Source organism: Coloeus monedula (genome assembly GCF_965178545.1).
Source record: "Coloeus monedula genome assembly, chromosome: 1".
In the NCBI taxonomy this organism is placed as follows: domain Eukaryota; kingdom Metazoa; phylum Chordata; class Aves; order Passeriformes; family Corvidae; genus Coloeus; species Coloeus monedula.
The window spans coordinates 110,788,050-110,926,597 of NC_138781.1; the positions used below are offsets into that span (position 1 = coordinate 110,788,050).

General features: G+C 41.6%; 1 protein-coding gene across 1 annotated transcript; it reads left to right on the plus strand.

Annotated features, from left to right (window-relative positions):
* The first annotated feature begins 26,182 nt into the window (after positions 1 to 26,182).
* COLEC12 (collectin subfamily member 12) lies at positions 26,183 to 120,726 on the plus strand. Its single transcript, XM_082293971.1, has 10 exons — positions 26,183 to 26,352; positions 37,994 to 38,044; positions 103,402 to 103,524; positions 109,685 to 109,783; positions 112,256 to 113,302; positions 114,723 to 115,211; positions 115,332 to 115,468; positions 116,210 to 116,319; positions 118,014 to 118,159; positions 119,340 to 120,726. Exons 1-10 carry the CDS (start codon positions 26,346 to 26,348, stop codon positions 119,357 to 119,359), a joined length of 2,229 nt encoding a protein of 742 aa, XP_082150097.1. The 5' UTR covers positions 26,183 to 26,345; the 3' UTR covers positions 119,360 to 120,726.
* The last annotated feature ends 17,822 nt before the right edge of the window (positions 120,727 to 138,548 follow it).

The window sequence follows — 138,548 nt, forward strand, 5'->3', positions numbered from 1 at the left end:
TTGCCACTTGTCTCACACTTGAGCTAGATGTGTGCCAGGTCGTGCTGAGCCCAGGAGCCATGGAATGGATGAGGTGCTCTGTAAGGGCTGGAAGTGCTTCACCTCAGATTTGCACCCCATAGCCTCTATGCCTCTTGGTGAATCACCCCAGTTCCTCTTTGTGTCTTCATGAACAGACCATTCTGCCCCATGCCTTCCGTTCCCCTCACATCTCACATGCTTCCCACCACTGCAGTATGGATATCCCCTCCAGCATGTTTCAGTGTCCCTAAATCTTCTGGGCAGCACAGGCTGTGGCTGGCTGGGACATGCCTGCATGCCAGCTGGCCAGCTAATGTGCATGAGGGGATGGCTTGGATGGCCACTTCAGACTGAACAAAGGCTGAGCTCTGTCCGCATTCTCATCAGGAACAGATGCTCCTCAGGCTCTTGTTTTCCTATGTGGATAAATGTTTCAATCAAATGTTTGGGAACTCAACAACTTTGAGCCCCTCTGTCTTTATGCTAAATCTGGTTGAAATGGGTGAATTGCATGGCAAAGTTCTTAAGAAAAGATGACACACTGGTCTTGAGAGTTGACACACAGGCTGCAAAAGTCACGTAGGAATCATTTTCCTAAGAAATAAGGCTAACAATGTAATAGCCTGGGTGGAGAATGTCATCAGGGAATGACATCTGGATTTGGCTTCCTGATTCTGAGACTCAGCCTGTGCATTGCCATAAATAATGTTGCTGACAGGCAGTTTTAAATTGCACAACAAATGAACCAGGGCAGGGCTACTGGATGGAGCAGAGCAAAAAACATCCCAGGTCTTTCCTGCTTTTCTGCTCCTTGCTGCCATCTGCCTCCTTCTCCCCCTTCCCTTAACCAACCAATGTAAAGAAGAGATCTGCACTAGCAGATCCTAATTTTCCTGAAGGGAAAATTTGTCCTGATGGTTACTGTACCCCCAGATCTCCTCATGTGAAGTGCAGTCAGCTTGCATGAGTGGATCTCAGGCAGCAATGTTGAGCCCCTCTCATCTATAGCCAGCTCTGGTGCTGGTCTGGGTCTGCTTCTTGTGTGTGGTTTGGTTCTGGTGCACCTGACATTTCACATGCTCAAGGTGGTAGACAATGTCTACCTGCAAATTCTGAAGAATGGATTAATAAAGTAGTGGAGGCACAAACTGAGAAAATGGGGAAGACTAGAAAGGAAGGGAGTATGCTGGTGAAGCAGTTCATAGCGCATGGACTGCTTGTAAAAAGCTTAACAGAAACTAGGAGAAATTCTCTTAGGCCTTTGTTATATTCCATCTTCCTGAAACCTCCTCCTGATGTGAAATGAAGCTGTTTTGGCACTGGAATTTTGTCACTCTTCAGATATTCTAATTTGCTGCCCTAACAGGAGCCTGGTTTCCTAGTTTACTGTTTCTTTTTTCTCCCTTGAGACCATTTCTGGCATGTGTTTCCAAATCATTATGCGAACACCGAGTGCAAAAAACCTCTTTAATGTTTCAGCAACACTGTACCTAGCTTATCATGTGAATACAAATGTGTAAATCTGTAAGAAAATCTGCTTTTTCACTGACCCTTTTACCCTTTAGGATCAACTTGAAAAGCACCTTGTAACATACATAAAAAACTTCTGATTTCCTCTCCCTTTTGTACTTCCTTACCTGACACACCTGGTGCGAAGCATTGCTGGCTGATACATTTATCTACTCTCCTCCATTTGGAGCCAAGTCCTCACTGATTGTGATGGATGTACAAAGGAAGAGAATGTGATTCCTCACAGAATTCATCACTAGGAGGTAAATGAAAAATACTGAAGCTATCTTGAAGTTAGATTTTAAGTGTCAGGCAAATTTTTAACAGAGCAAGTGAAACTTATTGGGATACTGTAATCAGACTTGGGTGATTTCAAGGACTTTTTTTGATTAAGCTGAAAAATAGTGGCAATGCCCAGAATATTGCTTATATCTGGAGCCTCTCATACACTGAATACAGACTCCTGACTCTGCAGAGAAAATTAAATAATGGTGGTACGGGTAGATCAGCAGAGGTGCCGAGGGCTTTGCAAGGTGACCACAAAGAGGAGAAGCCAGGGATATCCTCAAAGAGGAGGCAGGAGAAGCAGGGCTGCTGTGCAAGCACACAGCAGAGCAGAGGGGCGCAGGGACAAGGGTCTCACCAGGGATCCCTGGGAAGGTTGGCCCTGCCAAAACTGCTGCTCTGAAGGCTGTAGCAGAAGCAGCAGAGAGTCCATGTGTCCTGAGAGGTGACCCAGGCAAGGCAGGCACCCAGGTCCCTGTTATTTTCCCATGCAGATGCTCTGCCCCCATAGCTCTCCCATTTGCTGTCTGCTTTCCCTGGCACTGGAAAAGAGGTCTCAACGTCTGTTTTGCCTTTGCTCTGTTGGGTTGTGCTAAACCAAAAGCCAGCCCTTCAATGTGTGTGTAAAAGATGTCCAAACACCCATTTTTGAACTCCCAAGTGGGCTTTGCAACTTCTCTGCTGTCCCTGCCCTGCTTTAAAAGTATGTGCTGAATTACACTGTGTCTACAAAGAGAAACATGCCACTTTAGCAAAGGAGATAATTAAAATTTTATTGAAAACATACACCAGGAAGAATGTCTGCGTAAAAACTGCCCCCCTGCACGTAACTATAGGCTCTACCTTTTGTTTTCAGCTCAGGAATGAACAAACCACACAGCAAGGATTTACAAGGAATGCTTATTAAGAAACGGCAGTTTCAAAGAAGAGTCTGAACTGCAAGATGCCAAAATCCTAATGGTGACATGAAACAGGTTGGAGCTGCAAACAGACTGTCCTTTCGTGTTCAGTAATTTCACTCCTGGCAGCTGCTACTAGCTGATTCCCTGTTCTGCCCTGCCCAAGAGCTGTGTAGGTGTATACATACACATATGTCAAAGGAAAAAAGTATGGAAAATACTTTGTTCTTAATGGGAAAATACCCATCTCACAAGGTTTAAAATGGAGAGCTTTTTTTCTCACAAAATGGAAACCCTTTAAAATGTAGATACGCGTCCCCCCAAAAAACTTTAAAGAACAAATTAGCTGGTTCTGTGGCATCTCATCAGGCTGTGGAATTTATGAAAACCACATTCCTTGGATTCTAAAACACTGGCCATCCCGCTGCTCTTTCAAATAATGTTGATTTTGCTGACTAGTCTCTCTGAGAGCCAGCACAGTTGTCTAATTGTAAGTAAATAATCTCAGAACAAATCCGTGTTTGACATACTGTCATACTAGCATTTACTGTTTTGCAAAAGGGATTTACTTCAAGGATATTGAAAAATTCCATTGGTGTTTAAGGGGAGCAGCGACTGTGACCCTCTATAAATTAAAATGCTTGACCCTGCTATATGATATAGAAGATCCAAAGTATTTCACAAGTTCAGATCAGTGAAGGCGGAAAACAAGCCCTGCTTCTGGAGGTGCGGTATTATGTTCCCACAAACATCCATGAGGACCATGAAGGATTGCAAGGGCGAGCTATTTAAAGCTCAGGCTCTTAGGCTCACGTGCAGACCCCATAGCTTCTTTGGGAATGTATAAGGTTGATTATAAAGGTCTACCCTTACAGATCGTGTTGCTAGGAAAGGACATGCAGGCCACATTCAGAGCCTCTATTAATGTGCTTAAGAGGGACACCGGTGCCACTTTGACGTCAAAGTTCAAGAGCTTCATGAGTCCCGCAGACCACCTACAACCTCAGGCTGCCAAATCCTAGCATCCTCTATATGCAAGGGAAGATGAAGCCATGAAATCTAGTCTAAAAGCCTGGAATGGTCAGCCTGAGTGTGGCCCACCACTGCTCTTCTGAGACCCTTTCAGGGCAGGCTGGGTTAACATAGGGTCTTGAGCACCAACTGCCCTACTGCTCTTGAATGTAATGCCATAGTTGTAGTGGTGACACTAACACAAGTGCCTGTAGAGAAGGGTTTTCTTGGCTGAGATGTCACAACTCTCTTTCTCTGGCCGTACATGCCAGGACCTAGCAACCTGGCATACGAGCAAGCTCTGAAGAGCTCATCGTGATCTCGGATGAGGACAGCACAGCAGCAACATGGGCACAGCAGACTGCCCGGCCTGTGGTGCCTGGGAGCCCCAACCCTGCAAACCTCTGAGCCTTGCAGAAGAGCTACGAACATCCAGGACAAGGCAGATGATGAGGGGAATCTGAAGTGCAGGATCACCTCCAGGAATTACATACCCACACATATATATTAAATATTGTGGCCAGAAATGGGAAGGATGATGGACCAAATTTCCATCTTTCACTCTCTGAATGAACATAAGAAGCTATATTATGTGTTGGGGGTTTTTCCATCACCAGTATGAAGTTACAGGTCTATACCTCCCTTTGTGGAATTCTTTAAGAGCTGATATTTATGATGTCATCATTGTAGTTGCTGGTTTTATTTGCATCAGCACTGCTTACTGTAGCTCTTGTTTAATATAGCCATGGAAATAATGCATCCTTTTCTAGCACAGCCACTGTAATATCCCAGTCACTGTATAACCTGTTTGAAAAGGGGTGCAGAGCTCACTACAAATTCCAGTGCAGACTTACCCTGGCATGATGCTCTATTAAACCACTGAGTCTTATTGAGGCCTGAACCAAGTTTTGAGTGTGATGCAGAATTCCCAAAGATGTGTGCTTTGGCTGGTTAGATGTAGGCTGATGTTTGAGGTTTTTTAAGAATGCTTTCCAGGTTCTCACAATCTGTCACAGTGCTGAATTCAGTGTGCCTTGTACCATTAAGTGTTATAAGACAAGAAGGTGACAGATCAAGAGCAATTAAGTTTTCATATCATATTTTTACATGGCTGAATACTTTTTCTTTTTACTGTGTATTTGGTGTACATGAAGTGAAGAGCTTTAGCCTGTGACATATTTTAGTTCTAACCCCTTTAATATTCCCATCATAATGAAGAGACAAAACTGGCCTATTGTGAACAAATTTAATAGAAATATTCATAAGAAACAACAAAAATGTTCTGTGACTAATGAAATCATTCAAATTAACTATCCAGATGTCTAAAAGGTCCTGCTAATAACAAGTTTGTATTTGTCTGAAAAGTTAAGCTATTGAAGTACAGTCAGTGTGATAGAAGAGTACAGAGTTTTGTTTAAATTCTTGGCTCCTACAGGGAAAAACTGTCTCTTTGGATTTGTGTGCATCTGTTTCTATCTGGAACTAAAATCCAAAGAAACAGGAGCTGGAACAGTTTTTGGTGTTGATTCAAGTGGTGCATGAGAATTCAGGTCATTTTTCTCACTGGATCAGTACCAATTTCACTATTTGCAGTCAAAGAAGTTATGATGCTTATTCTTAAAATGTTCTTGAATGGGACTGCCTAAAACACTCCAGCATGTCAAGCCAGTTCTTCTGGGCTTGTGTGCTGCTCGTGGAGAGATCACTCATAAGTGCTGCTAACAAATTTGCCCTTTGTGACCTCATGCTGTGAAGTTACCTCAATAATTAAAAGAGTTCCTATATCAAATAACAAAGCCCCTTTTTTGACAGTGGAATGTGTAATGTTTGTAGATTTTCCTCTCCAGTAAGCTGTCAACATTTTCAAAGGAAAACAGGAAGACGTCTAGTGGGGAGATCACAAGGTAGGGAGTCAGGAGGTCTAGGTTTATTCCTGGCCCTGTCACCATTACATTACATGATGCACAGCTCCTCTCTGCTTCATTTTCATTATTTCTCATACAACAGTGCTGTCCTGATGGACTCTGGGCTGTGCTCTGCATGCTGGGGATCACTGGGAAAACTCTGCTAGCACGAGGTGTTCACAGTCATCCAGAACTCCTGGGCACATACAGCAGCGTGGAGATTCAAAAAACATCGTCTGCCTCTGAAAAAAACTGTATTTTTTTTTGCCTCTCTGAAAAGGATAATGAAAAGTTCAGCTGCTTTGCAGGGAATATTAACCACTTTCTCATGAATACATGTGCTGGCCACCAAGGTGCCATTATAATAGTTGTCATTTAATCCAATGTTTGTCTTAAGCAATAAATTTTCAGCAACAATCCAATAATATTTCCCTGGGATCCCAAATGGCTTCTTTTTTTTTCTTTTCTTCTTTTTGAGGCTGAATTAACAATTACGTAATATAAGGAGGTTTTTTTTTACTTCTGCTTCATAAATGATTTTTTGTTAGGCACAGTGGAAAAAGAACACCATATAACAATTCAAAGTGAAGCCATCTGGCTTTGTGTCCATCTAACAACACTAACAAATATCCCACATCTAAAAGAAACATGAAGCACTATTTCTGTGCCGTGATCATTTACTTCACTTTGAAGAAGCATGACACGAACATTCATATCTTAAATGAAGCGCGTGCTTCTTCCCTTTTTTTTTACCATGGCATTTCATTACTTCTTTGCCTGTGCTTCAGCAATTTTGCCTCCACTGTGGTGAGCCTTAAAAATAAAAAAAAAATTCTCAAAGCCATGATCTTGCTGTTCCACTTGGTGTGGGCTCCTACCTTGCAGCCCAGCAGAAGGCAGTTTGTCCAGACGTGACTGCAGGTAAACTACTCCACATGAAGGGAAAATAGAATGGAAATGCAGTTATCACCAGGATGAAGGCCTTAATTCACTTCAGAGTAACTCGTTGGCTTGTCCCATACCCAAGTGTAATGGGTTTACACTTCCAGTATGTGAGTGCACTGGATGATGCAAGATAAATATGAAACATGAAAATATGAAAAATGTCTCCCTTCCTGTTGGCATTTTGATATTGCTTGTGGGAAGAAAAAGAAAAGAGCAGAAGGGATTCCAAGCTTAAATTCATGCTACTAGAAAAGTCTCACAATCAGTCTACACCCAGTCTTCCTTAATGTGTGGTCTCCAAGACATCAGAAGGGAGACTGTGAAATGATTGCAAATAAAATTTAAAAACACACGCACGCACACATATTCCCACAGATGCAAACAAGCAAGCAGGCAAAACAGGAGAAAATAAAACTAAATATATAAAACTAACTAAATAAAAATCCTGTATGGAGTCTAGCCTTAGTATTTGACTGTAGTGAAAACTATTTTGGCAAGGTGATCCTTGGATTTCTTTTTTCCTCCCCCGACCCATTAGATGGTACTTCAGTAAGGAGCAGTGATAACAGTGGCAAACACCTTTAGTGAAGACTCAAATTTCACCAATAAACAGTTTGTGCTCACACAAGCACAAAAGGGCTTCACAGAAAAACATCACAAATAGACACAGAGTTTGTATGGACAAGCCTGTCAGTTTGGGAATGCTTATTTTAATGCTCCTTTCTGTAAAGCCATAGGCCAACACAATGACTCTGGCCCTTCCACCACAAGGAGGTAGGACAGCTTTGATGAAATAGCTCTGCTTGGAAGTGAAGATGGGCATTTCTGTAGCTGCAACTGTATTTTGGTTAGGTGGGAATTGCATCTCTCTTGGATTCTCCTCCAGAAGTTGGTACCTGTCTGGTATGCTATACAATGAACTGTCCCTTTTTGGGGGCACAGAAGAGGTGGGTAATGGCCAAGGACTTGTGCTGCTGCAGATCCTTTCATCCCTCTTCTCCCACCACTGAAGGAAGCTGCAGGTTCCAGATAGAAGAAAATTCATAAGAGCTTCTGCAGGGCAGCTGTCATGATCTCTGCACCTCTTCAGGCCCCGGACACGTGCAGCTGAGTAAGCAAATCCATAGGATGGCCAAGATTTAAGTAAAATAAACAAATAAATTAGTTAATAAATGTTGATATATTGAACTCCTAATTTATATATAGCATCCACAAATTATCATTTGAGCCTCTCAAAAGATGAGAATAGATTGGCATATTCATTAGAAATTGCAGTATGTTGTTCCTGCTTCTTAAAAAAAGAAGTCCAAGGAGCCTCTTGCCTTCCTAGAGAGGAGCCAGGGGCAGGCATCAGCAGTGGTGGGACTCCAGCAGTTGTGAGTGGGATCTGTACCAGGGTATGGGCTCTTGTCCTGGGAATCCTGATGTTTGCACACACACACACACATGCTCAGCTAATCCAACTCTGCTGATACTATCAACAGCTTTTCTTCTTCTTTTTCATGACCATCTGTGGTTTTGACTCATTTATTCCAAAAATGTGCAGCTAACTCTGCCTAGCTATTTAAAATTAAAGATCTTAGCTGGCTTTTCCTTTTTTTTTTTCTCCCCCTCTTTTTTAAAAAATGTGGTTTCATTAGAATCTGTCCTCTTTTCTGCTCTTGTGACTGAAAGGAGCTCTTTTAGGTGCCCTAAGACAGAGGAGAAGGGTTCAGAAATCCTGTATGGTGTTATCTTCATTTAGGGGAACGTGTCTGAGAGAGCATTGAAATCTTCTGTGTCCGTGCCGAAGACTTTCTCTTTTTCCTGGTGACACAAGTGTTTTCTTTGCCATTAGCTCACCATGTGGGAATCAGTGTCTTAACATGCATAACAGTGCAGCAAAAGTTTAGAATATGCTACAAAGCTTAATGACAAAAATATGTGTAGAATCAAATAAATCAAAATCTTGCTTTTGGACTGGTTTCTGTGGGTGGAAGGTTGTTCTTGTATTTCATTTTAAAGCCTTCATTCATTCCTGCAATAGAATGCTATCTGTTTTGGTTTTAATTTGGTCAACTTCACACAGTTTTTTACATGCAACAGTCTATAAAAAGCAAAAGCTGCACTTACCATTAGACAACAGATTTAAGATACCTCTTTGCTATCTTTTCTCTTTATCCAACATCTTTTTAAAAAGTATGTGATGTTTACAGTTTGACAGAAAGTAATGCCTTTTACTCATCTTAGAGACTTTAGCACCAGGGGCCTCATCAAATGGGTGTCTCTTAATCACACAGCCAAGCAGTTAGGCTCAAAGGGATTATTCTTTTTAGCATAAACTCACAAAAATATGTCTTGTTGAGGCCTCCCAATATGATGTAATATAAAAAATATATATAAACATAGGAATTATTCAGAGAGGTTTTGCAATCTTGACAAACTACCCATTTAAAGTTGGATCTTTTTCCTGAGAGGGAAAGTTATTCTTAGCATCAGAACAGAGCCACTTTCAAAGTAAAGTAAGTGAAAGGGGGGCTTTACTTGTTCACAAGTAGTTCAAATTTGTATAGATCTTGAAAAAATTGCAAACGAAAAAAATGTCTGTTGAATTTTGCATCAACATGTAGAGAACTGCAGTAAAAACCTTAGGAGTGTTACGAGTGGAGCAGGAATGGAAAAGTCAGGGTGGGCAACCACCCAAAGAAGCAACAGGGAAAGGTTTATGAGTGCAATATCTGCTGTTAATACCTGGATTGGCAGCACTGAAGAACCCAGATGGTCTGTGTGCAGCTTCCCAGGACACCCAGACTGGGAGACACGGAGGTGGGCCAGGCTGAGTAACTGATGCCTCAACTTCTAGATGGGTTGAAAAAGGCACACACAAACCCACATCACTGTCAGCAATACAAGAAGAAGCCAGGACATGTGGGGAAGACTTAACAGGTGACCCTTGTCCTACCTGCCAAGGAATCCCAGACAGACTGCCTGGATACTGGTACTTGGATGCCTGAATGCATTGATTTGGATGTATATTCCTCCTGGTGCTTGTCAGCATCAGTGTATGGACACAAGAGTGTGAGTGAAATTTACTCCATTTTACAAATAAAATCACCTTCCCCTCTCTAAAGGTTTGCCTTGATTTTTGATAGATCACTGGTAGTGTTGCAACATTATTTCTTACAGATGTATGGGAATTTCTGGCTTTCAAAGAACTTAGAGTGTTGTTATGAATCAGTGATTGCTCTGCTGCCTGCTTGCAGTGAGCACGGGCAGGTTCCAGCACAATTTGCCTCTAATAGCATAAAATAGTAGTTACACATCCAAACCCATCAGATGTTTGTTTAATAGTATTGGATTTGCCCGGCTTTCCTTTCTGCCAATAAAATACAAAAAAAAAGGTAATCTTCTCAACACACAGTGAAATCCTGACTCTGCTGAAGCCAATGGCACATATCCCATTGATTTCAGAAAGGCCAAGTTTTCAACGATGCCTTTGTGTCTTCCAAGCTGTTGAATGTGAAAGCTGAAAGCAAAGGATGTCTGCAAAGATGCCTCCTTACCGGGCTCTCTAGAGCTGGCACCATCAGAAAGAGCAAAAGCAGTAAGACTACTCTAAAAAGAGCATATTCAACGATCAGCTGAAGTTCAAGCAGATATTTAATAGCTTTTAAATAACTAAACAATAGCCACTCCTGTAAGAGATGAAAAGTAAAGAGCATCTTTCCCATTAAGGTTAATGGCAGCTCAGTCCATCCCTCAGGAAACAAGCAGCAATATCTACATCCATGTCTGCACATGTCCTGGCAATATGTTCATTTCCTTCCTATGCAGGTTTTAATAAACTGCCATCCTGTCTTAGAACAGCACCTAAAACACAGGCTGACTTTTTCATCAAAATATTTGCCAATGCAGTAGTGCTCTTTTCATCAAAACTGAAACATTTTAAAATATGTTGATAAAAATCAACTCCACCCCCAAAGTCTTTCAGCACAAATGTTTCAAGAAAAGCAGTATTTCAAGAAAATAAATTTCAGCATACATTATGAAACTTCATTTCAGCATTCTGAAATTATGTTTCTATTTGTCTTGTATTAATTTTAAAATAAATTTTATAACTTATGGCATGTTATACAATACTACAGTTAGCAGATGACAACATAGCACAATGCAATAAAAACTATCATCACAGCTGAAATATTTTATTCCCTTACTGGGTTTTACTATCTTTTAAAATCATTACTGTGTGCTGCTTTCTATCACCAAATGAAACCTCTTTCCTTGATCACAGTGTCTCGTTTTTTGCAAAGATCTGGTATGTCACTCCCATCCAAGTATTTCCTGTTTGTTTTGGAACTAAAGAGTCTGATAAAGTCTTTCAACACAACAGAAATCAGAGACAGCTACACTGAGAAGATTAAATGCTTTAATGTGTAATAAACAGAAGCCCAATTTAATGATTATTTAAAATAATATAAGAAAATATAGTTGCTTGGAAGTCATAAACTGATTTTAAAGCAATAAAAGTGGCATAAAGTAATATCAAAATGTAAAAATGTAAACCAATAAGCACAGCAAACATTAAAAATATTTTAACCCAGAATTTCAAACTCCAACCCATAATTTACAGTCTTCTAAGTAGATAGTATTTTTTAAAAAACATTTTACACTATAGAGTGTAGGGAAAATGGGTTCAAATGTCATTTTTCCTTTAATTCAGAATAAAAACAAATTTTCAACAGCAAAATTTCCTGAACACATAAATTCCATCTTTTAATCACAACTGATATTTACACAAACAAGATAGAAGAAAATTCCTCTTTTCAAAAAGTGCCACATGTTATATAACAGCATGAGCCCAAGTGAGCATTTAGTCAAAACTGTTTAAAGTCAGAGTGGTATTAATAAACCATGAAGGAATTCAGTTATTGTTCCAATATCAATTCATATATCATCACCATGTACAGTGTAAGATTATATATAGATTTCTTATTAGCCAAAAATGCTGCCCTTCAGCACAACCAGGAAGTAAACAAGTCCAAGTAAAGCTGTGTAATTATATACAAACCATTTCAGCTCACCCTTGCCAAGAAAAAACATTAACAGAAGTGTTGTCTGCGTGACCAATTAATTCCTGCAGAAGGCTGAGAGCATCAGACCACGCACGAGGTTCTTCACCTGCAGTATTTGGTAATACAAGGGTCTACAACTGAGTGAACACACCTGAATATATAATTTGTAACAGTGTTTTGCCTGACCAGCATGAAGTTGCCATAAAACTAGCAACAGAGACTTTAATGTAGAATTTAGAATTCACTTTTTTAAAGAATCTTTTAGGTTGGAAAAAACCTCCAAGATCATCGAGTCCAACCATCAACCCAGCATTGCCAAGTCTTCCACTAAACCATGTCCCCAAGAGCCACATTTACACATCTTTTAACTACCTTTAGGGATGCTGATTCCACCAATTCCCTGAGTTTAAAATGTCACAAAACAATCCACTCGATAGGGCCCACCTGGACACATACAGGTTATAAACTTTCAGCTTTCTCCTTCATTCTTTGCAGCTATTAGTTGCAGTCTTGTTTCACAAGACTCTTAAAATTCAATGTTTTGGCAAGAGCAACCCATTACAAGAACTGCCACCACCCCGAAAAAAGCTTCCACTGGTATAAAATGCTGCAGCCTACTTTAGTTAGCAGAGCAGATCATGTCCAAGGTTTCATTCTTCACATTTCAACCCCACCATAAAAGAAATCCATTTCAAGATTTCTTGTCTGGTGATCAGATGCCCACACAGCTATGTCAGTGGATGAATTCATCTCCTGCATTATCACCTCTTAAAGCAATTGTTTTTCTGGGGCAATTACCAAAGTCAGCAAAGAAGCTCCAAAGTGCAGCAAATGGAGGGCTCACAGGAGCAGTCTGCTTCTAACTGGGTGAAAGAAGCTGGATCATGGCCATGCCATGTAACACAGGACTATGTATTGTACCTCCTATCAGTGCAAAGGATTTTCATATTTCATGGATTCAAAGTTGAATTGGGACTGGAATACATTTCGAGAAGAATGAGGGTTATAGACTCCATATTTTCCCAAATAACTTATGTAAAAGTCATGTTTGTGATTTAGCTGAGCTCCAGTAATTCATCACAACCACTAGAGGAGGGTGGTGAAGAAGATCACAGAGCTGGAGCAGCTCTCCTGTGAAGACAGGCTAAGTTGGGGTTGTTCAGCCTGGAGAAGAGAAGGCTCTGGGAAGACCTTATAGCAGCCTTCCAGTGCCTAAATGGGGCTACAGGAGATATGGAGAGGGACTTTTTATGCGCACGTGTAGTGATAGGACAGAGGGGAATGGTTTTAAACTGACAGAGGGTAGGTTTAGGTTAAATATTGGGAATAAATTCTTTACTGTGAGGGTGGTGAGGCACTGGAACAGCTTGCCCAGGGAAGCTGTGGATGCCCCATCCCTGAAGTGTTTAAGGCCAGGTTGGATGGGGCTTTGAGAAACCTGATCTAGTGGAAGGTGTCCCATGGCAGAGGGTTGGAACTGGATGATCTTTAAGGTCCCTTCCAACCCAGACCATGCTGTGATTCTATGATTCTATGTTGAACACTTTTTCTGAAATTGGAGGCTGCACTTTCACATCCCTTTTCTTCACCCCAAGGCTGCAAAAAGGTCTTGAAGAGTTACCAGAAAACACTCTTAGTCACAAGGAGCTCATTCCCTGCAGGAGGGGGAAATGAGAGGTGGCTACAATTATGGCCAAGGCTCTGCTAGCTGAGTCTGTTTGCTGGCAGCAGCTCAGTCCCTCTCAGGCAAGGTAATGCTTGTTCCTGTAGCCAGCAAACACAGCCAGTTCTCACCCTCATCCCACGAGGCACCGAGCTGCTGCTGAATCAGGGTTACACAAAGACAAATGAGCCCAAAGGGAAAGGGCAGGGAAATGGAGACAGCTCACACTTATAAAATGAGAAACACAGAGTTAGAAGAATTACAGAGGCTATAAAAATCCTCTGCACTTTGGAAGGTCCTTCTACCAGCAAAGCCTGGGAAGTCCTTTCCCCACAGTAATTCCTCTTCTGTATCATCCAAACCTCAAATTCCTCCCTGGAAATGAATGTGGATGGGACTATATTTCCCTGTGGTTATTGCTGAATGACTCAAAACTTTTCCCTCCCTTTTCCTGTGAGACTGAGGGGCCACATCAACCACCAGCAAAATTTTGCACTCTGTGTTTTAGTTCTGTGAAAGAAGTAGCATCTGGGCCAACAGAACAGGAAAATGGCTTACAAGTTCCAGCTTTCTTTAATTGCAAACACAAATATTATCAATATGTAAAATAAAAGACAATAACATGAAGTTAGGCTGTTTGGCTGGGTTGATGGAGGCTTGCAGGGGTGGACAAAAGTGGCTCCATGGCAGATGTCCTGCCTTTAGTACAACATACACTACTGCTCCTATGAGCTGGGCCAAGATAAACTGCCTCAAAGCATCCCTGTTTGCCACAAACACCCCACACCTAATGTACATTAACCTGGGCATATCTCCAGCAGGTTCTTCTTAGGACTTGTCTGGAAAGGTCAAGGGGAAGGAGACCACTGTCAGGAGCACCTCATACACTCCAAGCTGGACCCATGGCTGAATGTAGCAGCACCAGCAGCTGCAAGGCTGAGCAATGGCTTCTTTGCCTTGGTCTTCACCAACAAGATGTCTAAGACATTTATGCCTAGAAGTAATGGTCAGGGAGAGGGAACTAAAGAAAAAGGAGAAAGAACTGAGTCAGAGGTTCCTTGACTCTAGGAAATAAATCTATGTCCATGGTAGTAGATAGGATTTGTCCAAGGGTTTGAAAAAGGTTCAAAGGATAGCGGCTAATGATTCCTGCCACCTCGTCTGGAGACTAGTTACAAGCAAGATCTGTCCCATCTTACACCTTTATTCCTGACCTGAAGGAGGGGATGGGGTGCACTTTCATTAAGTTTGCTGATGAAACCAAACTGGGGAATGTATTCACTGTGCTTGGAAGCAGTGGTGGGATCTAGGCAGGCTGGAGGACTGCGCCAACAGAAATGTTTTGAAATCGAAGACCAAGTGCAATTTTCTGCTCCTGGAATGGACCAACTTACTGGAATAGGACAGGCTGGGGACTGGGAGCAGGGGGAGCACCTCCACAGGAAGGGCTATGGGGGCTGTGGGGCTGTGGAGGACAGTGAGCTGAACATGAGCCAGAGGTGCACCCCAGCAGGGGACAGCAGCTTCCTGCTGGGAGGTTAGGGAGAAGATGGAGCTGGGCTCTACACAGTGCTCTGCGTTGGGAGGATGAGAGACAACAAGCGTGAGTTGAAACAAGAGAGGTGCAGACAAGGTATAAGAAGAAAGATTTTCAGTCTGAGCCATCAGCCTGAGTCACATGCAGGCAGGGTTGCAGGCTGCCCAGAGAGGCTGTGCAGTCTCTGCCTTTGGAGCTTTCAAGACCTAAATAGGAAAATCTGACCTGGTCTGGTCTCACTGCTGACCCTACTTGGAAAAGGAGGCTGGACCAGAGACCTCCTGTGGTTCCCTCCAACATAAATGACTCTGTGTCATAATTTTGCTATCCAAGTGGGTTTTGTTCTCTGATACTTCTGCATATATTTGGATATTCATTTCTTTGCAAGAACCTTGACTATGTTCATTTAATAAATTAAAAAATGGAACTTTATTACACAGGCAAGTATCTCAGGGGGGAGGGGGGAAGGAACATTATGAGCAGACCAGCTGCCTGTTACCAATTTTGAAGTACATTTTCTGAAATCTAATACAAAGCAAAACCAGTAACACTCCTAAACTCAGAAAAATACATGGTAACAGAAGAAGCAAACTCTTCCCTACTTAAACCTATAAACATCTCCCAGGAGCAATGGTCAGGTGGTATTTCTGGTGCCTTGTTTCATTCTCCTTCCCCATGGAAATGTTTTTTGCTTGTATTACATGTGGCATGTGGACTGAACTCAGTGTCTACTGCTGCTCCATGCTTCACAGTTCTCCCTGCCATTGCAGTGATCAATTGCCCAAGAAATCCCAGAGATCTCCAGGTCATAAGGGAAAAATTTGAACAAACAGGTGTATCTATATAGTTGTTCTGCAGTTCATGCTGATTTTGACAGATTTTGACCAAAAATTGTTCTGTCAACAGGCATGCCTGGTCTTTTTCCATGAAGAAAACAGCATTACAAATGACAGCATGAAAATTCTGCACTTCAAAGGGTTACTTTATAAATGTGTGACAGAACTCTTTCCTCTCCATCCCAACTGTCCCTGCAGGAACAACAAAGCTGGTGAATAACATGGAGCTTTGCTCCTGATCTTTGTGCTGTTCCCTTTTTGGGAGGCAGAGCTGGTGACCTCACTGAGCTCTGTCACCCACAGCAGATGTGCTTGTGCTAGAGCAGGAGTGAGTTTTTTTTCAATCTCAATACTCTGCTCTAGCACCTTGTGCTGGTTTGGCCAAATTTAGAAATATATCCTCTGAGAGCAGACAGGTTACAACCATTCCTCCCCCACCAGTTTTGGGAAAAAAAAAAATTTTTCCTCGAAGGAAAGTGAAAGAGATAAAAACTATTTATTTAACAAGCACACAGGAAAAGGATAATGATGCTAAATAATAAAACCTCTCGCTCTGCTGAGAGAAACCTGGGGGAAAATTCAGAGTCCTTCCGTAGATCTCTCTCTGTCCCTCCTTGGAGCTGGAACAGGGTGGTGGGCCCACCTCCAGGGCCAAGGCCTCAGTGGAAATTCCTCCCAATGTATTCTGATGTTGAAACAGTCCAGCAGAGGAAAAGAGGAAAAAACAAAGTCCCAGGACAAACAAAAGTTCAACTATCCATCTCTCTCCGGAGAAAGAAAAAGGAGCTGAAAAACTGGCCGAAAGCAAGCAGGGTGCCTTCCCCACTCTCGCTCTGCTGAAGCAGTTGAAAAAAAAAAGGTCTCTATCTCTATGTGACCTTGAACAAGCTGCAAACTGCTTTGAAGAAGTTTTGCTCAGGTTTTCCTCCCCCCTCTCAGGCTCAGTTTAAAGGCACAGAAAGGCACAAAATTAATTTCTGGGCATGGGGCAGCCATGGGGATACACATTACAAAGTCATCCCAAGACACACCTGCACTGAAATGGGCTAATAACAGCACTTACTTGCTGAGCTTTAGACTGAAATGCTTGGAATAGGTTTTACACAAGACTCTGGAAGCCATCTGCATGCTGAGTAGTCATCTTTCAAGTAGAGAAAGGATGGTCTGTACTCTGCCTGGGGAGGTCTGTGTGGCACATGCTGAGCCTGGAAGCTGAAGGCTGTAACTTATTGCTCACCTGGGCTTACAGCTAATTTTATGTGGATCTGAGAGAGGTATGGATGCATGTGTTTCATTCCTCACAAATATCTCAAGTAGAGAAAATGGACTTTTCTATTGTGGGAGAAAGCTTTGTAGAGCTTTCAAAAGACCTGACAGCCTGGAGTGGCAGAAGAAAGATCAAAATCAGCTTGTTCCCCTGTGTCCTCTCCACAGATACCTCCAAACACATTTTGAGTTATGTCTTCCCTTTACAGGGTTGCATGATAGATGGAAGATTAAAATCACTGGCCACCATGGTCACTTTCTTCATTCCCGAACTGTTTTTGGCCTTTCCTTAAAGTTACCCAATACTTTCCATTATAAGGACCTTATAGCCTTGCCAAAATTCAGTCATTCTAGCTGTAATTTCTCCTGCTGGCTGGATGCCTCTGGCTGATTTCGCTTGGACTTCTTTTGATAATTTTTTTGGAAAATTTTCAGTCATTTCCAAGAAAGAACCGAGGGGAAAATGTATATATTGTTGCCTATGTCAAAAGCCTGTAGATGTTTTCCTTTAAAAACTCTCATTTCCCAGGCTTTGCATCACAATCCTGAAATCTGGTGGATAGGTGATCTTTGTGCCTGGAATAACATTTTCTCTTTCCCAGTGGAAGTCTACACAGCATAGAAGCAAGATGTCAACCACAGATTTGCACAGTGAAGAAAACTTGAAGTCTTTTAAGAGTTCTGCCTCATTTATTCTAAAGGTCAGAGAAGAGGCAGGGGAAACAGAAATTTCTGATTTTCAAAGCTGAAGCTAGAGAGCAAGACTGACTCTGCCAGGGATGGGAGCAACTATACTGGGTCTGGTTGGGGTGGAAGTGATTTTCTTCAAGTAGCCTGCATGGTGCTGTGGTTTAGATTTGTGACCAAAACAGTGCTGTTTCTGCTGTTGCTGAGCAGTGCTTGCACAGCACCAAGGCCTTCTCTGTTTCTAACTCTGCTGCCTCATGAGTAGGCTGGGAGTATGCAAGAAGCTGAGAGAGGACAGCTGACCCAAACTGCTTGGGGATATTTCACACCATATACATCATGCTCATCAATAAAACAGGGACTTTTTGTGCTTAACTGCGGCTTGAAAACTGGCTGGGCATTGGTCTGCTGGTGGGAGGTGATGAGTGATTGCCTTTGCATCACTTGGGATCTTTTTTTTCCCCATTCACTTATTAAACCGCCTTCATCTTGACCCATGAGTTTGTCTCAATTTTGACTTTCCAACTCTCTCCCCTGTCTCTCTGGGGGAAAGTGGTCAAAGAACATTAAAAGAACATCTGAGTGAGCAACTGGGTGGGAGCCAAGCTGCCACCAGCTGGCCTTGACCCATCCCAGCCACTCAGCAACATCCAGCTCATCCTAGTCTGTCGCTGCCTATGTTTTTCTCAACAATCCTGATAGGAACTGTATGGCTTCATTTGCAGAAGAACTGAGCACTGTCCCCCGACATGGAAGTCAATGGGATGTAGCCTTCCAGCTTGTAAACACTGAGCATGCCTGTAGCTGGATTGCTGGTCTGTGATCAGCAGACCATGGCTTCATGTCTCAATCATCCTCACGTGGGGTTTCACTCAGAGCCTGACAGGGTTGCTCTTTGCAGGTTTCACACACATAGAAAGCAGGGAGAGAAAGGTCAGAGGCAGCATTGTGTGTAGCTGAGCCTTGTGGGGCTGTCACTAGGACTTTTAGTCAGGCTTGTAAAGTAGAAACTGGAAGGTGTCCTCAGGTGTGTAGTGTAAACATTGACTATAACATTGGGTACCTCGAGAAATCATTGCACTTCAAGTGATTCACTTCTTAGGGGAGAATAGCTTTACTCTTACTGTGGCTCAGTCCTATGAAATAGAGGTAGTAATACTCCTTACTGCTCGCTAAGTTTAATTAACATTTGTGAAATGCTACCCTGATGACAGGAATAGAGGAAATCAATAATTTTATCTTTAGAGAAGAGCATGAATGTTGAGTGAATGGGACTTATTGGAGCAATGAAGAAAAGATAAAATATTGAATGGGTGCTCCCTAAATGAGTTTAGCCCCTTCTCTGTACCAAATAAATGGAATTACTGGAGAGAAAAAAATTAATACACCATTATAAACTAGTATCCATATTGATACCTTTTGTCAGTAGGAATATACGTCTTGTCAATAATTCCAAACATCGGCAGGTATACTGAGGTCCCACGGGAAATCTTTCTCCTGGCATCTCCTATCTTGTGAGTGCTTGATCTCACCACCTCAGTAATGTTCTTTGACCACAACTATTTGTGCGTGTCTGACAAAATGAAAAAACCGTGGTATCTCTTCAAAATCTTCATTAATATTTCCGGGGGGTATCTCATGCTCTGTAATCTACCTGAAAGAAGACAGAAGCACTGCATCAGAAGCAACTGTCGATAATATGGCCTCAGAAGCAATATATGAGGAGCTATTTTTTCACTACCTATCTTCTGGTACATTTGTTCCTTTTGAAGTCCATTTACTGTAAAAAGAAAGGTCAATGTAAACCTGGTAAATGCTACTAAAAGTACTAATCAGAGTGGCCATCTTTTATTGTCAGTATGTCCCAACAAGTAAAACTTCAAAGGCTCGACATTCTCCGTAAACATTAATTTACATAATTTACAGACATGTTCTACATAGTGACCAAAATATTTTACAATTGCAGTCATGATGTTCCCTGATTTTCAAAGGGCTTTTTTCTGTACTTTCTGGGCCAAAGTCAGGGCTGAAGAGCTGTAATTTAATATTCCCCTGGACCTACTTACACCCACTTGTTGAAACTTCAGGGAATCCTAATGGGTGGAACTCACAGGCTGAGGAGCCAAAATACATTGCAATAATGTTAACTTAATATAGGGAGGATTCACTGTATTTTTATGTGCTTTCCTTGCTGTGCTCCTCTCCTGTGACCAAGCAATATACAAGCCACACTCAGTCTCTGAGGTCTGCACTGCCAGGCAAGAGGTCAGGAAGACCACATATGGTATTGCAGTACCTGAAGAAACCCTACAAGAAAGATGGAGAAGGACTTTTCACGGGAGCACGCAGTGACAGGACAAGGAGGAATGGGTTCAAACAGAAAGACAATAGATTTAGATTAGATATTAGGAAATTATTCTTTACTGTGAGGGTGGTGAGGCACTGGAACAAATTTCCCAGAGAAACTGTGGATGCCCCATCCCTGGAAGTGTTTAAGGCCATGTTGTTTAGAGCTCTGAGCAACCTGATCTAGTGGAAGATGTCCTTGTCCACAGCAAGGGGGATAGAAGTAGATGATCTTTGGAAGTTCCTTCCAACCCAGGCTATTCTATGATTTTATAACTGTATCATGTATTTGGACTTACCATGTGAGTCTCTACTAACATAACCAGCAAGTTCGGTGAGTGGACACAGCTGAACCAAGCTCTGTTGGTGTCTGTAAGTAGTTTACACCGGCTTCCACTCCCTCTAGTGCCAGATGCCCTTACAGAGGCAGCTCTGTGCACCACTTTACCTCTGGGAGAAGCTGCACAGCCAGACTGGAGCATGCAGAACACACCCAGCTGAACCCCAGATGTGTGGCATGTAATGACAGCAGAATGATGCTTCTCTGGGCTGACACAGCCCAATTCTGGGTTCCTGCTGGCTTGCTCCCACTGAAGATAGCCATAAGCTGAACATCATTGGCATTTGGATGGTCTCAAGAACATGGAGAGATCTTTGCTGCTTTCTATCAACATAAATCAAACTCTGGCCAGTGTCATTTTGATAAACTCCAGCTGAAGAGCTGACCTGGTTAGACCTCAGGCAACAAGAATCTATTCCTGACGCAATCAGAATTATTTTTCCGTGTGTTGAAAGAAACACATATTATGAGCAAACAAAATCACGAGTAATGTATAAAAATCTGCTTCTGCAAAGATCCTAATAAAATTAGCACTAATTATTTGGTCTTGGTTTTACTGTCTTCAACATTTAAGCACTCTAGCAGTAAGGTAATTACTTTTCATTATGGCAATTTTGGAGTGCAAATGTCAAACATTTCATTGGTTTGGATATTCAGCAGATACAACATCTACAATTGTTTTAGGAAATTTGGACAAAAAACTGTGCAAGGAAATCGGTCTGTGAATTGCCAGAATAAAATTTCACAAACTTTCTGAACTGCAAACAGTCCCTCTTCATTCAAAATATGAAAAAACACTGCAATGATGTGTTTTATCAAATATCAAAAATATGAAAGAGTGGTCCCTCAATCTCATCCACAGATAATCGTAATAGCTGTACTTCTACTTGCATTCCAGCATTTTGCTTTTCTTTAAATTTAGTGCAATGTGACTATCCACCCTATTCTAGACCTGTCTTCCTTTTTTCCTTCCAAAAAAGTCAGTTTCTAAAAAGGTCACAGCAACTGAAAGACAAGAGAACTAGCACATGAGCCTCTGCATTAACATCCAAACCATGGCTAGAACAAGTCTGTATCTCTGAGTAATTCTGGCATACTGAAAAGACAACCAGGTGTTTTGCTGTTTTCAGAATCTCCCTCAGACTCACAGTTAATCAAAAAATAGGAAAGGAAAAACAAGAACCAACCTCACTTGCCAGGGACAAGTCTAGATAACTAAATATTTTCAAATTACGATGCTAATTACCCAGATTAGGAAAAGGCTCATCTGCAGATTTAACAAAATTATTAGCAAATAACTTCACCATTTGTTCAGGATCATTTACAAACTCATTACCCAGATCCAAGGATAATGTCTTCACTCTGGGCACAGCTCCAAAATGGTCATTAACAACAATATGAAATTGTTGCACAGAAGAAGATTTATCATTAAAATATGTTATAATACTCAAGTCTTATTTTTCAAATGCACATTTTGTATTGTACCCAAATGGTACTTACTTCAGACAAATGATCTTCCACATATGGTTCCCGTGTCACATGCAGTTCTCCTCAATGATGCATGCAATTCCTTTTCAGACATTTTTTAATTTAATTTCTGCCCTTTCTATTGTATGTGGGTTCAGGCTGTGAGAAGGCTGCCGATCAAAAGAGAATGCCACACATACCTCCATGTGCAAGGACCAAGGCTTCCAGTATCTCCAAGACTTGCCAAGGAGCACAAATTTTGTAGGTTGGGCCCTGGGAATGAGCCAGGTGAAGGTAATTGTCCATTGTGAAGTGGAATCAAAACGAACAGGAACTGAGCACATTACTGTTGGGGAAGATGAAACAGGAAAGCCTTATAAATATGATTGCCTGACAAAAGATTTTGGGAATATGAAAACTATAAGCGACATCGAAATGAAAGCCACCTTTTGAGATACCAAATCTTAGTTACTGAACAACTGGAAAACAATGGTATGGCCGACTGAAGGTAATCCCCTCTTGATTGAACAATACCCTCTGCTTGCAGGCAGGTCCAAGGGTCAGAGCAGACCCTACTAGCTCAGCAGAAGGGGTCCAAAGAGTAGTTTTTAGGAGTTAAGATGTAACACTCTATGGTAATATAAGAACTCTTATAGGCTGTATGTAAATGCTATAGGATTTGTATCTTGTATTAGATTGGTTAGTGACAATTAGAATATTCAGTACAGAAGATGATTTATTGTATTGTAACCAGGACTTCAGACACTCTTACTATTCACCCTTACTATACACTCTTACTATTCTCTCTTACTATACTCTCATCTCTACACACATTCTCTCTCACTACTTCTTCACTCTCATTCCTCTCTTTACTTACTCGCTTACTCTCTTGCTCTCTTGGGCCTGCTCAGAGCTGCCAGCTGCAGCTCTAAGCAGTGCCCCTGTACCCACGCCCTTTGCAATAAACCGCATGTTCCAAGATCTGACTTCAGAGATCTCTCGTCACCGTCCGAACCTGCACCGAGCACCCCCCAGACAGCGTTCCCGCAATTACCTGTGGTTTAAATCACTTTAGCACAGCCTGCACAATTTATTCTAAAGTGCATACAAAGAGATTAAACATCGACATCTTTCTCTCTTGGATTACTGCTGAATTTGAACACATCTTGCAGAGTAAAAGTGAGTGAGACCCATTATAAACAAACATCCTTGATATTCAAGAGGAGACTGTAGCAAGGAAAAAATAAACAATTCATATGTGGTTGGTAAGTGCTTAAAGTCACACTGTGCCACAGCAACTGCAAAGCACTCACTTGGGTACCTTATTTCAGCATTTGATGAATAAATTGTGATAGTTCCATATAAACAAGCCATATTAAGGCAATATGTAAACATTTCTAAAGGAGGATGATTTGTTTAGATCCTTTAGTCCTTCTCTGAGTCTGAATCTGGCTGCAACATGGGATCACTTTGTGACAGGCAGCCCGTCATGGTAGTAAACTGCTGTTACATTACTATTGTTGGATGAAAAAACAGGCCTCATAATTTATGTCCTGAACTAGGGTAACAAAGAAGCCCCTAAAATTAAGCATTTCTGTGAAATTAGTTGCCCTAGAATGTGGTCTAAAGTTTCCTAAAAATAAGAGAATATGAAAATACACTTGAAACTTTTTCTGAGAAGATCAGTGGTTTTCACCAGAAAGGCAATATAACTATATTCGGCAAATTTCACCATAGCTTTAAATGAAACTTGAAAAATATGAAAGAGTGTATAAAAGTTAAAGTTTGTGAAGGCCTGTGACTGGGAAACACAGTATTATGTTTCCCAGCACAATACAACCCTGTGTTATGTAGTGTACTGCACCCTAAATATGTATGTATTCAGCTGAACATATACAATAATTTACATATTCCATAATATCAATTATCCACTGATACTCGTTAAGTGTGCTTGATCAATTACCCCATTTCCATGAACCATCAACAATCTGTCTTCCCCCTCATTAATCCCAGGATTGCTAAAGGTGGTGATGGTGTCTAATACCTACACCTTCCTCTGGTGGACAGACATGGATCTGTGGCAAGGAAAAAGGAATGCTCACTTTAGAAACGAAAACATAAAATACTTGGGTTTAGAGGAAAGATTTGACATATGAAACAGTTCATGAGTTTCCTGCATTTCTTTACTAACACTAGATTTTTATAGCAGTATTAGCAGAAGCTCATCAGCCATTTAAATTAACATATTTTTACATATACTTTCTTACACATTCCTAACATACGTGTTAGAAATCCAGTGTGGAATACAACTTCCATGATTAAAAGCCTATATAGAAGCTTACTCTAGAAATATGAAGCATCCCACTGTGCTCACAAATTAATAAATACTTTCAAGTCACAAGAATGAAGGTAGATCCCAGGCCTACTGACTCAATCATAAGCTCTATATGAATTCAAAATACCAATCATTTTCTTTCAATTAGTAAGGAACATATTTTCTGCAGATGCAGCAATTCACTCCTCAGTCTCTGCAATTTTGGTTGCTACCCTTCAGTTCAGTAAGGTTACTGTATGAAAAACTAGAAAAGTGTTTCCATTTACTGCTTTTGAGTAATTCTCTAAATTCCTGCACAGTCCTGCTCCTTGCACATCCCCTGATGACACAGGTTTAAAGCAATATTCTTCTCTCCTCATCTTTTTTTACAGCATTCCTTCTGCACTGTGTTTTCAAACAGAAGTACCCTCTTATGGAGAAATGGGGCTTCATTTTTGCTTTTGTCCAATCCATGAGAAGTGAAAGAAAGATTTCTTTTTGGAAACATACTCATGGGCTCTGGATCGGAGTCTTGATAGCTTTTAGTTTTGAAAACTGAATTTTATTGATTCTTCAAAAGAAAAATTGTGAATTAATTTAGGAGACTTACACCATCAACTAAGGATGAGCCTGTCTCATAAACACTATGGTCCTAATCCAACACAACACTACAGGGCACCCATAATTACCGGATGACTGTATTCAGATTTAAGTGTTTTACTCCTAATATTGCAGTCAACTGCTAGAGTGTAAACTAAAAGCTAAGTCAAGTCTCTTTGATATCTGAGCCCTGCTTTAAAGCAGCAAATGGCTACTGCAGCTGGTATTCCAATATTTTCATCAATCCCAAACTAAAGGTACTGCCTCCAAATCAGCAAAGCATGCTCAAGCTGATGTCAACGCAAGTAATAAGACCAACCGAAGGAATTCAGATTTCTGAATCTTTCTTTTTTGCTCTAGAATGACTACTTTCAGTGGATTTAAGCCTCCATTCCTTGCTGATATGAGATCATACTTGATAGGTTTCCAATGCTTTTTGACTTGGTGTTAAATTAATGCTGTGACCCTGAGCCATGACCTTTCTGGTACACTATGGTCCCTATTGCAGCTATAGAACCTCTGAAAAGACCATGTAGTATAATAATTGCTTTGGGCATCTCTACATTCAACAGGCTGTGATACCTCTAACTGCAAAGGCAAAATCACGTGCATCTTCTCACTGCATCAGGAAGGACTCTCTGGTGCCTCCACTATTTTGTTCATCCCCAGAACGAACTGGTGCACATTGATTGCACCTGCCCTGCCTCATCAGCACTGATGTTAATACTCAAAGCTGGATCATAAACATTTACCACTGTCTTCAATTGCCTAAAAATTGGTAGCTTTGCAGAAAATCAAACCATGCCTTTCATGAAAGGAGGAGCCTGTAAATGATCCCTTATTCCTGGCAACATGCAGAACTAGAAAAATAAAAGATGACTGGCCTGTATATCCCTAATCCCACAAATATTTACACACACTCTCCAGTGCCTGTAGTGCACGCAGTCCCACTGAATCCAACAGGACTACTAGTGGCCCTTCGTTCAGCGCCAGGGTGAATTTCGTACATCCTGCAGCCTCCTCCCAGCCGGCAGCTATTCACCCCCTGCTCCAAGATCCCTCGGTCGACGTGTCGCGTGTGAGGCACGCTGGTGTGGGGAGCCTGGAGAGGTCACACTCACGAGGAAACCCCCGGCCGCCTGCCATGGACGTGGGGAGCGCAGGGACGGGACCGTTCTCCTCCCGGGAACACCACGTTCCACTCGAGCTCCCCCGGTCACTGAGGGATGCCCTGTATGTCCCGTCCCGGGCTGCTCCCCACGGACAGCCCCAGCTGCCCGCGGCCCCGCAACCCGGGAACCCCGCGGTCCCGCGGGGCGCGGCGGGACGGGGTGCGACGCCCCCAGCCCCATCCGCCGGCGGGACCCCGAGCCCGCCCCCGCCGTCCGGCCCCGGCCGCGGCCCCTTCCCCGGGGCGGAGGGAGGGAGGCGGGGCCGAGCCGCGGCTCCGCGGGGCCGGGTCGGGCTCCGCGGGGCTGGCGGCGAGAGCTGGGTGCCGCCGGCGGCCGAGGAGCGAGGGCGAGCGGCAGCGGCCGGGGCTGCGCAGCAGGGCCCGCGGCGGGGGCATGGCCCGGCAGTAGGCAGGGAGCGCTCCGCCGCCCGCCGCTCCCGGCGGCAGCCCCGCCGCGCCCCGTCCGTCCTATGTGACCCGCCCCGGCGCCAAGATGAAAGGTACGGACGGGAGCGGGGCGCCCGCTCCGCCGCCCGCACACGTGTGCCGCGGGCACCGGGCAGGGCAGGGCGGCATGGGCAGCGTGCGGGAACGCTGTGCGGGCAGCGGGCAGGCGGCGGGCAGCGTGCCCGCGTGTGGACAGTCTTCAGCAAGGGCACAGTGCGGGCAGGGCGGTCTGTGCGGAGGGTGCCCGCGGGGTGAGCCGTACCCGGCAAGGTGCTGGCAGGACATCGTGCGGGCAGGTGGCGGGCAGGGCACGCCGGCTGCGGGCAGGGCACGGGCAGCCGGTGCCGGGAGAGGCAGAGCGGGGCTCTCACCGCGACCCCGGTCTGCGGGGTCTGCGCCGCCGCCGCGGCTCGGCGTGCGTCGGTCAGTCCCGGACCGGGAGCGGGCTGTCCCCGTCTGAGTGTGTGAGTGTGTCCCGGCATGTGTGCTCTCCCCAGTACGGTTTCTCTCGACACCCAACTTTTATCTTCTCCCTCGCCGGTGCTCCGAGAAGACTTGCGTTTCTCCCTGGTTTATTTGTTTGTTTTTTGCCAGCGTTTTGCGATGTTCTTGGTGTTGCTTCTAAACATCTGGCAGTGATTAGGTGCCAGTAGAGGCTTAACTTGGCTTGTGAAATGTATTTGGCGTATTTCTCCTCTACATCCACCGACTGGAAAATTTTTGGTCTTTGCTTTGCATCTGTTCAAACTGAAACTATATTTCTTTTCCTTTTTGTTTTTTTTTTTTCCTCCCTTCCTTCTCTTTTTGTGTTAAATGAGTGAAACACTTGACCCCATCCTACATAGCTGTGACTGAGAGGTATTACATACTTTAAAACGAAATAAGGAAGCAGATTTCCAAATTGCTACACTGTAACCTAGTAAAGATGTATGGGGGGGGGGGGGTGCAAGAAAGCCTTCTGTTCATGACAATCGATAGCCTTACAGCAAAAGGCAGAGGCTTTACTCACTGGGGAATACTTACAAAAGGCAGAGGCTTTACTCACTGGGGAATGGAAAGTTTAGGAGTTAGTTGGGACTTTGTGAGAGTTGAATCCAGTTTTTCTTCAGAGGCAAAAATAAGCTTAAGGAAAAGACGTACATATGTGAAAATTGCTTTTGGGCACCAGTGTGCCTGTTCTTGGATTGCAGAGTTTTATTCCAGATGCCAGGAGGCCAGTAAACATCATGATAGTTACACTGAGTTTCCAGAGTCTAGGACACCAAATGATGTGATTATTTATTCACTTGCCAGAGTAGCTGCCTGAAGGGAGGAAAAACTTTTGGGGGGCATTTATTTTGCAAGCCCACATACACTATTTAAGTTACTTCTGACACTGTGGCATGGTGTCTCTCCAGGGCCATGCAACGTATTAAAAATAATGTATTTACAATGTTCTTTATTTATAGGCTGCTCATGCCAAAAATTTTGTCATCAGCTTGTCATTATCAGTGTAAGTGTAAGGGCAGGAACAAACCAAAACAATGGGGATCTGGTAGTACAAACCTGTGCCTGTTATCACTGAAAGCCTTGCACTCCATTCTTTGGGGTTCTGGGGAGAGGTGGGATGCAAAGGACCAAGGATGGGAATAACACATAATGCAGCCTGTGTCTCCTTCCATTCTGCCTCCACTGCTCTTTGCAAAGCAGAGAAGTGGCATTCAAAGGGAAGATATAATTCCTGCTCCTGGGAGCACTTGCTGGTGCCCCACACTCAATCAAGAGGGAGTGCTAGTTCTTACCATTTGGTTTCCCTAAGAGTGATCACAGCCAGCTTTATTTCTTTCCCCCAGAGAGTTACAGAAATCAGTAATAAAACATGCAAAGAAGAACACTTGAATGACTGTGCTAATAGCAAAAGAAAAGCTTCAAACAAATCATCACATCAAGTGCCTTTGCCACTGTTAGGGAAGTCAGAGAGCCAAACCAAATTTTGACTTGGTGATTTCCTTTTCTGGGTATGGACTTGGCTTTTCATATTTTCTCTTTAAACCTGATGGTAGTGATAATTGTAGGACTGTAGAACTTGGTATAGCAAGTTACACATTTTTCTCAATAAAAACAAAAAGATCTCTTGATTGCAGCTGTCTCTGTATCTACTCTCTCTGGAGAATGGAGGAATATCTAAATAATTACATCACTAAATATCTGTAAGGAATAAATTATATTTCCCACTGCTGGTATTTGTAATGTGTTATGTTTTAAATCAGTAAAACAAATTGAAGTTTATGTTCAATATGCTGGCAGTTTTATTTCCAGCAAACAACACTGAGCTCACAAACTTTGTGATTATTTTTAGTAATAATTCATGTGACTTATATGGGGATCTGACTGCTTTAGGGTCAGATTTATCTTTATCAAATGATACTTCTAAGTTGTAGTTATTTATTGGGGTGTGAAGGAGTACTCGTTGCCTGGGAAACAAATGAAAACAGCTTCCTCATAGTCAAACACCACCACATGTTCAAAAACGTTGGCCCTAATTTAAGACAGGGACAAGCATTGTTACAACTGAGAACTTCTTCCCATATATCTGCAATATATTTTGTAATTACTACTTTAAACTCTGTCTGTAATCACTACTGTCATGGTGATAAGTATTTTCCTCTGAAATATGGATACTATTTGGATAACCAGTTAATACTAATGCCCAAACTCAGGCAATGATGAAGTCAAGGTGGTCATTTTGGGAGTGTTGCTCCAGGATGACAGAGAAGCTCTTAATTATGATGCTCAAAGTAGCTTAGCTGTTTCTTTCCACCATTCCTCTGCCTCCCCCACCTCCTTCTCCCTCTCTGCCATCACAAGCACCTTGCTATGTACCACTTGTATAGCCATGGTGCTGGAGGACAAATCATCTAGGATCCTGTGAGTACTAGGATGTGCTCAAGAGCCTGGAATGTGACCAGATATTCTGTCTTGTGCCGTTCCTCTCATTTGCTAAAAAAAAATGCATGGGGAGAAGCAGGTTTGTCCTTGGTTGTGTTCCACTGGAACCAGTGAAGCCCACAGTGCCTCAGGAGCAGCCTGGCCTGAACGCCTGCCTTTCTCAGCATCGCTCCTGTACCTCAAAGGCAGCTCAGTGTGCTCCATGCTCAGTTCGCAGTAGATAAGAGTACACTGAGCTCTCACAGGATATGCCAGTTCAGCTTACCCCAAGTTTGCCTTACACAGTGAACACTTTATCAGACAATTAATTAACATATCAGCCTGTGTTGATAAAATTGTCTCTTCTGTGGGACTTAGAGCCTGGATGGAATTTGCAAGTAATGCCTACATTTACAAAAGCTGACTGTGCATGAAAGTTCAGTTGTTCTTTCTTGACTACCTTGAAAAGTCTGAAATAATCTATTTATATGATGTTTACCTTCTTGACAGGTTTTGTATTTCTCTTTGTTTTGATGCCACTACTAATTTTAAAGAATAAAGAAATAAAAGTTATAATTTCGTAACACTGGAGGAAAGTTTCTCTCTCCTTTGTGTGCACAAAATCAAATGAACAGTCATCTGCAAATAGGTCTTTCCTGGTTAGAAACTTCAAACCAAGAATTTCAAAAAAATCCAGTCCAGAGCATTTTGCAGAAGTTAGAAAGCATCTGAAAATCAAGGATTAGAAGTGGAGTGATCCAGTAACCTTTCCTTAGTCCAGATATAACAGAGCTTATATGAATAGTAACATAGACATGAAACATATGCAGGAGGTCTGAGTGGTGTGTGTTGGACATGTCACAGGACCCTAAAGCAGAAGTTCAAAGGCATGAGCAGTTATAATAAATGTGTGATAAAACACAGAACAAATCCTGAGCAATGCTACTTTACAGTCTGTGTGTGTCCTGAATTAGTTGGTAGCACAGAGGATTTTAAATACATGGATGAGAAAGATGCAAGCATGTGTCAAAGGATATTCTTATTAACAATATAGAGGGAAACAGAGCTATGAAATTACAAGAGAAACCTGTTATTGCACAGATAGAAATATTACTATACAACTGCAAAGGATATTGAGCAGAATTAGCATATAAGCCATTTATGACAGGACCGTTTTCAGTAAGAACTTGTAATTGTTCATCATTGCTTCAGTTCTACTTTTCCAGCCACCTAGGACTGAATAGGACATAAGAATAGCACGAGCAAGCCTATCCCTGTGAGGAAGGGAGTAGTTTAAAATCTCCTGTGGCTCTTTCTTCTACTTTGGATAACGTAGATTCATTTTAGACTGATTTTGCTGCAGCTGAGGGCTGAACAGAGCCCTTTTTTGTCACAACCACTAAACAGTTTACTTAGATCTACACTGAAAGACCGTTGTGCCCAGAGGTTCAGACACTTCTGCCTGCTAGGATAAGGAGAGAAAGGTAATCTTGCAGAGAGATAGAGCTGATCAGACCTTGCAGAGATAAAACAGAGTAAAATAAAGGGAGCTGGGAGAAATGTCAAGGATGAAAGCAGCTCAGTACTGCAAAGGATGCATGCCCAGTTATCTTCAGCTTCACAAAACGTTCCTTATCCTGAGGTTCTGTGTGTCAGAACAGAGAATCTCTCCTTCCAGCCCTCCCCCTTTGAAAGCAAAATAAAGACGCTTTTTACAAGGCATGGAAAGTGAACCCGATCCTCTTCATAATGTGAGTGTGGTCTGTGCGAGGGAGGGAGCAACCTCAGATGAATTGTCTTTGGAGTTTGACCACTTCCACCTAAAACTGCAATCCCTTTTGGTGCATAAATTTGAGGTGCAGACTGGGCCATCACTGGGGAACAAAGTGAATGAATTATGGGAGGTAATAGAGACGTGTTGTTAGGAATGTGTATGCCATTTTAATACTGCTGTTGATTGCCTCCTCTGACATACGGACAGGGAGGCACGATTTTTCAGTGCACTAATGAGAACAGATCTGTTTGCTCTTAAATCATTATTTTGAAATACGATATGATTTAAACTTTTGACTTCTAAGGTCAATCCTCCACACCACGCAGCTGCTCTTGGCCCCGGTATGGTAATGATGCTGTGTGGCACTTATGGGCTAACAAGTTGCATTCAAAACCCCTTATTTAACCCCTATTCAAAACCCCCTATGTCTTCATCTTGTGCCTAAAAAATAAAACTAGAGTGATTGTTGTTATACCTCTAAATTTCACAATCTTCTGTCTTTTTTTGTGTGTTCTTAATGTAAGTGCTCACATTTTTTGGGCATAGCAGTGGGGGAATAGATGAAGACCAAGATACTAAAATGCACCCATTTGTCATGATTATTGTTTTGCTTGTTTTATGCATGTGTTAGGTGATGAGAGACACCAGGCAAGTCATAGGATAGTACCAAGGGAGGATCTCTGATCTAGGACATTGCCTCTTTGAGTCACTAAGTTAAGCAGATAAATTTCCCAAATCAGCAGTCTGGGATAGGACAGAGCTGAGGAAAAGCCTCAGTTTTGTTGCCAGAATCCAAGCTCAAACAACATCACAAAGGATGCTTTGGGATGCAGGGAGGTGGGCTCTCTTCCAGGACAGCCTCAGCTGAACCTCTGCCATGGCTGCCTTAAAGACCAGGTACTCTGCAAGTGCAGAATCTGTGTAATCCCTGTCCAAAGGAGTTTGCTGTTTGTCAAGCCAGACAAAGGAAGGGGTGGCTAATATGGATACAACACACTCAGCAAACAACAGTGACTGTTAGTTTGACATGTCAGCTTGGGATCCTGTCCATCAGGAAGTGCTTTAAGTGTGGGGTGGGATTTTATAAGGGAGGGCTTATCAAAATAGAAGCAGAGAGTAAGACTTGACTATGAAAAGGGCCTATAAGGAAAAAGTAGTGGAGAAAGGCAAAATAAGAGGACAAGTGAAATAAAGCATCTGTGAAGAGAGAGGGGAATGAGCAGCCCATTAGCACAAGCAGGAGACTGTCCAGAAAAAAAACTCTGAAAACCAGTGGAAACTAATTAGACTGATGAAGTCATCAACATCTGAAGGCCACAGCTGCTTGCTGTGCTTCTGCTGGCTCCATTTCACCTCTAGGTCAGCAGTTTGAATGTAGACCCAGTTAGTAGTGAGCAGAAATGCATATAAATCTGGTGGCAGCTCAAAAAGCTTTTGAAATGTGATATGAGAAAGATATTGGTGTCGCTGTTCTCATCGGTCTGAACAGTTGTTAATATTACAGAAACCTCACTAGTGGATGAGTTTTGCCTTTCAGTGAAAGTGCTGAGATTAAGAGAGTGGGCAGAAGCAGCTTTTTAACACTGCAAGCAGTCTCTCATGAAGGAGATGCACTTGTTACACAGTTCTGAGCAGAGTTCTTCATCCATGCTGACTCATGGGTTAAAGAGAGGAATATTGTGATTTTCATCTAATGGGCACAGATTCTTTCCAAATGGTACAAGTAAAAATCTCTCCTTGATAATATTAGATTGATTTTTACAGAGTTGCACTGGGATATAGCTCTACAGTTCCCATTAAGTCAGTAGGAAAGGTAGGGCTCTAGCCATTAAAGCCCTTTGAGAGAGACATTTATTTTAGATGAAACTCTTACACTGGATGGCATTTTTACTACAAATTAATCTTACAGTCTGAGTTCCCAGCCTGGTATTTAGGGGTAAGTTCTAATGTACTGTAATTCAAGTTTTCAGGGGGCTATAAAGGAACTTCTAAAATCTGAAACTTGGCATGACAATTTTCAGCCCAGATGCCTCATTCTCTCCTGGAATAGATTTTCCCAGATTTTGAAATGCAGTGTAGAATATTGGTGTGTTTTCTTTATTTAAGACTTGGAACAAAGTCTTTAAACAAGGACTTTGTACTCATGTTTGCAGCACACAAGTGTTCGAGAAATTATTGGATACCACATGTCTACAGCCACCATATGACCCAGCATCTCTAATGGTTTTGAGGTCTTGTTTGCTTCGTTAGTTAATTAGGTTTAAATGGCTGAGCAGGGTGTACTCTTAAAAGGAGACAGCTGGACACGTACATTAGTGGTGTACTTTCTGTAACACCTTTCATATGCCAACAATGACACCTGCGAAAGGAAGGGGCTAAAATGGAAACAACTTCCCTAAAATCACCTTGCACCAAAGGCTCCTCAGATCTGGTGCCGTGGTTTTATGCCCTGTATTGTCTCAGGGGCAGATTTAGCATCCATTTTGGCTCCAGGCCAGCTCTTTCTTACTTGACCTCAGAATGACTCATAAGTGATCCATGATTAATTTATTTAAGATTTAAGAACAAGAAATTAAACAGTTCTGCTCCACAGATTTGCTTTGCCTCTAGCAAATTAATCAAATGAGAGTCTAATTTGTTTTAGATTAAATGAATTCCCTCTGTTCGCTGTGTTAATCCCCAGCTGAACTGCCTTTTTATAATTCCCACTCCCTTGAAGCATTGTACTGTAACTTATTTAACTCTACAACTGTATTTATTAGAGGTGTTGCAGTAATAGCTTATAACTGGAGGGCAAGTGGAATTTGGCATTGATACTCAACGGGGCATGGATATTGCCAAAATATCTCAAAGGAGTTTTTTTGGGGTTTTTTTTTTAGATCAGAACTCTTGCTTTGCTCTGACTCCCTAAAACATTTGACTTACTGCTGCTGCTCAGCTACAGTCTGACAGTGATTTGTAGCAGTTTGCTGTAAGCTCCCCATGACAATCTGTTCTAGCATCCAAAGAGACTCTTGTAAACCCAATAAAAAAGGAGATCTCCAGTGGCCCTTCCCCTACATGGTTAAATACAATTGGTTGCTCACACATGTTTCTGTTCTGCCCACAGCTCACCTTTTTTATGGACCTTCCTGCTGCCAGAGTTCTGTACAAGTCAGTGGAATAAGAGACCAGCTTTTTACGTTTCTTCATCTTTCTTATTCTGGATTCTCTATCTTTTGGTTCACAGCTGAGAACTCACTTGAGCATCTTATAACTAAGTTAGGGCTGGTCTTCCCAGTACTAAAGAGTTAATTCTTGTGACCAGGACATAACAACAAATTCTGCTTGATTGTCTGCTTCAAGGAGGAGTCTGCCCTCCATAATTTTCACCCATGAAAATAAGCCTTGACTACATATTAATATATGTGTATGTAACAGAAATACTGCATTCATTCCAGTCCTCTGGAACTGAGAAGGACTGGATTTAAACTAAAGAGAAATATTTCTAACTTAAGGCTTTCACAATGTCAAACAAGCCCCTCCTACACCACTTGCAGCCCCACTCAAGTATGGGCACCACTGATGTGAAAATGCAGAATTTCTGTTTCTAAGATCAGCCACTGGTGCTCAAAGCTCATGAATTTCTGTCACGCCGATTTCTGATACTGCCTTTAAAAGCATAAGCCATTAAAATGTACTGGAGGTGTTCTTAGTATTTTCTTTCCTACTTGGTGTATATTTTCTTAACCTCTGTAATTCATAACAGATCACATTTTCATGGTTTTCACTAGAAAAGCTGTTACTTTTTCAATGAAAACTTAAGTTCTCCTGTATTTTCGTGATTTGAAGCTATCAGGAAGCTTTGAGATTTTTGTAGAACTTGTGACAAAAGTTTAACATTTCCATCACTGGAACTGGGAGCTGAGGGTCAAGTTTCTGCTGCCTCCAGTGAGGACAATGCTACCCAACAGGCATGGGACGAGCAGGCTGGGTGCAGGGCTTTGCCTTAGGACTTAAATTTATAGGCTTAATTTTTAATATTTCAAACACAGACTTCTTTTGAGGTCAGACTTTCAACCCATCTTAGTCTGTTTTTCCAAATTTCTGAATTTGGAAATTTCTGAATTTGGTAATTTCTGAATATTTAGTCTAAGCTTACTTTATTAATTTCTTCCATCTTTATTTTCCTTAAACTTCTAACATTACAATTAATATTGTAAAATATTGTATTTGCACATGATTTCAGCAAAGTTGCAGTTGTGACTGAAAGAACACTGAGCTTTGCCTGTTAAATAATTTTCATAGATTTCCCTTAAAATTGCATTGACTGCCCCTTGCAAAATCAGCTCACAGAGACTGAAAAACATTTAATGTGATGTTTGAGATTTTTGTGAGCGGGGAGATGGGTCACCACTTGATATAGCTGTCCTTGCCCATTTCCATGTCTTTGTTTCAAATACTATGAGTGCTCTTCAAAATTAGGAGGTGAATGAATAATTATTGAATAAAGAATAATTAGTATATAGAATTATATATAATATAATTATATTGAATAACTAATGAATAAGTATTCAAAGCTTAAGGAAAAAAAACATCGCTGGCATGAATACCATGCAGCATCACAAATATTGAAAAGCATATATATATTTAAAAGTACATGTGTGTATCGAAATATGTAAAATGTATTTATATAAATATATGTTGCAAATACAGAAAAGGCCAAAGAAACACAAATGTGATTAAAGTTGTAAAAACCAATGCTGTTGGTCTAAGTGTGAAAAACAAGACAACTAGGGAAGGGGCTGTCAGCCTGGGAGGAAGGTCTTGGAGATATGGTGTGGGATGAAGCTGCAGGATTTAAAGGTGGCCTGGCTGTATACATCAGATACGGATGGAATAAGCCAGGTTACACTCCTGAGAAACAAAGGAGGTGATTGTGTTGCAGCCTGATAGCAGGAGAGGGCAGGAAGCTAAGGGCTCTGGAGCTGTTATCTTATTTTGTGCAGCATTTTATCTTTTTGTGCAAGAGGGGAAGATTTTTCCTAAGTAGCTCACTGTTGGGATGAGAAGTTGGTTGTTGACTGTTTATGGTTTATTGGTATTTGTCTTGTTTAGTTGGGGGGCCTTGTCTTCAGATAGCATTCAGGACAATTGTGAGGGTTTGTTTGGTTGTTTTTTTTAAAGGCTTCTTTCTGCTTTCAAAATCAGGATGTGTTTATTTGCCTAAGGAGCATCCATTGGCTCTTCCACTTCTTAAATGCACATCTGAATTGGGGGTCTAGCTAAAGATACAGACAGGAGCACTGCTGGCAGTAAGCAAAATGTCTTACCTGGTGTTTTTAGCTGTTTAATCAACAGTGCTGCCTCAGTAAAGGGTGATGTTCTGCAAAATTATGCATTTCATGGATTCTGCTGCTGCTTCAGGCAAAGTCTCCTCCAGACCTGTGCGTGGCACCTCGCAGGTCACAAGAAGGAACAAGACAGATTTCCTGCTGGAGACATGCACTCAAATCATTTAGGCTTTGTTGAGCCTGGATGCAGACTGTATCTTTACCTTTGAATTCATCCCTCCAAGGCTCTGTGCTGGCCCAAGTTAGCTGTGGCACCAGTTAGCCCAGTTTTGTGATGCAGAGCAGCCCAATCACGCAGTAAGTCTGTGGGCAAAAAAGGTCTAACTAAACACAGACTTCTTACTCCATCACACGTGTTTATCTGCTTTGAGCTTGCTTCTCCTCCACCAGTCATTAAATGTTTCCTCTGGGAAATACAGAACTTGGAGAAGAACAGCCTGGGCTGTGCTGCCTTCCCAGCAGTTGATGCAGAGGCTGGTGCTGGTGATGAGGCAGGGCTTTTGCCTTTCCTGACTCAGCAGAATGAGGGGTTGTCTTGGTGGAAGGAGGCTGAACACATGAATGCAAACATATCCTTTTTTCTAAAGTAGTCATGGGTGTATTTCTTTTGCTGATGCCAGCCTTTTCCTTTGCTGCCAGAAGGAAGTGGCGAGAAATTCAGCTTCTGACAAAATAAACTTGTGATTATTAGCATATTACTACTTGCTAACTGTAAAGATGAGAACAAAAGGCATGAGGGAATCATCAAATGATAGAATATGCTGAGTTGGAAGGGACACTCAAGGATCATCAAGTCCAGCTCCTGTCCCTGCACAGGCCAGCCCCAAAAATCACACCATGTATTTGAGAGCATTGTCCTAATGCTTCTTGAACTGAGGCAGGGTTGGTGCTGTGACCACTTCCCTGGAGAGCCTGATATTTTCCTAATAGCCAACCTAAACCTCCCCTTACACAACTTCCATTCCCTCAAGTCCTGTCACTGCTCACCAGAGAGAAGAGATCCATGTTTGCCCCTCCACTTCCTCTCACAAGGAAGTTGTAGACTATCCTGAGGTCTCCCCTCAGTCTCCTCCAGGCTGAAACAAACCAAGTGACCTCAGCCACTCCTCTAGACCCTTCACAGTCTTCACCATCTTGGTTTTTATTTTTCTTATCTGTTTGAGTTTATCAGTTCTGTTTCCCATTTTTTTATCAGATCTGACATTTTCAGGCCAAGCTGCATGGGAGGTGGTGGATGGATGGATGGATGGATGGATGGATGGATGGATGGATGGATGGATGGATGGATGGACAGCCATCCCCTCTGACTACTGTGGTCCAGACAAGCCTGACCAAGTGGCACATTGGTGACAGTTGTGGCTGTCATTGTGATGAGGGATATATCTGCCCTGGTCTGTATTTAGCTGGCCAAGCAGGCCTCAGGATGGCTGCCTGGTGATAAATCTGCACAGTTTGTAATCCAGAGTTCTGCAGGGAATTCTGTTTGGGGGAAAGGCTCTGAACTGCCTTCTGCACTTGGAGACAGAGGTGGGATAGGAGCAGCACAGGGGAAGAGCAGTAGCATGCCTAACAAATCAATTAAACTTACACAAATTCATGAACATGCACCTGTAAAAACTTCTTCCCATTTTTTTCCAGTGGTAGTAGTAATAATCTGCTGCTGTGTGTTTCTTTCTCCAGACGACTTTGCGGAGGAGGAGGAGGTGCAGTCCTTTGGCTACAAGAGGTTTGGTAAGTGCTAGCAGTCTTCAGCTTGCTTTTGCATAGTGCTTAGGGTAAGTCAAACACTTGCCATGAAAAACCTTCTTGCTGGCAGCATCAAAACATACAGGTACAGTCCCATCATCCACATCCAATGTCCTCCCAGAGGAAGGTGTGATGTTTAGACTTGGTTTATTTTCTTGGCAAACATAAGGCTTCCAAAATAGTTCTTTCATTATGAAATTGAAGCCCACACTTGAAGAGAAATGAATGTGCAGGCTGTAATAAAAAATGGGCCATGCCTCTTACATGTCCTCTTCCCAGCTGGGCATTGCTTCAGCCCCCAGACAGATGTGCAGCAGGGTTTGTAGGTGTTCCCCAGAGTGGTTTCATGGGATCTCCTGTAGACTTGCAGAAACTGTACTGTCAGCTGAGCCAGGACATAGGCTGTGCACTTCTCTCAAAGAAAAGGATACGGTATGAATGCATTCTGATGTCAAAAATTATTAAAATCAGGTTGGTCACTTTCTTTCCTTTTTCCACTTTCCTCCCTTTTTCCACTTTCCTCTTTTTTTTTTATGTTTGTTCACCCAAAATGGTCTTCTCCTGTGAGGAGGGCAGTGCCACACATCTGTGCACAGGGGTCAGCAGCCTTCGAGGCCCCTATTTTCAAGGCTCTTGTGATTTTTTTCTGAAAACGTTTCAGTCTCTGCAGTCAACAATTTCACCCAGGGCAGGGGAATGCCTATCCCCATGGCAAGGGGAAGGTGACATGGTGGCCTCTGAGCTCCCACAGTGCCAGCTCGGTGTTGGAGCCAAAGGGGCTCATCATCAAAGCTGCTGGTGCCTTTTCACCTATAAGTCATCAGAATAATGGTTCACCTCATTTTTTCTGTCCTGGGAAAGTGGCTGCAACAAGAGTCACTTCCAGTGACCCCAGCTGGCAAGTGGATAGGAAAGGCAGGCTGAAAATAAAAATGAAAAATAAGTCAAAAATTCCTTCCATCCCAAAAGTAGCAGGGGGAGGCAGCGTAAGATGAGGAGTTTGGGAGGTGGGGATCACATTCACATGACCTTTTCTACCCCCTGAACTACTCCACTGCTCCCTGCTGCTGAGCTTTATTTTGGATAGATCAGCCAACCACAGAGCCAGCATCTGTGGCTTGGAAAGTCCTCCATAAGGCTGCACACAGGGTTTTTTCCTACTTTTGCTGTTGTTGTTGTTGTTGTTGTTCTGGATTAAGCCCTGGAATAGCAAAAAAGCAAAACAAATCTTGAGAAATAGGAAGAAATGCTATCTGTTCATTTCTGTCACCTCCAAATGAGTAAAAAATATTGGTATTCATTAACAGCTACAAAAATAGGTTCCCTTTGTGTTATCCTCTACCTGACTATCCCTGGTCAGCACTCTCTTGCAGTGAACTGCAGAGAATTTTACCGAGCAGTGGGTACTCCGTTATCCTTACTATCCCAATAGTAAGTGCGCTGTTGTGACATGATGGCATTTTTGCATACTAACTTGCTCTCATTAATTTCTTTCTCATGGGTATTGTGATGCTGCCAAGGTGAGTTATTTCCCCCCTTAGAAATGCAAGACCATTTCCACAAATGCTTGTGCTGTTGGCCTTCGTGGGGCAGCATGGAGGGAAGAGAGGACTGGCAGCCGGGAAATGGTAGGAGGAGATTTCACCACAAGAGGAGGAGTCAGGGTTGTTCAACCCTTAGGAACCAACCATAACTGCCTTATGCCTCAGGAAAACAACATTTCTGTGGTCAGGGAGGTATCCCAAATATCTGCAGTACAGATGAAGAGCCTTGCTTGACTAGAGGGAGAATAGGATCATGAATGAAGCCATAGCATTGGCACTGGTGAGAGCTGTAATTCAATAGTGTCCCAATCCAAGCAGCCTTCTTTGTCCACACTATTTTGGAGCCCAAACTTCCTCCCATACTCTCCTCATCTTTCCCAGCATCATGGAGCTCAGGGAGGATCTCAGCTGACCTGGTTTTCATACATCCCTGCACCAGCATACATGCTGTTTGACTGCAGATGCTCATGCTTTTGTGTCCCCTAAAGGTTTTATTTCCCCTCCTTCAGAAAACCTGACTCAGTGTATTTCCACGTCTGTAGTCTCTGCTGCATTTCCAGGCAGCCTCTGAGCGGCCTCTGGAGGGAGCGGGAGCCTCGTGCCTTCAGCAGTGCTGGCAGCTTCCTCACCTGGCACTGGGCTCCTCCAGACAGAAAGGTGACCTGCACGTCTTTTAAAGACTCCAAACTCAGTGGACAGCTGGGTCAGCATTTCAAGTGAAGCACTCTTGGCTCTTTGGGCCAAAATGCATCTGAGTAGATCAAGCTCCTGCCTGACCAGTAGGAAATGTTACATGTGCTGTCTCAGTTGGTGTTCCCTCTTGGCCCTGTGTTCTTTATGGTAAAAGAAGGCAGGGAGGAATCCCAAGGCAAGAGCCAAGTTTTATTACACAAACCTTGATAAAAGGTCGTTTTGAAAGAAGTCCTGCTGGCTGGCACTGTAGAAATGCCAGTGCTGCTCCTGTACAGCCTGCTGGTGTGGGATGGGATAAAAACAGCAGTGGGGTTTTTGTTTCAGGAGTCATAGTGCAAGAGCAGTTGTGTTAATATATTGTGACTGGAGAAGTCCCTGTATGCTCCATGGACATGAGACATGGAGGACCATGAGTCAAGTACCTTTGATTCCATCACTTGGAGGGCTTGTTTGGAGCACAATGGGCTCTGAGGGGCAGAAGGCTAAAGTATAACTGGTTTGTAAAAAATGTGGCTAGCAGTCAGTCACTGCTGGCAGCTGGGAACATGTGTTGGTCAGCATTTGGCAGGCAAAACCTTGACCAAGCTGCTTTCCTAGAGTTCAGCTGAGGAGTTTATTATTAGCTGCTTTGTTGCTGGAGCCTGTAGTTTGGTTCAAGGAAGGAAGAGATCAGCAGAAGGAGGGAGGGAGAGAGACATTCTCCAACGATTCTCATTTTGGGGAAGAAGTTTTTGAAAAGAGGACTGAATATGCACTGTCTTACCCCACTTCCCCTTTTCTGAATCATTCTGTCCTTCCTTTTCAAATAAGTTAATTTCTGGGAATTTGTCAAGCTGCTGTATTTTTTAGTCAGTAGAACATTAACCAGTCATATTAAGCCAAACATACTAAGCATAAGACACTAACATATTAAAGAACAATGACAACTCCTAGGAAAATACACATCACATTTTTTCTCCTTTGAGCATGGGACAGATTTGCTGCAAGGGGTCAGCAAGAATGAGGAAAACAGTTTTTCCAGCTCACTGATGCTGTTTACTTCTTTTCAATGGATGCTACAGATGTGCAGGGATGCTGCCAGAAGTTGCTCAGCTGCAGTGCCTCCAGATTGCTGCACTGAAAAAGTGAGGAAGCGTGTTTCTTTTCCCAGTTACTTCATCCTTAGCCCCATTTCTCAGGCTGTTTTAAAGTTATCTGCTCCAGATGGCAAGCTAAGCCTCTCCACTGGTTTTCCTCTACCAGATTGCCATCAGTGTTAACTCTTTCATCAATCAATGTCGCTGGTTTGCACCACCCCATGCACAACTCACTTTGGGAAAGAATGAATGAGGAAAGGGCAAAACTTCCTTTCCAATATGATACACTTTGGGGATGCTAAATCTCAGGCATGAGAGCTCAGACTAGTTTCTAGATGGTAGACAGAAGGATGCGATCTCTTTCTGGCAGGATTTGACTCTTTCTTCTGAGATTCAGGCTCCAGGTATCTCCACAGGCAAGGGAATTGAAGGTATCAAATGGACTCCAAGGTAGAAGATCTGATCTTCCTAACTCATGGCATTCTGAGGTAATAGATGTAGAATTCATTGTGCATTTTGTTTCTTTATGTTAATGTTTAAGAACTTAAGATCTGCACTTTAATAAATAGAATCTTTTAAGTAGAAATTTCACCATGAAATTACTGATTGCATAATTCGAAGCTACAGTAAATATGGAATTGCTGAAAGCAGAGGAGATGGTCTTTGAACTGTTGCGAAGCACACTTGTGGTATTTTAGAAAACAGACTTCAAAGAAATGAGCTGAAAGTCCTGCTGATGAAGAGAAGCTTCCCAAGGTATCAGAAGACAGGACCAGTATACTGTAGATAAGTGGAAGACTAAACAGCTTGTGTAAGATAATTACCCTTTGCCCTTGGCAAACACAGCCAGAATTGCAGACTGTGAGCCTTTTCTCCTTAGAAACACCCATATTGGTTCCCTCCATGCTCTAGACAGTGAGTCAGGATACTCCTCACCTTCACCTCCCCTCTTCCCTGCTGAGCTGTTGGTAGGAGACAGTCTCCCGTGTCCCCAGGGAGGTCCAGTGCACACCAAGGCACTGGTCCTCCAGCCTTCTCCACACCCCTGAGGTCAAGAGCTGACAGGGAAAGAGGGATAAAAATTAGCAGGGGCCCCCCTCAATGAAGGCAGGTACTTCTTTAGGTATCTTTTGTAGGGTACATAAGATATGACTGGGTCAGGATACCCCTTCCGTGCAGTTACAACAATCTAGCTCCTAAGCATGATTCCAGGTGTAAGAATCAAGTCTAGGAATTTCTGGACCAGGAATGGACGAATCATCCTGCCATGCACTAAAAAAAGATGAGGGGGAAAAAAAATGGTTTAAAAATGTATTTGTAAAATTTTTTTCCCTGATGAGTCGCTTGGGAGCAGCTGAACTAGATCCATTTAACTGTTTTCTCACCATGCACTGTTCATAGCCTTTTATACAGTAAGAAGCTATATATTATTACTTCACCTTCGATAAAATACAACTTAGGGAGTTTCAGGAGTGTACAACTGATAAAAGCCATGTGAATAGGTTACAGCAAAAATGAAAACTTTAAGATACAAAGCTTTTTCAGAAAAGGGTTTTTTTAAAAATACAGGGGAGTTTGTGCCTATGAATAATTGTTCAGATATGATGAAAATTCATGGCTCAGAATTTTGCGATAGTTCAAGAGTAGCATTTATTCATTAACGCTGCACAGACAGAATAATCCTTGTCTCTGGATAAATCCAGGCTATTGTTCACAACTCTAATAGGAAGCACCAAAAAAATGTCTGGCATCAGCCAGGTGTGCTATAGATATACACAAACCTTAAGCCGCTTTGGAAAAAAAAAAAATTCTAAGCTTTAGGAATTTGTCAACTTTTCTTTACGGTTTGTAAACGACCAGTGAGGGATTTCAGGTGCCACAACCACATACCTCCCTGGGCATTCTTTCACATGTATGCCTGCAGTGTGTAATCATATGGCTCAATAAAAAGTCACTCATAATCACAAAGCCAGAGCAAAGTCAGGCACATTGCTTCCAGTTCACTGATCTGGCCATGTGTGACAGATGAGGATTTTGCCTGCATGCGTCCTGGGGTATGAAATCCCCGCTGAATGGTGGTGCCTGTGTGGCTGTTCATTTTAGGCCAAGAAATTCCATTTGGAGTGACCCTTCTAATTGCCATGGCCAGTACAGTGGAAGGGGGCCGAGCCTGCCCTCTCCTGGGGTGAGCCCCGAGCAGCTGAGAGAATCCAGCACCCTCAGAGGTCCTGAGTTTGTGTCAGCGCTTCAATCCCAGCATCAGGGGCTGCATGGGGAAGGACCACCTATGTACAGTTCCTTTGTCTTTCTTTTCTTTTCCAGTATGTGCTCCCAGTACTGGAGCAGTTGGCAGAGAACTGAAGTCTGAATAAATAAATAAAGAATGCTGACATGTGTGCAGTATTGCCATTGCAGAGGAACGTGCTCAGGACCTGTCAAGGTGCCCCTGTGCCATCAGCATGTCCCTTCTCTGTCAGTACCTTTGGCCTTTTGCAATGTAATGGCATGTGGGATAAATGGAATATACAAACAACAAATTTGAAACAACAAATTTGAAACTGCCTATCTTCATAAAGATGGAGAATAGTTGGTGGACCCTGAGAGATCCATCAGTGTCAGGCAGTAACAGCAAGATCCAAAAAGTTATCGGGTCTGTGTGTCCTGTGCTAACTTAGGAGCTGAGACATTCAGGTCTGGGGGTTTGAGGCTGCCCCTCTCCAACCTGTCCTGCTGTGCCTGGCTTAAAGGCACTTCTAATCCAAGCCCGTAAAGAGGCCTCTTAGCAGTGCCGTGGGGACTAAAGTCATTCCAGCTGTGTGTTGTTATGGAGGCAATCTATTTTCTCTTAGTTATGGGTTTTTTCCTATTTAGTACAATTAAAATTCTTGACATGCTTCTTCATATATTGCAGTCACATGCTTGGAGCAATACCTGTTTGATCAATCTCTGTCTTTTACAGGGGTGAATTGAAAGGCAGTGTGGTCACCCTGATGTGTGAATTTTGCTCTGTCTTTTTCATTAGAGCTATAAAATAGGTGTGTGGGCTGAACAGTACGTTGTATTTACGAATGGAATGAAAAACATTGGCTACACTGCAAGCGACACCTGGGGATTTTGTTTTTATTTCCCTGTAAACTAGCTAGACAAATAATGATGTTTGGTAACATCAGCTTGCTGCCAGAACACCTAAGCTGCACTGTGGGCTGTTCAACTTCATAGCAAAATTACCTGTGAAATTACTGTCTTGGAAAAAAACTGAGCACTGTGTTTTCAGCACTTGGTATCATTATGTTTTCATGCAAAGGAGTAACACAGGAAAACTGTGGCAAAACACAGGGGGAAAAAATGAAAACTTCAGATATGAAGACATCATGAGATGGAAGGAAAAAATAGTTGAAAATACCCATTAGTGGACTCTCCCAGCACTGCCATGGGATTGTAGAATGCACCAGCATTACTCCTGAGCTCCTCTTAAGCTTTATTCCAAATACAAGTCTGCATTTGTAGCCAGCTGCTACTACACTCTGCTCTTTACTGCATGCTGTTAACTCTATGCTTGCAAGTGCTCAATGTGTCCAATTGATCTTCGGTTTTTCTGTACCTTCCTCATAATGACTCCCATCAGAAAGCAACACAGGGACATTGGTCTTACCATGAGAAAGGGGGGGCCGTATTCCCTTGAGTATTTTGTTGGATGAACCTAACAGCACACACAAATTTAAACACATACCTGTCATGTGCTGCTTACTTTGATATTCTGGATTCTTTTTATTTCTTAGGCATTTCCTCAACCCATACTGTAGCTCCGTGTGTGGTTGGTGCCTGGTTTCCCATGCTCCCAGGGGAAGCCACTGCAAGGATGATGTGAAACGTAAGCTTCACCCAGACCTGAATGTGGGACCTGGACCTAGACCCCCTAGACCCCTGGACCAGACCTAAATGTCTCTGCTGTCCTCCACTGTCACACTCAGCAGCCCTGAGCCTGGCCAGTGTCTTGGCAAAGTAACATTCTGAGTGCAACATCATCACATTGTTGTATTTGACTCATTTCTTGATAATTTTCAGAGAGAAAATTTTCTGTCTGAAGATTGACTTCCATATGAAATCTGAATATAGGACTTAGGGTAGGAGTCATATGAGCTACTTTTAGGGATCTGAGGCAACTGCCTCTTTAAAGACACCTGTCCTTAAAATGGCAATAGCAAGGAGAGACCAATGCTGCATGAAAAGACTTCCATGCTGAGCAAGAGCATCACCATGCTGATCATTTTGAGTTCCTACATAGATAATATTGTCAGTTCCAGATCTCTGTATTATGTCCCATTAAAAAGCTGGGGAAAGCCTATAAAAGGCTAAAGAAGCCTGTGAGAGAGAATGGTGTAAGGGATAGCACAAATGAAGAATGGGGTAAGTGTTTTAGGCTGATTTGTCCTGTTACAAACACTAACAAGGAAACAGTGTGTTGCTCTGCCAAGTCAAAATCAATTCAAACTCCACCGTGCTGCTCTACAAAATATTAGCCAAAATAAAGCCTGGGTTAAAATTTTACCCAATCTCAATTAGTCTTCTGTACATGGGTAAACCTTAGGTGAAGCAGCCAAGAGCCAAGAAATTTCCATTTGTCCCGTTCCAGCCTGGTTTAAGTGAGTGGGCTGAGACTCTGGAAAGCAGAGAGAGGTCGGGAGAGAGGCGTGCGCGGGAAGGAGCCTTGCTCAGCGCCCGGAGCCGGCACGGACAAGAGTTGCGCAATGGGTGTGTGGAGAGGTTTGTGTCCTGCAGATACTTTTCAGCTCAGTCAGGAAAGCATCTGGAAAATCCACCCACTCAGCCAGAGAGAGAGATTGATGCCTTAAATAAATAAAACGTGAATGTGTTTTTGTGATTCTGCTTGAGACTCTTAATGGAGGCAGCTGAAGTTTCTGTAGTAGATGGAGTGCGAGACCCAAGGATCCACTTCTCTTCAGCCCAGCTGAGGCTTATAAGGAGATTTTGTATTTAAAGTTGTGTGCAGACATTCAGGCCTAGCGTAGCAAAACTTTGTGTTTTCTCTGGTTTCATAATGCCACAAAGATGCAGACCAGAATTATTTTCCTTTAAGGACATCTGGGCACAAGGGTCTGCTTAACAGGGCTTCACTGCATATTTTTCAAAACCTGAAATTTTAAATATTTGGAAAATGCTTACTGATTTTCAGATGGAAGATGAAAAATTCTACCAAATTTTATATTTTGAATTAATCCAGGAATGGATATGGAAGCTTTTACTTGCCAGGCTTGTTATGGTCCATATACCCTATATTTGGTAGTACTTGATGCAGAAAAAAACCTTGCCTTTTATGTTTTGTTAGTGGGTTAAGGTATGATTTCAGACCATCTGTGTATGTAGTGACAACTGTTGACTGAAAGATTCCTTACATATATTTCTGCTTTATCATATGACAGAGGACAGTCTGGTTACAAGAAATAATAATACATAGAGCCAAAGGATATTTTTCTTCCTTCTTCCTTTGTCTCTAGAAGTTAATTGCTTCAGGTGGAAATCTGGTGTATAATGCCTCACATAATTGGTGATTTCATTTTAAATCTGACCTGTAAGTCTCAAGTTTGGACTGGGAGATGTCTTGTCCTTGATTAAGACTTTGCACAGTCTGAAGCCAGATTAATCCAAACACACACTGTCCAGGTTTCAGCACAGCATCTGTGCACAGCTAAATTCACTTGTCCCCAGAAGTTACTACACATCCCTGCTTATATGCACAGATGTTTATGTTTAAACCTATGTGCTTTGTGGGAATACCTCCCAACTGGATTTGGCTTAGTGTATAGGACTACCTAACAGCACAACTTCAAAAACAGATCTGTAGGACTACATTGCATTTTGATTCCATCTGGAAATTTGTGCTCCAAACATTGTTTCCTAGCTCTGGAAAGCCAAAAATCTGAGAGGTGGTTCTTGTGCTCACTGTATTCCAAGGCCCCAGTCACAAGTCTTCTGGCTGCCTCAAACAAAATAACTTGCCTCCTTAAGAAAGCAGGTTTCTTCTTGTTTAATGATACTACATGTTTAACCTCTTCTGCAAATTTATAAAAATGACCATATGCAGATTTCAGTGTTACACAAAATTTCTTTACTCCAAGAGCCTTGCAGAAAGCAGCAGCATATCTTGGTTTTAAGGGGAGGCAAACAAACCAGCACCACGCTCTTCTGCTCATTACAAAGGAGCTGAAAAAACTTTCCAGAATATTGACAATTTTAATACTGATACCTGTTTAAATAGTTAATCAAGGTTAGCTAAAATTAGGAGAAAATTTGGGGAGCTCAAAGTAATGAGTTTGGTATGTGTGAGAGTCTGGATCAGCTGAAATACTGGAAGAGGAAGAAGGAATAAACATGTCTTCATTGGCTTTCTCTTGCCTCATCAAAGAGAACCAAAGTAAAGATCATTTTTCAGAGACCTGTCATTCAACCTTCCTTTGCTCCACCTCTGCTGGTCTCAGATCAGAACCATCCTTTCTGCAAGGTCCAAAGCAGCACATGAAGCCACATCTGTGAAAGATCTCTGTGCTTTGTGTGGTGTTCACAGCTCAAGTTCATCAAGGTTCAAAAAACTGCAGGCTCTGTGGAGATGCTGGTTTGTGGTGCCATGGTCTGCTTTTGCTTTTTAAGAGGTAATGGGAGCAAGGCAGAGGTGGCTCTGTCCTTTTCATGTTTAGCTGTAAGTCTATTCCCCCTGCCCACTTGGGTTAGCTCCGAAGTAGTCCAGCAGAAGGTAAAAAGCTCATATCAGTACTGAGCCCACCGAGAGGATACAGGAGGGAAATTTGGTAGCTGCAGGAAATGCCTGCCCTTGTCAGAGGGCAATTGGCACCCCATAAACCCTGTAAACTTCACAGCTCGCCTCTTGCTTCAGCAGGCCTTGACTCTGGGCCAGGAGCAGATGAAGACACAGTGTGAGTTTGAACCCCTTTGCCCAGCATGTTACCGCCATGCATGCTGACCCACAGGACGAGAGGGTGCTGGCTGGGGCCCACCTCTGCAGCAACAGCCACATCTGCTGCAGCTCTGACCTCTGAGAAACTCGTATTCTTGGCAAGCTGCTGTGTGAAATACAGCATGGTGAAGCTGTTTTTATTCTCAGTTGTCTTGCAAAAGGTTTCTGTGAGTAGTTCTGTGCTTTAATAAAAAGAAATAGAGCTGTGTTCTTCACAACAAGCCCTTTTTATTACACTTGGTTTGAAAAGAAATTGGCCTCTAATCATGTCTTCAATGGAAAGAAGACCCCTTATGAAAGCCTTTCATTTACTACAGGGAATGAACTTTCCCATGCATGAAACCAGATTACCAAAACAAACCCGGAAAATAAGCAAAAGAGCTACCAAGAATATGTATATGTCCAGTGGGTGTTCAAGGTGACTTAAAAGACATTAGGTGGAAGCGTCTTTGTAAAAGGAAGCAGAACAGCTGACTATGAAATTAAAAAGCATCTTACGTCAAAGGAATACTTAGATCACTGTAGCCTTCTTCATTTTGAGCCTGGTGATTGTGCTGATGTGGCACTACAATAATTTATTTTATTTTCCTCCCTTCTGGGAGGTTTCTAAAACAATATTTTAAAAATAAATAATGTCTAATGTCTTTTCAGTTGTTCTTCTGGGAAGACTTGTGGTAAGTTGAAAGAAAATACTTGGTGAAGCTGTGAATGGGAGACATTTCCAGGGTGGGCGTTTTGAGGTTTGTTTGGGTTTTTATAACACTCTACTCCTATGTCTTTTTTTTTTTTTTTTTTTTTTAATAGTTTTCATAAGCTTTTAATACAGGGGAAACTAAATTAAGAAACTCTTCCATATTCCACCAGTTAGGGGAGCTTTGCAGGAGGACATGTAATAGAACTATTACCCCCTTTGCCATCCCGCTGGAAGGAAGCCATGATATCACTTTAGTCCTGCACCTTCACTCAGGCAAATTCCCAGCAAGGGGTTTTTGGCAGGCACTTTTCTGTCCTTTTGCTATCAGATTTGTATATGAAAAGGATTCATAGCCTCCAGGTGACCATTCAAGATTGCTGTTTCCAGAACATCAGAGTTCCCAGAGGGGACTAGAGGTAGTGCTGGGCTCATTATGATCTCGTGAGAAATGTCCTTTTTCTCCAAAGACCTTCAGTTTGGAGATCGTATATCTTGTTCCCCTGCTCCCCCACGCTGAGCAACACTTCACATCACAGGTAGGACTTGTTCCTAAAGCATCCTGGCACGAAGTGGAAAAACACCACCAGAAAGCAAATCAGTACTTGAGAGAATCAGTAATGTGTTCATATAATTTCCTTTGAGCTTTTTTAAACAAAGTACAGTCCTGCAGAGTTGACTGGTTTTATGAAAGACATCCTCTCTCCGATGGACACATTGCATCAACTCAGCCACCAAAACTAAGCAGTTGAGGGCACAACTGGTTTTTTGGCACTGGAGTTACTAAAGCTGCATGAAGTCAGATGGGGTTTTCCTCTTGTCCCGTGCTGGAAGTCCAGCGCTGAGAGCAAAAACAGGAGAGTCAGGCTCAGGGTGGCACACACGCCCTGCTGCTGTGGGGAGGCAAAGCCACACAGAGCTGGCAGGGAACAACAGCGAGGGGGTCATCCCAAAACTCAGCCAAGGGACTCAGTCGTTGCAGTCTGGTTACTCTTATTTGACTGCTGCTCAGCAGGGTTCATATTTCTGTGCCCATTCATAAAAAGCCGTGTCCCTTTGGACCTCTCTGACTGGTGCCTGTTGGGGCCATTCCTCTGCCGGCTTGATTTGCTTTCTTTTTTATGTACCAGGCTTGACTTCACCAGAGCAGAGCATGCCACACAGGCATGTTTCAGGAGAGGGTTAAAATCATCTGCAGTCTGGAAACCGGCAGGGTCCCCAGAGAGGGTTAAACCCAGGGAGTGCTGATCTGTTTCCTGCCTTTGTTATGATTTCTGCCATGTAACCCAATCTCGCCCACCAACCAGCCTGGCCAGCTGAGTCAGCAGGGCATGGACTGCTGCCGCTCACCTCACGTCAGCACAGCGAGCCTCCGAAATCCTGGCGGAGGGCTGGCTGATTTTCGGGTTAATCCTGCCCCGAAATCAGTGGGTGCTCACCACCTTCACCCCCAGGCATCGGAGAACAGAGCAGAGAGACAGTGGGCGAGCGTGAAGGGGATGCTCCCCGGTCAGCTGCCATTGTGTGCCTGTCTAGAAGGGATATACGGAGCTATAAACTCAACTCACTGCTTTTTGTATGGGTCTCAACACAGCCCTTTAGGAAAACCCCATTGAAAATGGGTATGTCATTTAAGACTCTTGGGTGGGGACTCTTCTTTCATGTCCACTTCCACAATGTTTAAAAGGCTTCATGTTTTTAAAGAAAATAGAGCATTATCTGCACATTTTTAGCCCAGCACAGTCTGCGTAGTCTTGCAAATGCAAGTAGATAAAATGGGATGTAGTGTAGTGAGGGCAGGGAAGGAGAGCTGTGCCATGACCCTCCACTGCTCACAAATCCAGGGTGTTTCACCTCCCACTCCCAGAGACAGCCCGGCCCTGCGTGTGCATCCACTGCCTGCCTGTGAGGTGGGCTGCCCTCACCCTGAACCCTGTCACTGTTCGATGTCACCTCAAACCAGCACCCAGGCTTCTTTGCCTTCTCCAGGACTGCCAGCCCAATGAGGAGGAGCACAGGTGGGAAAAGCCTGGTGCTGCCAGAATAAAGGCTGATGAGTTCTTTTGGGGAGAGGGGTGGGGTAGTGCTGGACAGCACGATCCCACTCGCAATGTGGGTCCAGGTCCCCTGGCAGAGATGCTCCACTGTGCCCAGGAGCCCTTGCGTGCAGATGGGAGGCACAGAGTGATGCATGGCAAGAAAAACTCATCTGCTCACTTTGTTTTTTCCTCTTTCTTGCAAGACTGACATGAGCTGGCACTGACATCTGATCCGCTTTTGATCTTTTTCTAGCACGGGCTGTATGTTTTTTAAAGCATTTTGCTGCCAGAGCTGGCCACTCCTAAGAGAGAGGAAAAAGCAGTCAACAAACATCCCCATTTAAAACTGTGTTAAAGTTTTGCAGATTACTTTGCTTGTTTTTCAGACACCTCATAGGATGTTGCCAGCAGATTTCCAGTAAATTAGACATTTAAGTGAAAGTGGCTTATTTGAAGTATTTGAACAGTGTCATGGGGAAAGCTTAGGTAAAAGACAGAGCTGGGAGGAGGATGATCTGTAATTTGTCTGCAGCTCTGCCTGGTGCAGATGAGATACCCACAGCAGACCATTATTCTCTTAATCTTATGGTTTGTTATGAGGATTTGGGATTATCCATTCTGATTTCCCAGGCCTTAAAATTCTGATTATGCATTTCAGCTGTAGTACAGTAGGCAAAACATTGTGGGTTTTTTTCTGGGATTTCTTGCTTCAGGCTCTTTTTGAAATTCATGGAAGATATCTCTAACTTAATTTTCTCATAATAATTTTAAATGTCTTTTAGAAGTCTGAGGAGAGTGGAGAATTTTGTGACTATCTCTCAGGAGTTACATTCTTAGGTCACTGACAATTCTGTTCCAAATAGCTACAGCTCCACTGATTAAAGCAATGTTGTCCCTGACAGTGTTGAATTGTGAAATGATTTGGGTAGGTTTGTGTCATCCCACTGTTAGAAGGCAGAGAGTTGAACAATACTTGTGCAGCCAGCTGAAAGGCCTAAATAAGTATGTTGCTTTAAATCACAGTAAGATCCATCATTCATTTTCATTGTATTTAGTGAATTAGAGCCAGGATCTCAGTGAGCAAGAATAGATTCCTCTGTAGCAGCATGTGCCATGTAGTCCTTTAACACTTGTCAGAGGAACATAAGCAAGAGTTTGTTAACACCTGGATAGCATCAGAGAATTATTGCATCTCACTGTGAAGGTTTTAAAGTTTTGCAGTAGTAATGTTAGTCCTGCCGTGTAGTTTTGCATCAGGTTGTTAATGGGATTTATAAAAAAACCATTTTGTTCAGTACTTGGTTTCCTCACTAATTGATAGTTTTAAGGGGCTCTGTTTCCTTTTTCTTAATTAGTAAGTTGGTCTTTACTGCAAGCTGATTTGGGATGGACATTCCAACATCCTCATTGCTGTATTACTAATTTTTAGTGAATAATAGAGATGTTGAATGTGGTCCTAGATGACTGGGTGATAAAACAGCTAATAGTTAAACTTAATAGATGATAATTTATGTTCTGAAACCATATCCATCTCCTCTATATTGGCTAATATATATTATCTCAGTATGTATGTTTCTGACATTTTCTTATCTTTTAATGGGGAAAACCTTGTAAGAAGCAGACTGAAAACTCAGAGTTTACCACCTTGCACCTCTGTTTTCCAACTATTTTTATGTGTCAAGGAACACTGTTAGTTACTTGTCGTTATGCCCCAAATGTCTCGCAGATGTATGCCAAAGGAGAAACAGCAAGAACCAGGAAAAAGCAATATCTTACTTCCTCTGTTCTGTTCAAAAAAGTTTCAATGTTCACTCAGCTCCCTTGAGGCAGTCCTCTGTTCCCCTCTTGATTCTGGAAAAGGGTTTCTTGCTGCTTTATGTATCTGGCCCTCTGGGCCATACACATGTCCCTGCTCCGTAGATGAGCTGCCACAGCCATGTTCACCTTCTCGTCCAAGCAGAAGCACCCCTCTTGCTCTGCAAGGTGGGGCTTCATTCATGAGATTACTTGGAACACTGCCCAAAACACAGACACACACACAAAAAAAAAGGACAGTTGACCAAAATAGGAAGGCCAAGCCTTTCTTTTAACACAAAATGCGGTCACGGGTATCAGCAGCCTCTGTAGATGGTGAGCTCATACCCATTCCTTCAATGGCATTTCCACTGCAGGCTCAGGGAGGGACTGGGAACAGACAGAGCACCTGCTTTGTATCCTGTGCTGGTTGTTGCGGGTTCACCGTGGCCTGGGCTAATCAGAATGGACAGCAATTAAGAGTAATTGAGGTAGTCTTTCTAGCCCAGTGATTTCCCTGTAGCTTTTAATAAGGAGAAATCAGAAGGGAAAACAAATGCTGTTGTTCACTTAAGCTCTCACGAGCGGTTTCTGCTTGTCTCAGGATTCAACAACTCATTAGATGGAGAATTGGCAGCGCCTGGTTTGAGTAACACCAGTTTTCTGCATGTCTGTGTGATGACATTGTTTACATTCTTGAAACATGTGGAATGTTAATTTTTCTGTTGGGCTTTTTTTTCCTTGGTATGGGGTTCTTGGGTTATTTTGAGCCTGAGCTTGTTTTCCTCTATTATGTAAGAAGTCAAGAACATAGGAAGTGTGATGTACTTTCCTCTAGTGATACTGCAGTTAAAGCAACTACAAAGACAGGACTGGCCAAGTAGGATCTTTGTCACTGGCCTTTGGTCACAATAAATCACTGGGTTGGGAAAATATATTAATAATATTATTTTGTTTGTTTGTTTTATAATGTTGTCTGTGTCTGGTGAGATGAGGAGAAGCAAGTACCAAACAGATTGCAAAAGAGAAACATGTTTGTAGTGGTAACTGCCCTGGCTGAAAAAGCTGCCTCACCTGCAGCCTCTGTGCTGGGCGGTCTCTGCTGGGACCATGTCTGACATACCAAACCTGTGAGCAGCGTCAGTGCCTGCCAATGAAAAGAAAAAATGTCTAGGGAAATTTTATCTCCCTCATCCCCCATCCCAAAATGTGGATTACTTTTTTTCTCCCCATTTGTTTTGGCCTAAATTCAGGACCCCAGAGAAAGACCTGCAAGTGGTTGGTGAGAAGGGGCAAAGAAGATTCCATGTAAACTGCTCATCTTGCTGCCTATGTAGCAGAGAGCCCCTCATGCCCACTGCTCTGTGGATGCCCTTGCCGCACCATACCTGTGGGAATACACATCCATGTTCATGCATGCCTACAAACTGGGGTCCTCAACAGCCTCTATTCATAACATACAACTAAAATGGTGAATCCTCTACCAAGTTCTTCTCATAAACACCACAGTTTTTTACAATCAAGCCATTCCAGCATAACTTGGGATCAGTGAACTGTGGTAGAGAGTACTATAACAAATGGGAAAATTGTGCTTGTAAATGCATAAGCTTTTCAGAGGCAACTGCTGATAAATTCTTTTAGTTTACCACAGCTTCTCCTAGGAGATTTGTGTTTTTCCTTTTCTCGACATCAGGGCTTCACAAATACAGGCATATAGGCTGATGTCTTCATCAGAGACCCATCAGGCAGCTCAGGTCTTGTTTTGGAGAGTCTGTATGCTCTCAGTCTATCTATAAACAAAACACATATATTTATGATGTTCTAGAGAAAGCAAGCAGATTCAGAGGTCTTCACTTCAGATTAGCTACTACTTTGAAAATACTTTCTCAAAATGCAGTTTTCACATTTAAATAATAAACCGTCATGTTCTTCCTTCTCACATACCACCTGCCTCACCCAGATGTTGATGTGCATTATTCCTGTCATCTGTGTAGTAACCCTCATCTTTGTTCATTACATGCTTGAATCTTGTTTTTCCAAAGCCTGACTAAAACAGTCCTGTGGCTCCCTGTAAAGCTGAGAAAATCAGATATTCTTCTTGACTGACCAATCAAATACAGGAGGAAAGCTTTAAATGGACAGTAATTGAAGGTTTGAAGGAAGTTTGCACCCAAAAGCTAAATCTGCAGCCATGATGGCACAAAACATCCAAGTAGTGAAAACCCCACTGGATCCTCACTCTCTCAGTGCTTGGGTTCCTTTTTTGCATGTCTAAAATCACGGAAACACGGAATCAAAGAATGGTTTGGGTTGGAAGGTACATTAAAGGTCATCTAATTCAGCTCCAATGCCCTGGGCAGGGACATCTTTCACTAGATCAGATTGCTCAAAGCCCCATCCAACCTAACTTTTACCATGTCCCATAATGAGAAATCTACAACTTCTCTGAGAAACTTGTCCCAGTGTCTCACCACCCTCATCATAAAAAATTTCTCCCTGGTGTCCAATCTAAATCTACCCTCTGTCAGTTTAAAACTGTTTTCCCTTGTCCTATCACTATAGGCCCTGCTAAAACGCCTCTCTCTGTCCTTATTATAAGCCCTCTGTAGGTGCTGGAATGCTTCTATAAGGTGTCCTTGGAGTCTTTTTTCCAGACTGACCAACTCCAGCTCTCTCAGCCTGTCTTCATAGGAGAGGTGCTCCAGTCCTCTGACCACTTTTTTAGCCCTACTCTGGACCTGCTCCATGTCTTTCCATGACTGTGGAAACTGGGTGGACATACAGAACTGTATGAACAGTATTCCAGATGGGGTTTCACGAGAGAGGAGTAGTTGGGAGAATGATCCCCCCTCAACCTGCTGGCCATGTTTCTTTGATGCAGCCCAGGGTGTGGTTCATGCTGCCTCATGCCCAATTTTTCATGCACTGGTATCCCCAAATCCTTCTCTGCAGGGCTTCTCTCATACCCATTCACCTCCCAGTCTGATACTGGGGATTGCCCAGACCTACATGCAGGACCTTGCACTTGATCTTACTGAACTTCATGAAGTTCATGTAGGTCCACTCCTTAGACTTTGTCCAGGTCCCTCTGGATGGCATCCCTTCCCTCTGGTGAGGGACCACTGATTCAGTCATTCCATCATAGAAGGCCACTGGATTACTCAGGCATGATTTGCCCCTGGTGAAGACATGCTGGTTGTCTCTAATCACCTGCCTCTCTTCCATATGTTTCAACATAACTTCCAGGATTACCAGTTCCATGACCTTACCAGCCGTGGAGGTGAGGCTGACTGGTTGGTAATCACTTTTAGCAATGAATTCAGGAATTAAGTGAAAGACTGGGGAGAGAAGGTATTTTTTCTGTCTGTATTCACCATGATTCATGGCCCATCTATTTGTGATATGGAAGTTTCAAAGCATCAAATGCTTCTTTCATTTAGATTTCATATGTGGGATTACATACTGCAAATAGGACTGCATTGCACAGGGCTGAATTTGGTGTTACATTCCAAGTATATAAGTTTGTTTTCATATGGAAATACCTCTCTTCAGAATTAGTGCAAGGCTGATGTATTGCTCTAATAGTAGAGCTCGTCAAAAACTTTTGACTGTTTTGTCCCAGAAAAAACCGCTGGCATTTCAAGTTTTTGTTTTGTTGGTCTGAATAAAGGCACCATGTGATTCCCACCCACCTTCCCCCTCCAAGGGACTGTTGTAGAAATGATCATCTTGGAAAAGCTTATGCAGCTTTATTTTGAGGTCTTCAGCTGAAGAGCAGCTTCAGAATTCCTGAGTGACTGAGCTATTCTACTTTATTCTGGTGTGATTTAAAATCTTGCTTCTTTATTTCATGGGATGAACAGATTAGATAAATTTGTCTCATTTTTCACTAGGAGGCTGGGCTTCCAAGCTGGAAATGCATGGGGTATCACAGTGGTTTATTTAGGAATACTGCCCAGTGTTTCCTTTTTGTTGCCTCAAAGTAAACAAATTTCAATTGAGTAGTGCAATTTTTCAGTTTTGCAGAATGTTTTGATGCTTGTTCATTATGCTTTGTCCATGATCTAAATATTATCCACAGCTTATTTTAGTTTCCCTTAAAGAAAAATCTGAAAGTGTTTGTAAATATTAAATCTTTCAAATGGAACTGCCTTCTTCCATAGACACATTATTCTAGTAAAAACTTCCATCGGGTTTAATTTCCAAAAAAATTTGTCACATTCTTCACTGTGGTTTCATCAGCAGTACCCTGCTCAAAAATACATTGCAGATTGCCCCTCCAGAAATTCTGTATTTAGTATCTGAAAATCTGAGAAGATCTGACTAAAATGTTTCATGCTTGCAGTGAACAACTGTTCCCTTTCCAGTGTCTAAATGATGGGCTGTTGCTGTTACTCATGATGCTTATTTCATAGCATCTGAAATTCATCAACAAAAAATTCATACTAAGAATTGTGCAAGATCTTGTGGTCTCAGCAGGTGAGATGAGCAAAGAGTGGGTAATAACCTGCAAGCCAAGGGAAGGATGTGACAGCAGGAATTCACACATCTGTTGGCTTCTAGGCTTGAGATTCAAAGTGTAAAAATCGTAGACAGTAGTACCATTTTCGGAGCATCCATGATTCCAGGAGAGCCCTCCCTACTGGGTTACTAAGTCCTCAAGTCTTTATGAGCAATAAATAAATTAGTTCACCTCTTAGCTGTCATATAACAGCATATTTTCATCTATATTGCCTTCCACAAAAATTACTGAAAACAGGCAAGGGCTTCTAGCCCTGTTTGTAACCAGCTAGTAAATATGAGGTTGAACTGTGCTCCAAGCAAATTCATAAACACTTTTTTTTACTTGTTTGAGTTGTTTCATCTTAACACCTCTAGGTCTTTTGGTACAGACCAAGGAAGGTCTTTATGTGTTGATCTTCTTTATCTCATTTAAACATCCTAATCTGGAACTAACACAGGGACATTTTACTAACAGATTTCCAGTTACTTTTTTTTTCCCACTTTGAGTATCAGAATACAATGTGAATTTAATGAACACATTTTAAGAAATCACCAAGAGAATATGTAGTAGAGCTCAAATTATGGTTTCTAGATGCATCCAAATTATGCTTTAGAGAACAAAAACCTCTCTAAGACTTGCAGAATAGGACGCAGAGATGGAGGACAGGGAGGGATGTGACACTCCCATTTCTTCTGCTCAGTGCAGCAGAGGTTTAGCATCAAGTGATGTGGTTGTGGCTGTAAAACTGTTCAGTGTCCCACACAGATCAGGGCTGTATTTGCTTGGAGTGTTCTGTGCTGAAAAAGGACTTGTTGACAGACTCCTTGCTGCAGCAGCATCATGGAAGGTATTACAGCTATTTCAACATGTCTCTGGCAGGAGTTAGGCAAGTTTGAGGCTTCTGTGGTATCACTGTGCTTCCACATCAGCATTTGTGAGAGTTAACCTGGCTCCTTATAAGCAAATATAAACAAACCAGTTCAGGTTGTATAAATTCCAGGGGTGGAACCAGTGCTCACAGCTATGACAAAACAGGAGTGTGACCTGTCCAGAACAGAGGGATACTGTTTCTTCCTGAAACACTCTGAAGGCAAGGAAGATGGAATCTGCTGAAAACATATTTTTGATGAAAAATAACTGTAAAGTTAGCATGTTTTCTGATATATAACTTATTCTGTTTGTTATCTGAAATGATGGCACGGGCCTTTTTTTTATTACTGTAGTATGTTTACCAAGTCTCATGTAATTAGACTGTTTTCAGCAGAAGTAAGCAAACTGAAGGAGCAAGTGAGATCTTCTCGGATCTTTCTGACAGAAATCCGTGATAAGCAATTAAATCTTTGTCCTGTCACTGTGGAGAAAGGCAGGGTGCCCACTGAATCTGATGAAGCTTTTCCCTTGGATTATTCAGGCAGCTGAGTCCATCAGCTCTGCCTAGTTTGGGGGGGTTTTTTTGTCTGAGGTAGGTTGAATGTGATGTGGAGGGGTGTAAGAAAGCACACAGGACAGTTCATGCTTCTGTATGATGCAGGATTTTTTATACAGTTATTCAGCAGGTTAATACATAAAAACACCTGCTGGGTGTTTTCAGGTGGCTGCTGACTGCATTCACTTTCATTATCGAGGGCTCCTTGGGCACATTACAGAATGGTCCAGGAACTGGCTGCAAATCGTCGATGAGCTGCAGTGTTCTGGATGAGGTGTTGTGTGCCCCAGCTCCCAAAACATGTAATGTAAACAGGATGTGTTTCCTGGTGAAGTATGGAAGGAGTCTGGCTGACCTGCTGTGTTCCTCTCCAAAGCCTTTTGGATGACTTAGAGGAGCTAGGGAATCACCAAGGGGATCAGGGATTGAATTGTGAGGACGGTTTGTAGAGTTTGGGGTGTGCTCACTGCTGAGCGCTAATGAAGCGAAGCTGTCCTTGGCTGTGCATGCAGGGGGGTGATACTGAGTTATGTAGCCCATGGGCCAATTCTGTGTAAATTAAACCCTTGTTGACACCTCACGGGTTTGGGTGGGTGGCATGTAGCGTTTCCTTTTCTATCCAGAGCATTTTTGGGGTGGTCATAGCACTTCAGAGACTTGCACAGTGTGTACATCCAGCATCATGACTTATGGTCCACCGTCTTCTGCTCAGGACAACATGGTGACAGGGTGGGCAGCAGACTGACCACCTCCCATGCCTGGGTTCAACAGCAGGGGCCTTGAAGCCATGCTTTTGGGGCTGCCCCCCACATTTGACCCCAGCTCTGTCAAACTGGGGAATTTTCACTTGATCCATCTCACCAATCTAAAAGGTATCATGCTTTTTATGCCTGTTTATGACTTCTGTCATGGCTAACCAAACTAAGTAGGTATTGATAAAAGAGAATTTGGTGTCCTGGATCCACCATTAACTATTACTTAAGAATGGCTGTGAGCTGCAGACTTCTTTCAGTCTTCCCCAATTTTCATGAGGATAAATTAATGATGAGATTAAATAATCTTCCTCAGGATGCAGTAAATGGTGTAAAGGAAACAGTCATTTGGAAAGAAGGATGAAGCAACCTGGATGGGTATGTTAACCTGGGCACTGAGAAACTCTGGGTTCTTGAAAATGTTTTGCAGGGGCTATCCCAAAGTCCATATAGCTTCATTAATCCAGTGATCTGTTCCAGCTATTATCATGAGCACCACAGCATAATAATCACCTCTGTGTGCATTACTCATTCTCCATTTTATGGTATGTCTCAGTGCTTATTAAATCACTGACAGTGGAAACAAGCCATGCATTGAAGGAGACCTGGATGTAATTAAGCATTGTTCAACTGAATCCTATTAGTGTTAAATAACAAAAGATGTTACACATAATCTGAATTAGTAAACTACATGGAGAGTACAGCAGAGTCACGAAGGCAAGGAATGATGCTCAGCAGAGACTGCTGCTTTGGGAGATATAACCTTGATGACATATTAGCCATGATGCCTGTTAGCCATGTGTCATTAATTCTGGCTTAACGTTCTCCAGGTATGAGAGAGAAATGCTGAGGTTATACAGAAGCTGACTAAAGACAAATAAAATGTGGTCGGGCACAGAAGAACAGGAGATTTTTGTAGTTTGTAGTGAGCACATGCCCAAAATAAGAGAAGACAGAAAATATTTCAGGGTGGTGCTTCTGCTTTGTCACAGGAATGGATGTGAAGTCCTGGGGAATCCTCTGAGCCTGTGTGACAGAACAATAGGAGCCAGACAAACCACTATAAGCAGACCCCAGCAGGAACCCCTCATTGTGCAGGTGGCTGACACTGCACTCACAAGTCTGCTTGTGTGACTGTGGTGCAGTGCAGGGACACATGAACACACAGTAAACAATACCATCAGCATCCAGGGTAGAAATGCTCCGTTTCTGCAGCAGAGTCCAAGGCAGGCTGGGTAATCCCCAACCCTACCAAGCCCATTTTCTGACTGACTTGCATCTAGTGTGTGGCTTGCACTCAGGCTCAGATTGCTAATAAATTCAGTCCACTGAGGTGCTCTAATAAGGGATCAGTTTTAGGCTCTAGCTAGGTGCGAGTCTTGCCAAGGTAACTGTGCTCAAGTACTTAATTTTGGACGGATTTCCTCTTAGAACCTGGAAACCTATAAATGTGTGAGTTGAAAGGCAGGGAGAGAAAATCCTTCCAACTCAGAATATTCTGTGAAATATCTGGGAGATCACTTATTTCCCCTGGTCAGGCAGGTGTTCAACCATGTCCAGAAAAGCTGGCCTCCATCACATGTAACGGTGACTTGGGAAGACAAACGCATTCACTCTAAATGCCCCCGTCTTCCCCCAGCTCTATATGCTGAGCATAATGCCATATGTTATGGCATATTCCAGTGGTCAGCTTGGGGTCAGCTCTCCTGGTTGTGTCCGCTCCCAGCTCCTGGTGCACCCCCAGTCTACTCACTGGTGGGGTGGTGTGAGGAGCAGAAGAGGCCTTGACTCTGCATAAGCGCTGTTCAGCAATAATGAAAACGTCCCTGTGTTATCAACACTGTCTCCAGCACAAATCTAAACCATAGCCCCATATCAGCTACTAAGAAGAAAATTAACTCTACCCCATCCCAAACCAGGAGAATAAGCAAGAAATAGCTGTGGACTTTAGTTTATACCTCATGTGTTCCAACACAGTGAAATGTTGTAGGAATTAAGGCCGACAGGCACAGTACTGAATGCAAGGATGATGAAAATAATACTGGTAGGATTAGGGAAATATACTGATTATTATTATTATTATTATTATTATTGTTATTATTGTTTCATCAGAGGTCATTATCCTACAATTTTTCTGTCAGAACCGGATTTCAAAAGTGATTAAATGATTTTCTTTATCCAACCATATTTCAGAAAATGCCATTCTCACCACACATACTTGCAGAGGAAGATGCTCAGTTACATCTTGTACATCCATTTGACTTATTAAAGACATCTGAAGCCAAAGAAAAAATTTGCTAGTCACTCTTCTTTTTTATTAGAAAAAGAGAAATCACACTGTCTTCAGCACAATTACGTTGGTTTCTTGTGTATCATGTCATGGATAAGCTGCATATTCATCAACAAGGTGAGGAGAGATGAAGAGTTTTTATGAAAATCTTTTCCTTAACAACAGTAGGAATTTGCTGGTCATTTCTCAGTCATCACTGATCTTTTCAACAAGGGAAATGTGCGTCATCATCCTTTTGGTAGAGGAGATGAGACTGAAACCAAGGCAAGAAATTTGCTTGTGTTCACGGCAGATCAGTGTTTCTGAGGAACAGGTAGAGCAACTAGCAATTAATTTATGCTCTGACACAGGACAGGAAGAAAGTCCTGGTGGTCTTCCAGCTGTAGTGCAAGTGCCTGTGTTGTGCTGGAAAATTCACATAATCTCCATCTGAAAAAGTAAGGAGGAGAAAACACAATTTACAGATTGTGTGGTTGGTTCTTTGCCTCTGAGAACAGCAGACCACCGTCATCAGGAGAAAGCAAGGGAGCTGGAGACAAAGCAAGGCTGGTGGGGGGCACCCAGGTAATTTACCTGACTGTATCTCAGATCCATGATCCCAGCATGGAAACAAAATGCAAAACACATTGAACAAGTGATTTATAACTGAGGAGGTAAGTGCCAGAACTAAAAGTTTAGTGTTGCTGTGGGAGATTCTTAAATTGCAGTAATGGTAGGAAATGGCACTGTTAGGAAAATGTATAGACATTTCTAGAGCATGTAAAATTATTGGATAAAAAGTAGCGAGGCCATGCAAACCCAATTCACAGTGCAAATTATCTGTCATATACATTGTCTTTCCAAATGTAGGTATAAAGGATAAGACAAGTAACTATGTGGCCAGCTTGTGCTATGGCTAAGAAACTTGGCATAACTAAACATATCATACAGGTCTTCCCTGTGGAAGAATTCCCCATTTAGAAGGAGCAGATGCCAGTTGCATCAGTGCTAGAGATGAGTTGCATCCCGCCAGAACCAGTAGGAATGCAAGCTCCAATGTGTTTCAAGAAAGAAAGATGAGAACTCAATTTTAGATCAAATTTGACTATGGAATCTTGGTTCTCGAGTGGTTTCAGATCTGGGAGAAATCTATAGTTTGTAAAAACTTAACACCTTAAAATGCTAATTGTGGTCAAGAGGTTTCTGCCATTCAAATGATAGTGCTTTGTTGCATGTAAATAAGAACCTAATTTATTTGTCATCGTACCAAGTTCTCCAGTCATCTCTGGTAGCTGTGTCTCTCTGAGATGAAGGAAATTTTCAGCTGGAGGGAGTAAGTGCAGCCGAGTCTTCTTTTGCCTTTTTTTTTTTTTTTTTTTTTGAGTGAAACTGCAGAACAACTACAAATGCTGTACCAACTAGAGAAGTCTGTAAAGAAATCCCCCAAGGGGTGTTTGCTGTTGTTTTCAGAAAATCCATTATGCTATTTTCAGATAAGAAGTTAAATGGGGAATGGGGGAATGAATGCAAGCCTCCCAAGCCCTGTGTTTGAGAGATATCTAGATTGAAGGCCAGTCTGTTAGAAGACAAATCTACCATGTAACCCCACAGATTTGTCCTGTATCTGTGTGGTACTTTACTTGTGGGTTGAGACAAGTAGTTGTTCACAAACAGCTCCTGTTTTGTTTCAAAGCCACATTGTAGTAGGCAAGTGTTTGTGCAAATGGAGTTAGGAGCAGCTTTCAGCTGGTATGAGTACCTGCTGAAAGGCAGAAAATTACATTTGCAAATGTTTTATCAACAATATTTTATGCAGAACCTTTCATAATGAAAACAGTAACATATCTTCTTGTTTACTGCAATGCTGAGTTTTTAATACATCACTTTCGCTCCTAACCATCTCATGATTCAGGGATTTGGAGAAGCTGAGGAGTTCACGTGGGTCAGGAAGGCTGTTTTGAACCATGCTCTGGGTGAGGCAGAAGTAATGTCTGGTAACCCACCTCTCTCTCTCATACTGCTAGCTTGTGCTGACCCCCAGTTCCTTTCCAGGATTGCTGGGACTGCCATATCCGTAGGATGGGAGTAGTCCAGCACGTGGTCTCCAGATCAGTGAATCCACCCACCAACCAGTATATAGGTATATATATATATACCAGGTATATACAGGACTTAGGATTGGAAAGCCATAGTTTCAGGCAGCAAGGGAAGTGCAACTCTTCTGGCCCTGGTTGCTGAGAGAGTAAAGAATAAAATCTGTCTTTAGACTGGCAAGGATGAGATCCGAGCTCCTTGGCTTCTATTTAACAAGGGTACTCCCCTTATTTATTGGTGTTCACGACTCTCCTTAGCCTTGGAGAAGCGAAGAGAAACTTTGAAGGAGTGTTTCATCTGACGAAATGCTTACTTGCTGAGCTGTCTGAGTGACATTTCTTGATTGTTAAGCTCAAGATACATCTTAGCACTTCATGAACTGTTGAAAAAAATCCCTTCCTGATGCTCAGCCAAGGTGGCCATGGAAAAGCAGCATGGCTTGAAGGGCTGTCGTAATTCCTAAAATTGCTTTAAACACCCTGTGCTACTGTGGGAGAAGTAACTTTGGAAACAATGTGAGTCCCTCATGGTCATGTAACCTAGGGAGTCTGTGCTGCAAAATGCTTTGGAGGCTGCACTTCTGCTGGAGAGGATCCTGTAGTCTGCCAAGGCCTGGCACTGCTGTTGGCTGAAGGGGAATGTCACTGCTTGTGATGCCAAGAGCGAGCCGAAGGGCTCGTTCTCCTCTTTGAAGAGGAGGACCCCAGAGCAGAGTTCCTTGGTTACACAGTAAAATAATAGAAATGCTAGTTTAAATTTTGAATTAGTAAAGAACTATTTTTGGCTTTCTCAGAGACAGCATCTGTAAATAATCAGGCAGAAGCCTTTCCATAAAACAACACAGAAAAACCTCAAAGAGCATTTAGATTCTGCAACATTTAAACAAGATTTTTAACTCATGGGGAAGCCAACATCAACACAATGCTTCCTGCACATAAAAGCATGGAATTTCTTAGCGGTGTGGGGGCAATAAATGGCTATCACGTTTCCCTCCTTTCTAAAACCTAAATATTTTTCAATGGAAATAGTAATATTGATGGAAAAAGAAAAGAGGACCTTGAGTTATGTAAGAATTTATTTAAGCTCTGAACCTCCATACACTGCAGACTGGAGACTAATTAAAGAAAAACTTCAGCTGTTCAGTTTTGCTCTAATTGTCCTCCAAGCTCAGGAGATCAAATATACTAGCTGAGATCCTTCCAATCGTTCACATTCATGACCCAAGTTTTGAGTTCATTCCTGCTGCTCTCAGCCAGGTCCATCCATAATTCAAACAAAAGAGGTGAATGATATACTCTTAATTATGTCCTCTACAGAGGCAGGAGGACGTGATGATGAACAGCTATACACATTTATGCTCCTAGCAACCTCTGACCACAGAGTTTGCCCACAGTGTTTGTGAAATCAGAAATTCATCCATAACCAAGTACATATGCATGGGTTATTTGTTAGGGAAAATGTAAACATTTACCAGTGGAAAAAAATTAATACTTTATTCAGGATGCTGTTACATTGATTTCTTAGCTCTTTTAGGTGTGCTGTTGGCCCAAGGGGCTGCCTAGTCAGGCTCTTGTGCTTTTGAGTGGGAAATTGTTTATGAAAAACTGGCTACATTTCTGGTCATTAGACCTGACTGAAACCTATGGATCTCCAGGCTGTGGATGAATGAACCAGTACATACCAAGTTGCTGGGAGGGATGACTGTTGCAGGCAAACAAAACTGGGAAATGTTACGCTTTAACATGGCTCCACAAGCAAGCTGTGTGGTTTCACAAACCTCCCCTGGTTCATGAACTGCTGCTAGAGAAGGGCTGAATTAAGCATTTATTTCATCTGTGTTAATCTCTGGGTAAAGAAGCAAAAGCCAGTCTTTCACTTCCTGTTTACCAGTCTGGTTAGCTTTTAGCTATAGTTTGTAAGTTGTCATTTAGAGTGTCTAATTATCTAGCTTCCCACAAACAACAGATTTGTGACTTTTCCCAGATGAGGCGTAGTTACAAGAAGTTATACAGTAGAGGAGTCAAGATAATGGTATGCAAAACTGTGCCTAGATCTGTTTTTCTCTGCTAAATGATTTACTCATTTTGATATTCTGACAAATGCTAAAGCAATTTCCCAAAAAATCCTAATGTTTGCTTCAGCAGCAGCTTTCAGAGAAAACAAAATGTTGTGGTTCAGACGTGGGGAAAGATGGTCACAGAGATACTGAGCTTACCGAAGCGCACCCATTAGGAGTTCTCAGAACCCTCAGAAAGAGGTCAGTCAGTGTTGGTGGCATCTGGGAGCCTGGCCCAGTTGTAGCTCCTGGCTGAACTGTGTCTCCTGGCCACCTCCTGCTTTCTGGCTCCCCCAAGCAGGTAGTGCTGGAGCACAGGCACATAAAGCAGTGCCCAGGTTGTGCATGGTCTCTCTGGAGCTCATCACTGACCTTTTCAAATGCACGAAGGGCATCTAAGCTGGTCTGCAGCTTTGAAAATCCTGGTTGGGTCTACCACCACATGAAAATGCTTTGATGAAAGTAAAACGTGAATGAAGACAGACTCCATCTCCTGGAAAGATTTTAAACTCTGTCCCACAGTAAGATTTCTTTGGGGGGATTTTTGGTTTGTTGGGTTTTTCGTTTGCTTGCTTTGTTTTGTTTTGTTTACTTTGTTGTTTTGTTTTGTTTTTTAACTGTTAAGTTTGGGAACAGAGCAGAGATTGGCACTTTTATTGTGGAACCACGAGAAAACCAAAGGTTTGTTCTGTAATTACTTTTTCAGTGTAGCTTTCTTTTCACAGAATCACAGAATGGGTAGGGTTGGAAAGGACCACATCTGGTCCAACCTCCTTGCTCAAGCAGGGTCGTCCTAGAGCACATGGCACAGGAAACCATCCAGATGGTTTTTGAATATCTCCAGTCAGGGAGACTCCACAACCTTTCTAGGCAATCTGTTCCAGTGCGTGGTCACTCCAAAACCAATCTAAGCTGCTGTAAGGAGAACAAAAATCTGATGTGGAGTTTGTTATCAGCAGACTGACAGACCTGCGGTGATGAAAGTGTGTGTCAACCCTTATGTGTTCTCTGCACATTAGTTTGTTTACTTGTTAATATGACCTGTGGCTTTTAACATTTTTCTTTGACTACAGGACTTACAATTTAAGAAGGATACTCTGTGAGTTTCTCCTGAGGAAGATACCCTTAAGAAGGGTAGGATGTAAGAAGGAAGGATGCTGAGCAGAGGAACTCACACAGGAGATAACTGTCAAAGTATGGCAATCTTGCAACTCTTCAAAGTAGAGCAAGAAAGTGTCACTTAGCTGCAATGTGGTTGACAAAAAAGTTTATTAACTTGGCTAACACTTATCTCTTCAATTTACAATTTTTCAGCTAATGTAAACAGATGACAATAGATTTTTAATACTTAAATTGAAGATATAAAAAGCAGGTGCATTTCCCCAAGTTACTTGACCTTACGTGTCTTATGCTGCTGCACTTTCATACAGGTACTCTAATTTTTCACATTAGATGCAGTATCCATGCACGACATGACTTCTCATGGTACTTACCAGGAGTACAGAAAGTACCAGCAGGAGCAGGGTTGATGTAGTCTCACAGATCAAAAAAACAGTGGACAAGATCATGCTGTTCAGGTGTTGTGAAACATTTTCTGTCATCCTAGTTCAATAGGTAATGAATGCATCATGATCAACACCAACACAGAAGTAATAGTATACAATATGTTTTTGAACTTTTTGTTCCTATTTTCCCTCTTCGCTCTTTTCATGCCATGTGGGTAGCTAACAGATGTGTTACATTATACTGCATTAAATCCTGTGGAGGCAATAGTCTTAAGTGCTGTGTCAAATATTTATAATGTGGAATTGTTTTAGGACAGGAGCCAAGTGCAATATGGCATCCCTCATAGTGTCTCTCTTGTTTTTGTACGAAGCGGAAGCTCAGCTACTTACAATTATAATTTTACTTCTTCTTTAATCTTCAACAACCCTTTTCGTTTGCCACCATTCAGATATGTTTTAATTATTACCGTACATTAGAGTCACTGTTGCTTTCTTTATTAGCCCTCTTATTTAAGCTGGGAAGGGCCAAGTTCTCAAGATTCTCTAGTCCTGTTTCTCATCTGGCTGGGTAAAACCCATCTTCCTTGTGCCCGTGAGGGCTCAGCACCCATGCAGGAAGTATGGACTGATTCTGTGCCCTCCAGCAAGCCCATGGCTACAGAGCAGGTGCTGGGAGTTGCCAGCCCGGAAGCCATCAGTGCAGGCTGGGTGTGAGGTGGTGCCATCATGAGGGGCCCAGGGTTTGGCTTATTGGTGCTTCTGGCCCATGGGTGAGGGTGTGGGGTGTGGAGCCCAGGGGGGCAAATAAACCTGGAACATCCTGCCAGCTCTTTTATACCTTTTCCATTGCAGGGAGTTTATGCTTTTTGAGATTATGTTCTCCTTGGTGTGCAAGACACTAATAGTTTCAATAGCAAGAGGAATTTTCACTCCTAAATCTGCTTTATCTGCATAATGCTGTGTTTATAGACATCTTGCTTTTTTTTTACTTTGCAAAAATGAAGACCCTAACCATAGCAGCCTGTCCTGAAAACATCTCAAATATTTGCAGCTATTTTCTCTTTAGAAAACCAGCACATTAAGGGAGTTTGTTTTCATCTAAGGCCACGTGTCTTCCATTTATGAGTCTGTTTAAATGCCAAACTTCTGTGTGCGTCTTTTACTTTCTTTGACTTCCAAACTTATCCAAGTCACTCTTTTAATGGAATTGATTTACAGGTTAAGTTAGTTGTTAAAGATTCTTTACTCAGAAATACTGGCAATATTTTTACTCCTTATACAGAAATATTTTGCTCTGAATGCATTGGTTACTCAACCAGCTGTATGATTGACTGCATAATTAAATTGTTCTGTTCTTTTGATTGTTTTAATCATTTGCCCACACATGCAGGATCCCAGCCTCACGGTTTGATACTCAACAGGAAAATATCTTTTTGTTTGTAGACAATTTTCTAAAGACTTCAGATATTGTTTTGTCATGTAGATAAACGTTTAGAAGCATCATTCTTGCCTACTGTAATTCAGAGGGTTTAAGTTTGGTTGAGGCCAGAGTCTGTTTCAGTGCCTCAGTTTGTTTGTCCATTAGCCTGTGGGCATGGCTAATGTAGCATGGAGAATGCCCAGATATTTCCATGTGAGTCTCACGTAGTGACACATAAATAGGACTGTTTGCTATCACTCTATCACTTGAAGTGAGACTTTACACTGATCAGCATTGGTGTGGCTCTAGCTAAAATACAAGAAAAGATGGATGAGATGAGATGAGATGAGATGAGATGAGATGAGATGAGATGAGATGAGATGAGATGGAGAGAGCGCAGAGCTGAGTGATGAGATATTTTGTACAATAAATGTGTGTCCTCTGCCAGACATTTTCTGAGTGGTGCCAGTCCTTACCTCTGCACAAGTAGTATGCATTCATTTCAGTGCTATCAGTCTTACTGGAATTTTTTCTCCACATTTAGCAACTTAGAGAATGCATTCAACTGCATCGTCTTGGTATTTTTTTGATATTTGCTTGATTTCCAAACTAAACCCAAAAGCTTCTCTATTCTGATCATTATCGTAGTACAAAGAGGGGCAGCTATGAACAGTGTGTAGCAAGGAAAATGAGGATAGCATCCAAGTTTCTTTGTAAGGGCCTTCTTTTAATACTTTCAATCCCAAATCCTAGTGTAAAATAACATAATTTTTATCATAGTATCTTGACAACCTTAATCTTCGCTGCTGGCACAGGCTGTAACTCACTCTTCAGACCCTTTCTTCTGTTTGCAAAAGGCCTCAAGGAAAATGGAAACTATCTGCTGTTCCATTAAAAAAGCAATTGAAATAAACATGAAGATCTTGGCACAGAAGTCCAAGTCAATCTTAGTTTCTCAATTCAGTGTGGCATTTTCTCATTCCATAAGAAAGGAACACTGTCTGAGGTTTTCAGCTACTCTGGGTGGGCTCATGAGCCAGCAAAATGAAGGGGTGGTTTCTACCAAACTTGGCTCGGGTCTTGTGTAGCAGCTCATAAACACCATGATTTACATAATCTCTCCAGCATCTGTGTGAAAGAGACTGTCAGTCAACACTTCTGGCATGTCAGGGTCATTCTTAACACATCAGATGTGAAAGGGCACCAGCAGGGTGAACTTAATATCCTTCCATTGATGTGACCCACATACCATCCAAGACAGAGAAGGATGTTTTCAATCAGGTCAAAATGAAGATGACTACAAGTGAGACCGTTCAGTCTCTGAGCCGTTTATTGATCAAACTTCATATGTGATATTCTTGAAACTATCTAAATTTTCAGGTCTCATTGAGATATAAAATAGCCAGACTGTCAGTCTGGTTTTCATTTGTGCTCCTTCCAGCTCAGCTGTAATTGAGAGCAGCCTCATGCAGTCTATCCATAGTTTCCATATACCTCTTTTAGGCCTGTGTGCTTCCTGCTTTCACACAGGGTCCATTAGAGTAGCAACAAGAGAGAACTTTGGGGAAAAGTAAAGAAAATGTACAGAATACATTTTGCTCTGACAGACTATTTGACTACAGGACCCTGAAGAAATTTTGGGGTTTTAATTCATGCTTTCTTTGAAAGTCACGGGGTGGTGGTTTTTGTTTGCCCTTGAGTCCCTGTTTGATTTCAATAAGGTTTAGTTGCTAAGGTACTTCCTAAAGTCACAGGGGGTTTGCATCTTTAGATGGTATAGTGCCCGTAGTAGCCTGTGCCTGCATGACTTGCTCTGAGCCCCAGTAAAAGCCAATGAAAGGACATTGTCCATCCCAGGACAACATCCTGGCTCCTGGGCTGTTTTTCCTTCAGTATGTGAAGGAAAACAGGTGAGGTACAAGAGGGCAATGGGAAAAATTAAATTAAACATTTTATGAAAAAATTAATGAGGCAAATGACTTTGTGAAAATTGTCACACCTGGGTCTCAATCTTTCCTTAAGCCATGTAACATTTCTTAAGTCACTTAAGAGTCACTGCAGCCCCTGACTAACTGAAATTCCTGCTTTCATGCTGAGCATGTTCCTAAGTTCAATCCCCTTCCTTCAGCAGGCTTGAAGGAGGGAATGCTTTCAGTCAGGCCTTCTGAGGGTTTACCCACTGGCCTATGCAATGTCTGTTATGGCAAAAAAATCAGCTTCATTCTTTGCATATTTCCTCACCATTTGCCTGTCATTGTTCATTAGGGGCTTTTTCTAGTTCACTCAAGACATAACCATTTGTTGGATGCTCTGGTATATCTTGTTATATATTATCCCTGGAATCTATTTAGTGCCTAGTATTATTTTGAAGCAATTTTTTTTTAAATCATTCGGAGTCTGCCTATGTTTTTAATAGATTTCCGTCTTTCACATCCACATACGATGACAAAAGTAATGTCTGAGTTGGAGATTTGTACTTTGGTCTTTTAGAAATAGATGTTCACTGACCAAATACTGTTTAAAATGGTAAATGTGGCTGTTGCCCTGTCAATTGATATCCTGCCAAAGAAGATGGCCTCATCTCCTTTTCTACATCTCCAGGGAGACAATATGTTGTTTCCAAGGTATGGAAATTATTTAATGTCTGGTATTCATGCTTATTTCCAAGTAGTATTTGCACTAAGATGTCACCGAGGATATCATTACTTTGTTGGGGTTTTTTTAATAACAGACTATTAATACTTCGCTTTTGTGAAGCTGAATGCTTCATTTGCATGTTGGCTGGGCTTAGAAGAGCAGGACTATCAGCAAACTGAGCTTATTGTTGATGAACTTTGTAGTGACTTTATGGTAGACCATCTCTTTCCTCAAAACTGAAGTACAAGTCAACAACGGAGATGGATATGGGGATTTTGTTCTAGAAAGACCAAAGGAGCTGGGTTTTAGGAGTGCTAGAGAGTGTGTGCACCATCCGGGGAGTGCTCTGCACTCTTGCACTTTGTCATGGCTTTTTTGGGGAAACACTGTTGCTCAAAAACAATTAGTATGATCTGTAATAAACATTGGAAAGGGTGTTAGAAGAATGGGCTTGTAAAATTAAAGCCAGGTCCAGCTTTGAGTCACTCTGTGATAACGCCTGCCTTTTGCAGACTGGCTTGTTTTAATCAGTTTAAAAAGAGGCTGAAACACCATGATGATGAACATCATTTGGAGAGAAACAAATTAAAGTAGAAGGGAGTTCAAATGCACATCTGTCCTCTTCTTAATTTTAAAGAACTTCTTATGAATAAGTTCCAAATGACACAAGCAGATTAGTTTGCTGGTGCTTTTTGTCAATTGATTTTACTTCTTTTTGACAGCTGCACCCCTGTGCAAATGTAAAATCTGAGCTCCCCACTGAGCTCTGAGTTTGGAATAATTCAAACCTCATCTGAAACTCTTTTTCCAAGCTTCAGTACTGTCATTATATATATATATATATATATATATATACATATATGAAGTTCAAGTCTTTTTTTTCTTACATGAAAATGGTTGAAGGAAATTTTTTTCACTGCAGACTGGTTGAATCATGTCCAGTGTATTTAATTCAAAAAAATCCGTTCTGTGTGTGATTATAAAATGTTTTTCTTTGCAAAGTAATGTGGGCATCTCTTTAGTGCAGTTTTATAACGCCAGTACCTCTTTCTCCTTAGTCTTGAAGACTATATGCAGCTAGTAAGAGCACAAAAAAAAGGTCAATTTATATACAATGTGTGTGTGTGTGTTTGTGTATACATAAAACATGCATGGATGCTACACATGCCTGAGTTAGGGAGTATCCTGTGGAGTTCTAGGTACATCATTTACCATAAATATGTTTTTTAAGGTGATGGTAGGTTTCCCATCTTACTCTGCTTTGTCACACTGAGAAACAATGAGGGCTTTCCAAAATAGTTTAGATGCCATATAATTATTTTAGCAGCTGTGGTTTCAGTTACCTTTAATTAGTTCCCCCTGCAGCTCTAAATAGAGGCTTCTGTTAAATGCAGTTATTTTCTTCTGCAGATGGCATGATGAAGTGTGGCTACTCATAAAAGGAGACTACTGAACACCACATGGCAAGCTTGAGGATCTAAAGAAATGTGATTATGAGTTAAGGACATGGATTTCTCCATGGATTATTCATGATTTCCAGTCATTATGTTTTTATATCAGAATGATCAGCCCTAAATTTTATGTCAGCTGGTGTTGCTGAAAAAGTTGTCTTAGATGCTTGAGAGCTGGTGAGATAACCCTCCACCTTAAAAGCAAATGGTGTTTTGACACTGTCCTGTGTTTTCCCATATCATTTACATGGTTCAGCAGCCCCAACCCTCCTAGAAAGCGTGGCTCGATCTCTGTGAACATCTGTTAAACACATGAAAAAGCCTCCTAAAGAGAGTTTCTTTCTTTCATGCATAGGATAAATTTTCAGACCCCATTCAGGCCAAGAGAGTTACAAAACACTTCAGTTGGAAACTGTAGGGCTGCATTCTGTTTCCGTAGGACTCAATGGTACGTGCCCTACTGCCATCCGTAGGAGCAAACATACGGACTACTTCTTTCCAGTTAAGATTTCATATAATGACTTCTTACAGAATTCTTCGGTTGTTTCAAGTTCATCAACTTTGTGACTCTTCAGCTGTATGAACAAAAGCCACATGAAGCAAAGTAAGGGTTCACAACAACACAACTTGAGTTTTAAGGGGTAATTTTAATTTTTTTTAAGAGGTAAAACCAAACATAAATAAAGATGCTTGACTTGTACTGCTGCTGACTGACAAGGAGGGATGTATCAGAGTCATGACTTCATTCCGTGAGCGTGTACTTCAGCCTGGAAGGCAGCACAAGACATGGTGTAGCAGGTCCCAGCAGGCAGGAGAGCCCTTCTGGCTTCCTTCTGCAACTTCTGGATTGTTTAATTAATTAAAGAATTGTTTCTCTTGCAATCACAAATGTTCCAGTTTGCGCTGTTACCCAAGGTCAGAGCTCTCCTGACCTCCCTGGCAGAGGAAGAGAAGGGTAAGGAAATCAGGAAAAAAGAGAGTAAGCAAATCACTCTAAGGAAGCCTTGTTTCCTTTACCCCAAACCCAGCAGAGCAAAAAAGGCTGAATTGAAAGGGAAAAGGCCTAAGACTGAGATTGATTAAGTGAGGTCCAACCCGAAGAAAAGGCAAAGAATGAAACAACTAAGACAGAGAAAAATAAACTACATTAAGATTGAGCTCGGATGAGGCAGTCGGCCGCTGGCCAGGAGGGAGCAGCTGCGGCAGGAAGGCCTGGGTCCCATTGAAACAGAAAAGGGGCCATCTTTCTGCTGGAATGAAAGGGAAACAAAAAAATAATTCACCTTTAAAGGAACATAAATGGGATTTGAGGCTAGGGGAAGGGCAGAGAGGAATAAGAATTTGTGAATGAGATGAGTTATTTTATTTCTGAGAACAAGGCAATGGCTGTTAAAATCCTCCCAGAGAGCTGTGTGATGGTGCAGGTTAATCAGACCGGCCAGAGTGGGTAGGACGCTCCAAGCAGCTTCATGTTGCATTCAGACTCTTGAATGAATGCTTGAAAATCAAGCAAATTTTCTCATTTTTACCAGGGGAGATGAGACAGATGACATACTATACTGATGACATCATGCCTCGCTCCAGATGTGAACAGAGAGGAAAGAAAGTGTAAGATGGATATTTCACCACAAGCCAGTGAAATTGTTGATACTGAGGGAGAACATGAAGTTGCAGATCTCAACACACTGAGGTTCCACAAAATAAAGGGCAAAAGGAGGCAAGGCAAAACCCTGTGCAATTCTGAGTTAAAATTCCAGGTTCAAGCAACAGAGAACAGATGAATTAGATGTTCATGCCTTGTAGAAAATATACTGTGCACAGTAAGTTAATATCACATTAACACATCAGTGTCACAGCAAAAAGCTGTCTGCACAGTGTCAATATAGAATTTAGGCCAGAGGAGATCAAAGGGTATGGAGAGAGCATCTCGCCTGAAACAATCCACAAGGAGGTTATGTGGTTTGGTATGTCTCAGAGCATTTACCTGCTGATAGAAGAAAGATGCCCCACTTCAAGAACTGTTCCAGTCTCGTGGTACGAGAATTGTAGGTTTTAAGGCCGTGCATTAGAAGCAAAATTTTCAGGTGTGTGTACCTAGTGAATGTAGAAGCAAAATACCCTCTTCAAATTCTGCTGGACTGGAGGTCCTGACTATCATAGGGCTCCTCAAACTCCCTGTTCCTAAACTGTCCCATTGATTCTTGCTAAATTAGATGCCAGATCTTTGCTTCTTCAGGTGAACAGGTCTTGCTCCAACCAGACTACAAGAAGGTTGAGATTCCTTAGCTTGATGTATTGGTAAGACTGACAAATCCTGGGAAAAGGGACACTTTTGGAATATATATACTAAAGCATGAGAAATACAGCATATGACTCAGCTCGGGAAATCTTCAGAAAACCCATTTGTGTCGGGAAAAAAGAGGAACTAAGCAATGCTGCTGTAAATCCTTCACTGATGCAAATACTATGTGGGGACAACAGGAGGGTGGTACCACATCCTTTTTTTTTTTTTTTTCAGAATTGCTTTTACAGGTTTTTGATGATGGTAGATATTAATTAATTGTGAACTTGTTTGAAACTCTTGGTAGTGTTTCCATCATCTTTGAGTAGGTGATTTATCTTGTGTGTCTGCAAAAATTTACAGCTGTACCAAAAGTAGCTGTTTCTCAGCACTGCATAAATTGTCCCCAGATTTATACTGACAAACTATGCAAAGACATGCTGGGGTTTTGCAATATTATAATGCATGTTGAAGCCCTCCTATAAACTATAAACATTAGGTTAAAGAATGACTGCCATGTTTGCTATTTAAAACTTTTGCAACATTTTCCCAAACTTCGGAGTACTGTTGTAAACAAACAAACAAAGCCACAGGAATGACTACAATTAAGCAGTATAAACAGGCTGCATCCAGATCAAAACAAGGGCTAGCTAAATTCAAACAGTTATGGTTGCATTCTTATGCAAAAGAGGTTGGTTTGTAGTCTGAATGACCCTATCCCTGCGTAGCTATACCAGACTTTCCATTATGGTGTTTACTATTAGGACCTGCAGTTAGGTGAACTAGAGGTTAGAGTACAGCCCTGAGAAGCTGTGGCTCAGGTTTGGCTCTCTGGTTCTGGCACAAAACCTTACAGATAACCACATCCCACCTTTTGAGGGGGTAACTGAATACCTGAAACACTGCTCAGCCCTGTGCCTCCTCTGAGTCGTATCCCGATTTCCCAAGGTGAGCACCGTACACACAGGCTGAGTTACAGATTGCTGGCTCCTGCCCAGTCCAACGAGACACAGCAGCAAGCAGAGCACAGCACAGATAGCCAGCTCTGCAGGGGCATTAGCTTGTATTTCATCCTTGTGTGGCAGGGATGCTGCAAGGGACACGGGGGAAGGCAGAGGGGCACCAGAGGAGCCTGCTGATGAAGTCAGTGCTGGAGGCGACACCAAGATGATCCTGGAGTAAAGAACCAGCAAAGGACAAGACAAAAGCAGTGAGATCCATCTTTAAAAGGCTTGGAAATACACTAGACCCAAAAGTGCCTAATCTTTGTGTGAGCCAAGCCCTTGGTTTTCCAGCCCAAGCAAGCCAGCACAGTGGTGCCAGCTTCCCCATGTCTCTGCTAATCTTGATGAATGCAACTTTGAACATGAGAAATGCAAATCTGTACAGTGTGTTGAAAGAGTTGTTGTGACATGTCGCCTGTGGTGAGCAATTCCTAGCAAGTGGGAAGCCACAGTGTGTGGCAGCTGTTGCCTCTGACTGATCTTCAAGGGTAGCTCCAAGCCAGAGTGCATTGCAGTAATTACATCTTGGAAGAAAAATGGAATGGAAGTGGAAAGCTTTGGCTAACTATGCCAGGACCTGGGCCTGAACAAAAGGTTCTAAAGCCTTCAGCAAAGCAAATACTGTGTGGGGACCTAACCAGGAGGTTAGTGTCCCCTCAAAATCATGAGCTTCTTGCATGAGAAGAGAATGGCAGCCTTTAACAGCAGCAGAAACAAGCCTTTCCAGTGCATCGCTGTCTTTCCCTCCTGTGTATCAGTGATGTACACATCTGGAGTTGAATCCCAACTCAAGCTACGCTTCAGCAAAAAGAGTCCAAATGTGAGCCAGAAACTGGAGAAATAGAGGAAACTGAACTGCACTGCATAAATGAAGGCAGATTTGAAATACACGTTTCGCCTGTGAGTAATGTAGCAGGCTCCTCACACTTACTGAACCGTACCTATGGCACTAGCATGTGCAAAATAAATGGCATGCGTATTTTTCATTTCTAATTTGATTTCTTCAAAGTCTATTCTGTCAAACCACTGTGGAATGTTAACTAAGCTTTTAATATCTATTTACAGGACAGAATAGATATTTTGTATACACTTACTGCCTCTAGATTTTTTTTTTGCAGTGTCACATTGCACTGCAGTTGAAGCTTTTTTTTTTTTTTATCCAACACCAAGTTTCCATGGTTTTCTCAAGATAAAGTCAGAAATTGTAAGTGTAGTCAAATTTTACGCTAGTTTGGTGACAGGAACACAAGGAATTGAGGCATAGTTAGGTTAGACATAGCTTTGGTTTGGACCTAGGTGTAGCCAAGTGCTTTCTCTTTAAATTTTCCCAGTTCTGTGTATTATGTTATTAAAGATCACAACGCATGTGAGTGGGTATATAAACATCCCCCCAACAGCGAGGAACAAGGCAGCCTGCAGAACGTGTGGTTGAAGTTGTCAGCTGCAGATACTTAACCCACATGCAGGAATGGAAATACTGGAGACATTCAGCTGTTCTTGGTCTGGTGAAGTATTTTTGTTTGGGGTTGGGTTTTTTTATTATTGTTTTTGGGTTTATTTTAATTAAGAAGATGACAGACACCTCACAACTTCTGCACAGAATTTATAGTAGAAGGCTCTGTCTGTACATGGCACATCACACAGATATGCTACAGCAAGTAGCCTCAGATGGGTTCTCACATATAACACTTGGAGCTTGGCATTGTAGGTCACTTCTCTGTGAAGAAGACATTCTCTGAAAGCGAAAGGTGAAACATCCCTGTCTGATATTGTAATCTTTTCAAAAGATTCTCTAGCAAAATGAGATGAGGAGGTGGTTTTGGGATTCTCCTGTTTCTTGAAATGCTGCTAAGGCTTTAGAAAGAACTTCTTTAACTTGTTGAAACACTTTTGGGCAAAAAAAAAAAAAAATATGGCTCACTGCTGAAATTACTCAATGAAAAGCAAAAAACATAGGGCTCTGTTTTGATTCAAAATCATGAAAAATGACATGTAGGGATAGCCCTGCACAGATTTTCAAGAGGGTTAAGAAGAATTGTATGAAGAGATTTCTGCACTTTGCACAAGGAGGAACCAATATTCTTAGCCTTTTGTTCAGGAGTGCCAAAGGTCTGAGTTTGATGTTGTGAATTTTCCCTTTGGTGTAGTAAGGAGCACTTGCAAACTAGGCACTAGCAGTGGGATCAAACCTTTAAATGGTTTTCTTGAATATTGAAAATACTGAGCAAAACTGCTGACTCTGTACAGTCAGGGGAAGTGCAGACTTGCATGAACCTTCATGTCCCACAAAAAAAGTAGGCTCATTTTGAGTATCTTGTAGTGACACAATTATTCATCCTTGTGCTAAGACAAAGGTAAGGTTTTCCTGGCTGTCTAAGCTGAAAGGCTCTGGAGGAGTTTGCATGCACAATGTCTTGGGAGAAGCACATTTGTTCTCAGAAGGACATATCACCCTTCCACATTACTGAGCAATCAGTGTTTTCATGTTCAGATTTAAATACATTTGCCCAAGACTGTTGGCATCTTTTCCTAGCCCCTCATTGTTTTTAACAACACACTACAATTGTAAAATGGTGCAGCTTTGAAGTTGTCTGCACAGGAAAGCGAAAGCCTTTTTATTCTTCTGAATAAGAGTAACCACATGAGGATTTAACGTGCTTTAAGTCACATGCAACATGCTTCATATGTCTAATTGATTTATCTTAGCTTTCCCACATGTCCTCACACAAGCATGCCTCAATGCAGCTTGAAAGGAGGGAGTGCAGCCTCCTGGCTGAAAGCTGATGGTAAGTAATTAAACCTAGCAGCAGTGAGAACCCCTGAGAAAAAATCTTTGGCAGTTTTGTACACCATGTAGTGAGCATGGGTCACCAAGGGCCTGTAAATAGCATCATAATGACTGGTTCCTCAGCAGGGATAAACATGTGCTTTGAGTTTTCTAAATGATTCAGAGGCATGCTGTGAGATAACTACTGATAACAAGCAGATGTGAAGTTTGCTTTTCAAGACAGGGAGGCTGAGGGGGAAAGTCAAGTAGATTTTGGCTTATGGTCCACAGAAAGCCTGATATTTGAAGATCATTAAACCTTTTTTTTTTTTTTTTTTTTTTTTTTTAATATTCAGAGGAGGAACTCAATTGTATCTAATGAAGGTAATGCTGTTTTAAACCAGTTCTTGTCAGAGCTAGTGGGATAACTGTAGGCAAAGCCTTCTCTGAGTTTAAATCTGAAGACAAAAGTGACACCTCACTTTTCAGGATTAGGAATGTTGTATAATTTCAAAATCTGTTTTACATTTTGCCAGTGCCTTTCTAAAAGCTTCCTCAAAACTTGCATATGGATAAGTCCTTTTTTTTTTTTTTTTTTTTTTTTTTTTTTAAATTTAAAGTGTGCCTAAGTGTTGAAGGATGTATTTTATCATACCAGACAGGAGGACACAAAACGAAGGTGCTAAGCTGATGTGCCCATAATCAGTGGGACAGGTGCAGTAATGCTGTGGTGCCGGGAGTGCAGGGACAGGCTCAGTGTTAACTTGGGGCTCCCAGCCCTGTGTTTCACGTTGTCAGCAGTGATGCACGAGCAGTAGGATGGTGCATTTGAGAGGCATCAAAGGAAATCTGTCAGTCTCCCCAGTCAGGTTATCCATTCCTTCTCAGGGAGGTTTGAAGTTTTGCTAATAGTGCACAAGTGGAGTGATATAAAGAAACTGCATCTCTTGGCATTATTTAAAAAGCCAAAGACCATGTCAATATTCTTTCCTTAATTACAAGAGTTCACAGCAAGCTGAAAGGTGAGATGAAAGCTGTTTCAGTGTTCAAGGAGAGAGTGAACTATTTAGTAAGAAAAGTGGTTGCAGACATCATTAATCCACAGTGACTTCTTTGAAACATGTTGGAATGGTTGTGGGGATGGATGGATTTTTTTTTTAAAAGCAGTTTTTTTGTATATTGTTTTGGAGTTTCCTCTTAAATGGCTCACCCTTATGCCTCACAATACCTGTTTTTTTCCTGAAACAGCAAAAGAAGAAAAAAAGTTTCTCCCCACCCTTCCTTGAGGGGCCAGAGAGGGAGATAAATGAAATCACCAAAGCATACTGGGGCTCATCAGTTGCCATATGTGTCTGGTGGCTCTTCAGTTTCTGCTGTGTCCCAGGTTTCCCAACAGAAATGCACTTGTTCCTCCTGTGACATGAGCTCCCTAGCTGAAGGTGCACCCTGGTGATGCACATGCCTATGTGGGAGCTCACCCCTTGTCTGAGGGTCGAAAAAGCCAGGTCTTCAGGCACAGTTTGTATGTGACTGGCCTGACACACCTGGCTTCCCAAACACAAGTCCCAGGTGAAGCACAGGTACTAGAAGCAGGAAAGAGGTGACTGGGGTGACTTTCCTGGTGCAACAGGAAATATGATAAACAGATAAACATCTCTTCAAATGCATTAAGGGAATAAGCATGACATATTAGTAATATTTTCCTTTCTGATCCTCTACCCGAGGAAGATCCCAGCATGGCTCGGGCAGCCTCTGTGTACTCAGAAAATTATCCATGGGGCAGCTACATGTTTGCTCCTTGCTGTTCAATTGGTTTCCATAAGCACAGGCAGCTGGTTACTGGCTGTTGTGAGATACCCTTTTCAGCCTGTCCATCAAAACTCCTTTTTATAGTCATATAGTTTGGTGCAATTAATGGTTTTCAAGAGCATAGAATGCTTTAAAAATGCATAGGCTCATAACTTTACAATTAGAGGGGACCATTATGATCATGAAGCCTGACCTTTTACAAAATACAAGAGAGAAGAATTGCTGAACAATGCCCGTAATTTTTTTTTTTCCTGTTGCTAAGGCATATTTTATTAAAAGACACCCAGCCTTAATTTTAACATTTCATGCAGCAGAAAACCCCGTTTGTCTTTTTTGCTGTTTCCTACTGTTAATCATCATCTCTTACAAGAATTATCAGCTTGTGTCTACTTGGAATACTTTCCAGAAGTTTAACTTCACTGTCTACCACATTGGCTTTTATCATGTCTTTGTCTATTTGAAAGCCATGTATTGTCAGAAGGGGGTTCATTTATGAACAAAACAAAATGAGTAAGTCAGCTTACCCTCATCTTTGATAAACTCAGTAAAATTATGTTTTCTTTAACCCCTCATTTTAAGGAAATTTTTTTATCATCCTTTCATCTGTACTGTCCAGTTCATTTTTGCATTTCAGTTGCTCAATGAGTGGATGCAGAAACAGCATAAACTATTCCAGTACCATCACCAGACACAGTTATACCACGTCTTTAATTTTGCTTACAGACTTAGCTATTGCATTTACTCTCTCCTCATTTACTCTCTCCTCAGTTACAGGGTTTCCTACTGTCAGGCTCTGGTGGTTACCCACACTGCCTTCCCTGCTTGCTGAAACACAGTCACCTATCCCTCCTACGTGACTGGGCTCTTGCCTTTTATATTTAGTTGGCAATATTTTAAAAGAAGACAGTACTTGATGAGCAAAACCAATTACCTCACAATTGAGCTGCTTTGTAGTTCTGACTCCTCTGTATTTTCCAAAGTTTGTATCCTCTGGTGGGGTTTTCAGCCATGACCCGCAGACTGGTGAACCCACCACAATTGCCAGATATTTTATGCTGAACAGACATATTCTCCATATCCTCGTGCACCTTTTTGGAGATTATATTGCCATTTGCAAGAATGTGGTGCTGAATACGGGTTTCAAGTCAGGCTGTTTCTGGTTTGGTGCCTCTTTGATGTGTCCTCATTCAATAGCCAGGTGGGCTTGCAGTCTGTACAAAACTTCTGACAACTGCAGCCTTCAGATAACAAGTGTATCAGCATGGTGGTAACCTCCTTTTGATATACAGTGAACATCTGTTTCTGTCACAGCCTCCTTACATGACATGATGCTATGTGGGGAAGGCAGATACTCCTCTGAGCCTTTGTTGAACCAGTATTGCCATGAAAATGGGTGGATTAACTGTATCCCCTGCTTTTTCAGGGATTGAGAGAGGAGGAAGTTTAGAGGGGTGGGTTTTTAGCAAACTTTGTTTTGGAGTGTTTCAAAAGCCCTCAGTGCCAGACTTCAGACGAAGCAGCTATAAGTACTATACTCCCCAAGTCATTTATAATACACTTTAGGTCACACCATGCAAACAGTAACTTACTCAGTACAGTCCCTGTCCAGAATTGCTTCCAGGTTAAGGACAGTGAACTGACCCAGAAGGCAACCAGGTGGCAGACTCATGTGCCACTGAATTTTGGGGCCACCAGGGACTTCTGCAGGGGAGTCAGAGGGAGAAGAATGTGATGGAGCAGGTTTGGGGCTCTTTGCACAAGGACCAGGTGCTGCTTGGCTGTTGAGAGATGGAGAGATTCCCTTGTGCATCAGAAGTTTTACAAGTGAAAAGAGGGAGGGGAAGGCCAGGGTGTGAGAAGACATTAGAGGAGGATGACTCCACAGGACATCTGGAGTTATTGACAGACCCATGTGTGTGTTGTGGAGATGGGGCAGCAGGACATAGCAGATGGATGCAGGAAATATGAGGGAGTCACTTGGGGGAAACAGAGGTAGCAGCTGCCTTGGAGCTCCTCTGGAAGAGGTCAGAAAAACACGTAAGGAATCCAGTGGCAAAGGGATTTTAATCACTGGGTCTAGGGGTGGCCAACCTAGGGTCCAAAAGTTCAGTAGTAAAAGTGTGGTGAAAGCTAACTGTAGAAACTTCTAAAGAAAGAGCCTGTATGACTAAATGACAGCTTCAGCCTGAGTTACTAATCTGAGATGTATTTGTAAACCAGCAAGGAATGAATCGTTGATATGCACCCCTTTGAAACAACATGGAAAATTAACAGTTTGTTGTAGGTGCCTAAAGGAAGGCTTTCTGCAAGTTTTAACCTCACATCCCACAAGCTTTCACAGGGACAGCTGGAATTGCTGAGGAGGTGGGATACCAACAGGAACTGTGTAATATCTAGCTGTGTATATGTTCATGCACGGGAACTTCAGAGTGTGATAGGCACGGCAGGTAAAGCGTCAGAGACCTGCAAAGTTCTCAGGGTGTTTGTGAGGGGGGAGATAGGAAAGTGTGGAGAAGACTGGAGATAACTGAGTAGTGAGTTATTGCACAACACAAGTCACACAGTTTTTACCTCATCTGGCTAAAATTCAAATTGGTTTCAAAGGGCTAATTTATCCCAGTCTGGTTCCTAAGTGTCTGGTATCTACCAAGCTGACTAGCTGAATTAGAAGAGAGGCCTGGGACTGGAGTAGCAGGGAAGCTAAGTCAGGATGGAGGCATGTGAGCCATAATCACATTATTCTTCAACCTGACTTGGGTAAATGATGTAGTATTATTTATGAGATGGTCTGAATGCAGATCACTTCCTGAAACTGTTAAATGAGCTTTTAGATTTTCCTCATATACCACTTTCATAAAGCAAGAATTTTATGTACAGGAGATATCCCAATTGAGCATGGTAAATTTGCAAAATGACTCTATTTTGCATCAATTTCTCCTAATGATATTATTCCCCACAGCCCAGGCTTTATATTGCATGTTTTCAGAGTTTTTGAGGGTGTTCCTGGAAGCACTGCCCTGACAGGGAACCAGGAAGGGCTACAGAAAGATTGGGATATTGGGTCCTGTGAAGATACAAGCTGATTTTTAATACAGTTCTTGTTCTGAATTGATGACCCCTTTTTTGAACTGCTTTTGAATATCCCACAAAATACATTAAAGCAACAAAACCAAAGATTTTGGACATGGCTTCTACAATCTGTTTCAACAAGTAACATTTTAATTGCAGTATTATATTCTAGTGCTGTTCTGTTTTCACTTGTACCCATTTAGATCTAGAGTTACTACACTGAAATTATCCTGGATTCACATTGATATAAGAGTTGAAAATTTGGTTCAGAAATAAAAAAACTTGCTCAGGAAAGCAGCAAATTCTGTGGAAAACCTGCAGTTAGGACTCTGCTCAGTGTATCTCTGCACTGGAGGGACCATATATTTCAAACTACTACCTGATGGGAGTCAAATTTTGTTTCTGTGCTATTTAAGGTGGACAGCATGACTGGCAGTCTGCATTTGAGAGCAAAGCTGTAAATACAAAATAGTACAGTAAAAATTTCACCATCTAGCTTAACAGAATGGCCTATATGGCATATTTTAGGGCTGAAAATTGGATTATGCTAAAAATTTAAATCTGAAGAAAAATTATTGTGAATAAAGAATTTTCTGTTGGGAAAAAATGTCATAATTACAGGGAAAAATCTTCTGTTTTCTGTGGTTACTGAATCACAGAATTTTTTTTCTTGTGAGTTCTATGTTCATCCCAAATATAAATTTTGGACAAACTTCTTTTTTTAGAGCTTTTGGTCTCATTCTGTCTGGTAAGTCAAAATCAAGATCTCAGCCACTTTTTGAATGACAAAAATAAGTAAATAAGTGGGATTAGTCTGGAGTCTTCAAAACAGGGACCTTGACTATATAGTAATAATAGACCAGATTTCAGAAGAGTGAACCACCAGCGACTTCAGTTAACCTTCTACCCAGGTATTTAATGTTAAACTGTCTCTTTGATGAATGGCCCCAATTTCAGCAGGAATTCCCAGGTAATTTTGAAATGTAGGCTGTTTATTTAGTAACTCCCCTGGACCTGGAAGTGCTTTACATTCCTGTGGGGCAAAACCAACTCTTTTCCATATTCGATGTAGAGCCGAATGGTGTGTCAATACTGAAGAAATGCTTGTCCTGCTGACCAGCATGTTGGAGGCAGAAGAACATATATTTGAAAAATTGCAATGCAGGCAGAACTAGGAAAACCCTTTAATTTCCACTGTCTGCTCGTTTTCATGAGCAGTGTTGTTTTGTACTAGATATCCTGAAATTCTGTATTAGAAAACATCTTCCAATGATCTGTTCACTTGAAAGTCAAAATATGTTCATTTTTTCATCAAACAATTGCAGATTTAGGGACAAATTCTGCTGCTTTCTGAGTGCCTACAGCTGCAAGTTGAGTTGGTGCATCTGTGCTGCCATATGAATACCAGACCTGATTTATGAGGTGGATTTCCACTAGAGAAAATGGTCTTAATTCATGGTAATAATCTTTTAGAGCTGAGTTTCAGTCTGTAATAGCTGCTAAGAAAATTCAATCTGTTAAAATAAATGTACATTCAATAAAGAGTCTCAAGCTAAGTAAATATAAATTTTGGAACTTGTGTCTTTGCTAGTTTTCACACAAAGCTGAAGGATGGGCTGTTCTCTTTCTTTTGATAAAGGGTGGAAAACCAGGGAACGGACATCAGTCAGCACACCAGATTTTGGGCTGAGTTTTATCTGTGTGATGACATCAACTCTGTGAGGCTCCAACAGAGCAGGTACAAAGGTAATTTGGCCTCACTGGTGTAAGAAAGTAAAACAGATTAGTCTGCAACTTACGTTGAAGATGGGATGAGTCAATGAGAACTGACACTGAATCTAAACACTGAGCCTTAATGAAAATTTGAGGCAATGGGGTTTTTTTCACTTTGTAAGATTGCCAGGCACTGTTCAGATGAATTAAGAAAACATAGGCCCTCAGTCTTCCTTTTTGCAACACATTAAGCATCCTTGTTGAAATGCAACAGTGTTCATTTAAGAAGCACCCTCGGCATTACAGTGGCATAAGTGGTTAATAAGTGTCAGACTGGATAATATAGGATATCTGGATGCTCAGCCTTCCACAGTTTGCTGCCTGCTGGAAAAAGGTGCTAAAAGAGTAACACACCTAACAGGCTGCAGAAAAACTGAGCGTGAGTGTGAACATCCCTCAAGCAGTGCCCTGAAGTAAAGGTGGCCACACGTTCTCTGCAGTGACTGTCCCCCTTCCATGACGGGGTCCCTGCCACGCTGCAGATTCCCAAAAGCGCCCTTACCACTTCCCCCAGCGCAGCAGTCTGGAAGTGGCTGGAAGCAGAGCACAAGCCGCCCCCAGCTGTGACTAACATGGGGAATGATTCAAGTTACAGCTCAGAGGGAGGCAGCTTTCTTGGCTGTAAAAGGCTGATGTGTTGATTACCCGTTATGCCATGAAAAGCTGACAAAAACCCACCATTTCTGTCTCTGTTCTCTTGCAAATTCCAGGAACCTTCCCAGCAGATTTGGATAAAGGAAAGTTTGCAAGAAAGCTGGTTTTAATGCTTAAGCTGTCATGCATGGCTATCCAGTACTTCTAGCAATCTTCCAGTGTTTGATTTATTATATAATTCATTATCCTTTTTTGGTTGCAGCTGAATTGTCCCAAAATGCAGTATTTAATTTATTTATAGAAGTAAGGGTGCAAATACAACAGAAAGGATGCTCAGGACAGGGACTGCAGGGACCAGCTGGATCTCAGAAGTTTTCTGTGAATGTCAAGTGAACTTTATCTTAAGTAGTACTTCAGTAAACAGCTTCTACGAGCCTGTCCAAATTAGCCCTTTTAGGTTTTCTAGATAATGCTTCTGTTTCATATCTTGATCCTAAATCCTTACTTTCCATATTGTGATTTTTTTAGTAGTCACTCACATTACCAGCAAATTTTCATTGATTTAAATAGTATATCATACTAGTAAAAATTTAGTATGATTATGTTTTCCCAAGCTGTATTAATTGACCGAAATATTGTTCTTCCCTCGTACTTTTCCATACTCGCTATACTCTTCAAGGAAAAAGTTGCACTTAGGCAAAAAGAGTTTTCCTCCAGAATTTGGCTGACAGCTCTGAAGAAAGTCCTGCAGACTGGAAGAACCAGCTTTAAAAAAAAAAAAAAAAGGGGGGGTCAAGATGAGAAATGTGACCTTTCACCCCTACATAAGAGACATATACTTGACTTGGTTGTTGCCTCCCAAGGTGGATATCTGTCCCCACTCTTGGGAAAAGCAACAACACAGCAGTTTTGTTTAACAAACCGGGTCAAAGATAACTCACCAAAGCTCTTAGCAATTTCTGGCAGTATTAGAGGGCCATGATTCAACATAATGAACTATCCCCTGAGCAGTTTCTCCCCCTGTATTAATAGAAGTAGGCTTTTAATTAACCTCCAGCCTTTATTCCTTTGGATTAACTTTATTTTGTTTCTTGAACAGACTTATTACCTGCTGTAAAAGAAAAAAACCAAACCCTCTTGTGTTCCAGTATACACTGAACCTTATCATCTGCTGTCTCCATCCAGTGCCATGAAACATCTGGGAGGGTTATCTGCCCACTCCCTGTTTTAGTTCTGAGCTCAGCTGGATCTGAAAGACACATCCCCCTAGGGGTAGTGAGGCCTCTTGTCATCACTGTGAACTTCCCCATGAGACATATGTTTTCTGTGCAGCAGGCCAGAGCAGAGACACACGTATTTCCACATGTAGGGATTAGAGCCAAAGCACTTAACTGCTCTGACCTCTTGTGTGTGATAGGCTGTGCAATTCTATCTAGTTACTCCTGTACAAAGTCCAATGACTTTGTTTTTGGCTAAAGCATATCTTTTAAATGAGGAGTCGGGCTTGATCTAAAGGCATTAAAGTACAGGGAATCCCCTGTGATGGTAATTTGTTCCAGTTGAAATCACCCCCACTGCTTCAATTTTTGCTTTTTTTCCAAGAAAAGTCTCTACCTCCAACTTGTAGCCAGGAGTGTATGTTACTCCTACCTCTTCATAGAAGTGCCCTTTAGTGACAGTGCTCCATTAAAGCACCCAAGTTTGCAGCCAAGTCTTCTGGCTTTCTTTTAATTACTGTTTTCTTCCAAGTATGAAAAGCATTTGGCTCAATTTAAGCCTCTCACTGTAAACCCCGGACTCCTGGTAAGACTCGTAGTGGTGGAAACACCTGGTGTGACTTGCAGCTTCCCCACTAGGGACATTAGGGTCATTAGCTCAATAGCAGCTCCCTCCTGTATGTGCTACCTTGGAGCCAGTGGCCCTCAAGACTCTTGACGCCATCAGGAGCTGCTCTTGGTCACCAGCTCCAGGAGACCTTTTCTCTTGGTCTTTCAATGACTGGCCTGGCCCTGAGCTATAGAGCTGGTCCAAGGTTGTCCAGCCTCCAAGTACTGTCTCCAGCATAAGAAGGCTGGAAGCCACAGCAGCGAGTTGGGCTTTTCTAGTCCCTGTGTTGAGCTGAGTTCTCATCAGTGCTACAGTGCTCGAGGCTGGATCAGCTGCCAGCTCACTGCAGCAAGCCAAGAAGCTGGCTCTGCCTTTTTGTCCCTAACATCATGGTGGGAATGCTTTGGTAGCCTTCATTGTCATCTCACTCGTTACGTTTTTTGGAGCCACTGCTCTCCACTCACAGCACACAGGGTTTGTGATTTTGTTTCCACCATACTCTTGGATACCCTGATATTCACTTTCCTGTATGTGGTCCCAGGTAATCCTGTGACTCAGCTTGCTTAAATGGCTGCCCTGAACTCATCATTATGTTTAGTTATGCACTAAGTTTTGTGTTCCCTTGGGAAACCTATAAGGTTTGTGTCTGCAGCTGAGAGAGGCCAAAGAAGGATTTCACACAAAGCTGTATGCCATTTTCAGACAATCCAAAATACTATGGAGCAGCTAAGCAGTTTACTAACTAATGAAATAATGATTAAAAATTAAGTGCTCTTCTGTCCTCTGGCTTCTGTCCATGTACAGTAAAATTTTGACCTGAGTTTGCTCATGCACCTTGGCAGAACACTTAGAGGAAATTTCTTTAAGTGCATTTAAATTTCTTTGACAAAGCACTCAGCAAAACAAGAAGTGGAAAAAAGAAGAACCTGCATAACAAATTATGCTTCCCAATTTCTACAGGGGTGTAACACTTTTTGCTGGGCATATCCTCTCTCATCTTTTGGCACAAGAACTACCAGGACATTTATCAAGCAGTTTAATCTATTTTAGGGTCATGTGCAAAACTGTGCAACACAGTTCATCTACAAATTTACAGACATTTATCTCACCAGTAAAAAATAGTATTCATATAGTAGGATATGAAAAAACTGAATACCTTAATTCTCCTTAAAAATATTTTTTAAACTCTTAGTTTTCACAGTGTTAAAGAAAGTCTTGTCTAAGCTATTTAAATAGAGTGGTGCATTGTTCAAATGAGCAAACAAGATGCCATCTTTTCTTGTGGATTGGGAAAGAAGCATGGAACAAGAAGAACATGAAAAGCAGTGAAAACTCAGTCTCTTACATGAAAAAGCTACAGCTTATGTGTTCAAACATTTCTCCCTTTTGGAGGCTGGAGTAAGATTCAGAGTATGAGGAGGTATGAAGTGTGCTTAACAAACAAACTACACATTGAAAAAGAAGGTTCTGCTCACACTGAGAACTCTGCTTTTCATGATCCTATTTGTGATGTGTGCCTTTAGCTATAGTTTATGGTTTTCAACATTTCCAGCTCTGCTTTTCAGGAGGATGTAGTTCAGCCGTGGAAAAAATTTGTACTGGACTGAAACTTACCATACAAGGAACTAGCCAAGAAATAAATGTACTCAGTCAAATAAAATTGCCGAGAAACAGAATTTTTAGAAAATATTTTTACTCTTAATACGTGAAAATTATTTTTCAGCCTATTAGTTATAAACCTTAGAGCACTGCAGGGACTAAGTGCCTGTGGATTCCAAAGACACAAGGAAGAGTTATTTTGTATTTTATCGGATTTTCCTTAAGCAGGTTACAGTGCTGTGTGTTAATTTTTTTAATATAAAGTTTCCACTGAGCTGCCAGTGTGGCAGCTTCACCTGCTCTTCTGTTTTATGCTTTTAGCTTGACATGGAATAAAAAACATTTTCCATCTCCCTGGCTGAGTGAGACACCTGCACTGATGTAAATTGCATGTAAGTCTGTGGAAGCCAAAGAGAGAGGTTGCACTTGTGTAACTGAAATTGTGATAAGGAACAAGAGTGTTTAGTGCAGTTTAGTGCTAAAAACATTTGACACTTGCTTTGAAGAAATAAATAACAGTGTCTCCACACTTAGTTGGAAAGGCTGTGGGTCAAGGGTGTGATGTATTTCTCTGCTGGAGTTCAAAAGAGCAGCTGCAGAGTATGGCATAAATAACAGCAGATATTGACCTCTTCGAGAGTGAAAAGGCAAGATATATTGACCCTGAAGTCAAATATTGACCCCACATTTGTTTCAGTATTTTTTTTCTTTTCTTCAAGGAGCAATAAATCTTAGTGTTTGGCAAAAAAACAAGAATGAAAAAGCAAATTCAGGTTTGACACAAATAGAGTCAATTCTATTAGCTTTCTAAGTTCTTTCCACCTTTTACAGAAAGGGACCATTTTCCTTGTATTTTTAGTGGTATATCATATTGAAACAAGGAGACTGATTATTACAGCCATTGTTTGAGAATTTCAACATTCTTAAAAAAGTTAAAAGAGTGATAAAGTTACAAGTGTAGAAGAACATTGGAAACCAGTGAGAAAGTTCTAAAGCAGACATGTAGGTCTGCAGTCCAAAAGTCTTTGGCATTAACTTCAGGCAGAATAATTTTTCAGAATGAGTTTAGACATCTTGACTGTTTTGAGTTCACTTAGTTTCCTTCTTCTCTCTTCCCTGAATAGCTGTCCTCCAAATTTTCAGTTACTTTGGGATTGCTATCACTGAAGCACAAGCTAATTTTTGGGTTTTTTATTGCATAGGGTTGTACCTTTCACAGGAACTTTTAATAACATATTTGTGTGTCAACTAGGGGGAAAAAAAACCCACAAGGTCTCCTTTACAATTTTTTGTCTGAATTAAAATTTACAAATTCCCACTTGAAACAATAGATTTATATTATGCTTTCTGCCTCTTAATTAAAATGCCCTGGGATTTTCTCTCCCTTAAAGCACATAGATTTTATAGTGAAAAGTTCTACGTTTTTTATTTAGTCTTCTGGTTAAGAAAATTATTTTGTTCTGTTTAAGCCTTTCACTGTCAGCCTCAATCCCCTGATAAAGCTTGTAGCAATGAGCTTGAAATGCATGGTAAGATTTGAGTCTTACCAGACTAAAGACTAGTAAGTCGTACTTAAGTCTTGACCTAAGTCAGACTTTAAATCAGACTTAAGAGACTTGTAAGTCCTATGAGGCATGGCTGAGGGAGCTGGAGTTGTTTAGCCTGGAGAAAAGCAGTCTCAAGGGTGACCTTATCACTCTCTATAACCACCTGAAAGGAGGGTGTAGCCAGCTGGGGGTTGGCCTCTTCTCCCAGGCAACCAGTGACTGGACAAGACAACATGGCCTCAAGCTATGTCCCCTGCCAGGGGAGGTTCAGGCTGGACATCAGGAGGAATTTCTTCACTGAAAGGGTTGTCAAGTATTGGAATGGACTGCCAAGGGAGGTGGTGGAGTCACCATCCCTGGAAGTCTTCAAGAAACACCTATATGTGGCACTCAGTGCTGTGGTATAGTTGACAAAGTGGAGATGGGTCAAAGGCTGGACTCAATGAACTTGTAGGTCTTTTCCAACCAAAATGATTCTGAGATTTTTAGTCCTCCATTTGCAGATGTGGGATCTCAGGAGACCCTGACCTCACGGCAGCTGCCTTGCCCTTGTACTGCTCTGAAGACAGAGAAGCTAAAACTCCCAAGCTCCATTAAAAAGTATTTTTCAAAGACTTGGTTTTCCAAGATTTCATAAGCTATCAAGAAAAGGATTATAGCAAGGAATATATGTTTCAGGAAAATAATTATTTTTGCAGGTATTATTACTATTGTTGTTGTTGTTTCTGTTGAAAGTGTAGTAAATGTTTTCATGATTAATGGATTTGTCAGCTTCTGTATTTTCATGATTGCAGTAGAGTTTTCACCTACTTAGCACAGTGATTGCGTTGACATAAAGAAGGCAGCAGGGTAGGTGCTATGTAGGCAGGTAATATGTTTGTTGTCTAATTATTGGCTAATTCCTTATCTTTGCAACGGTGGTGCCCTGGATGTCCTTTTGCATGGCTTCTTCTCACTAGTAACAAGCAGATTTAATTCATCGTGTCCCAGCATTTGTCAAGATAGTGCAAATTTGCTTATTGTTTTCTTAGGAGGGAAAACACAAATTACATTCACCAACCACACTCTGACCTCTCTACAGGAAACTTCTTGTAGTAATTTACGGAACAAAAATTTCCTCTCTCGGTAAGGGTGAATATTAAGCAAGGAAAAATCCCAGAAATTGTGATGGTATGAAGTGGAAAAAATCCATTTATCAGGGCTGTTTGCTCCTTACACTGCACAGTCATTACACATTGACACAAGTGTTTGAAAAAAATGTTCTGGTTGACTGAGGAATTCATCCTAAGTCTTCCTTTTATGCAGGAAATTGGATGCTAGTGAGGTGTGAATGAGCCAGGGTTAGGGAGATCTCAGGAGTCAGAGATGCTACAGGACACAAGGAGACAGGAGAGGGGGGGAAAAGGGGAGAACAGAGTGAGAAGACTGAAAGATGGGAGCTGCATTGGGTCACAATCCTTCCTTAACCTACAGATCCAGCTTCACAGAGGAAAACTTCCACTTTGAAAATGTAAGATTCTGGAAAAGGAGGCAGAGGGGGAGGTTGGTTAGGTTGGAGGATAGAAACAGGATTTATTTTGTCTGCCACCAAGCCTGCAATATTTCTGTGGAAAAAGCCCTACCTTTAGAAAGTGGTTTTAGAAGGCCGGTGAGGTGAAAAATAAATCCAGGGCCTGACAGCTCCTCTCCTTTGGAGGTGATTTAATGCCAAGTCTCAATTCAACTGAGGGGAGTAAGGCAGCACACTTCCAGAGGAGCAGCATTTATACCTAGACATAATTTCTCTCCTGTAGCTGAACATGTAGCCTCAGGAGATTAGGAATGAATTTACAGCCAGTGGATTTGTGACCATGAGCTATGTTCAGCCTATGGGGATCCTTTCTTCTCAGTTCAATATTGGTATCTCAGCCAAGCATTGTTGATATCACAGGGAAAAGACTAATCAGAAGTGGCAATTTGCATAACTGAAAGAGTAGAGCAGGCTTCTTTATACCTATTGTTTTCTGAACTCACTTTTTTTTGAGGTCCTTGTGGTCCTCTCCATTTTTGGGGTCACCTTCTAAATAAGAGATCTATGTACCTGCTAAGTACCCAGCATGGATAGAAACACTTTCACCTCTTCTTTTTTTGTGCACATTAGTCTTTTAAATTCCAAATAATATCCTCAGAGAGACTTTTCAGTTGGAGAAAGAGTAATTTTTATATTAGAGTGGTTCATAACGAAGGAAACAGGAGCATTACCACTAAATCCAGAAAAGGGTGTATAAAGGTCTATACATTAATTTGAGGTGTCAAATCTTGATGAATATTTTTCAATTCTTTTAATGCCAGGATTTATTGCAGCATTCCAGCTGGAACATGTAACGAAACTTGTAGTTCCAGATACATCTCCAGGTTTTATTTTCTGCATGAAGTTGGGTATACTTTCTCATAGTCAGCAGGCAATTTTTTCCTTCTGAAAACCTCATAAAAATATCTCTGTATTTTTCCCTAACAAAAAAAAAAAATGGTACATGCAGTTTTTATGTTATCAAATATGGTTGAAACTCTATTTTGTTCTGCTCCACTAGGTAGTAGATGAGATGAAAAATCCTGGTGAGAAGGGCATGCTGATTGTGCTTCTAACTACTGAGTGAAAATTGGTTTAGATTTGTATGAGCTACAAGAGTTTAAAAGCACACTTTGCTGTGACACATGGTGTTTTACATTGCTCCTAAATGAATGACCTGCCTCAGCCATGTCAGGGGTGCATGTGTGCACAGAAACTTACATGGAACAGATGGCTGCCAAATATTTCCATTTAACTTGTGAAGGCACATAAAAAATTTAATCTCTGTAGTTAACTGGAATAGCATTTCTGACAACATCAGTGGATACAGAAATGTTGATTTGTTGTGCATAGCTGGAGTTTCCATTGTTTCTTGTCCTATAAACAGTGATCCAATGTTTTTAGCATTGCCCTTAATGGTAAAAGTTGCAGAAACTGGTAAAACAACAGTGAAAGCTTCCTGTGAAGAGCATCGTTTTTGCACCTGTGCTCTGGATGACTTCGTCATGTCCTTGGCGAGTGGCCCTGCAGCACAGGTGTCACTGCCGTGGCTATTGGCACCTACCACACTCACAGCCCTGGAGGAGATCATGTTGCCCTCTTCAAGAAATGTATCTCAAAAGCCAAAAGTATGGAGTTAACCACTTCTTCTGCCTACCAGTTAACACCATTACTAGGGTCACTAACATCTAAACACTGTGTTAAAAAATTAGAGAATGTTAGGGAAAATGTACACTTTGGGTATGTTACCTTTTTTCATCCTTTCAGTTGCATGTAAATTGAATTAAGATTAAAAATCATGTACATTAGTCATCAAATTATAGAATCTTAATTAGGATCTATGTTTCATTATGAAGCATATTTATTTCAGAATGGAAGGCCTGGACTTTGACAAAAATGGCATTACTTTGCCGTCTGGCACAATTCTCAAGGACAGATCCCTTCTCTGACTGTGCTAAAGCTTTGTTACCTCTGGTTTTACTTAAATCATTGAACGGAATATCTTCAGGTTGTCTAAAGAAGCTGTTTCCCAAACGAAAGATCTGGCTTTGATCTCCCAATAGATCTGGCTATATTTCTTCTTGCAAGTCAGTCTAAATTTTCTCTATTGAGACAGAGTTTGAGAGAGGTGCTTTGCTGTCATGTATCATGGCTATTTTACCTGTCATTGAACAGGTCTTTAATTCATATGTAATTTCTATCTTCTTTTAACTGTTCTAGTTTTTCTCTCATCTTTTGAACAGCCTAATTAGATTTTTGGGTTGAGTTGCAGAGACATGCACTGAGTGATCCCTTGCTTGATTTTCAGTAACTGAGGACAGATGCATCTCTCTTATTCCAGACAGTTATTTAAAAGCACCAGCACTTCCCGCGGTTTGTTCTGGTTTGAGTTTGTCTTTAAATCTAATAGCCTATGGGTTGCTGGACCCTCTGCTGGTGTGATATTCTTACCACATTGTTATGGCTGGACTTTAAGATGTTGCAAATCCGTGATTTTTCATAAAATTTACCATACTGGTTCTTCATCTCTGTTCATAATATTTGCCTAACATACAGTTCAGATACTCAGCAGTCTTTGCTTAGCCTGTGTTGTGGTTGGGCTTTTTGTATCCTTTCAATTAAAATATTTAGTGTTTAATCACAGTAGGACATTGTTTGGTAATAGTATATAATTAAATGGTGGTGGTTGTTGAAGTGTATAATTAGGATTTCTGACAATTCATTGTGATTCTCTGGACTGCTGCAAAGAAGAACAAAGCCAGAGAGAAAATGCTGGCTGGGTTATATAAATAAGTGAGAGATGATGATGAGGGTTCTCCCCTCATTTAATGAAAGGGTTTGTGTACATTACATAGAATAAAGTATTTCTTAGGCTGAAAGCTTTCCAGAGATAATAGTGTTGGCCCTCTGAGGCTCTTTATTATGTCAGATGTGGGATTCTGATTTATGGGAAGTGGCCGCTGCCTCCAACAGACTCAGTCTGGTGTGTGGAGGAGAATTTGCTTGACGGCCCCTGTGTGCAGAGCTTCAGGCTGCAGTGTGCAGATCATCAAGGGCTGGGTTTTTCCAAGATGTTCCAGAGAAGGAAACCCCTCATGTTTACTGAAATACCCTGAGCTTTTGGGACAAAGTGGACCCCTTCCACTTCAGGGGTTGAGGGACAGGCTGAGCTGTGCCAGCGCCAGCCCCAGCCCCAGCATTGCCCCCTCAGTGTTGAGACTTGCTCTGTAGAGGTGGGATTATGAAAGTCCTGTAAATGGTGGAGTCTCTATTTTCTTAAGCCTTAAGGAACAACTCCTCACCACTTCTATTTTTTAGGAGTCTAGGAATCTGCTGTTCCCCTAGAATGCAAGCTGAAAGTCCCACATAATTACATAGCTGCAAGAATCATAGAACAGCTTGGGTTTGAAGGAGCCTTTAAAGTTAGTCATCTAGTCCTATTGCTCTTCAATGAGCAGGGACATCTTCATCAAGATCCGTTTGCTCAGAGCCCTGTTCACCCTGGCCTTGAATGTTTCCAGGGAGGGGACATCTACCACCTCTCTGAGCAACCTGTTCCAGTATTTCACCACACTAATGGTAAAAATCTTCATTCTTATATCTAATCTGAACCTACCCTCTTTTGGTTTAAAACCATTTCCTCTTGTCCTATCACAAGAGGCCCTGCTAAAAAGTTTGTCTCCATTCTTCTTATCAGCCCCCTTCAAGTACTGAAAAGCCACATTAAAGTTCCTTTGAAGCCTTCTCTTCTCCAGGTTGAACAGTCCCAACTCTCTCAGCCTGTCTTCATAGGAGAGGTGTTCCAGCCCCTCTGATCATCTTCATGTCGCTCATCTGGATCCACTCCAACAGGTCCATGTCTTTCCTGTGCTGGGGACCCCAGACCTGTACACAGGTGGGGTCTCTCCAGAGCAGAACAGAGGGGCAGAATTGCCTCCCTCCACTGCTGGCCGCGCTGCTTTTGATGCAGCCCAGGATGTGTTCGGCTTTCTGGGCTGCAAGAGCACATTGCCAGCCCATGTCCGGGTTTTTGTACACCAGCACTCCCAAGTCCTTCTTCGCACAGGTGCTCTTGATCTGTTCATGCCCCAGCCTGTATTGATACCAGGGATTGCCCCAACCTTGCACTTGGAAAGAAAAGGGCACCAGGTGAATTAGAAATCTTAAATGTGAAGTTCAGGATAAAATCACAGGAACTGGGACCACTGGCCCTGGTAGGGGTTGTGCAGCATCGTGAGGCACAAATTCTCAGATTGGGCTTTTGAGGTGTTTTCTTCTCTCCAGAGGTTATTTGCACGAGCTGCCAGCTGTGTAGTAGGGCAATCAGATTATGCTGAACACTGTAGAAACCTGTGAAGATGGAGTGGTTTGAGTTGGGTCCATTTATTTATTAATTTTTGAAGAAAGAAGCTCTGTGTCTTGCAGTGTTTACTTGAAATATAGAGTGGCTGTTTCAGCCTGTGTCTTGCTGCCATGCTTCATGATTTTCCACCTGGCATAGGAAAACTGGCACAAGTTAGGCGAGTACATACCCACTGCTTAGATTTCAAGTTTAGCTGCTTTAATTGCTTCCTAATAAATAACCAGAAACTTTTTCAAAGCAAGCATAGCTGGCATTTATCCCTATTTGATTACAAAACCAGGAGCAAAACTAGCAAATTCCGGAACAAATGACAGCATGTTTGTGCTAAATATTTTTTCCAATGGCATTGTAAAAATCTGATCATTAAGTTAAGCAGGCTGTTGCAATCCACCTGCCCACAAGCCAGCACTGCACTATTTGGCTGAGCAGGACCATTGCCATTGTGGAGACAGGGCTTGCCAAGACTGTGGAATGGGAGGAGGTGTGGATCTTTACACATTAGATAGGAAATACGTAGGGCGTCTATTTACATGTAGTTCAAATTGTAGCTTTAATGGTGTGAGAATAGACTCTAAACTAGAAGACATCAGTTTTATCTCAAAACAATAATTTAAAAAGGCATGAACCAGTCTCAATTTTTGCCATTTGTGACCATTATAAAGAGCAATTGCTTTCTGAAGTAGGCCAGCATATGGAACCATCAAATCATCAGTTTTGCCCGCTGCAACAAAACCATTCATGAAGGATCATGGGAATTGTTTTCATGAGAGGTAGGTTAATAAACTGTGACACAATACAAAAGAGAAGACAAAAATCTCACTGTGGATTTTGTGGCTGGCTGGATCCAGTAATCGCAAACCTATACAAAGTTATTGTTGTCAAAGATGCTGTTGCCTGCTTTTTCTTAGACTGTGCTAATATAATATGCTGGGGTTTTGTCATTACCAAAGCTTCTCTGTAAAAAACATACACACACATATTTTTCCATATATTTGAACACTAATGTGTGTTTCTGTGTATGTATATATGAAAACACATACATGCCTGAATTTTAAAATCCTCTCTCTCCTATGAGACAAACTTACTTCCATAATTTCTAATCATGCATATTACTAAACACCTACCATTTTACACTTGGGTGCCTGGATTTAAGCACTTAGAGACAGGTTTTTCAAAGCATTTAGAAATTTAAACCTAGAGATTGATTCCTTGTGGGATCACCTACTTTTGCTAGTGAGATAGACACCACTGGGAGCTTGTTGCAACTCTTCATGGTTAATTATCTCTCAGTATTTGACTCCTAGTTACACATTGAATCACAGAATGGTTCATGTTGGAAGGGAACTCAAAGATCATCTAGTTTCTGCCTCCCTGCCATGGGCAGGGGCACTTTCCAGGGCAGGAGGCTTGAATTAGATGTATATAGTTTGCTCAGGTATAGGTATTATATAGTATTTGAATATAGGTATTAGATCTACTGCTGTTTTGAAAACATTAGCTTTGAGAAAACAATCATTTGAAGGCTGCAAACTAGACTTGCAGTCTTCCTTCTGAAATTCAAGGGGTGTTATCTCTCTTCAGTGAATTATCCTGGGGAAAACCCCTCCAAACTAATGTATTTTCATTTCCTGAACTGCATTTCTTTATCTTATCAGTACATTTCTTGTCAGGGTTATGAAGGAAACGTTGCATCTTTGTCAAAATTGATTTGCTAGCAGAAATATTATGAGGCCACCTATGATCCTGCAAACAGAGCCAAGAAAATAACACAGAGGCAAATACTTCCAAAAGAAATACTCAGGAAAAAAAATGTGTGTGCATGTCATTTTCCAGTGTTCAAAGATGTGCTCCTGAAGCATAATACAGTTGAGGAGTCAGGCATTTTGTAAGGCAGTTACAAAGAGCAAAGATATGTATTCTCCGATTTAAACCATGGAACAAAACAACAACAACAACAAAAATCCCCCAAACAAACAAAAACCCAAAAGCCCAGCTCTTCGTTCAGCAAAACCTCTTCTCGGAGCCCAAAAGGAATCTGCAGATGTATACCCCCTGCATGAGAACAAAGACTTCAGTCACTGGAATGCAATGCTATAAAAACAAATACTACAAAGCCTGGTAACAGGGGGATGTCTCACTTGCATATTTTTTTGTGACCATTTTGGTTTGCAGAGAAGGGGGTCCCCAAAGCATGTGAGCCAGCAGGATCTCTTTGTACTAAGCTGCTGTCTGTTTGGCCAGATGTCTTCCCAACAGTGAGGCAGAAAAACCAGGGCTCTTATTAAAATAAGTCAGGGAAAGGAATGGAAAAAAGCATGTGTCCAGTGAAATGAGGCACATTGTGTCCCATCTGATATTTATTAAACATTGATCAAATCGGCAGTGAGCAATGCACGTCATGCGGAAGTGACCCTGGCTCCCTGAGTTTGGAAGTCAGTGACAAATGTCTGGGAGCAGACCAACATTGAAAACACATGTACAGGACACAGGAGTGTGCTGCACTAGGAGCATCACTAACAAATGGAGAAGAGCTGACTTCAGCTGAGAACGGCCTTTTGGAGGCTTTACATTTGTTCTGTCAATGATATTGGGCGTGTAGGGTCTTTCCCTGTCCATTTAGTCTACAGCTTTCTAGATGAGATGTGATACATCTCCTGGAAGAACCCTGCATTTTGTGTAAGCCATGACAGAAAGCAGTCTAGTGGATAAATTAAATTTAAATTTAAAGCCTGAGCCTGGGCTCAGGCTAGCTTCAACTCTCAGCTTTTGTGGTAAACCTTCATGATTTTATGCCAACCTGCTGAGTTTTGTGTATCAGCAAGCATTTTTAATTGTCTCCCATTTGTTGTTCCTTAATGTTTTGGCTGTCACATCTTTTCAGAACAACCTTTCAATTAAAATGTGTCCTCACAACATGGACTAAATGCATCTTCTGTATCAGAACAATCTTTCTTGGCCATGATCCTTAAGCGAGGTAGTGGGGAAGAACAACGTGGCAAGTTGAAGTCAGGGTGTGTGCTGGGGAGGTTGGGGAGCCCTGATTATGCTGTAGTTTGTCCCTGTATGGAGAGGGTTGCATTCCTGGCTTTTGCCTTTGCATATAACCTGACATATTTAACTGCTCGGACATCAGACTGAGGCTTCCAAATTTTTTCTTTAAGGGGTACCTATATCTTTGGTATTTTTGTAGTAGTTTTTATATGTTTAGTAAACTAGAAAATCAGATGTTACTAGCAGCAGACTTAAGCACTACATATTTGCAATAAAGAGCAAATTTAATTGCTCTGAAAGACTTTACTGCATCCTAGGTGAAAGAAAACAAGGGAGCCTGTTAGAGCTCCCTGGCTTTTCACTCCAGTCCTGGACACAGGTCATGTTAGATGAGGGTAGCAGGGGTTCATTGGCAATCAGATGTAGTTTTAGGCTGACAGGCAGAAAGCCCCAGCAAGGAATGCAATACACAGTTGCAGGCCAGCTCAGTTAATGGAATCACTCCAGCCTGTATGATGGTTTTAGTATGATGTGCCTGTGTTATTGATACCAACCGTGCTGGACTGTTAAAGGATGGAAAGGTCTGGCTTTTGTTGGGGTGCTGCTCTGATGTCAGTTTGAAATACACTGAAACTAAAAGTTCCGAAAAGATGAAGTGCTGTTTTATTGAACCAGAGGTAGAGAGGGCTGAGACAAGTGAAACTAGATCCCTATGAAGCACTGGAACATACATGATGCTTGATGCTGAACTGTAGTACGTCCAGTGACATCGGTGAAGTTTCAGCTCGTTACACTACCCAGGAAGCCAGAGTACAGTGACAGAAAGCAGGTCATGTCATAAAATGAGTAATCTTAATATGAGACAGTTATCAAGTGAAACTTAACTTAGTGCAATTGCTGCCAAAGGCTTTGTTTTTACTTCTGCCTTTCTCTGTGTTTTGTATGTCTGCAGTCCATCATTCTTCCCAGATAGGGATCTAGGCCTGCCTCAATTAACATTAAAATAAGGAGGATCAAGCTTTCTGTTATCTGCCGATTTAGAAAGTGAATGTGATGTGAGATTTGCCCTTCCCGACCCCCAGCTTGTTTTTGGATATGTGGGACTTTCAAAGACAACCAAATTGGAATCTGAATTTTAAACCCTTCGGGGAAGGAACCTCGTATTTAGGACACAGGGGCTCAGTGAGCTCATTAGTACCAGCAAAGACCAGAAAAATGGTGATCCAGACAACACCAAGTTCCCACTGTGAAATAATGTCAGTCTCTGAATACCTATTGCAAACCTTTAGAAAACTGCACTTTCCCTTTCCTGCTTTTTCAGCAATTTGAGCTCCCTCACCAGCAAACTCCTTGAGACTAGCAAAGAAAGCAAGCCAGCCCACGTATCAGGATCCATAAGCAAATCTGACTACTGAATTATGGACCCTTCACCTTTTCTTTTGTGGCACAGGAGTTACCACCCTTCCAAATCCAAGTCACCAATAAATAGGTTGTGCAACTGCCTGTCTCTGTGCCAGCTCCCTCCCTTCCCAGCTCACAGGCAGGAGAGAAGCCTTTACCCTCTGGAATTTCTGTTCTTGAGTTTATGCTTACAAGCCTTTGTCTCATTTTCCCATAATGTTCCTGAAAAAAGAACCAGATGTTCCCAACTGGTCTTATGCCTAAACCCCAAGGAACCCAAATCTATGACATCACTTTCATCACATGGCAACAGAATGTGATGTCACACCTGAAGAGTTTAGGAAAAATGTGCGATGATGTAATGTGGAAAAGACCTGCAAAAGACGCATTTCTGCTTTAGCCACAGCAAGTATATGTGCAGAGGGAATTGAAGAAAATGCCTTGTCAAATAAACTATGTATAAATCCTCTTCCTGAGTTGCTCCAATATGGTAATCCTTCCTCCTTCAAGTACCTTAGGTTTAAAGGAAGTCGTTGGAAAATGTCACTGGAGAGAGAAATGCAGTTGACTTAACTCATTATGTTGGTCACCCACCCTCCATTAACCCAGGGGAAGTGGCCCGTGCTTTTCTCTTAAAAAAATGAGAAATAAAAAACCACTCTGCAGAAGGTCATGAGTTTGGAAAAGTAAAATCATCTGTGCATTAGGCCTTGGGGGAAATATAAGTTGCTCATAAAAAGCTACAGAGCAAGTTTTGATTAGTTAAGTAATCTGGTACATAGAATTTATTAGAGCTTAAAGCTTTCCTGTGGGACTCCCCTAATAGTACACAAATAGAGTGAAATATCAAAGAAATGCATTTTCTGACAGACACAGAAAATTACATTAATCCCAGCCTGCTTAACGCACCTTGGAAAGGCGGACAAATCCCACCCATTTGTTCCAGCACATTGGCCCAGTTTTCAGGTTTTTACACACTTGTGCTTCTGATTAATAATCAATGCTTCCAATGCTCTTGAGTTGTTCCCAAGGAGCACAAAAGAGGAAAAATTGCTTCCCTAATAGACTCAAAGATAGCAAGCCATTCTGCAAAAACGCTCAAATATAAAATAGTAAAGCTCTGTTTTCACTCATCAGCTTGAGGCCCTTTTTCTCAAGCTTGTCCACAAAGAGAAATTCACCAGCATTTTTTCTGTGGATGTACCAATGCCTCTATCAGTAAAGCACCCCTTCTTTTCTGTGGAAATAGTGTTCTCCAACATCCCCCAAAAATATGCAAAAAGTCTCTCTCATTATAGAAAGAAAGTGTTTGCATGGTAACTATCTGCAGTAATTGCTACAAAGCAGAACTAGTACTCCTACCAGGTTTACACAGTGCTATTTTATTTCTGTGTTTTCCTTCTGCCAGAGCATTTATTGTGTCCTATTGCCCCCACAGAGATACCAAAAGCTAAGAAAGAGCTTCTGCAGTGTGATGCCTGACAGAGGAGATGCTAATAAAGGTTTTATTTCCAAAGCTCACCATAGTCTTGTTAGCACAATCAGAAAATAGCCATCTCTCAGGAAAGCCAGAGGTTTTCCAGTGAAGCAGAACCTACTTCTCTTACACATGCTAAAATCCCAAAGTGATTGTTTCACTGAGCTGATGTTTTAACCACCTTGAAGTTTGTCCTGGCAGCTTAGGCAAATAGGCACCCCATATGTAAACATCATCTGCTTACATAAATAATTTGCTCTTTACAAAACAGAGGAAAGGAAATGGGGAGCTAAACCCAGCAATGTGTTCTTTGCCATTGTTTTAAATTACTTTAAATCTTCTTTTGCAGGTATTCAGGAGGGGAGCCAATGTACCAAGTGTAAAAATAACTGGGCACTGAAGTTCTCCATCATCTTACTATATATTTTATGTGCCCTGTTAACAATCACAGTAGCCATTCTGGGATACAAAGGTATGTATGCATTGAGACCAACATTTCACTTTCAGACAAGCATCCAAGTGTATTGTTGCTTACTAGCTAGCCAGGCAATTTGTCATATTTTAGCCTAAATATCAGTACTTGGGCAATGTTGGCTTTTTGTACATACATAACAACAAACTGCAACCTTAGAATTTCACCTTCAAATTACTATGAAATTTTGAAACTACATTAGACATTTGAAAGAAAAGTTAAAACAAAATGATCATTCCTCCACCAAGAAGGACTACTGGAAGACTCAAAGCTGTGTAACATGTGCAGCAGACAGGAATATCTACTAATAGAATATTTAGCACAGGAACAAACTGTAGTATCAATATTAATTTTAAATATCTGGAAGAAGAAAACTTTAACCAGGATGTCCCAATGTATTGCCTATCCAAAATAATTGTGATGAACAAAGACACTTAGATGTTTTTAACAGTAATTTCAAAGATTCTGGTAGTTAAGTAACCCAGTAATGGAGAGAATTTCATTTATGCAAGTCATTGGTTGGGCACATTGGGAAACATGGCTTAAAATTCCCATAAATTCTTATCACTAATTAAATGTAGCCACTTAGGCATTTTTAGAAATGTTCTGATGTAAATACCTGCTTATTGTGCAGCTATAATAAGTTAAATAAATAAGGTGTGGATTTCTGGTAAGAAAAAGAAAGTGAACAACATCATTGTGAGCATTATAACAGGACATCACAGCTTGCTGCAGAGAAAACCAAACTAACTCTAAACTACCTGTCTGAGTATGGCTCTGAGAGTAGCTTCAAAACCCCTCCAAGGAGCTGGGTAAATATTCATGTGATTAGCATGCAGTGCGTCCTGTGCCGCCAACAGCTGCGCTCATTGCAGAGCTGACATCACCTCTGGTCCTTTGCCAGGGAAAGAAAAGGAAATTGTAGAAATAGAAAGGATAAATAATTATTTAAGAGGATTTGGCACAGTTTTGAGTGGGAAAGAATTAAAACTATTTGGTTTAGATGGAAGATTTACTCAGAGAGAAGAGACGATGTGAGGAACAGATTGAGAGACTTAGATAATCCTGTTTCATGATAAAACAGACAGAATGTGGCAAATTAACATCAAATGTAAAAAAATGCAGTAAATCTTTGTGAATACATCTCCTGAAGTAACTGGTCTCTGGAAGTCAGGTTTTGAGGGACAAAAAACCTTCCAGGATTCAAAAATTTGTTCTTGATCTATAAATAGAAGATCATTTGGTCATTTGGATTAGTGGAGGCCTTTTGTAGACATAAAGCTGTAGAGATCTGCTTACATCAGATGAAAATGGGATCTTTCCAGACTTAACTCAGCCACTAAATGACTGGGATTTAGCAGAATTTCCCTCAAGAGTTTTAAATAAGACTGTCAGTTCTGGGGCTTACCAGAAGAGTCAGACCTCACTCAGCATCAGAATCAGCGTATCAAGTTGGAGGGACTACTGCTCTTTATTTTGCTTTGGCAAATGATTGCATGTGTGGAGGAAGCAGTAGCAATAAGGAAACTGTCCAAGCCTTTGGGAGAAGGAGTTTGTCTTCCTCATTTCAATCTAGTTTTCAAGCTTCTTTCTCCATGGGGGCCCCTAGCACCATCTTTTCCCCAGGCTTTGCTCTCTTCTTGATCCTCAGTCTTTGCTTCACTCATTTCTAAACTTTCTGTGAATGAGCAGTCACTCACCAGGGATGAGTCTTTCTGTCTTCGCAGTACCAAATCACAGCTATCCAGGGCAAGGACAAAATAATCTCTCTTCCACAAATAAATGTTAAAAGGATTGTAGGAAGGTGGGTAATGCATATCTTGCTCACAGACCCTAAGACATTTTGGTGACCGCTGCTCCACTGCTCACCATCTTGGTGACTGCAACATTTGAATGCTAAGGGAAAGAGGCAAAGAGACAAAAGTCTTGTTGAATTCAAGGTATTCCTTCTGTAACACCAAGGAACAAATGGTCATATGTCAGGCATTAATTTTGCACTTTGTACCTGCAGTTTAAGGGCTTTGTCTTCACGGTGCCTACGTGCTAATTTGCAGGTAAAACATAAGATAGGTAAAACCCCAGCTGACTGTATATATTCAAATGAATTACTGCAATATTTTTGATTGTTAAGAAGAAATTAGGTCTTATAGAAGGAACAAAACTCAGACTAAAAGGATAGAGTTCTTGAACTCTCCTCTCTACATCAGAGTTTGGCTTGTCTATTTTACTGCAATATTACACTGAAAGAAGGAATTCTGCTGGCATCGGGGATTCTTTTAGTCTCTTAGCTAAGTTTCCATTAAATTTGCCTCCACACTTAATGTTTATAAAGCCCAAAACTACTTTTAAAACTTTCATTTCCTACACTGCATTTAGATATCCTTTGTGATTTAAAACATTAAAACTACTAATCACTGGATTAAATATGGCAAGCAAAAAAGTAACTCAGTGGGAGGCAAAGTCAACACAGAACAAACCTGCAAACTAGTGGTAAAAATTACATAGTATGTTGGAGAAACCTGAAACCAAAACATGAATGAATAACAAGGAAACAAAACATGAAGGAATAACAAGGCAGGTTTACTATTCTTCTGCTTTCAGAAGACAAATTATTGTTTAAAACATTAATAAAGAAATCTGTAATTTTTTGCACATACTTTATTAAATTAAATAAAAAATACAAAGTTATAATTTTTCTGGCACCAACCAGTCAGTCTCAGATTAGTCTACTGAAGATGAATGATCTTCCTGTTCCAGTAAGGGAGTGCTTGCAGCTTGAATTTCTGGTAGTTTTTATTCTCTAGTCCTTGTTTTTAAGTTTCTTGAGTAATGCCCACCATGACTTTAATCTACTTCTTTTATCTGTCTCCCAGACATAGTTTGCCTGCCATTACCTGGGGCCAACACATCCTGGTGAGATGGCACATTTTGTCGTAGTGGCTTAGATGCAGACAGTCCTCACTGTTCTGGTCAGCAACTTCTTGAAATTTTGGCTTCCTTTAGAGGATCTTCACCACATTTTCCACTGTGACCTTGTCAGAAATTGAGATGACAATGCAGAGAGACCAAGCTGTGAATTAAGGTGAAGCTAACCAAAAACAAGTTTAGGACATACTCAGCTTTGCCTTTTTAAGAGCAGGCAGATTGTTGGGAGCAGCAGAGTGGCCTTTTGTGAGGGATAGTACAGATGCTCTGCCTGCTTTGCCTTTTTCTGGAGAAGGTGGAAAGTGGCTATTCAAGCCTGGGGCACTCACTAGATGCTGACTTTCACTTCTGAGAGTGTTCCACATGCTCACCTACCACTGAAGGCTCCATCCAGAGATGGTGGTGGGAGCTGCTATCAGGGAAGGAAAGGCATTCCCAGTAACAGGACATCGGTCCATACGACCTATTTTGACATCAAGAGCAGCAAAACCCAACATTGGCCTCTCTCTACTCATTCTCTCCCAAGTTCATCCTTTCCACTTGCAGGGCAGTAGCAAGAAAAGCAAATAAGCTACAACTTGCTTTGGGAAGGAGTTTGGGCAGGGGATCAAGTTCCCCAGACCCATGATTTGTTTGACCATGGAGGCTAAGATCCCACCCCCGTATAAAGCAAATACATGCATTGGTTTGTATCTATGGGATGGCAGCTTAGGCCTTGAGCTAACACTGCAGTCACGTTTGCAGAGACCTCTTCTGTTTCTGATGCTGGAGTTGGGTGGTTTGGGGTTTTTTTTCACTTTGAGCAATGAAAATACCATATGCTGTTGTATAATTACTACTGTTCAGTCTCATCTAACTGCCAGACAACTACTTATTGATAGGATTACTACTGTTTTCATTTGCTTTGGACTCTTCAGGGTGATATTTTAACCCAAGTTTCCAGTGTTAGATTTCATTCATACATTTTCAGTGTAACATGAAGTATAACATACTTGTTATGTGATGGTATAAAATTTGAGTTTCACAGACTTCAGATCTGAAGTACAAACTGCTATTCATTTGGACAGCAAAAAGAAGAAATTACATTTTTCATTTGATTACTGATAATATATATTTATTTGCTGACTCCAAGTGTGTTGCATAACTGGGGAAAACAGTTGAATATTACACTAAATCTGATTTAACAAGAGCCGTAGGTGATGTGACATTGCTAGTCAAGGCACAGGTTCAGCAGAAACACTTGAATTAGGCCTGCTTTTTTAAATGCAGATGATTTCATCAGGTCCCTCTAAATGCCAGAGTGAGCCATGCCCTTCACACTGACTATCTGTAGCCAAAGGAGAACACCACAGACTGAACAAGGAGCTGCCAAGAGCCAGAAGGAAAAGCCAAGTATGGTCCTCACGCTCACTGCATGTCATACATTGGTGTATACATGCATCAGCGGAGTGTCAGAAGTAGCTGAAGGACCTTTGCTGATCGGGGCTCCAGCCTGGAATACAGCTGGGTGGGACAAACAGAGAATCAACTCTGGTTTCATTTAGGAAAAATGGCATACAGCCTTTTGACAACTTTAATGGGCAGAAGAACCAGAGAAAAATTAGTGCTATAATGGGGAGAAAAATTCTTTCTAAAGCAGAAGGTATTGAGCAACTGTGCCTCTGAAAAAACAAAGCCATTATTGTAGCCTGGGTCTGGTGTTTAGCAAGCGATCTGTCATCATCTCGACTACAGAAAGCCACACTTTGACTTTGCACACACAGTAAAGTCTCTGTTTTACTGGCTTTTTAGCAGCCTAGAATGGAGCAGGCAGGTAATTCACAAAGGATGTCTGGTCTCTCTGAAGACCCTCAGACTTTTCTCCAGTTGTAACTTCATTCACCTTAGTGCCATTGCATCAGATAGTCTTGGTCTGTTTTTTCTCATGTTGGTTTTTGGGAAGCAGTAAAAGCCTTCTGTGTAACTGTGGTACCCAGAATCAGAAAAACAAAGTCAAAAGTTAATAAAGAAGAAGCACCTGATGGACTACACTGTAAAGGTCTGGGATTCATGTGGTTGCTTATGAGCCACAAAAGATCCTTAAATTTCACTTCTTGTGAAAACCCAAATCTTTACATAGCAACAACTTCTATGAGACTCTTTCCAAGCTGCAGATCATTTCACAGACAGAAAGAGTGGAACCCCCTACCCCACACAGGTTTACAAAACATGTTGCAAAACATGGGAAACGCTATTTATGGGAGGAAAAGAGGGAGCTGGCTCAATAAATCATGTAGCCTCTCCCAGGGTTGTTACAGACCCATTCTGCTCCCAGTGTAGCAAAAGGACTAAATAATCTCATGATGAGAAGCAATTTCTACCCCTGGTTGTGGCTTGAAGGCAAAAGGCTATTAGACAAGGTTTGGTGTGAAAGCTGTAGGCTTTCACCTCTAACCTTGCAAGCATTTCACATTTTTGCCACTGGAAGCCACCCCGGGCTGTTTATTTGTTGCTCTGCTTTTTCCATTCCCATATTAATTTCATCAAATAATTGAATGTCTCAGCGACAAGTACTCAGGCATTAAAAATAAATTGCAGATCAGTCATAAATCTGGGCTTCCTGAATGACCATCCTTTCAATCTTAATGAGACAGAATTGTTTCAAGACCGTTTTGAGTGACCTGTACCATTATCAATATGTTTAAACCCCCCAAAACGTTTAGTAGTTACTATCTCACTATCTCAGTCCTAAGTTTGCTATCCAGGTGGCAACTTTTAATGATGAAAAGGCACAAGAAAAAGAAGTTCTTTTTAAGGAGAAATGGCTCATAACAAAATTAAAGGAAGTCTTCTTTTCACATGTCTGAGCCTTTAACAATCAGGTTGCCTTTGCCACAGCACTGTGCTTGAAGCGTGGAAATACTGTTAAAAGAAAAGGACTTCGTTCATGAGGAAAACCCACAAAGAGGGATTTCCTCATTCAGGAGAGAGATTGCTCATGGGCAAAAGAAAATGTCTAGGGACTGCTGGCAGACTGAAGAAGAGTTCTGGGTCCACCAGCAAGTAGGAGCTCATCCTTCCAACATTTCACAGAGCAGCAGCAGAGTGTAATGACAAGCAAGGCAATTTTAAGGTGTTTTCTTTTTTTACTGTTTGATGGTAGTGGTGTGAGGTTTTGTTTGCTTTAGTGTTTACTAATCTTTTTTAATCATTTCCCTTTTCTTCTTTCCATAACATACTGTTCTCTTTCCCCTAGTTGTAGAAAAAATGGACAATGTGACAGGTGGCCTGGAAACGTCCCACAGAAGATACACAGAAAAGCTCACAGAAGTGGAGAGTGATCTGAAGAAATTAGGTAATCTACACACAAGCAAAGCCCCTTTGTGTTATGGATCTGGGGTGTTCTCCTGGCAGATGGAGGCAGGAAATGTGTCTGAAAAATCTCTGCCCATGACAAGATACAGCACTTCTATTCCAGTTTCTCAAATACTTGGTAAAGTCCTTAAAATGAGTTCAGATCAGCTCTACTTAGGAGAGCATTTTAAGAATACTTCAAAATTTACAATTTCCACTGAACTCACTCTGAAAGCATTTCTACTTAAATAAACAGACACTTAAATGTTGTCCTCAGGAGAGAATCTTCTCTGAAGTAGAGATAGAAAACATAGCAGAAGCTGTTCCACAGCACAAGGGATTCTACATAAAATGAGAATCTGTCACCCAGTCATCTTGATGGTGTTTTAGCAATTAAGATTCAAAACTGAACGCCATTTTACAAGGTACACAAATAATCAGCTATTCAAAATTCTTATGTCTGAGGGGAGTGGATTACTTCCACAAAATGTTTCTTGATCATCTCAGGGAATACAGGACGTAAGGGAATACAGGACATAAGATTGTTATGTGTTTGGATCTCCCAAGTGCTATCAAAGTTTTTAATTTGCAGGAAGATGTAAAAAAAAATCATGGATAACGATTCTACTCTCTAAGTGTACATTTTTACCTTTCTTCCTGGCCACAGACATACAGTTTTTATTGTAGAAGTATTAATGTACACATACATGCATGTGATTCTTGAAATAAATTTTGTCTAGTTTCATAAACCATATATCGAGATGTGCATTTCTAGGAAAACTTACGTGCTTACAGCTTGATTATAAATTTTTACAACTTTTTTCCCCCAAAAAGCAGCTGGCTTCTAAAGTATTTGCACATTGCATTTAGTTCAAAGACATGGGGTAATTCAGTGTGATGTTCTCTTACTGGCACATCTACAGAAGTGTTACACTTGGCTTCTGTGTGGGTTATTATATCAAGCTGATTAAATTTTCACAACTTGGAGCACCTTTGCTTCATTCATGACCACACATTTTTACACACTTGCTGGATGGATGCTCAGTGAGATGCTCAGGATCATCAGTTCCCATTTAAGTGGATTTGCCATGGAGGCAGTTAGGAAAGTTCTGGGGCAGTTTGAGTAGGGGACACAAAGGTAAGAGAACAGCTGTAGGGCCAGAAGGATAACAGCGTGTGGTGAATGGAAGACAGGCCTTCAGGGATTAGCTGTATGTGGACCTGGCAGTTGTCAGAGCTGTGTGAGGAACACAGTAGAATTTGAGCTATAGCCAAGAGGTAAACATAGAGTCAGAGCTGAGAAGATCTGGGAGTGAGACAAGCAGCAGGGAGAGGAACTGTGCTCAGGAAGATGTCCGTCCACAAAAGACTCCATAAACACTTCAGGCTGAAGTCTCACAAGCCATCATTTGACATTTGCCATCGTGACTCATTCAATCACACCAAACAAAGCTCCATACACAGCTGTATTCACTGTAATTTATAAAAACCATACTGCTCTCTCTTAGCATAATCTGAAATTATGGACTTCAGACTGTGTAATTCATAAATATAGCTACACTTAGATGAGGACAAAAATAAATGGACTGTGAGCAGGATAGTGAAGTGATTGAGGTCAAGCAAGGGAGTCTTCCCTGAAAGCAAGTGTTGACTGCTTATTTCCTTGGCTTCTCTGTCCTGGATGATAGGCTGTGCAATCTCAAATGCTTTATCATACTCAGACAAGCTTCCAGAAGTATTCCATAGGGCAATGTAAGCACAAGCAGAGATGTTTCTCAAAGATTAAAGGTTTTGCCTTCCTCAAACTCAGAACATGAGGAAGCAATAATGGAAAAATAAATGTCATTAAAAGCAATAGTAATGTATTAGAGAGAAAACCAGAAATATATCTTATCCTGATATATTTGAAGTAGCCTGCTGGCAAAGCTTTTGTCTCTAACTCAGATTGTTTTAAAACTTACATAAAACTAAACCCAAGATTTAAAAAATTGGAGTTACATGTACTAAATCACAATGAAGGTATTGTACCTGCAGTGAAAAGAAGGAAGAAAACATGAACAGATTAAAAAAACTTCTGAGCTTTCAGCAAAATCCAGTTGTAACTTTAAAATCTACACTTGCTGATACCTGTTTAATGTTTTGAATTCTGTTTCCCATTCAGTTTTCATTCAGAACACAGTGTTACTTGACTGCATATGCTCTAACTGTGGTTTTTCCCATTTGTGATGACAGAATCACCGTTTTGTTCTCTTCATCAAGACACAAGGTCTTCATCAATTCCTCTCTGCTTTTTTTTCTCTGTCTAGAGGTAGAACTTTGCTCAGTGGTTTCTCTTTTCTGGAAAAGATAGCACAGAAATTCTGTTGAACAGTTTGACAACCTGACTGTTCTTAAAATACTCTGTGCTGTTTTATACTGTGTTTTAAAAAAAACCCTAAAGCCTTTCTGGTTTGTTTTTTTTCCTGTACAACAGATGACCAGGCTGGACAAAAAGCCTTGAATACTAACACTGAACTGTCCAGCTTCAGATCTGACATTCTGGCTCTTCGTCAGCAGCTTCATGACATTGCAGAGAAAACTACCAGAAACAAAGATACACTGGAGAAGCTGCAAGAGTCTGGAAATGTATTAGATGATAGACAGAACCAAATGAAAAGTGCCTTAGATAGTAACTCTTTCATGATCGTCAGTGTCAATAAGACTCTTCAAGCATATACTGGCTATATCAATGATCTTCAACAAGACACAAGTAATATACAAACAAATCTGCAAAGCCAAGTGCATTCTCACAATGTGGTCATCATGAACCTGAACAACTTAAACCTGACTCAAATACAGCAAAGAAATCTTATCAGTGTCCTACAAAAGTCAATGGAAGACACAAGCTTGGCTATATCGAGAATCAAGAGTGACTTTCAAAATCTGCAGCAGGTTGTCCTTCAGGCCCGGAAGGACACCGACTGGCTAAAGGAGAAAGTACAAAATTTACAGTCTTTGGCTGCCAACAATTCAGCAATGGCAAAAGCCAACAATGATACGCTTGAAGACATGAACAATCAGCTCAACTCCTTCAGTGGGCAGATGGAGAACATCACCACAGTTGCCCAAGCCAACGAACAAAGTCTAAAGGATCTCCAGGAACAGCATAAAGGATATGAAAACAGAACTGCTGCCAAATTCAGCCATCTAGAAGAAAGATTCCAGGACTTTGAAACTGATATAGTCAATATCATCAGCAACATCAGCTACACTGCTCATCACCTACGGACACTGACGAGCAATCTCAATGAGGTCAGGACAACTTGTACAGACACCTTAAGTAAACACTCAGATGAGCTGATTTTTATGAACAGCACGCTAGCCAATATTCGCATAGACTCTACATCTCTCAAGGTGCAACAGGATTTGATAAGGTCAAGGTTAGATGTTGAAGTTGCCAATTTGTCAGTAATCATGGAAGAAATGAAGCTGGTGGATTCCAAACATGGCCAGCTCATCAAGAACTTCACTATCCTACAAGGTATGCAGCTTCCCTAATGATGTGTGTGTGCTGAATTCCTGCTTGCATTAGTTCTTTAGTTCTGTGGAAGTTAGTGCATGCTGGTCCAGAGTCCTGGGGTTTTCCATTATCTAATCCTAAACTTAGGAAATGTACATATAGCTTGAATTTTCCTTACTAATTTTTCTATGCCTTTTTTACATAGCTAAAATGGGGATGTTATGAAAGAAGGTTCTGACTTAGCAAAATTTTATTCTGCCTGACTGACTGACAGGATCTGCTTTTGATTTAGTTTTCTAAAATAAGTGAGTGAAGGTGTGGAACCTCAAGAAACCAATCCCCAGTAAGGAGGAAATGGCTAAAAAATATATGTTGGACTATTCCCAGAAAGGTCCACCCTTACTGAAAAACAAGTTGCTATTTCACTTTAAGCCAGTTGTTAGTCTGCCAGAAAACATCCTACTTTGCTTAGTTTTTAATCCTGAGATATTTCATTTTCTCCAGAAATAAATAGCATCAGGTTTAGGAGGTTTCTCCCAGCCAAATATTATCCCAAATGAAAAGAACACTCATATTTCCAATCTGATGTGAACCCGTCTAAAACTCCAATCACAAATATAAATCCATTGCTCCAAATAAACTAAGGCTGCATTAAAGCCAAGATTATATGTCCATAACCTTAACTGTTCTCATTTCAACCAGGCCTAAATGATTCCAGCTTGGAAGTCTATCTCTGGAGGAGTTTGAATTATGTACATTGGTGCCGGGGGTGGGAAGGTATTGACGAGGGTTTTGCTCATCCATGAACAGAATCCCAAATTGTTTTGTTGTTTATTGCTGTCACAGTATTGCCATTTCCTGTCATGGGTTATTGTTCCCTGTCTTGTTAGAGCTGGCCAATTTGCAATTTCTGGCCTTTCCCACAGTTGGCCTGTTGCTCACTATCCATCATTTTGTCTCTTTTTGACCCCCCATTATTGACAGACCAACAAACAGGATCAGGAGAAAAAGTCCTGGGTCTAAGAGCAGAGAGGTGAGACTAGAAGGAGAAGGGAGCGTGGCAGAGTGAGGAAACAGGACCACCAACACACAGGACTAGTGCATAAACTAGTATAGACTAGTGCACAGAGTCTTTTAGGGACTGGCACCTTAGCTGGTCACCTGGGGCACAGTGTCACTGTCCAGTTCACATGGCTGGGTGGATCAGAGTATTTTCTGTATCCTGTATTTTGTGGAGGTCAAAGAATGAACAACAGTATATAGGGCCTGGAAAGCAGCTGCACTGTTACAAGCACTGGTGAAACCAGCTGTTAACCCAGTTTCTGTGTTGTTAAATATCCAGTGTTGTTGGTCTGAGATGTATTAAACAATCCCACCCCATGTGGGCTTTTTGTTTTGTTTTCTGTGCATATCCCCACTTTGCATGCTTACATTGTTTCAGGCCCTCCTGGTCCAAGGGGACCTAAAGGTGACAGAGGCCCTCAAGGTCCTCTTGGCCCCACTGGCCTAAAAGGACAAAAAGGAGAGAAAGGAGAGCCTGGACCACCGGGACCTGCAGGTGAGAAGGGCCCACCTGGGCCAGCCGGGCCACCAGGAGAAAAAGGAGGGAAAGGTTCAAGAGGATCGCCTGGCTCCAAAGGTCAGAGAGGTTCTCCTGGCAAGACGGGTCTGCCTGGACCAAGTGGAGACCCAGGGCCACCAGGGCCTCCAGGCAAGGATGGTCCACCAGGGCCTCAAGGCCCACCAGGACTTCAAGGCCTGCAAGGAACTGTGGGACAGCCAGGGTTACCAGGACCACGAGGACTAACTGGACTACCTGGAGTCCCTGGGCTGCCTGGTCCAAAGGGCCCACCTGGCCCGCCAGGGCCACCAGGTCCAGGGATGCCAATGGCACTACAGAGTGAACCTACATCTGTACCCGAGGCTAATGGTAAGCCATGAATATACTGCATGCTGTAGATGGGTATGGGTTCCTCCATTTATTACTGACCCTATTACTGCTCTGCTGAGTTACCAAGAATGGGCTTAACACCAAAAATTCACACCACAGGTTGTTCTCCCCATTGGAAGAACTATACAGAAAAGTGCTACTACTTTTCAGTTGAAAGAGAAATTTTTGAAGAGGCAAAGTTGTTCTGTGAAGAGAAAGAATCGCAATTGGTTATCATCAACAACAAAGAGGAGCAGGTAATTGCCTTCTCTTTCTGGTTTTCAAGGAGGGAGTTTGAAGTTGTTTAACATGTAGAAACCACAAGATAGTGGGAAGCTGAGAGCATTGTGACTTCATATAGTAGAAGTAAACACACTGATTGACTCAGAATTTTGTCCACCCTCTGCCTGATCAGCAGCTTCTCCATCTGCAGAAGGGCAGTGTAAGCAGAGCTGATGCTGAAGGTGGTGAGGACAGAGCAGTCAGAAAAGCTGCTAAGAATTGTAGGAGTTTTGAACCTTTAAAGATGGAATCCATTATGCCTTGTATATTATCAGTATCTTTTGCAGCAGTGAATATAATTTAATTTTAAATTATCTGATTTAACACATGCAGCCCAGGACTAGTGTGACCCAAAAGTATTTTTAATCTGACTATAAATCTAACTTTATTTTTAATACTATTCAACATGGCAGTGGGGATGTCAAGATACAATTGCTTACTATTTGGGTTTTTTTCGATTTGTATCTATAAGACATTAGCTGTGACTTCATGTCAACCTAATTTTCATGCCTAGCTCTCTCTACCTCATTGCAAACACTTCAAGGGATTCTAGTCTGGGCAACACATCCCAAGGCCAACTCCTGAAACATACCTTCAGCTTAGAAAAATTTCTCTGGCCCTCTTTATTCTGGTAACAAGAGGCTTATGAAACCAGTGTAGTTTATTGGCTCCAAAGACTGTCATCCTTGTTATGGACTAAGATCTTTCTTTCACAGCAATGGATAAAAAGGCAGATTTTTGGGAAAGGCAGCTTCTGGATTGGACTAACAGATTCAGAGAAGGAAAATGAATGGAGATGGCTGGATGGATCCTTACCAGTTTACACGTACGTTAACAAAAAGCAATGCTACCACTCTTGCTAACACTTCTAAAAGCACCATCTTGAAACTATCCAATGGATCCAGATGGTTGTAGATGCCAATAATTTAATTTGTTACTGGGGATGCTGGGCTTTTTTCTCTCTCCCTACTCCATGCACAAGGATTCCTTTCCTTGCCAGGAAGAAAACTGAATGTTGAATGAAAGAATCACATAACTACGCAGCACAGTGTTTCTTGCCAAAACGTTTGCTCCTGACTTTTATTACGAAGTTGAGATGGAAAGCACAGACAGTTTTACTGTTTTGGTTTGAATTTTCCTTATTTGCATTACAACTGGCTATAAATAGAGTACTCGTTCTGATAAAAAATGACCAGTCTTTAGATAGAGCCCAAATCCAAGTGGAAAGCATTAAACATAAGGAAAATGCATGAAATGAGGGCGTCTATGCTTTGGCCAGCTGAAAACTGAATTGGCAGCTCTCCAGGAATCCTAGGGCTACACCTAATTTGTTCTAAATGGAACAGATTGCAACCACCCAAATTTTTAATACTGAGGAGTAGACTAAAGAGTTTATAGATCTGAGCATGCTGTGCTTTAGAAAAACAGGCTACACAGTCAGTCAGATGTTACGAAATGATTAGCTGTGATCTCATTGGTGTTCATTTAGATGAAAAACATGGAAAAAGTCAGATTAATTTCAAATGAGCCGTGATATTTTCCTCTTTTCCTCCTTTCCCGTTTTCATCTTTCTTCCTCTTTATGGCAGCACTGTGACGGAGCCCCACTTCAGCCACTGCTTTTAGTAGATTTCCACTACACCGTGGTTTTAGGTGCTCTGTTGTAACCTCAGAGCTGTTAGTTACAGATTTTTGGAGCATTTCATTACTTCTGGAAAGCTGTGTGTCCTCCCAGGTGCCTGGTTGGACGCTCTGTGTCAGGCAGGCATGTTTTTTAGCTGAGCATGGACTGTGTCAGCCAGCAATCACAAGCTCCCCTCAACAACCTGTTTCTTCAGGAAAACTGAGCTTTTAAGTCCTGAGTTTGGAAGCATTTCTCACTCGTTAAACAAAAACAGGATGAGGATACACTTGCTGTAAGATTTCTTACTTGCTGCGTTCAATTTCGCCATCAAAGCTATTGTTCTCAAAAGATGCCTGTAAATATACTCTGTGCATTCCTTTTAAGTCAGTAGAATTCCCTTCCCATCTGAGCCTGTGTCCCTAGAACATGTGCATCTTTCCTGTTCCTCCCAAGATGCCCACCTTTGTGCAGTCAGAGGGCTGAGTGCCTTTGCAGTGAGCAAGGGCAGGCTGTTGCCATCTTGGCAGTACCTTTGAGCCCATGGGCTCTTCTCAGTCCCATCTGCCATCAGGAATGCAGTGTGCAGGTTTTGCAGGCTTGGAGCAATCCACATGGAGCATGGAGCATTCCCACTGTGTGTGGATGTACACTCAGAAACTAAAATAAAGTTCATTGGTCTAAATTTAGGTCTCTGAGTTTTGGCAGCCTGAGGCCAAATAGATTCCCTTCTCTGTAATACATCTGTTTTCCATTTTCAGCAAGAGTCATGTATTGTTTGTTTCAATGTGAATTTCCCGTTCAGAACAGATCTCATGATGTTTTTGTTAATTTCTTGTGGTGAAAACCTGCCATGTGTGCTGTGTTGTGCAATCATATCTCTTGCTTTTTGGTGGAAAGAAACTGGAAAATCGGGCAGCCTGATAACTGGAATCATGGGCACGGGCCAGGGGAAGATTGCGCCGGGTTGATCTATGCTGGGCTCTGGAATGACTTCTACTGTGAAGATATTAACAATTTCATTTGTGAAAAAGACATGGACAAAGGTAAGCAAGGCCCTTGGTCTGATTATTTCATCTTGCCCATAGTAAATGTGCCACAGCTAGAGGTGAGATCTTGGCTAAATGCTACAGCAGTGCCTTGTTGAGGAACAGGGGGAATCACATGTGAAGCACTTCTAGTCAGATCCAGATGCAAGTGCTGGATTTATTGCACTTGGAAAAAGCAGCCTCAAAACTGGCTATAGCCATGGCATGCTCAGCATCTTGACCATCTCCTGTAGGCCTTACACGTGCCTAAAATTTTGGGCATGATTTGGCGCATGCTCCAGATCCTACCCACACTGGAAGCTGTCTTTATAGGCTCAGTGGCCACACAACAAAGTAAAGGTGGCCTTAGGGTGGCTCAGGCACCAGCCTTCAGAAACCAAAAAGACTCTGTTTTGAAAGTTTGTGCAATTGGAGGCACTTGGTGACTGCTAAGGAGATCTTAAAAGAATTCCCATTGCTGCCAGGAGATGTCCCATGGGACTGAGAAGCTGGGTCCACAGGCCATAAGCATCTCATCTGTTGCAGCTGGAGTGAAGGACTCATAAAGTGCCCATGTGGCCCAGCAGTCAGCCAGGTGTTTGCCACAGGGCATCTCTTTCTGTTGACACAGGCATTTCTGCAGGAGCAGAGGGCAGGTGGTTCCCATGGCTGCATAGAGCCCTGCCCCATCATCACAGAACGTGGTCAGAGCTGCTGTTTGTGTTCATGGTGGGGCTCTGCCTGAAACGTTATCTCCTCCATACAACCTGTTTAAACATTGCTTTGCCAAGGGTGCCTGGCTGCTCCAGTTGGAAACTTGTCAGCTGAATTTCAGTGAAGGCAGACATAAATGTCAGCTAGAGCCAATTACATCCCATCCATAGCCCCCTAAGACAAAACAAACTGCTGAACAAGCTTTGTGTGTATAACTCTGTTTGGAGGTCCAGATTGAAGGACCGTGTGTAAGTAACAATATAATTTACCTTGGTTTTCCTACATACATTTGTTATTTTAAGAAAACTTCAAGGTTTACAAATATTTATCCTCCAGGACCTACAGGATCTGAATATGAGTCTGCTCAAATTTTTAACATACCTTGATCTCTGTAAGTTTTCTTTTTGGAAATTTGTTTAATCTTCACAGGCTTTTTACAGGATTTTTTTTCTTTTTGTTTTTCTTTTTTTTTCCCATACTGTAGGGCAAATACTTGGAGTGTAATAGGCTGTGACTTTACAGATACCTTCATATTAAGGAAACTTACATGAAGAAGAAGAAAATCCTGGGAGAGAGCAACACTGACTTCCAAAATCAAAAAAAAAAAATATGAAAAAAGAAAAAAGCAAGCACTGAAAACTGATTTAAAAGCATCAAGGAATTCAGCAGTAACTCTTCTCCAGCATCCTGTAATTATTTAAGGCCTTTTGACCCATACCATCAGAAAATAGTGTTGGACTTATTCTGTTTTAGATTTTCTTCCCAACCAGTAACCACATCCATAAGCAACTTGTGTCTTCTGAGAAAAGACATTCTATCAATCTGAGTAAGACTGTTGGTCACTCATAGAAAAACATATAAAGCAACTGTGTGAACAGTTGCTTCATTTGCTAAAATCCCAAATGTAGGAAAATTATACAGATACACGAATATATAGATTTTATATAAATATATATATATAGTCCAACTCTTATCAATAATATGGAATATACTTTTAAGAGCTTTTAAAACTTTGTATTTTTGTACAAAATATTTGCTTTTTACAATTGTTCTCTTTTTTACTGACTTTTTTTACAAATATAGTGCACAGGGGCCAAAGAAAACAATAAAGGTACTAATAATTCATTAAGGTTTGCTGTGAGGCCTAGCTCAGCTATAGAGAAATATTTTTCCAGTTAGAAATATTTTTACTTTCCCAGATGATTTGTTCTGGTTAAATAACTTTTAAAGCAGATTTTAGATAGTGTTTTCCTTACTGTATGCAGTCTAGTCTGCATGTGTAACAATTAAGTTGACTAAGGACTAGATACTCATTATAGCTCTGATCACAGCCAGTGTTTTGTTGGGGTACTATGGAAAGACCATTTTAATAAAAGCTTTTCCTTCCTTCCTTCCTTCCTTCCTTCCTTCCTTCCTTCCTTCCTTCCTTCCTTCCTTCCTTCCTTCCTTCCTTCCTTCCTTCCGAATTCCGAATTCCGAATTCCTTCCTTCCTTCCTTCCGAATTTCTTCCTTCCGTCCTTTTCTGCTTGCCTGCCTTCCTTCTTTCCAGCCTGCCTGCTTGCCTGCCTGCTATCCTGCCATCCTACATTCCTTCCACTCAGGAGAAAATGCCTGAGAAATGGAAGTAAATCTCCAATTTTAAAGAATGATTTTGAAATGTTTTCATTCCTTCCCCCTTCTCGTAAGGAAATCCACCCGAAAAGGTGCCACACATACTGCAGGTCAAGCCCAGGTGAGAGACTTTATGAAAAGAGAAACAAAGAAGCTGCACACACTGAAATATGTTTGTTTTTAAGACAGATTTCAAGATTTGGTGAGAAAAACATGCCATACTCAGAAAAGTCTAATAAACTTGCACTTCTCCAAACTGCTTTGAAAATCAATCTCTCTGTTTTCTTGGACCAGTACTTCTCTCCCAAACAAAGTAGAAAATAAAATATGCTGCAAAGCAGAAAGAGATGATATCATTACCCAGCCAGTTTCCTCCACAGTCCCATGAGCCGTTGTCTAGGCAGCAGTGTTGCTTATCAGGAATTTTTAAAAATTAGCGGGTTAATTCATTAGCAGAAATCTTGGTATTTGTTTCCAGTTTTTGTACTCTTTTCATCGCCACATGCTCTACAATGAAGGAAGTTGTTTTGGCTTCTTGGGAAGGAGAACTGTTTTTCCATTGCCTCATGACTTGCCATTTACCTTGGCTGAATGCAGATAAATTTGTTGAAATACTCCAGCTCTGTTGGAAAGAGACAAGATTTTGTACTTAAGATTTTCAAATATTGCTCCTAAGATCAACCAGTTAAAGGCGTTTTTTTCTCTACATCTCAAACTCCCTCCAGTGTTTTAAATTTCAATTATAATTTTCTTTCAAAATACACAAAATGTTACATTTGGGAATCTGCCCTGTGGGTACAAATTAGATATGAGACAGGGACAACCTGAAAATTGCATCTGCTTAATTAAAAGTGAAAGGTCTGTGTATTGCAGCTGCAGAAACCATGTGTCACCATCATGGAGGCAGGGCTTGTCTTCAGACAGTCTGGATTTCATAAGACTTTTCTTTTGGCTTTTTCATAAGGTTTTGAATACAACTTGATTCTGCCATGCACTGTCATGCTGTACCAAGGAGTTGCCTTGTAAACACATGCTGTAGTGTTTATATTTACACAATGTCTGTGGAGATAATGTTAAACTGCTATTTTTGGATAATGAGGTACAAAACTAGTATTTTGCATGCCCAGAGAGCCTCACAGACCCTGGTGAGTGGAGCCTTGCAGAGCCACACTGAAGTGGAAGCACTGCTACCTTTGTTTTGAATGTTGGCTTATTTAGGTGAAATAAGTTTTGAGCATCTGCCACATAAAATTGCATTCTTCATGCTTTTTATTGATGCCACAGACTTCTGTCACCAAAATAAGTGAATGAGAAACCTCTGTTTAGGCTCAAGCTGTATTGCTTCCTTGCCCAGATTTCATCCTTCTCTTCCTTCAGCAACAGCAGTGATGGTACGTACATGAGATCAGATTATCCAAGAGTTATCTAGTGTCCTATAGTCAGAGGAATGACAAGCTGAGGACACTGAGAAATGAAATGTGACTGGGCTCATACCTTCTGTTCACACACTTGAACCACACACTGCAGCTGTTATACAAAACTGGATGAAGAGGGATGCTGCAGTTGCGTGCCTGACGTGCCCAGTCATCCTTAAAATATGGCCTGAGCAGCCAGGTGTGCTGAGACAGACCAGCCTTTTGACCTAGTATTCCTGCAGGAAGGAAACAGAGGTGTCCAATGGCAACAAGGATTGAAATCACTGAGTGTTAGGACAAGAGAGCGTTAAGACAGCTCAGGAACCTGTCACAGAAAGGACAGATTGGTAGGAATGCAAGCAGGACACCAGAATGGGCCAAGATGTTGTCATGAAAATCAGACCTGCCACTCTTTAATGGGAAAACATCCCCATCAAATCTTTCTGTATGCTTTGAGTAATAATGTGGGTTGTATGGAAAGTTTTAAGTGATAGCAAATTATTTTGTCCCAGCTTGAGTTTTGGCTTTCCTTCTTATGCATGAGTAATGTAACTTGTAATACTGAGCACACATTGCCATCACCCTTCTTGTTTTACATAAAATTAAATTCAAGTCCGTATACCCTGGCAAGCACTGAGACTGTTGGAAGAAAAAGAGGGAAAGGCAGAGAAGGTACAAAGTCACTGTGATTTACATTCAGTTCTGGATTTCTTAATGTCATTTCTGACTCGTTTCATTAATTTATTTGGAAATGCCTTCAGCTGATTAGAGCTTATAAATCTCAACTCTCATTTCCTTTGTTGTCTATAATTAATACTTGCAAATGTTCTAATAAAGGAATCACTAAGCGGAGACGTGGAGATGAATGTTGTTCACTTTGTGCATGGGATGTGGAGATCAGAGAGATGTGGAGCCAGAACATTCATATGTATTAAAAATCAAACTGATGAAGTTTTTTTCCATTAAAGCTTTGCTTTTCACTTACACCGTCCTAGTTCTAAGCCTGACCGGGGCTATCTTATCCCATAATTGCAATTTTAGTGCCTTGTTCTTGCAGCACATAGGGGCTAGGAACATGGGTTCGAAGGTCTGATCTGAACAAGACCTTTAAGAAGGGCTGAAGCCCTTTGCTGCTTACTGTCCTAGCACACCAAGCACCTCAGATGGGCCCCCTGGTGAAGGACAGCCTGAATTGAGTATCATCAGTCCTCACATTAGCCATTATGATGGCTTAAATTGTCTGTTTATTATGGCCAATCTGGTCTTGCTATTCCTCTCTCTCTCAGATGGCTGACCTCCTCTTTTAATTTTCTGTTCCTGGCAAGTAGCTACTCTGCTTTTAGCAAGTAGCAGGAACTGGTGTCTGATCACTGGCAAGGCAAGGAGCTGGTCGGAGAGCAGCCACTGGCTGTGGGAAGAAACTGCTCTGCAGGGAGTAGGGGAAAGGTGGCCGAGTCCACTCTCATGTGAGAAAACACAACCACTTTTCCCCAGTGCAGCCCCCTTGCCTAAGAGCACAGCAGCTCACACATCTGTAGCATCCAAAGGGAACAAAAAGTCTCCAGCCCCAGCCTCCAGACTGACTTTTTTTTTCCTCCCTCACTTCTGCTGGTGTGTGTGCACCCCAGAGATGTAGGTTCCTCCATGACTGCCTGGCTGTCCCTGGAGCGATCTCTGTGCTGCCCTGTGCAGGTGTCAGGGCTCACACGTGAGAGTCGAGCAGTGGGACAGCTGCCCATGCCTGGCACTCCCCCAGCTGGGACACTCCGATCTCTCCAGGGCTTGGGCAGGAGCAGGAGGAGGAAGTTCCCAGTGTTACCTACACTCAGAGATAGCCTTGGCATCTATAAATGCGATAGTACACTGCTTTACAGACAAAACCCTTGCTCCCCAGAAACCAGGCCTTCCTAAAACCAGAGCCTATTTGTTCATTCACCATCTCCACCTCATTTTTTTCATGCTGTCTAGTGAAACAAAAACTGGCTGAAAACTTTTTTGAAAGTTCTCATCTGTTTTCTTTCATATGGTGGAATACGTTTGTTTTTTCTTCCCATCTGGCTCAGAAATGAAAAAAACATTCTTTGATTTCTTTTTCAAAATAAACTCAGTGTACTGCTACAAAGTTTGTGTGGAGATGTTTTGGGGTTTTTTTAGACCAAAACAATAAAAGCAAATTACTAGGCAAATAATGCTCTTTTTGGAGAAGATCTTGCATGCCATGAGGATTTTCTTACCCAGAGAACTTCCCAGAGGCATGTTAGTATTGCCAGCTCCATTTTTTGACTGGAAGAAAAAAGAGATTTTCAAGAATATGATTCATTTTGATATCTTGTTTTGGAGGGGGTTTTTTATTGGGGAGGTGATTTTTAGAAGTGACTTTTTCCAGTGAAACCAAAATTGGCATAGAGCAAATTATTTTTTATACACCTCAAGGAGGGGAGTGAGCTTTTCAGTGCTGAATTAAACAGAATGGTGTCCTTCCCCCATCACCCTGCATATGGAAGGCAGACATTTCTGCTGCTGTTTTGTAGAGCAGAGCTCAGTGTGATCACAGCAGAGGAACAGCAGCAGAGTAGAGCAATGTCCTGTGTGGGTAAGAGTTAACACCTGGCACTAAATTACCAGGAGACCCCCTTGATCAGAAACAAGAAGGTTAAGGACTGCTGAGACCTTTGACTCCTCTGCAGCTCAACTTCAACAAATCTTCCTGAAAACATACCAGCTTACACTTCAAAAATTATTAGGGGTTGCTTTGTCCCTTAAATCATTTTGGCTGCTCTTCAAAAACTTTATTAGGAATCTTCTTTTAATAACCAGTGTGAATGCAATTATGTCCCATTTAGACACATTTGTTCTGTTTCCAGTGCTGTCCTTTAGCTTAAATAGCATCTCTCCTGGGACCGTCAAGTAATTGTAGTGGTCAGTGTGGAGCCATTCATCATGAGACACAGTAAGGGATGGTTGGGAACAAACACATCCCTCTGACCAGCTGGGGAGCCCTGATGACAGAGCCTGGCTCTGATCCCACCGCCCAGGCCCACAAGGGATTATCTGAGGACACTCTGGGCATCTTGCTGAATGGTGGAAGTTTCCATACTCTTTTTTGTTAGTGTTGCAAGAGGAAAGAGAGCAACAAAATGGGTATAAAGAGTGGTTTCCCACTAAATTAGAGTAGGTTACAAGTGCTTGGCTTTTTATAAGGCAGTAACACATTTTATAAGGCATTTGAAAAATCACTCTGTAGATCTGAGCTTAAGCACACTTATTCTGGGTTTGCACCAGAGCAGAATCTAAGTTCAGGTTATACTTAGGTTCTTGATCTTCAAGAGATTAAAATCTCCAATTCAGAGATTAGCATGGGACTTCTACTTTTTCTATCTGTCCTGCCAAGGCACAAATCCACAGCTCAGGCATCAGTGTGATTCCAGGCTCTAAGGATTGCTTCCAAACTCCCTGTATTTGCAGTCATGCTCCTGCCAGCCCTGCAAGAGGTCCAGCTGATAGAAGCTGCAAGTCTGAAATATGACTTTGGAAGAATTTTGTTCAGGAATCCCTCTCATTCAAAAGTCTGGGCATATTGCAAAGATGACATTTCTTTAATTCCATCTCTATTATCCGCACTCATATCAAACGGATGATGAATTATTTTTCTGAATGGCAACAATGTATTTTTGTCCACTTTGGTTTTTTATGTCAAAATAAAAGCCTGGAAGTGGAAATCAGACAAAGCATCCTTGGCATTGCAGTATCTCACTGTAGCAGGCAAATAATGTTCCTGGATTATTGCCTGTGATAACAGCACGAACTGATATCTGAACAGACAGCTTCATGCTATCTGCTTGTAGAAGCAAACTTAACTACAGGCACAGCCTCGTCACTGGTCCATCTTCTGACAGGCTGGGGCAACCGTGTTTCCTGCTGTGTTTCAAAGAAACTGTAGGAGAGAAGAAGGAGAAAAGGTAAAGAGAGAAGAGCTGATGACAGAAGGGAAACAGAGGAAAAGAGAAAGGGACAGCTCAGGGAGTAGAAGAGAAAAATATGGAGAATGATTGAGGACGATAATGAACACTGATGTCCTCGTGGTTTCTAGTAAGATCAACCACAGAGGAGGTCTCTTCTCAGAAACATACAACTGGGCAGTGTCATAGTTCTCGTAATTCCCATTCTTGGCTGTGAAGAGAACACATCCCTGCCTTGCAAGAGAGGCATATCATTCAGTTGGTGCCTGAAGTCATGTAATACTTTCCCAGCACAAACAAAAATTCCTGGTGGCTCCAGGTCTTCTGGGAGCTGGGTCGAGGCTTTTGTTTTGGTGGTTGGTTGGTTTTTCCTACATGTCCTTTTCCTCCTACACAAGTTTTGAAACACAGAATATTTTCTAGTTTTCCATCTGTATTAGAAATACGAAACTCAACTTTGGAAGAGAGAACAAAAGCAAGAACATACAGTAGGTCTCCAAGCAACAAAACACTGTCTGGAAAATATGTCCACAGCAGTATTTGGACTCGCAGCTCCTGTTTCTATACTAAATTCTCATTGGTATTGACATTTGAACAGGTGCACTTTATGAAGTCAAACATGGATCTTTGATAAACAAACTTCAATGAACAAAAGGTGCAGAAATGTACACATGCTGAAAAAGAGGATGCAAAAAGGAGGTACCTTAGTTTTTATAAACAGACAGTTGTTGAATTTGAACACCAGAGGCACTTCAATTCCAAATACCCTTGAATTTGCTTTGAAGGTAGCATTTTTAAATGACCAACCACTGATTTTCCCCAGTTTTTAACTTTAAGATGCAAAAGCTGGGGACTCTCATCAGTCACCAGCTGGTGATTTCATGGAAAAAAACTAATTTCAAAGGCAGATTGGATCTCTGCATACCATTTTATCCAGATTAGCCATGTTAGGAGTGGGAGGGTGGTCAAAAGTCCTGGTCAGGACTCTTCACTAGCTGAATTAACTCTCTCTGTGTAGAAGGAGAGCACTTTATTTATTTCAGACATCACCACGAGGTCTCCCAGTCTGTGTCTATCTTGTGGCATCTTACATATGACAAAATTCTAAAAATAAAATAAAACAAGAAAAACCACAGGCAGAACAGCTGTTGTTCTACCCAGACAAAGCTTTGAATGAAAGCCTTTGTGACGGATCAGACTCTGCAATTGAAAAGCCATTTACATTTTCAAGTCTGATTCTAACTGTAAATCTTGAGTTATATATATGACAGATTAAAAGACTCTGGCCTCACTGCACTTCTCCCTGGCAAGAGTAAAACCATATGTACAGCATCACTTGTGGTTGCTTCAACTCTGTAGGTACAGATTTTTAAAGGACATGGTGATATATTTTTTCGTTTCCCTTCCCTTTATTTTAACATGCAGCAAAATCACATGCATGGCATTTTTCCTAACCCTCTGGTAGCTGGGACTCTGGCTCAGGTGACTGATGTGCTTTGATTTGCTCTTTTCCTTCAATTTGAGGGGCTACTGCACTATTTCCTTTGTGATCACACCAGCCAGGGTAAAAACCTTGTATGAATATACGGCTGTGAAACTAGGAAAAAGAGCCAGGAATGCTGCTCTCTTTCCAAGCACAGAGAGACAGTGAAAATGAGTGTACACCATGTAATAGGCTGCACAAACCCATCTGGAACTGACTCCCACAGCACTCTGGCCATGCTCTGGGCTACTCACGCCATGGATATGGGATGAGGAATGACAGTCCATGCACACGGAGAGCCAAGAAAAAGCTTCCCGAAGCCCAGGCAAGCCTTGTTTCTTTTGACAGTTTTATCACCATTTGAGAAGTACCTGGCTCTTGTACCAGTTGCTGGAGGCAGCTCTCCCCCTCCACCGCTGATGCTGCAGCCAAAGATGTTCCCATGCTCAAAGACCACAGATAACACTGGGTCAGCTATTTTCCAATGCACATGCAGCACCTTGCAAGGTTCAGCCCTAATTTTTGAACATTTTGAAAAAGAAGCTGAAGAAATCAGGAGAAGAATCTGATGCTCTCCTGGGAAAATAAAAGCAAAAACAAAACCAGAAACTACACTAAGCCTAGAACAGGTAAATTCTTTGATCATTAGTTAAAATATGTGATAAGTAAAGCTTAGGGAAAATATAGTATTTTTTGTAGTTTATTGTCAGTGTGACCAGGGCTGTCAGGCACCGGAAAAGAGCACACACCACACACTTCTCCTTCACATGAGATGACACTTATGAAAGGATACAAAGTAAAAAACCTGTGGGAGGACAGAATCAGACCCATTACTTCTCTTCAAAAGAGATTGCTGCCGGAGAAAGGAAAAACAGGAGGAAGGGATTTATTCAGGCATTTACTCCTAAGTGCTTTACTGCTCAGGGCCACCTTCTCCCGCTGCCAAGGGTATAGTCTCAGGCTGTGTCAGATATGCCACGGTGTGAACATCTCAGCAGTAGATGTGGCATCACAATACCTGTGGCATCATTAGGTGGCAGCAAAGAGTGCTCACCAAACACACCACTAACACCATCCAGCACCACACACAACCTGGACCTGATTTAGTGTGGTTTGTATAATAACAACTATAATGGCATGAACATTAAATTCTAGAGCATGAAATAAGTGCACTTGGAAAATATATTAATTGAAACATCAGCTAAAGGACTTTCAAATTGCCTTCTAATCCTGCAACTAATAGAGCAAATTATGTCATTTACATGCCAACCAGAGACAGAAGAAAAAAACTTAGAGAGCATTGTGGTATCAGCATTTGAATTTAATAGAGAAGCAGTTTTTTCTAGTAGTGCTCATACTGTGGCTGTGAGTTTTAAAATGGACCATCCCATGCCTAATAGGGAATTACTGAATGCCACTGTGGTTTAGGCAACAGAAGTTAGAGGATCTCAATATTTTTCACCTTTCAGGAAATCAGGTGAAATTTGCCTCATGTTTTAAAAACTCTATAGCCTTACAACAGAGGATTTACTCAGCAGATGTCCGTCCCTCTATTCACAGATTCTCTGCAAATACATTCTATAGAGTCCTTTCTCCAGGGAAGTCAACCAGAGTCAGTCCTGCTGCTGTCACACAAGATTTCTATGTGTAGCCGTCTGCCACAAAACCAGTTCATTTTTCTTCCAAGCTTGTCAGATATTTTTTTTTTATTTTATTTTTTTTTTACTAAATAAAACAGTAGTTTTCTATAATAATTAAAATGTGAGCCTGGCAGAGCTGTAGGAGATATGGGTACTACCATCAATTTTCTTGATGACATTTGGCAAAGATCTAAAGGCCTGGTGTGGTAAATCACTTAAATTTTTGCTTGGCTTTAATCAGATCATTGGTCCCATTGATCAATGTCTAAAAGATTCTTTACCCCAGCTTCTCTCACTATTCACTACAGATGCTAATGAATTTTTTCAACCAAAGAAAGGTTTTGTGAGTATTCCCACAGAAACACCTGCAAAATATTTTAAGAAAGTTGGCTGAAAGATGGAGTAGAAATATAAACACACAGAAAAAATGCACTAGTTCACAAGATATTTGTAACTGACTAAGGCAAACCACCCTTTGCCTCATTTACAAAACAGCAACTGACCCAAACAATTACTGCTTCACTTCACATAAGGCAGTGAATGGAAGGTCTATACTGAGTGGACAGGCAAAATAATTTAGGGGGTAGGATTTAAGAACAGGACTCTTTGAGGTCGATTCTATCCCTCCTTTTGTAAGAGCGGCAAAAATGTTGTGCTATATCTATAGAGGAAAAACATGAACTTGCATTGTTGCCATACATACTGCAGAACCAAGGTTGGGTCTACCTGTGAGAACAGGGGCACAGAAGTAGTGAGATATGGCAACACTGACTGGCTGCTAACAGCATCACCATTACTCCAGGAAGATCCCACCACCAGCACCTCTCAATTTCCCCTTTGCCAAATGCTCTCAGCTCAAAAATCTGGGATAAGATTTGTGTGTACTGCTTGCTCTGCCTCAGATGGCCTTTCTTGCAACACCTCTTTCTCTGATACACACTTTTCTCATGTGAAGAAGCCACAGAGGTTTTAAAACATTTTTAGATCCACAGCTTCACAAAGAAAATGGCCCTGCTGCCTGTTGTTGAAACAGAAATTAGTCTTCCAGCCCTGGATTTTAAAGGAAGGCTCCATGTGGCTATTTTAGTCTCTCTAGAGTCTAATAGATACCTGAATAATCTTAGGAACCTTCAGGTGAATATTTTGGAAAATTATTACTGTTCCCTTGGGTAACTCAGGGAAGTAATTTATATATGAAACTTAAGTAGGTGAGCTATATATAACAAGAAACAATGTGATTGATATAAAGCTGTAGTCAGGTATTACATTTTGTCATTTGGGTGTTTTATCTTCAGGTTAGAAACCACACTGTTACCTGAGCATCCCTACTGCTGTGAAGTACAGGGGCACCTCAGATTACTAATCCTACTCTAAAAAATTCAGGGGGAAATATATTTTTCCCTTTTGTTTGGTGGACTGACTTGGTGTGTTAGGCAACCCTTTGCACATATTTCTCCATGTAATGAGTTCTCTTTTTTTTCTCCTACCTGATCTGAAGGAGAGTAAAACAACTTGAAAACAAGGAGAAAATGTACCACAATGTCACTTAAATTGACACTTAGAGTCAAAGGAAAGTAAAGAAAGTGAAACTACTTCCAGTGTGTCCTCCCCCTTCAACTTCTTCCCCAAGAGCCAGGAGAATTTTCTCGTGTGGTAGCAAATGCTCTCCTTCAGCTGTTTGCCCAGATTCCAGGTTCAGCAAAGCACAGGAACTTGTCTAGCAATTTTTCTTTGGAGCTACCTGCATGCTTCAAATATATGCTAGCAGACTGTATTATTAACAATGACCTAGTGAAACCTTGTTCCTGAATTGTTTTTATGAATCTGTTGCTGTCACAGCTCTGAGCACAAGCTCCAACAGCTGATTTAAAATCCAAAACCATAGCTCAGAGGCTCAGAGTTTCTTACACTGCCATACAAACACTCTTGTTTTAATTACAAAATTGTGAAATTCCTCAACAATAAAAAGTCCAGTGGCCAGTAACTATGCCAAACTATTAGAATAGTTTGAGAATTCAAGTCTCATTATGAAGAATTCAATACCAAATGTTGTGAGGAAACTGAAACTGTTAATATAATGACTGTGAATATGCAAAGAGTCCAGACTTGTGAGAGTGTGACGAAGCAGCTAACTAAGGAGAGGAGTCACAGTGACACTGCAGATACTACTGTGCTAGATATACCTCCTGACACATGCAGTTTGCAACCAGGTTCATGGTTCTGTCTCAGGACCACAACCAAGTCCCAGAAGAAGTGAGAAGGTTGATCAATTTTGTCTTTAGTTTTGTAAGAAGCATCTAAGGTCAGGAGTCATCTGGAAAAGCAACAGATCTGGGATTATCTTGAGCAAGTCAATTTAGCCATTAGTCCTAGGCTGCAGCCTGCTGAAGGGTGGGTGAGTGCAATCATCCTGCCAGGATGCTGGTCTGCTCCACTTGCCAGAACACAGCACAAGAGCAGTAGGGGAGATCATGAAGTTACCTCTGTCATTGAGATCCATCCCACCTAATTCATAGTACTTAACTAAGTGCCTAAGAGATAGGCATACTTGTCCTAGGCTCTCTGTGAGGACAACAGACCACCACAGTGTCACTCTCTCACCTAAATCCTGAATCACCCTTTCATTTTATCAGAAGATGTGTTTATGAAGGCTGGGCTCCTCACCTAGCTCCACACATGACTGGGATCCAGGCCTTACTGAAGGAATAGAGCTATCTATGAGATATAAAATTGAATACAGATTAGTAGGTCTTCTACACCTTCCATCTCAATGCATCTGAGCCTGCCATTCCCACATCTTTTATAGGAGTGATGTTCAAGAGCTTTGCTTCAGGCTCTTCATCTAGGAGGGACGCAAGAAGAAAACAGCCTTACTACTCTGCCCAGTGATGACTGAGGACATCTTTTAAGCAGTCTCAGAGCCTAAGAGGGCTTTGCTATCTCAGTCAATGCCATTTTGCCATTGTGAGTATTAGCATTCTCTTCGTTCATTTGTTGTCACTTAGTTGTTCTCCTGCTGGGAGATTAGAGAGGACTTTCCATAACAGAGTCTCAGAAACCTGCTCATCACATGTTATGGTCACATAGGATACAAGGAGCCCTTGGAAAGGAGTTTGATTGCATCACCATAGTGCGTTGCACCATGGCAATAACACTTGATCTTCTGGGCCTGCACTGTCTTCTTTCAGCTAGAGAACAGCTCACCTTGGTGAAGGTGATTGTGCATGTGAAAGCAAGGGTAAAAAGCCTTAGGTTTGCTACAAATTGCAATGTTAAAGGACACTGGGTCTCCTCATGAGCTTTCTCCAGTACTGTATGACAAGCAAGGCTGCCTGGAAAAAGACAGCTTCTAATAGTAGCGAGCACTTGGAGATAACTGACAAAAATGTAAACACTCTGCTGATTCCAAGTCTGTTCAGATGTTTTGATTGAACAAGCTATACTTCCAAATGCCTTTCCATAGTTCAGTATGGAACTGTGTTTTAGTAGATAGTTGCACTAAGGAACTGTTCAAAACAAGAAAACCTCTGGGGCATTTATATCATGGGGAGGCATATTGATGGTGCAGGGATTTTAAAGTGATTGGTTTCTCTAAAGCAATAAGAGTGACTAATTTCCCTTTCAATGTATCCACATATTCTCAGTTCTCAGGTTTTGAAAGGCAGCCAAAGCAACATTCTTTCAGGCTTTAAGTTGATATAAATAAAGTATAACAGAGAGTCCCAATAGCAAAGTTTATCAATGACACATGCCTTAGTTAGAATTTACACACGGACATGGCTGGATTTTTCCACTTTGTCTTCAGATGTCTCTTAAAGAATGTCATCAGCTGCTGTAAGCTGGCAGTTTCCAGCCACAATCCATCTGAGAGGGGGACACAAAATCCCCAGGTAAGGGAAAATCTAGAATGACATTTGGAGAGCAGCAGGCTGAGGTGAAACACAGGTCCACAAAGAGCAAGGTACTTTACAAACTTCCATTTGGGTATGGAGAACTTACGGGTTGTGCAGTGTTAAAAAAAAAAAAACAACCAAAACAAAACCCAAACACAGATGAACGTATTCATAAAGTGAGCTGGGAGATGTGACACATACAGTTTGCTAATTCCCTGCTAGTCCTCCCTATGCTTTTTGGGTTTTTTTCCATGTACTTTAATAAAATTGCTAGCTGTAGGCCTTCCATATTTTAAGATATTATACTGAATTTCAGTACAGTTTTTAAAATATTTTTCCATTCTTTCTTTTCTTCACTCTTTGTTAAAGAGAACCACCATGTGAGTGCAGCACATAGTGATCATGCAGCAACTATACTAGAGGATCCTCTCTTGTAAATTATGCCCTGTGCTGAAGTACAGAAGAGATACAGCAGCTGACATTGCAACAACTTCTGATATAAAAACTTCACCCAGATAATCTGCCTTTTGGGGAGATTTTTGGATGAACTCCTGCTACACAGCCTCAGCAGAGCTTTTCCTGATTGCATCTCTGCAGCTTGAACTACAAGAGTTGATTCCTTCTTTTCCTCTTGCCTATGCATGTGACCATCAGAGGTTATTTGGACTGGACTAAACACTGGTAGGGACCATTTCCTCATTAACCAAGCCCCACACAGAGAACTATCGGGCACCCAAATTAAAAACATTTGCAGCATGGTGGATTTCTTCCAAAGCAGGCTGAACATTTGAGCTAAGATTGGCTCTCCCTGCTTAGGTTCTTTTATTCCTCCAAAGGTTCCTTCTCTCCCTCTCCACTGAGACCACTCCAGCACTCATGACTCTGACCCCTTCTTACATCTTACTCCCACTTCCTTCCCCTTAAGGGTGGGTCATCACACTCGCTCTCTTCACCTGTGTCTTTCTGGGATTCTCACTTTTATGACTTCTTTCTTATTACCCCAAGCCTGGATTGCTGAGTATCTTTGCTCTCTCATTTCAAATTTATAGTCAAAGAAAAGCTCATTTTCTTTGACTTATGATCTTTCTTGGCTTATGATCAGAATTAGTTGCCTACCTCTTCCACTGGCTTTTGTATGTTTTTTTATGTGTATATTCAAACTAGAAGTTCTTAGGGGCAGAGCTGTATTTTTTCTGAATATTGACAAGGAAGGGCAAAAAGGAGATGACAAGGAGGAAGGAATGAGCTTCAGTAGTGCAATCCACAGGACCTGAATCTACAAAAATGGTATCATTTTTCAGTAGCATAATCACAAAACAACAACATACTTCAGAATCCATACCAATGGCAGATGTGAAAGTAACCTCAGGCACCTGTGGTATAGAAACATAGGCATGTGGTCCAGAAGATGCCTTCCTGCATTCTTTAATAACTAAGTCTGACATTCTAAAGCACTCATGAATTAAATTAAAGGGGTTCCATGTCAGAGTATGTGCAAAATGAGAGGTATGTTGTAAGGAAATTCTAGCTAAAAAATGTCCAACTAATCCAAGTTCTCTGCTGGAATCACAGTAGTATTGTTAGGTTAGAATCCAAAAAATATTGCCACATGAGGAAAAGAGCTGCTGATAGCATGATTTTTGTGAATAGCAGCCAAATGTGTGATACCTTGCTTTTGAAAAAAGCCAGATTTCTGTAGTATTAGTAGCACACAGATACTAATTTTATTAAATTCTTTTGGTAAAGAAAAAGACACATTCTCTGCATTGGGATAAAGCAAACAATATACAGTAAACACTTCTGCAAGGTTTTGACTCTAAGATCAAATCCCTGCTCTCAGTCATTAAAGTCCTTAGTGGGTGATTTGACAACCATTGCCGTTTGTGACCATATTTCCACCTACGTGCAGATATAAATTTATATAAATAAAGTATAATACCTGGAAGTATTCCAGGTATTCTATGCTAGCAAGTCACATGTCCCAGAAAAAAGATGAAGAGTAGAAAAATTATTCATTCTCAGATTCACATGTGAAGCAGTCTTCTAGGTGAATTGAGGTAAATGAACCCTTTCTAGGCACTCCTACCAAATTATTTGAAAAATGCCACCAAAACGTATCAGTGAAACATGTCTGCTGTAACGGGTATGAGGGAATGGGATCATATGGTATATATTCCCCAGCAATTTATTCAATAAATTGAGATAAAATCCTGAAAGTATTAAATGCACCAGAACATCATCATGAGATTTAACAAACATAAAAATTATATGTATGTTCTGGTGAAAAGTGTAATACAATAATAAAATGCAGAAGGATTCTCTATTATTCACTTTATAAAAATGTTATTTAAGTTTTCCTGAGGGGCTACTTTTTGTGTTAATCTAGCTCCTCTTTCATCAGTCCACACATTATTAATTGTATCTCACCGTCAGTAACAAGCTACAGTGGCTGGCAGGATGCCACCTTAAAATTAAGTGCCTAAGGTAGGACACCTTGTATTCATCATCGTTTAAAAGATAAAACTGCCTTGTGCAACTTCCCATGACTGGTTTGGAAGTAACAGGTAAGCTATTTTAACCAGTCTACTAAGGCAATTTATCCAGCTTTCATGCCTGTACTTCCACACTGGAGGGTGTGCAGGGCGATGGGGAAGGAAGTGGGTTGAGAAGAAAAGCACTTTAGCACAAGGGTGGGCAATGACAGAGGGAGAACAAAGCACTAAGCCCTACTGCCATCAGAGATGGGAGGCTTCAGTCTCCAAACATGCCCTTCTGTAGGAATGGTAACAGAAATTTAAATGGAAACTCAATTTGGTCTTGGAATAGGATTTTATTCCAAAATACAGCATCTGGGTGAATTTTTTTGTAATTCCAACTACACAGCCTCTCGATGATAGAACATCTGTTCTATCAACTGAGCTCTGAGTACAGAGGTGTCCTGAGATACTGTTGCTGCTGATTGCTTTCATCCATCTGAGCTTTCAGCTGGTGATAACATTCAAATCTGGACTAAAACATTATTTTGCTTAAAATATTTCTATATAAAGCAATATTTACTCCTTTTTTCCCCCCTTAGCTTCCCACCTAGCACATACTAGAAGACAGAGCTTTTTCTAACATACTGCTAGCTAATTTAGGACAGTGACTCTTCTTAATATCCAGGATAATTGTGGCATTTTAATTTACAGGTACACAGCACTACTCCTCTGACTGAGCTTTTGATCCCAAAACCCAGTTTGTTGCCTGCCAGCCCAGAGCACAGTTTGGCACCTCTGTTAAGGAGGTGATGAGGATGGCTTTAAGCAATGTTGTCAGATGTTGCAAGGTGACAAGCAGAAGTGGCAAGCAGAAGTGCCACGCTGCTGACATTGCTGTTGAAGGGGCAGTCTCTGCCCTGGCTGCACAGCAGCTGCTGGGGTGAGAACTTCTTCAGGCACTGCAGCCTCATTTGTCCACAACCCAACACGAGCACTAACAGCCCAGTGTTGATCCCCCCTCGGCATGAGATCCATGAGAAAGTAACAAGCACCGTTCCAAACAGGAAAAAATCGGTATCAAACAAGAGGTGGCTATAAAACACTATTAAATCGCAGTAGTAACATTGTTCTTCCTTTTCATTTGTTCCTACCCCAAGAAAAAAAGTCTTCAGGCATGTTGTACTCGTTAACAAATATACTGTACTGCTTTTTTCAGTATGTTGGCAGTCCTCTCTGTTCATATAAAACATTAGTCTTGGCTTAAGGAATATCTATAGTCAAAAAAAGACCATCTCCTTTGACAGTATCTCCTTGGAACACTTCTACTTTCACTTTCTACCATCTTTTTAAAGTTTAAAAACTTTATAACCGATTTAGAGAGCTCTTCTTTGGTTCTCTTTCATACAGCAAGAGATGGGGGCTAGAATAATCTCAAATTACTCATTTGGAATGGCCCTGTATTCAGCTGATAATATGATTTAATTTATTAAAATAAGAGATGAGAAATGGGGGGGGGGGAAGAAAGTAAAATTTCTCCCAAGCCTGAATGAACAACATTCAGCAAGTCTCACAGCACGTGCAGGTGACTCATTCAAAAAAGACAGATCACGTGGAGCCTATTTTCAGTGTTATGAAGCCCCTTTCCCCATGATTTGAAATGAATTCGCATGGCTCTGGCACAGCCCATATTTTTTAGGCAGCGTCAAACAATGGTTTCAATTATAGATGAGGTGACAAACTCTGGGCTGGCAGGGTGCCTCCATCTCCCCATTAGCGGAGCAGCGACTGGAACCAGCCACCCAAGCGCGGCTCAAGCTGCCCCTCACGCTGCGTCCTCCTTTTCTGGAAAAACACTTCCCTCTCCCGGTACAAAAAGCTAACTACAGCCATACCACACCAAAAAAAAAAAAAAAAACCCACACACTCATCTATCCTTTCATGCGTTATTTTAAATATTTGCATTTAATAATGACAATAAATTTAATTTTAATATTATTTGCCTCTTCCCATATGAACAGGATAGTGGATGTTGGAGCTTCTTCCCACCTATAAACAAGAGTTTGGCAGTACCTGAGCTTTTGGCCAAACACCAAAGTCCCTTCTAACCCAAACAATTCTATGATTTTGATTCTATGATCATGAAAAGTGTAATTTCTTCTGGAAATATTTCTGTCACTGAGGAGGTATCCATAGGATATTGCTCAACCTGTAAATTGTGAGCGCTGAGGTGATTTGACTGACAATATAAAAATCCCTAATCATTCTTACTTCAGTGATACTTTGAAAATGGTGGCAGACTGTGGCCTAGGATTGCTTATCAGAAAAAAAAAAACCATTTCCACTTTGGCAATAATGAAACGTGAAGGGTCTGGGCGCAAGTCTGATGGCTGAGGGAGCTGGGGTTGCTTAGCCTGGAGAAAAGGAGGCTCAGGTTGTTGCAGGCTCTTTCACCTGATATTCAAGAGGCCAATCCACACACTGAGTCAAGATATTTGATTTATTTCCAGTTGTGAGCAGAGAGGGGTGCTGGGTGGCAAATCCACAAAGCCAGCACGCCTACTACAAAAATGTTTCACTATTTATACATTTTAGCAGACAAGGGCACTGATGTTCATTGGCTACAAGTTACATAGTTCTCTTATTCATTTGTATTCTATCCTATGTTGGTTAAATAATTCCCTCAATTCTCATGCTAATTAGTCATATGGTCAGGCCTTTTCTTGAGTTGGTGGTCCATAAGTAGGTGGTTGCAATCTCCCTGTCAGAATTACCTTTTACCTAGCTCAAGCTGATTTCACCAGAGTTGCCGCGTTGCCTTTGTTAATTCCATCCTTATCTCGGGAGTTCTGCCAAATGTTCTGGTGGCCTGTAAATTCCGCATTCTTTTGTGTCCACTCTCAGTGGCACATCCTTCTCCCCAAGCTTTGTTAACCTTTGTCTGAGATCATTGAAACATGTCAAGTCCTCAACTTTAACAAGGCAATTCCATCGACCAGTAATTTATCTTTCTAACACCTGGACACCAAGGGAAGACCTCTACACCTCAGAGGAGGCTGTGGCCAGGTAACAAGTGACAGGACAAGAGCAGATGGCCTCAAGTTGTGCCAGAGGAGGTTTAGGTTGACGATCAGGAACAAGTGCCTCACTGAAAGGGTTGTCAAGCCATGGGAACAGGCTGTCCAGGGAAGCGGTGGGGTCACCATCCCTGGGAGCG

Coding starts and splice junctions, on each gene's coding strand:
- COLEC12 (XM_082293971.1), top strand. Junction 115,212..115,331: donor ATCTGTACCCGAGGCTAATG/GTAAGCCATGAA, acceptor TTCACACCACAG/GTTGTTCTCCCCATTGGAAG. Junction 118,160..119,339: donor TGAAAAAGACATGGACAAAG/GTAAGCAAGGCC, acceptor CCCATACTGTAG/GGCAAATACTTGGAGTGTAA.